The sequence below is a fragment of the Heterodontus francisci genome, chromosome 5 (genome assembly GCF_036365525.1).
Source record: "Heterodontus francisci isolate sHetFra1 chromosome 5, sHetFra1.hap1, whole genome shotgun sequence".
Taxonomy (NCBI): Eukaryota; Metazoa; Chordata; class Chondrichthyes; order Heterodontiformes; family Heterodontidae; genus Heterodontus; species Heterodontus francisci.
The window spans coordinates 183109933-183254111 of NC_090375.1; the positions used below are offsets into that span (position 1 = coordinate 183109933).

General features: G+C 42.7%; 2 protein-coding genes across 5 annotated transcripts in view; both read left to right on the plus strand.

Moving 5' to 3' along the window:
- Positions 1–13275: 13275 nt before the first annotated feature.
- dspa (desmoplakin a) lies at positions 13276–118743 on the plus strand. 4 transcript variants are annotated; one of them, XM_068032445.1, is made up of 24 exons: positions 13276–13725; positions 18593–18689; positions 35249–35400; positions 39689–39863; positions 50561–50689; positions 53833–53901; positions 53989–54150; positions 57468–57572; positions 59080–59175; positions 60388–60513; positions 62145–62309; positions 63468–63622; positions 63728–63854; positions 65024–65225; positions 74494–74663; positions 76629–76801; positions 84334–84472; positions 87158–87351; positions 90325–90487; positions 95857–95940; positions 96031–96138; positions 103302–103400; positions 103709–105526; positions 114964–118743. In XM_068032445.1, the coding sequence occupies exons 1-24, from the start codon at positions 13418–13420 to the stop codon at positions 118120–118122; spliced, it is 8175 nt and encodes a 2724-aa protein (XP_067888546.1). In that variant the 5' UTR covers positions 13276–13417; the 3' UTR covers positions 118123–118743. The 4 variants fall into 4 exon arrangements, with proteins under 4 accessions (XP_067888546.1, XP_067888548.1, XP_067888547.1 ...); XM_068032447.1 differs by having other exon boundaries at positions 74497–74663; XM_068032446.1 differs by having other exon boundaries at positions 18596–18689.
- Positions 118744–137453: 18710 nt separating this feature from the next.
- Positions 137454–144179, plus strand: part of snrnp48 (small nuclear ribonucleoprotein 48 (U11/U12)) — a 19621-nt gene continuing 12895 nt past the window's right edge. The window contains exons 1-3 of the mRNA XM_068032450.1: positions 137454–137518; positions 138119–138447; positions 141638–141754. Coding sequence (XP_067888551.1) covers positions 138247–138447; positions 141638–141754 — 318 coding nt within the window. The 5' untranslated portion in view covers positions 137454–137518; positions 138119–138246. The remainder of the gene's footprint in view (positions 137519–138118; positions 138448–141637; positions 141755–144179) is intronic.

Sequence of the window (144179 nt, forward strand, 5' to 3'; positions counted from 1 at the left end):
ATTGTTTTTGCTTGCACAAGTAGTCAATCGCACACTTGATGAGCGATGCAAAGAATTCGGATTGATGTCTATCTGTCAGGAATTAAACTTGATCTCTTTTTCTCTATCTCTATCTCTCTCTGTCCATTCCTCTCTCCTCTCCCTCTCTCCTCTCTGTGTCCAGCCCTCTCCCCTCTGTCCCCTTTTCTCTTTCCCCTCTTTGCCCCCTTCTCTCTCCCCTCTGTGTCCCCCTCTCTCTCCCTCCTCTCTCCCCTGCACCCTCTCCCCCTCCCTCTCCCACTTCCTGCCACCTCTCCCCCTCCCTCTTCCCCTCCCTCTCTCTCACCTGTCTGTCTCTCTTTCTCTATCCCCCCTTCTTGCTCTCTCACCCATCTTTCTCCCCCTCCATCTCCCTCCCCCCATCTCTCTCCATCCTCTCTCCCTCCACCCACCCCGTCTCTCCACCCCGCCACCTCGCCTCCCCATCTGCCTATAAAAAAACAGCTTGCTCTGGCTCAAAGAAGCCTTGCCTTTAAAGTTCTAGCATTTGTTCCTGTGCGCTATCCTATCTGTTCAGACACGGTCAGCAGCAGCTGATTGACAGTTCCAGTCTTCCCAGCGAGTCCCGCCTGCCCCCCACTCCGATTGGACAGAGGTCTGTGCACAAGCAAACAATTTGCGCTTTTGATTGGCGGGCCGGATACAAAACTTTGGCGGGCTTTAGGAAGTAACCCGATGCCCCGATCCTTTGTAAATACTTTCGTTCCTAATAATGATAAATATCTTGCTTTAAAGACTTGGAGCAAGATATTTAAAATTACCACGGACCACAACATTTTTACCATGAACACTAGTGTCCGTGTACGGACATGTTGCCGACCTCTGCTCCAGACCCACACCAATGTGATTGATTTTTAACTGCCCTCTGAAATGGCCTAGCCAGCCACTCCGTTGTATTTGAGAAAGCAGATTACCATCACCTTCTCAAGGACAATTAGGAATGGACAATAAATGCTGGCTTTGCCAATGCCGCACGTATCGCATGAAATTGCCACATTGGGAGACAGGGAAGTAATGGACATCGGAAAGGATGGGGTGATGAGCGATGAGACTTAATATGGGACAGGACGTAAGTGACAGAGTTTTGAATAAGCTGAATTTGTATAGGGAAACCCTCCGGATGGCAGCAAGGAGACCATTCAAGAAGTTCAGTCCTGAGCAAGCATTACCATGGCGAAGGATTTCAGCTGTGATGGAGATAACATAGAAGTGTAGAACAACAATGCTGCAGAAGTATGCATTGTTACATGTGGTGAGACATGGGTCGCTGCAAGTATATTTGTATTGGAGTTTAGACCCTTGGTGTTTTATTTTTTCAAATAACCTGACAGGGACAGGTTTTCTTGTAGGTTTTAAAACCAGAAAAGTCAATTGTTTATTGATGAATTATGCTTTATCCTAAAATTGACACAATTGTATCCACTTATGCATTTGCTTTCACACATACACACAAGAAGAAACAGATACAGAAAGGAAAAAGGAAAGTGCTTTGTTTAGTGGGGGTTGGGGGGGAGGGGGTAGAAAGGTTATGATAAAACCGTTGAATTCTCTTGAGACTCAAGTTCTAGATGGTTGCAGGCCTGAAATGATTGTAGATTTCTCTCTTGATTGAAAATTCTGTTGAAGATTGTGGTTCACTTCCTGCTCTCTCTGCTGTATAATATGGATTTTTTTTTTCAGCAGGGCATGTGCTTTCTGGCTTGCTGGAATGCCAACTGCTACAAGTAGCTTCACCTTCTGGGCTGCTGTCTCTCTCTCTCTCTCTGGCTGACTTTTTTAAGGTAAACCTGTGCCACTTCTCACCTCCTGTTAGGAGACTTTCTGGTTTCTCCCCATGGTGATTACACAATGGCCCATGACATGGCTACTTAACACCTCCTTTGTTTTAGAAGAAGACATTTCTCATGAAGATCCCCACCTGCCAAGATTGAGACATATTAATTTTGTCATATGAACATCAATTTTAAACTGTTGCTGGAGTGAAGAGATGACTTATTTAAAGAGATCACCGAGAAGATGTGGATCACCATTGCCCAGACCAATCTCTGTTATTGAATCACCCCGCCACTGAGAGCTTTGAAATCCACAAACCGCAGGAGCGGTTGTTCCCAAATAAGGAGTTAGTCACATGACTAACCTACTGGTCGACTTGGAGTTTTGAATTGTGCTCACAGGTCAGTTTGAAGACAGAGACTGCAGATTGCAATTGAACTTGGAACAAGAGCCTCTCTCTAGTCTTGCTCTCCCTCTTTCACTAATCTCCAGTTCCACTGAAGTCAAGCTTTTCCCCTTTATTCTTTCTACTTTTTCTGTCTTTATCTGCGTGTGTGTTTATCGCATATGCATGCTATAGTGGTCACGTTGCATATTCACAGTCGATAACCGAATTAGAGTTAAGATTAATAAACATCCACCTTTCTTGTTTAAATCTAAGAAAACCTGTCTGCTTTGATTTCTTTGCCTTGCAATTGGGGGCTAAAAACACTGTTTTTAAAATTAAATCCAGTTATGGTTAAACCAGGCAAAGGCTAAGAGGGAACCCATTTACCCCTTTCTCACCTGGTCGTAACATATTCATTTCAGGAATGTTTTTAGGATAGGTGTAAGATGGGTTTCATTAACACCTTTTGGCTTTGAAGATTTGTCTTTTCTGTTTGTTATTCTGTTTGGATACACAAAAGGCCAATCTCCTTTTTCTTCGGTGGCCATTTTGGACCATTGTTCACTTTTTAAAATTAAGGTTAATTTGTTAAAGAGAAAGTCCATCTTTTCATAACTCTCAGAGTTAGTCCGTGAATGTTGTAGCATCACACTTCCAATGTGTGTGACACCTCACCCAAAAGGGAAAAAAATATATATTCTTTTAAATCAGAAAAACTTTTATTGAAAGTTTTAATAAATTACACTCAGATTAACACTTTCTAACAAATTGCATGTATGGGTCTGACATCAAGCACACAGTGCATTATTTCCCTATCAAACTCACGTAAAATCAAAATTCAAATATCAAAAGTGCATCAATGTCTTAGCACATGCATACTTATTAACTGTCAAAACTACAATTGGTAAAAATGTAAAATAATTAGCATATGAAGACTTGTAAATCTATCAAAAATTTGTGTTGTGCTGTTCCTGGTCAGAAGTTAATCAGTATATTTCTTTGCATTTCTTTTGGTTACGTGTTGTCAAATTGTGTTGTAGTTTCTCTCACGACAGTTTATATTATTTTAAGAATGTTAATCTCCAGGACCATGTGATTGTTGGTGAAGCTTGTAGTATGCAAATTTCTGTTACTGCTTGTGGCAAGGTTCTCTGTACAAGCTTTAACCCCTTGAATGCTGCTTCCACAATACATGGCATAAACCATTCAGATTCTGGCACTTTGATAGTTATTTCTAGGGTGATAGTGGGTGATACTATGCTTTTTTAGCCCCTGCGAGGCATTTGGGATTTCTTCTGCCCCTAGTTCTGGCTGGGTTCTGACTCTAAATTGTTTGGTTTAATTAGTTTTGGATTTGGAACCTGATTGTGTGATTCTTCAGTGGGTAGATCCATGCTGACCTCACTTTTAGTTCTCCTGTGATTTTCACAAGTGTGGTTCACTTTATGGTATACATACGAACATACAAATTAGGAGCAGGAGTAGGCCACTCAGCCTCTCAAACCTACTCCACCATTCAATAAGTTCATGATTGAACTGATTACTCCACATTCCCACCTACCCTTGATAACCTTTCAGCCCCTTGCTTATCAAGAATCTATCTACGTCTGCCTTAAACATATTCAAAGGCTCTGCTTCCACTGCCTTTTGAGGAAGAGAGTTCCAAAGACTCAAGACCCTCTGAGAGAAAAAAATTTCTCCTCATCTCTCTCTTAAATGGGCGACCCCTTATTTTTAAATAGTGACCCCTAGTTCTAGATTCTCCCACAAGGGGAAACATCCTTTCCACATCCACCCTGTCAAGACCCCTCAGGATCTTATATGTTTCAATCAAGTCACCTCTTACTCTTCTAAACTCCAGCGGAAACAAGCCTAGCCTGCCCAACCTTTACTCATAAGACAACCCGCCGATTCCAGGTATTAGTCTAGTAAACCTTCTCTGAACTGCCTCCAACGCATTTACAACCTTCCTTAAATAAGGAGATCAATACTGTACACAGTACTCCAGATGTGGTCTCACCAATGCCCTGTATAGCTGAGGCATAACCTCCCTACTTTTGTATTCAATTTCCCTTGTGATAAGCAATAACATTCTATTAGCTTTCCTAATTACTTGCTGTACCTGCATACTAACCTTTTGTGATTCATGCACTAGGACACCTGGATCTGTCTGCAGTCCCAGAGCTCTGCAATCTCTCACTATTTAGATAATATGCTTCTTTTTTATTCTTCCTGCCATAATGGACAATTTCACATTTTTCCACATTATACTCCATTTGCCAGGTCTTTGCCCACTCACTTAACCTATCTATATCCCTTTGTAACCTCCTTATGTCCTCTTCACAACTTACTTTCCTACCTGGCTTTGTGTCATCAGCAAATGTAGCAACCATACCGTCAGTCCTTTCATCTAAGTCATTTATATAAATTGTAAAAAGTTGAAGTCACAGCACTGATCCCTGTGGCACACCACTCGTTACATCTTGCCAACCAGAAAATTACCCATTTATGCCTACTGTCTGTTTCCTGTTAGCTAGCCAATCTTCTATCCATGCCAATATGTTACCCCCTACGCCATGAGCTTTTATTTTTATCAATAACCTTTGATGTGGCACCTTATCAAATGCCTTCTGGAAATCTAAGTATAATACATCCACCGGTATGTTACCTTCCCCTTTCCTTTCACTTCAGAGATAGGTGTTTCCCTAATCTGCCCCATGCCCTCTGGGACACTACACCTTCACAGGTGATTGCCCAGCCTCCACTGCACTCCCATATGGCACTTCAACTAGGTGAGACATCTCCCTCACTCTTAGCTTTCTTGTTTGGGAACTTTTCTTGTCCCTATTTAAATCTTTAAAAAGGTTTTCAGCTAACCATATCTTTTCTTTCAGTTTATTAGGCTTTTATCATAGCTTTTTAAAATCTCTTTGGCTGTATCTGGGCCCTTTTAATTTCTTCCAGCTCTATCACCCACTGTGGGATTTTTGGAACTTCCCCAGCCCTCTGCAGTTGTACAGAGTTTTGTTTTCTCCCTTCAGTTTCTCCATTCTCTGTGGACTGCTCTGGACCATCTGGGTGCATACTTTGTTTCCTGCCAAGTCATTGCCCAGCATGAGATCTACCTCCTGCATGGGTAAGCTCAGAATGATTCTGATTGTAATTACCCGGTAACCAACTTACTCTGTAGGTACATTTTAACTAAGGGAACGTTCAAACATTTGCCAGTAAGCCCTTTTACTAATACTATGGCATTTGTTCTGCTTTCCAGTGGCATTTCTGTCAATTTGGCTGCAAGTAGGGCTTGAAAACAACCGGTATCCCTGAGGATGGTTATCTCCTTGTCTGGTGCCTGGGACACAAAAGGAGTCATTTTTCCTTTGTGCAAAAAGTTCTGATATGTGCTCTGCTCTTGTGTTATATTAGAACACATGCTTATAACTTTCAAAACCACAGACACAGCCTTGACTGCAGCACCTCCTGCCCGTTTTTTGGCATACCAACAATTGGCCTGGACATGCCTAGATTTGCCACACTGGAAACATGGCAGGGAGTTTCCTATTAGTTTAGCCCCTGATTCCTCCTTTTAAAATTTGGAGACTGGCTGGATTTTCCTTAGGATCATAGAATCATAGAATGGTTACAGCACAGAAGGAGGCCATTCGGCCTGTCGTGTCTGTGCTGGCTCTCTGCAAGAGCAACTCACCTAGTCCCACTCCGTAGCTTTTCCCCATAGCCCTACAAATTTTTTCTCTTCAGATAATTATCCAATTCTTTATTGACGGCCTCAATTGAATCTGCCACTTAACACTGAGCATTCCCAATCCTAACCACTTGCTGCGCAAAATGATTCTCCTCATGTTACCTCTGGCTCTTTTGCCAATCACCTTAAATCGGTGTCCTCTTCAGCCAATGGGAACAGTTTCTCTTTATCTACTTGTCATGCTCACGAGAAGTGCAGTGAATTTCTGCTTCTTCTGCATCCCTGCTATCTCTCCCTAGCTTGTATGAGTTACTAGACTCAAATTCATTCTGAGTTAGGGATTTATGTATTAATTCTAGTCGTCGGCCATTTTTGTGGCTTCCCTTACTCTTATGACTCTTTGTTCTTCGATGTGTGTTCTTATTCTATTTGCAATGCTATTTTTAAACTCTTCCAGCAACATCACTTCTCTCAAATTTTCATATGAGGGTTCTAGCTCGAGACATCGTATCCAGCGATCAAAACCCATATGTTTGATTCTTTTAAATTCAAGGTAAGTCTGTGTGGGTCTTTTCCAGATGTGTCAGAATTTCTGTTTAAATGCTTCTAGTACCAACTCATATGTGTTTTGAATTTCTGTTTTAGTTTGATCATAATCAGAGGATCTTTCTTCTAATGAGGGAAAAAGCTTCATGAGCCTGACCCATGAACTCGCCTTGTAAGGGTAGAGTCCAAAATTCTTTTGATCATTTTAGTCTGGTAGCTATTTTCTCAAGAGATAAAATATGACTCAACCTCCTCCTCATTACATTTTGGCACTAGTCTTGAGTGTCTCAGCACAGCAAAGTTTTGCTCTGAATTGGGGATAAGGTTTGAGTGGCTGGCAGCATTTTCATTTTGGGTTTTCAGTCTCTGTAACTCAAACCTTCTTGCTGCTTCCTCTCTTTGCATCTCCCATTCCTCTTTTTCCTTTTGAAACTTGAATTTCCTTTCTTTCTTTTCCTTTTGAAACTCTCTTTCCTCTTTTTTCTTTTGAAACTGAAATGCCTTTTCTTTGTTTTTCACCTGTGATTGGATTTTAGCTAGAGTTATTTTTTTCAGATTCTGATTTGAGGTTTTCTTCTTCTAGTTCAGGGGTAAGTTTAAAATGGTTGGCTAGACTTTTCACCAGTTCAGGTTTCTTTCCTTTTTGTCTGAAAGTGATTCCCACCTCTGTAGCTAAGCTTTATAAATCTTCAACACTTAATTTGTTTAACTTATCATGAGGTATCTCTCCCTGCTCTACAAACTTTCTAGCATTAAATGTGGCCATCTCTTTTGTTTCTAGCACCGTAGAGAAAAACAGAAGAATACAAGAAAACTTGTGTGTTTATTTTTCCACAATTTTAGAGGTCAATTTTCCTCCCATTTTCCAAATCTCCGTTTGTCTGGCAGTTCAGATCCCGGCTTCAAACCCAGAATTTGTTACGGCCATGTGGTGCGACGTGACTGGTGCCCACTGTTCAACTCCCCACCTGATCACAGCTAGTGTATTTGTATTAGAGTTTAGCCCCTTGGTGTTTTATTTTTCAAACAACCAGACAGCGACAGGTTTTCATGCAGGTTTTACAAACAGAAAAAACAATTATTATTGCTTAATATGCCTTATCCTGAAATTGTCACAACTGCATCCATTCATGCATTCGCACGCGCGCGCACACACACACACACACACACACACACACACACACACACACACACACACACACACACACACACACACACACACACACACACACACACCAGAGAAGGGAAAGATGAAGGGTTTTTTTTGGTGGTGGGGGGGGGGGGGGGGCGGTTATGATAAACCTGTTTAATTCTCTTGAAACTCATGTTCTAGATGGTTGCAGGCCTGAAATGATTGTAGATTTCTCTCTTGTTTGAACGTTCTGTTGAATTTGGTGGGTCACTTCCAGCTCCCTCTGCTGTATAATCCAGATGTCAGATTTTTTCAGCAGGGCATGTGCCATCTGGCTTGCTGGAATGCCAGCTGTTACAAGTAGCTTCACCTTCTGGGTCAGTTTCTCTCTCTCTCTCTCTCTCTCTGGATCTCTTTTTTTAAGGTAAAACTGTGTCACTTCTCACCTTCTGTTAGGAGACTTTCTCGTTTCCCCCATGGTGATCAGACAATGGCCCAAAATGTAGCCACTTGTTTTAGAAGAGACATTCGATTTTGGAATGTTTTTACGATAGGTGCAAGATGGGTTTCATTAACACCTTTTGGCTTTGAAGATCTGTCCTTTGTCTATTTTTTTGATAGGCACAAAAGCAGATTGTATATTAATAAGAGGTATAAATTGGAATACTTCCTCTCCTGGAGATATCTTCTGATTTGTTTTTGTTTAAATTTTTGTATGGGAAATACTTTACATCGTAAATATTTCTGCCTGAAGTTATACTCTCAAATCAAAAGATACGTTCCCTTTCTCTCTCTGTTTTCTCTCTCTTAATCCAATCCTTCTCTCCCTCTCTTTATTTCTCTTTCTGTATCTGATTTGATATTGAATTCACCCTCCTTCTAAGTCATTCCTATGATTATTTCCCAATCCTTAAACTTCATTGGTTAAAGAAATATCCTGTTGGTTGTCTAGTTTTCTCTGCTCTCAGAGGGCCTGTTTCCTATTATCAGCTCCCACTTTCAGCAACTCTGTGGCAAAAATGTTTTAGGCTGAAGGGTGTAAGGACAGGTCTAATTAATAGCAGACACCATTAGATGCCCTGCAGCAAAATCTGGCCCAAAGCAAATTCAAAAATCAAGCCATCATCAAAATACTCAGTTGCTTAAAAGGAGAATATGCTTCAAATTTATGTTTTATCCTTGGCCCCCTCCTATTTCTTAGCTACAAGCTGCCCCTCGGTGATCTCATTCAAAAACACAATACCAGGTTCCACATGTATGCTGTGAACACCCAGCTCTACCTCAACACCATTTCTCTTGCTCCCTCCACTGTCCCTGATTTGTCACAATGCTTGTCCAACATTCAGTCCTGGATGAGCAGAAATTTCCTCCAACTAAATATTGGGGAGGTCCAAGCCATTGTCACAGAATCACAAAATCACAGAATTGTTACAGTGCAGAGGAGGCCATTCGGCCCATTGTGTCTGCACCGGCAATAGCAATTCACTCAGTTCCATTCCCCCGCCTTCTCCCCGGAACCCTGCACATTCTTCCTTTTCATATTATCTTCAGTCCTCACCACGAACTCCAGCCACTGACTCCATCCTTCACCCTGGTCACTGTCTGAGGATGAACCAGATCCTCCACAATCATGACATCCTACCTGACCATAAGATGAGCTTCCAACCACATATCCACTCCATCATCAAGACCACTACTTCCAGTTCCTTAACATTGCTTGTCTTCATCCCAGCCTCATCTATGCCTTTGTTACCTCTGGATTTGACTATATGAATGCTATCTTGGTCAGCCTACTATCTACCATCCTCCATAAACTTGAACTCTACGAAAATTCTGCTGCCTGTATTCTAACTCACACCAAGTCCCGTTCACCCATTGCTCTTGTGTTCACTAACCTACACTGGCTACTGGACTGGCAATACATCGATTTTAAAATTCTCATCCTTGTTTTCGAATCACTCCATGGCCTCATCCCTCCCGATCGCTGTATCAGTTTATCTACCTCTCCATCTCTATTTCCCAGCTCTACAACCCTCTGAGATCTTTGTTCTTCTCCAATTCTGGCCTCTTGAACATCCCCGATTTTAATTGCTCCACTATTGGCAGAACTGCTTTCAGCTGCCTGGGCCCCAGTGTTGGGAATTCTCTCCCTTATCCTTTCTGCTTTGCTACCATTCTTTCCTCCTTTAAGAGGCTCCTTAAAACCTGCCCCTTTGCACAAGCTTTTGATAAAGCTCCTGTGAAGCACCTTGGGTTGTTTTAGTACATTAAAAGTGCTATGTAAATGGAAGTTGTTGTTAAAATACAAACAGACGCAAAAGGACAGCAAAATAACAACTTTAAGGTTCTCTCGTAAATTGAAAATGAAGATCTCCTTTCATTAATTTTGGGTTATGATGCTTATCAAAAGTTAAGTTCTATTTCAATTGAGATTATGTTAATTAATACTGACTTAAATTTCACACATTTAAACACAAACAAAAAGTTGATGACTTATAATTCATCATGAGTAAAGTGTTGACATAATGCAGATGTATTTTTTGATTTTCCATGAGTCTCCTAGTGTAAGGGAATTTTCACAATCTCACTGGAAATAACTAAATTCTCAGTTACATATTGCTTCAATTACTTAAATGTTTGGAAATTCTGCCTTGTGTTAAAAGTAAAAGATGCAAAAATTAATCTAATAATGCATGTAGATATTTACTTCTGTACAAAGTATCCAAGAAAAATTGTGCTGTAAGCTGGAGATTGGGGTGGGGCTGGGCTATTTGGGATTGAGTTTGGGTTTGTTGCATGTTTGGGCTGGGTCACATTTAGGGCTTGGTCCTTATTTGGGCTGGGCTACAGTTGGGGTTTGGTTTACCTGTCTGCATCTTATCATTTCATCAAAATTAGTAAACAGCATTCAGCTGCTTTGAGTGTGTATGATTAGCTAACTCTTCAATTTACAGAGGTATACGTAAATAGTGCATTAGTGTGCAGTCAGCATTATATTGAGGTTTAGAAAGAAGTTAACCTATTTATCTCCCTGCCTATCTGTTCCTTCATTAACTGGGCTTCTTGAGTAACGTACTAACTTGGTCAAGAGAATAGTTAGCTGATTCATTCCCAAGTTTCTGTCAAAAACATTTGCATTATCCACCATATATCTATTAAACTGACTTGGAGATGATTCTTTCAAGCAAATCTGCATTGCAAGTAACTTTGATGTAGACATAAATGCACAGAATTTCTCAATTGCTCTTAGCAAACAATAGTACATGTAACACCTATTTCTATGGGATTTTTTGGTTCCAAAATTTGACTGGAAAAAAGCCAACTTGCGTTGATACTTGGGGATTTCAGTAAATCAAACCCAATCAAACAGAAATCTGTACATGGGTGGAGTACGGTTTATGTGTTGAAGTGGGAGGGTGTGGATCGGATGATGAAGGGAGTTAGTCAAAATGACCAGTTAATGACTGGAAATTGAATTTCAAGACAAAAAAAGTGCTGCTTCAACATTTCCACCAAAATATGCATAAACTCAGCTAAGTAATGCATAGGCATTGAAAGTATAAATTAAAAATGAAAAACTTTAGTGAAAACCTCATCTCTGCTATTGGCCTAAAACTGTTGATTGCCAAGAAATTAAAGTTTATTTAATAAAACTAGTAATCAATATATTGGCTAAAACAAGTTAAACTGGGGACTGGGACTATCTGGAACTGACCTTTGGAGTAATATTGGGCTAACCACCTGCACAAAAAACATCATTACAAGTGCCGCCTTAAGGAAGAAACACTAATTCATGGAATACACAGATAGTTTGACCAAACTAAAATATGTGCAAGTAAAAAATAAAACTAAATCATAATTCATTTTTCCTTGTTGATTATAAGCCTCTTATGGTGCCCACTGGCCAAGGAAGACCTTAAATGTACTGCGGACACTGTGTGAACCTGCTCCAGGGCCAACTAGCCGGGCAAGGAAAGTAACATCATCGCATGCCGCCAAGGCTAAGGAACAGAAACAGGGCATTTGATCTAACAGATCAAAGCTGGTGTTTATGCTCCACATGAACCTTCTGCCACCCCTCTTCATATAATCAGCATACCCTTCTATACCTTTCTCCTTTGTATGCTTATCTAGTTTCCCTTAATTGCATCTATACTATTCACTTTAACTACTCACTGTGATAGTGAGTTCCACATTCTCACCACTCTTTTAGTAAAGAAGTTTCTGCTGAATTCCCTATTGGATTTATTAGTGATTATCTTATATTGATGGTTCCTGGTTTTGGTCTCCTCCACAAGTAGAAACATTTTCTCCACATCTCCCCTATTGAACCCTTCCATTTTCTTGAATACCTCAATAAGGTCACTCGTCAGTCTCTTTTTTCTAAAGAGCCCCAGTCTGTTCAGACTTCTCTGATAGTTATAAGCTCGCAGTTCTCGTATCATCCTTGTGAATCCTTTTTTGCACCTTCTCTAATGCCTCTATATCCTTTTTATAAGATGCATCCTGGACCTATGGATAACTGGGAACTGGCTAGTGCGATGCAATAAGAAATATCTTGTTTATCTCAATGCTGTTTGCTGCTGATGGCCTGGTCTTCCTCAGTTGACAGCATTTTAAAGATACTGTGATGTTATCCCAAGAGCTGGTGGCAATGCAAACCCAGATTTTGCTTCCTTCCTAGTTCTCCCAGCACTGAGTTATGCCATCTTTTGAAATGCTTTGAAGACAGACCTCATACCTCAATTGTTCCGTGGTATGCATACATGTGACTTTCTTGCACAACGAAGAGCCCACTGTGCTCAGTTACATGATCGCCATTTCTGACACCATGCTTGATAACGTAGGATATGAAAAGATAATTACACAAGGAATCTAACATTAAAATAGCCTGGCTAACCTCACTTTAATCTAGGGCATTAAATGTAACTTTCGCCTGTATGAAGTCAAACACAACTGGCGTTGAGTGTTATTGTGTTACATTCACCTGTCATGATTTAAATTATGCCAGTTAACTATATCTACTAAGTACTTTATGTGCTTCTTAATGCTGAATCTTCTTGTTAACACTGCTCAAAAAAAAAAATCAGTTTTCCGAACCGATGTTTGCAACGCCCGACTACTTCATTTTCACTTGATAAAGATCTGTAGACTTCAGAACAAACACCGGAGATTTAAACAACTGGCTTCAAAACTATGATATGAAATGTTATGCGAAATATAAACCCGAAAGCTTCAATTTCCAGCTTCGATGAGCTGGAGCCCAATGTTTGGTTCGTTAAATAGCTTTTCTCTTGACACGCAGGTTGAAGTAAATACTTTGGCTATTTCCCAAAGCACAGCGCTGGGTCAGCTTTATTATTTACACAGCAATCAATTCACTTTCTGGTCAAAGGGGACATTTCCGTATCAGCGGCCGCGGTGCCAATTACTATCAAAACTTCAACTCCCACAACAATCAGCTTCACTCGTATTTTACTCCCAACAAGTAATGCTTCTTATTAATGCTCCACCTGGTTTTATATGTGAAAAACACACACCCGAGACTTTATTGCTAGAGGGCAACAGGCGTCTCAATATTGGGATCATTGAAGCCAGTCCTGTATGACTCAGGTGTGGGCGGTGGCTGAGGGTGTAACCTTTTTGCGCCCAGAATTGGGGGCGGGGTTTCTGGAGCTAAAGGGGAATTCTTCCAGAAATTTTACAGTATCGCGGGAAGGCGTGGAGACGGCGGATGGTCTCTCTTCCCGTGCGATCGGCTGGATTGTGCTTTTTATTTTGTGGCGGGTCGACCTGAGGAGTATTTGGAGTGCGGAGGGGAAGCGCAGCTGCAGCGATGAGTTTGCGCGGCTCGCAGTCGGCACTGAACCGCCGCTCGGTGTCGGGTCGTTTTTATAGTGTTCGTTCGACTGGCGACTACTCCAGCCGCAGCGATGGAGGGGGAGACGTGTTCATGACCATGCAGCAGCAGTACGCAGGTGGAGGTGGAGGTGACATGCACCTGTCCGGACAGCCCCTGTACAGTATGACAGGGATTGGTGTGGACTCACCCGCAAGCACTCATACCCGAATGGCGTACCACTCGAGGAACCCCCGCATCTCAGAAAGAAGGGACTATGATCTGGTCGAAACCCCGTACTCCGGGTAAAGAAAAACTTAATTCCTTCCTTTCCCTGCAGTATTTATTTTTCGAAACAATTTGACGAACTTTGTGGCAAAATTATTTTCTATTTGCTTTCTGCTTTATTGTCTTTAAAATGTTTTGGTATCTTTTTTGGGCGGGTGGGGGGAGAGAAAGAAGATTTTAAAACTTTTTTTTTGGAGGGGTAAGAAGAGGAAGTGGGTGTGGAGAGTAAACTCTGTTGGGTGTGTTCCGAGGGAGTGGTTTCTGGAATGCTACAAAATGGGCACCTGGTTGAGAGCTTTACCTACATTGGGCGTGTCAAGCTTTTGCTGCAGCTTTTTAGCAAAATAAATTTGTGATGAAAGCCAAGTGTGTTGTGCCAGGTTGTCTATTTGAAGTCAATAACTGACTGGAATCACATCTTTTTTGAGGGATGTCTATATTTTCAGTTTTTAAAATTAAATAATTTATGGTATACCTTGAAAAAGTGACAAACTTTCACAAATAAACACCTTGCAGCATGTGCTTGGAGTAGGGATTTTTGTCCTGGAGAATGTTTGTTCAACTCACATCATTTAAAACAGATTATCTGGTCATAGTCACAGTGCCATTTGTAGGTCCTTGCCATGCACAAATTGGCCGCTGGGCTTCCTACAACAGCGACTGTATTTCAAAAGTAATTCTTTGGCTGCAAAGTGCTTTCGGCCATCTTGAGGTCACAAAAACCTATTTCCACCTCTAACACAGCCCATCTCTGTTCTACCAAGGCTCATCTGCTGAAACCCTAATCCATGCTTGTCTAACTTCTGGACTCAAGGCTATTTCAATGCATTGCTGGCCAGCCTCCCACATTCCGTAAACTTCAGCTCATCCAAAACTCTACTGCTTGTATCTTAACTCGCACTATGTCCTGTTTGCCTATCTTCCCTGTGCTTGTTGACCTATATTGTCCCGTGTTCTGACAAAACCTGAGGTTTAAAATTGCCATCTTTGTTTGCAAGTCCCTTGCCATTCCCTTTCTCTGTAATCTGTTTTAGTGCTACAACCTTCTGAGATCTCTGTGCTCCTCCTTTTCTGCCCTCTTATGCATCCCAGATTTTAATTGTTCCACCATTGGTAGCTGTGCTTTCTGCTACCTAGGTCCTAAGCTCTGGAATTTCCTCCCTAAACCTTTCCAACTCTGTACCCCTCTCTCCCCCTTTTAAGATGCTGCTTAAAATCTACGTCTGACCAAGCTTTTGGTCACCCTTCATAATATCTCCTTGTCTGGGGTGGTGTCAATGTTTGATGATGCTCCTGTGAAGTGTCTTAGATTGCATTTATATAATGCATCCCATCTTCCTCTTTTTCACTTTTTTTGTGAGGGAATGGAGAACTTTGCAAATTACTGACACATCTTAGGGGTGCTATTTAAATGTTCTGAGGGATATTGGCCTTACTAATGATAGAGAGACTGTCAGCTGACAAAATGAAAACAGTGTTATGGAGTCATATAATTGTCGATAATTTTTTTTACAGTGCTACTAAGCTAACAATCAGAGCAAAACGAGGATTAGTCAGAAATCTGATGTGCATGGGTTTTCTCAAGATCCTTTAACCTATCTCCATCCAAAAAACCCCAGTTTGAAATCCAGAGACCTAGAGATTTATTAACCCCTGAACTCAAATACTTTTTCCAAGTGGCTGTTTGCGAAATGTTTAATTTTTTCAGCTAAAATATGGTTAGATGTTTTAAGTAGACACTATGTACAACTACTCCATGCACCTTTTGAACTACAGTATTCAGGATTTATTTTAGCACTTAAAATATTAGAAATATTTATACTAACAATTTAGTGTGGTTACTTGACATATTAGGGTTGAAATGTACCAATGTATAAGAACAACAACTTGTATTTATATAGCACCTTTTTAATGCAATAAAATATCCCAAGGTGCTTTGCAGGAGCATTATAAAACAAAATCTGACACTGAGCCACATAAGGAGATATTGGGGCAGATGATCAAAAGTTTTGATTGGAGAGGTAGGTTTTAAAGAGGAAAGGTTTAGGAAGGAATTCCTAAGCTAAGGACTTGGCAGCTGAAGGCACAGCAACTAAGGGTGGAGTAATTAAAATCGGGAATGCTGAGGAGGCCGCAATTAGACAAGCGCAGATATCAAAGTTGTGGAGATTAGAGAGAGGGAGGGGCAAGGCTTTGGAGGGATTTGAAAACAAGGATGAGATTTTTAAAATAGAGATGTTTCTTCACAGAGCCAATATAGGTCAGCGAGCACAGGGGTGATTGGTGAATGGGACTTGGTACAAGGGTAGCAGTGTTTTGGATGACCTCAAGTTTAGAAATGAGGGAGACAGGCTAGGAGTGCATTGGAATAGTCAAGTCTAGAAGTAACAAAGATGGGGAACAGGATTTCAGTAGCAGGTGAGCTGAAGTAGGGGCAGGGTCGGGCGATGTTAGAGGCAGAAATGGTGGCGCAGATGTGTGGTCAGAAGTTGATTTGGGGTCAAATATGATACCAAGGTTGTGAATAGTCTGGTTCAGCCTCACATTTGCCAGGGAGTGAGATGGAGTTGGTGGCGAGGGAGTGGAGTTTGTGCCAGGGACTGAAGACAATGTCTTCAATCTTACCCAATATTTAGTTAGGGGAAATTTCTGCTCGACCAATGCAACCAGGTGAGAGCAGTCCCACCCAGTTGGATGACAGTGGAGAGCTGTTGGAGGAGGATGGTGTGGTTAACTGTGTTGAAGGCTGCAGACAAGTCAAGATGGATGAGAAGGGATAGTTTACCATGGTCAGAGTAATGTAGGATGTCTTTTGTGACTTTGACAAGAGCTGTTTTGGTACTGTGGCAAGGTGGAAAATTATTTGGAGGGATTCAAACATTAAGTTCTGAGAAAGATGAGCACGGATTCGGGAAGTGACCAGATGTTAAAGGACTTGGGAGAGGAAAGGGAAGTTGGAGATGGGGGTGATGATTTGCAAGGACAGTGGGGTTGAGGGTTGATTCTTTTAGGAGAGGGGTGATGATGGCAGATTTGTCTTGAGTACCTGGTACAGTACTTGAAGAGAGAGAACCTTAACAATATCAGCTAACATGGGAGCCAGAAAGGAACATTGGGTGATCAGTACTTCAGTAGGAAGAAGGTTGAGGGAGCAGCAAGTGAGTCTCATGGACAAATGAGCTCAGAGAGGGCATGAGGGGAAATGGGAGAGAAACTAGAGAAAGATGCGAGTTCAGGGCTAGGATAGGGAAGGGAGGTGGCAAAGGCAGCTGATCGGGTGATCTTAACCTTGGTCATAAAAATGCCTATGAGCTCCTCGTACTTGCTGTTTTGAGGCAAGGGTGGAGGAAACAGGGGAGAGGGGTTTAAGAATATGGTTTGTAGTAGTGAAAAGAAGCTGGGGTTTTCTTTGCATTTCAGGATGATTCTGGAATAGTGAGCAGTTTTAGCAGACGAGTATAGGACCCAATAGTGCATTATGTGGTCCAACCAGATCTGGTGATAAATGGCTAAACCTGTTGTCCGCCATCTCTGTTCAAGTTTGCATTCTTTGGATTTAAGGGAGTAGTGATGAGGGCTGCACAGGGTGAATGATCAGGGTGAGAGAGAAGGAGAGTAATGGTTTTCATGAGCACTGAGGTATCAAAGAGGAAGCGAGTGTGTGATTGATAGCTGCAGAAAAGTTATGGTGCAGAGAGGACCAAAAGCTAGACAGTTGGGATTTTGCAAGTGCAGTTGTAAGTAAATTGGTAGAGTTTTTTTCCCATGGTGGACACAGAAGGAAGTGGGATTGGGAGGGGGAAGGATGGTGGATGTGGGTGGAGAGTGATACTGGGAAGTGATCAGAGATGGTCTTGTCTTTCATTGATATGATGCGAGTTGTGAGGCCATGTGAGACAGCAAGGTCAAGGAGGGAACCATGAATATGGGTTGGGGAGTTTACATGGAGGGAGAGATTAAGGGAGGTTAGGAGGGCATGAACTCAGAGGGGAGAGTGTCATGAATTGAGATGGAGGTTAAAATCACTAAGAATGAGAAGTCGCTCAGGGCCGAGGATGAAGGAAAAAAAACAACGACAATATCTGTTAGAAAACTTGAATGGTACTTGGATGGGTGGTAGAGAATGACAATTTTAAATGAAAGGTGAGGGGGTGGAACAAGGTGAAATGCTCAAAGGAGGAGAAAGTGTGAGGATTAAGGGGAAAGATCAAGGCCATTACACCGGTCTGGGTGGAGCAAGTGGTGAAAGGTATAGCCAGGCGGAGAGGCTTCGTTTAGGGGGATCGTATCATTGCCCCTCAACCAGGTTTCTGCCAAGGCCATGATGTTGATGCAATCATCCACGATAGGTCCTTGGATGGCAAGCGCCTCATTCACAAGTGAATTAACGTTCTGGAGGGAGATGCGGAGAGAGGTGATGATAGCTGATTCACTGGCAGAGCACACAGGGTCAGCACTGGGAGGGGTGCTTTGGATGGGGAGTAGCAGTTATGGTGGGTGGGAAAGTCAACAAGTTGGTGGGATGGGGTAGTTGGGGTTGCTGCTTGTAAGGATGCAGTGATGAGTTTCTTGATGGGCCCTTCAGAGGCTGCCTAGAGAGGCATAGAGGAAAGTTGTAGGCTTACTGAAGAGGGAGTTGAGTCTGGGATGGCAGCAGGAGAATAGGAAGGTTGAGGATTACTGAAGGGTTTGTTAGGGATTTGGGAAGACAAGGGAGAAATGAAAGGAAATATGACGACAGGAGAGAGGGATCTAGGAGCGGTAAAGATAAAAGAATTAAAAATATGTAGAAGCACAACTGTATGGTATGGTACAGAATCAACAGATTTTGATACATGAACACATGTACCTGTACTGCACACACTTTCTCTGTTTCTCTTTAAGTAGTATGGATTCACTAAAAAGACAACATAACACGATCCAAAGGATAACGGATGAATGTACGGAGAATCTTATACAGGCAGAGAGGCTGCTCCAAAAGGTAAATTCTTACTCAAATTAAAAGCAAAGATTATTCAGTTGAAGTAACACCTTTCATTGCATCTTAAAGCAGTCTCAATGTAACAGAGTTCAAAAGTGATTTACAGATGTATTTGATTTTTAAAATAAAAGCACATGATCCTGTGCTTTAGGCTTGGAGTTTTCTGTTTCATTAAAACCTTCCAGAGTCATTTTTATTAGTGTCTTCCAATAACTATATATTGGTTTCATTTTAGCTTTGTCATTTCACGAAGTTTCAAGTTTTCCTTAATTAGACCTATGATAATATGATTCAGGCAGCTATCAACTTTGCAGCTATTACTATGCTATGTAGAGATACTAGGGTGAAAATTTGTCTCAGGTGGCTGTACAAAATGGATGGTATGGTACCTGCCATCTGTTATATGCCCTGCCTAACATTATTTCATTGGTTTTAATAGAGCGGAATATTGCGCATTGCGTATAACAGTGCAAACCAGGCACACTCATTGGCTGCCTATCACATGAGACTAACATGCACCCCCTATAAATCTGGAAAATTGTTGATTTATTGACCATTAGCATAATACATCATTAAAAACATCTTTGAAGTAGTGTAGTTGGAATTGGTCTTCTCATTAACATTTCTGTCCAAACTACCATCCAACATATTCAGTCCATTATTTAAAGCCAACATCAAACTTGGAGTCTCTGCCATCTTGTTCATGGGCCGTATTGAACCTTTTGCTGAGTCTATCAGGAAGGATGCGACCATAAGAGGGATGACAATCCCAGGTAGTGGAAGCACTCAGATCACAGCCTCCCTGTACATGGACGGCGTCACCGTCTTCTGCTTGGATCCGCTGTCAGTTCGCAGACTGGTGAGTATTTGCAACCCTTTTGAACTGGCCTTGGGAGCCAAAGTAAATCATGGCGAGAACAAGGCCATGTTCTTTGGGAACTGGGTCGACCGATCCTTTGTACCCTTTACGGTCAGGTCAGACTTCCTGAAGGTGCTGGGGATATGGTTTGGAGGGGCTGGGGCATGCTTCAAAAACTGGAAGGAGCGAATAGCCATGGTAAAACAGAAATTGGGCATGTGGAGCAGTGCTCCCTCTCCATTGCGGTTAAGAACCTGTTCGTCAGTTGCGAGACGCTCTCAGTGGTGCTGTACGTGGCGCAGGTCTGGCCCATATCCTGCTCCTGCGCTGTGGTAGTCACCCAAGCCATCTTCCGCTTTATCTGGAGATTGAAAATAGACCGTGTCCGCAGGGACATGATGATCAAACCTCTATATAAAGGTGGGGGGGGGAGAAAACGTATCCAATGTCACCCTCATTCTCATGGCCACCTTTGTGTGCAGCTGCATCAGGCTTGGTGTTTGCGTATCGGGGGTCTACACAAAGTGTCACTACATGCTGAGGTTCTATCTGTCCCCGGTATTGCGAAGGATGGGTCTGACCACATTGCTGCGGAACGCTCCATTCAGTTGGATTGTGCCGTACCACCTGTCCCTCATGGGAAGTTTTGTGCAGAAAAACACATTGACCACAAGTCCATCAGGCAGTGTTCCACACGTAGCATCCTCGAGGCCCTGCAGGAAAAGGAGATGGTGGATCCTGTCGGATGGTTCCGCAAGCAGACTGTTAGTCATTTGGCAGAATGCCTCATCGGCAGAACTTCCAAACAAGCACCAAGATGTAGCTTGGCTGGTGGTGAGAAGGGCCCTCCCCGTCAATCCTTCCTGTTCACTTGGCGTTTCACTGCGTCTGCACGCTGCCCTCGATGGCTGTGATGGGCAAGATACTGTTGCCCACCTCCTTCTGGAATGTGCCTTTGCAAAACTGGTCTGGAAAGAGTTGCAATGGTTTTTGTCAAGTTTCATCCTGACCAGCACTGCAATGCAGGACTTGGTGCTCTACGGACTGTTCCTCGGACACACACCAAGAGAAGCATCAACTGCTACTGGAGGACCATCAACTCAGTGAAAGACGCTCTTTGGTCTGCGCAAAACTTGCTGGTCTACCAGTTAAAGAGCTGTCAGCAACCTAGTATTGCACATTCGATGGTCGAGGACTGCATGCTGAGGGACGCACTAAATCTTGGGGCAGCCGTCGTAAAGGCTCAATGGGGAAAGGCCGCTGAGTAAGGCTCTCCCGCCATAGTATAATGAGGGGCTGGAAATCCTGTAAAAATCCCCTCCAGCTGTATGCACTAGGGAATGTTTGACATGAAATGTAAATTTACACTGTAAATATAACCTGTAATGGCAAGTGTAGTGAGGCACCTCATATACTGTATGGAAAGAAACTGATGTATATTGCACTTAGTTCAAATTTGCTATTAGATAATGTAGTTTAAAAAGTTTTATGAATCAAGTATATTTTTGGGAAAAAAACCATTAATTAATATGTCACAAATGGAATCTACTAAGTGTTTTTCAGATCAAGGGGACAGAATTGGCAGGTAACATTTGTGCCACCGAGAAATGGCCATCTTCAACCCTGATCTTCAAAGACACTGCCATTGCCAAACCCTGTATCATTATCATCTTGGGAGTTTCATTTGACCATAAGCTTATCAGGACCAGCTATATGAGCACTGTGTCCAGAAGATCATGGCAGAAGTTGGGTATTTTGCAAGGAGTGGCTCACTTCCAGAGTCCTCCAAAGCCTTTCTGCCAACCAAGGTTTAAATCAGGAATGTGATAGAATATTCATAACCTGGATAGGTGCAGCTGCACCAACAATGAAGAAACTTGACAACATCCAGGACGAAGCAGTTTGCTTGATCAGGTTGCCTGTTGCTGGAGCTTGTGTCCACCTCCTCAAACACTTGCACTGTGGCTATGGTATGTGTTATCTGCAGGCTGCACTGCACCAACTCACCAAGTGTGTTTCAATAGCACCTCCTAGGCCATGACTTTTACCACCAAGAAAGATAATGTCATGGGAAGAATGGCACCTCGAAGTTTTACATATATCGCTGTTCCTTCTTCCTTGCTGAGTCGAAATCCTTCAATTCCTTAGTGTTACGACTAGGTGAGAGAGATTTGGGGGTTCCCTTTCAGCCTACACCTGGTCTTACTGTAACAAGGTTTTATTTTAACACAGTTTTTAGCTCCCCCTTGGTGAATCCTTGTTCACCGCTTTCCAATTATAAGGCAAAGAAACCAGTACAAACAAGTTTTTATAGGGTTGAAATTTATTAAACTTAAACTCTAATTCGGTTAACACCTACGGATACACGATGCGCCCACCCTAGCATGCATAAGCAATACACGCATGCAGATAGAGACAGAAAAGAGCAGAAGAAAAATAAAGTAGAAAAGTTTGAGGCAAATCTCTGAAGAGAGTTTTTTGTTACTGTGCTTTGAGCTCGCTGTAGAGTCCTTGATTGCAGGTAGATCTTTTCGTTGGGGCCCAGTATTATTCTTAAACCTTGTTCACTGTAGGAGACTTTTCTCTTGGGGTTCATGTGTCTTCAGTGGGTTTTGGAGTTCTGTGAGAGAGATGGGAGCAGAAGGAGAGGCAGTGGTGAGCCAGCCAGGAGAGGTCTTTTCAATCCAGGAGCAAACAGCTTTCTCCAGGCTCTCAGTTCAAACTGTACAACCCAGACTGCCAAGCAGGTTAGTCATGTGACTAACTGGTTTGACTACATCTGTGGATTGTATTGGAGCAGGGGACAGCTCCTTCGTTCCAAATTTGGCCCTGAAATTCAGCAGTGTACACTCCATCTTCTGTCATTGCTTTGGTAGGAATTCGGAAACCTCTGGAGAAATGCCAAAAATGGCCATTTATACCATTCCTCTGGGAATCTGCGATTCTCTCACCAGTTACTGCAGAAGGCTAGGCCAACCATAGAAGGAGATCTAGACCTTAGTTTTAACTGGTTGTTAACTATGGGGACACCACAACAAAGCTCAACCCCATTCTATCCCAGCATCCATAAATCTGCGGTCAGAGTAGGGATTACGGTAGCTGTAAGGGATCTTAGCTGATTATTTTCTCCTTTTACGCCAGGGGTTCTGGCTAGTTACAATACTCTTACTGCTGCCCTGCCTCTGATCAGCAAATTCATCACAAACTGGAAATTAAATCTGGGATCACCTTGTCTGCATACCTTGCCTTTGTACTTTGTATTATTGCTTTCAGCTGTTTTGTGTACAGTTTAACATTGAAATGGTAGTTTGAGACACATTGAGGGTTTGCTGCTTGAAATAAAAGAGCAACATGGCTCCAGATTTGATGGTTGAAATTCTACCAAGACAGTTCCTCAACTTTCAATCATTGCATTGGGATTGATTTTAGCTTTCCCGCGCGGATGCTTTTTACTGAGGCTGTGTCTCATGTCACTATAACATATACCAGAAAACAAAGCACAATTTACTTCTTTTCTGCTGTCCCTGGGCAAACAGTATGTTACTATCAATGGGGAAAACCCAGATTTATAGTACAAATAAACAATGTAGCTCTCCATAGAAGCACAGCTGGATTGTCCTCCTGAAGGATTAAAATGAGGTCAGGTCACACAAGCTTGGTTTGTATTCTTTGAGTTTAGAAGGTTTGAGGGGTGATATAATCCAAGGGTTAGATTTAATGCTCTTTCCCCTTGGAGTTAGAAAGTGGGGAGAGCATTTAATTGGGTGGGATGGTGGTGGGTGGGGACCCACCTCCTGCCTCCACCCCAATTAAATCCGTGGTAGGAAGGTCTGTGGACAGCCTTCCCACCCCTCCCACCAACCGAAGCCCTTAAGCTGGGAGCTTGATGAGTAAACTTCTGCGGGTTGCTTGCCAGCTCCTGGGGGTGGGGGGAACTGAGAGCCACCCCACTATCCTTGCTGTTGACCCTCCTACACACTCCTCCCTATGACCCCCATCCTATGAAACCCCTCTTGCCATCACTCACCTGTGGCCTTGGGTCCATCGGCGATCCTAAACCTTGGGTAGGTTCATTACTGGCGGCAACTACCACCTCCTCTGTGGCGCTGCTGAGTAAAAGAGCTGCCGGGCTCTGATTGGCTGGCACCTCTCAGCGGGCAGGGCCTCAGTTGCTAGGGTCCGTAATCCCAGGCAAGGCCGTCTGCTGTTCAGCTAAATGCCTGATTGGCATGTTATGAGGCGGGCCATCCTGAAAAGAGGCGACAGGCGCTCTCGCCAGTTCTTCAGCTGGCAGGCAAGACCTCTGTTGCCTCCATTAAATACTGACTGAAGTCTTTAAAATGAAAAAATGGATTTGATAGCTTTGATGCAGATAAACTATTTCTGATAGAGGTGTAATCCGGAATAAGGAGGCATAATTTAAAATTAGAGATAAAAAATTTGGAAATGAAATCGGGTAGCACTTCTGAACATAAAGGGTAGTGGGAATCTGGAACTTGATGCAGAGTCAATTGAAATGATAAAGACTGATCGATATATTTTTGTTAGGTGAGGATATTAAGGGATACAGAGCAAAAGCAGGTAATTGGAACTGAGGTACAAATCAGCCATGATCTAATTGAATGGCCTATTCTTGTTCTAATGTCTTCTAGTTCTGTACATTGGGGGATATCATTCTGTTGATGAAATTAGTTCCTTTCTGACATTTTTCCTAAATTTTGATGCAAGAAAGTATTTTGTTCAGTAACTTTATGCCAAGTACTGCTTATTGTTTTGGGAATTACAATATATTTTTTGTGATCTCTTAGGTTTAACACAGATGTTCAAAATATAATTTGGGTAACATTCTGCAGTCTTTTCTGTTGTTCCACTACTTTCTTTCTGGTGAAGATCACAAGCATTTTAATTGAGTTCTTTTATAGCTCTATGATTTTTTTATTCGTTCATGGGGTGTGGGCATCACTGGCTATGCCAGCATTTATTGCCCATCCCCAGTTGCCCTTGAGAAGGTGGTAGTGAGCTGCTGCCTTGAACCGCTGCAACCCATGTGAGGTAGGTACACCCACAGTGCTGTTAGAAAGGGAGTTCCAGGATTTTGACCCAGCAACATTGAAGGAAAGGCGATATAGTTCCAAGTCCGGATGGTGTGTGACTTGGAGGGGAACTTGCAGGTGGTGGTGTTCCCATGCATCTGCTGCCCTTGTCTTTCTAGATGGTAGAAGTTGCGGGTTTGGAAGGTGCTGTTGAAGGAGCCTTGGTGGTTTGCTGCAGTGCATCTTGTAGATGGTACACACTGCTGCCAGTGTGCGTCAGTGGTGGATGGGGTGCCAATCAAGCGGGCTGCTTTGTCCTGGATGGTGTCGAGCTTCTTGAGTGTTGTTGGAGCTGCACCCATCCAGGCAAGTGGAGAGTATTCCATCACACTCCTGACTTGTGCCTTGTAGATGGTGAACAGGCTTTGGGGAGTCAGGAGGTGAGTTACTTGCCGCAGGATTCCTAGCCTTTGACCTGCTCTTGTAGCCATGGTATTTATATGGCTACTCCAGTTCAGTTTCTAGTTAATGGTAACCCCCAGGATGTAGATGGTGTTGAATTATTAATTCATACACAGGAGCACTACTCTCTCTCAAACTGGTTGAACTGGGTTCCTGCATTGCTTTCAAAGCTGTCCATATTGAGCACGAGGGAAAAGGGGCTTTTGTTTCTTCTTTACAATCACTGTTTTCTGGTTTAATAATGAAGAAAACAATATTTCAAAGTTGATTCTGTGATATCAGCTACAGGTTGATGAAGCTTTTGATACCATTGCATGGTTATTAATGACATGACATTGTGTGTGAGGAAAGCTACGTGATAGGAATAATGCCCATAGCCTGATGCGCACAAAGCCCTATTGTGCTCTGGAAGGGAAATTTCCACTATTGGTGCAACATAAAACTTAATGTGTAGAAAATTACACCACTGAGAGTAACAGTTTTCTGAGGAAATTTATTGACTATAATTGCCATGTGGCTAAATTGTGCAATATTGCATTGTAAATAAATGGAGTTGTGTAAAAGTGGACTTGCAAATTTTTTGTTAGCGCAAATAAATTCCTCCGTATAAAGTTTTAGACAGGCTTCACTAACATGGGATACAGTAGTGTAGTTGTCATCGTACTGAACTGGCAACAGATTGTTGGTTTAGATCCCACCAAGTTGTGAAATTGCATTCAATTATGCTGGTAATTTGTGGGCTGGCACCAGGAAAAAAATGACCATGAAAGCTACCAGATTAGCATATGATCTCCAGTCCCATGCTTTGTGTGTTATATGATTCTTTAACAGTGAGTCCCTTTAAGAACTCAGTATGCTAATAAACTAAGTACCAGGATGTAGTCATATGACTAGAAGCCATGTTCACTCTACAACTGTAACACCCTAGACAGCAGTTCTATATATAGTTTGCTCTATTGTGTATACTGGTTTAGCTGTTAAATCTTCTCGAGATCTTCAAGGAACTAGAATCCACATACCTCATTGTGTTGCTTAAGATAACACAAAGAAACTGGTGATATGGTGGCAACGGTGATGAAAAGACAAGATATAAGCTTGGAGACTATGGGTAAAACAGCAAACAAAATTTAAAAGCAGAACAGCAAACTGAAGAGAAAATTTGAAGCAACAAGTGAAGAAACTTTAAAACAAGTACCTGAAAAGAGTGAAAGAATGTTACATACCTTTTTTGAAGGCTGAGAAAAGCTCCATACAACGGCAGCATGGCTAAGAGGCAAGTGATCAGGTGTCATTGTGCCAATGTTGAAGAAATCCCAGTTTCCAAAAAAGCCTTTGTACAGTTTTAAAAAAAAAAAAAATCATTTTCTAAAGGCTCCATGTGAGTAAGAGAGGAAAAAAAGGGGAAAACTCTGAAAGGCACATGAATTAAAAAGAAACCAGTCCAATAGTGGGGGGAAAAAGCACGGGATCCCCCAACACAGTGGAGTCTGCATAAAAGCCGTCAAGCTGGAAAAAAATCATTAAATCAGTCAAGTGTGAAGAAGATAAACAAACTCTAGCAAAAAAAGCTAAGGGGAAAACCTTTTGATCTGCCTATTGAACAGCTGTGTAAACATACAAGCTTGAGTGTTGAAGTCAAAATAAACCAACAACACTGTCCAGCACCTGTTGCACTCCATCAAAGCAGCTAGTCTAAAAAAAATATTTCTTTAAAAGGGGAACAGCACAGAATTAATAGAACAAGTTTTAAAACCAGCTTCAAGCAACAAATAGAAGAGTCAGAATAAGTATTGTGCTGAAGGCACGTATAGAGCTGAACAAAGTTTAAATATAGAGCAGAAAGACAGATATCAATTTCCCAGCATTAACAGGATATCAATGGCTTTCCAATCAGAGTTCAAACTTTTTAAACAAAGAGTGCAGCTATGCATCACAGACCAAGCGGTTGCAGAACCAAAGAAGCAGGCTGTGAAAATACTGATAGCAGTTGAAAATGAGGGGTTATACAGAATCAATACCTCTGGCTTGTCTGAAGAGGACCAGAAAGATCCCACAAAGGTATGGTAAGTGCTAGAAGATCAGCTTCGGGTAAGAGTGAATTTTAGAATTCATCACCTGGAATTGATGTCCTACAGGCAACGGCCACAGGAATCAATAGATCAATTCATTAGTAGATGCTGTAGTAAAGGCAACAAATATGATTTTTCAGAAACTGAGCTGTCGGAGCGAATAATGGAGCTGGTGATTGTATCAACATCTATTAAAGTGTTTTTTTAAAACAAGTCCTCGGGTTTTGAGGGGAAGAAGAAATGCCACAGCATTGATGCGCTGCTGGAAGATGGCAGAACATACAAAGCCATTGTAGCCAGACAACAGCATCTGCAAGCACTAGGTGCAGATGACCATATCGGCACAATAACCAGGCCACAAACAACAAGCAAGCTGTGTGGTAAGCATAGTTTGTCTCACTCACTGCGAAGTTGTCCATCATTTCAAGACCTGTGCAAGGTGTGTGGTGCAAAAGGACCACCTGTGCAAGAAATCTGGCTCCAAAGATGCAGCCAGAAGTCACAGTAGGACGCAAACAAACAGAAGACCGGTGCAGCAGCAGGGCAGAAGCAGCAAGGAGAGCGCCACAGACATGCGTAAACACAAGCCGATTACACGAAGTCCACAGCAAAATAGAACAGAGACAAGGCTCAGAATGGAGTGATTCTCAGCCAGAAAACGAGCAGGCATTTCACATTGTGAACCTGACACATTGTGTTGATTTAAGTCGAACAATTGGAAGCTTTTACTACTATTAACATGTGCCCAAAGAAAGTTGGCAAACACACACTCCGGATTAAGATTGACACCAGAGCTAGTGCAAATATCCCATCAGTCCAAATCCTGAAGGATATGTGTCTGGGTCATTGTATGCATTTGTCGGTTGTATCGTTAATTTCCAATTGGTCACCCATCCCTTGCAGTGGCACACTGGATGCAATACAGCTATGGCAAGCTGGTATGGAAACCACAAATATTTTACCTGGTAGATATGAGTGGACCAGCAGTGGCAGGATTACCAGCATGCAAGGACCTCAAAATTGTGACTATCCACGAGATCACCAAGGTATCCATTACAGCAGAACAGATCAAAGGTACTCACATTAAGTCAGTCCACGACCTACAACAAATGTACCCAGACAGATTCAACTCCATAGGAGATTTCAAAGGTGATGCCGTATTGCACCTCAGAGGTTGTGCAGTGTGCACGTACACGAAAAGCTTAAGCGCGATTTGGATGACGTGGAATGCAATGGCATCATCTGGCGTGTGCATCTTCTCACAGACTGGTGCAGCTCAATTACTTGTGTACTGAAGAAGGATGGAGCAATCTGGGTATGTCTAGATCCGAGATGTCTAAACCTCTCCCTAAAGAGATGTCCACACAAAATTCTAACACTGGATGAATTGAATCCCAAATTCACAGGAGCCAAATTCTTCTCCAATTTGGATGTTAAACATGCATGTTGGTCGGTACACCTGGCTAAGGAATCTCAGGAGGTCACCACCTTCAGAACACTATTTGGAAGATATTGCTTCCAGAGACTACCCTTTGGCTTATCTGTCAGTCGAGATCTGCTTCAGCAGCATATGGACAGAATTATAGAAGACGTAAAAGAAAAATACTGCGGATGCTGGAAATCTGAAATAAGAACAAGAAATGCTGGAAATACTCAGCAGGTCTGGCAGCATCTGTGGAGAGAGAGCAGTGACCCTTCTTTGGAACCTACTTCGGAGTTCCGAAGAAGGGTCACTGACCTGAAATGTTTACTCTACTTCTCTCTCCACAGATGCTGCCAGACCTGCTGAGTATTTCCAGCATTTCTTGTTCTTATTATAGAAAATGTGCCTGGATGTACATGCATTGCCAATTTGATATTGCGGTAATGGACAGAATCAAAAAAGAGCATGATCGAAATCTTCATTCACTGATGGCAGGAGCTCTTTGCAAATGGCTCGTTTTTAACAGCGAGAAGTGCCAGGTGAATGTAAATCAGATCAATTTCTTTGGCTCCATGTATTCAGGTGGCAGAATCCGTCCTAACACAAGCAAAGTTGAAGATGTAAGGCATTAGACAACCCCACAAGACACACAAGATCTCCAGTGATGTCTTGGATTTTTCAACTTCTTGGCGCCATATGTTCCAAATTTGTCTGACAATGCATCATCACTGAGAGAGCTCTTAAAGAAAGATGTACCATATGTATGGCAGGAAGGACCATCAGTATCTGTTTGAGTCACTCAAACAAGCATTATCAGCAGAAACCTGTACTCTGCAGTCCTATTATCCAAAGAAGACGACAATCCTGGAAGTTGACTCCTCACAGAGCTTGGATCGTGCACCCTGCAAGATGGCAAGCCAATTACATTTGGATCCAAAAGTTTATCCTCCGCATAATCTAATTACACAAACGTAGAGCATGAAACACTTACTCTGGTGTTTGGGATCACAAGATTCCACACCTACCTGTTCGGTAAGCAGTTCACTGTGGAAACCGACCACAAACCACTGGAGATGATCCAGTGCAAAACATTGACAAGTGCACCACTTGGACTACAGCAGCTCTTGGTGAATGTATAAGGGTATGATTTCATCTGCTACAAATTGGGTACCAAAATAGTCATCTTGGATACACTGAGTAGATTGCCAAACCTGGGAAAACATGAAGTTCCACTGGATCTACAAGTAGACAGCATGGACATCAAGATGGAAGATGTGTTCAAAATCGATTTTTATTGCATTTTGCTCAGCACAAATGTGACCAACTGCAGTCAAACAGCCAATGAACCAAAACTGAAGGCACTGTGAAGACTGGCTGGATACGATAAAAGAGGTGCCAGAAACCCTCCGATGCTTTTGGCCTTCTAGAGATGAACTCGGTATCTCGAGAGATGTCACCTTCAAAGGAAAACAAGTGATTGTGCCCAAAGCTCTCTGACAGGACATCTTGTCACAACTTCACAAAGGCCATATGGGTATAGAACTAAAGAGACAACTGGCATGTGACATTGTTTACTGGCCAGGGATCAATGGTGACATTGAAAGGTTAGTGAGGATGTGCGATGCATGCCAGAGCCACCAGCCACAACAACGTAAAGAACCTCTACACCCTCACAACATTCTGTCAGTCCATCTGTCCAAAATTGTCACTGACCTATTTACCATGAACGGAGACGACTTCATCTTACTCACCGATTATTTCCCCAAGTTTCCAATTGTCTGACAGGTAAAAGATACTTCAAGTGCTGTTGGATATGACACATTGAGTGCCATATTCAGTCTCTCCGGTGCACCTGAAGAAATTATTTCTGACGATGGGCCACAGTATATGGGCAGACCTTTCAGGGCTGTGTGTGCCAAATTGGGTGTAAACCATGTGACGTCCTCACCACGATACCCTAGATCTAATGGTCTTGCTGAGCGAATGGTTTGCACATTTAAATCACTTATCCTGAAGTGTACGACACCGAAACGAGATTTTCATGTTGCCATGTTACACCTCAGAGCTGCATCTATGGATATGGGCTTACCATCACTAGCAGAGATCGTTTCGCAGTGCAAACTATTCTGCCAAACCATCATCTGTCTAAATTCTCCAAGATGTAGGAGACAATGCTGGAGAAACAAGGGAGCGGAGCTATCTCAGCTACATGTTGGACAAAAGGTCAGGGTCATGCATACCCCAATAAGAACATGGTTGACCACAGAGGTATCCAAAGTATGCAAAGTACAAGGATCCAGTGGAGCAGTGTTGAGGAAACGAAACCAATTAAAAGAAGTGTCAATACTCCAATTGTGCACAGTGGACTAGAACGAACACACTGCGATGACGAGGGTTTGATGGAACAACAGGATAACAACCAACACATTGACAACACTTCTGCAAGCCAAGGGTGAAATCCACATCTCCAGAAGGTTATACCACAAAAAGATCTGAGAGTTGTCAAACCACCGAAATGAAAAATGAACTCTTAATCTTCTGCACTCGTGAATTTCACTCCCTATCCTTGTACTTGTAAATTTTATAATCTCTGTCCTGTATTAACTAATTTTGATATCCAATTTTGTGTTTTTACTTGTCGAATATAAGACTTTTCTTTGGAAAGAAAGAGGATGTTGTATGATCGATTTAAGAGTGATGTCCCTTTAAAAACTCTATGCTCATGAGTTAAGTATCAGGATGTAGTCATATGACTAGAAGCCATATACACTCTGCAACTGTAATACCCTAGACAAAGGTTCTGTATATAGCTTGCTCTGTATTGTATATACCTTTTAGCTGTTAATACATCATCTAGAGATCTTTCAAGGAACTGGAATCCACTGACCTCATTGCTTAAGATAACATGAAGAAACTCATGATAACATGGGTTGATACATAATGCCCTCTTGAAATGGTCTAGCGACCCACTCACTTGTAAAGCAATGAACAAAAAGCAAAAGAGAGGGTGCCTCCTTCTCTGAGCAACTAGGGACAGGCAATAAATGTGGATCAGCATTGCCTACATCATGAGAACAAACATAAGAGCTACAGGCCTGAATTTTACAGTGGGCTTCAGGACCCTGACTTCAGGATTAGAAGCGGGTCCTGCACTTGATGGCAGTGGGGTCAGCTCAGCGATTTTACTGCTGGCGGCCTCCTATATGGCTGCTTGTGAGCCTGCTGTCGGCTTCCCAGTTGGCCACCAGGAGACCTCGAGCCTCCAACAGGTAGGTAAAATGAAAAATTTCAAGTGTTGGAATCCGATTCCTCTGGGGAGATCATGGACGGCCTTCCCTGACCACGGCCCCCTGTTTGAGCTATGGAGCATCTGGCTCTGATGCCCCCTCCTGCACCCGGGCTGCTGCAGGGAGGCTGCCTCCATTAAGCTGGTAATCTCCCCATGTGGTGGGGTGTCGCCCCAATTGATGTTTAAAATGGCACTTAATAGGACCTTTAAGTAGTGCAAAGCAGCTGCTTGCCTTTTTAGGAGTGGACAACTGCTCTGAATCTGGTCCCACCACTGGGAAAATGCCCCAACGGCAGGATTGCGTCGGGAAACTGTCTCAACATGGCTGCTGGCTATTTTACCGCACCCCCCTCCCAGCCTGCCATCTGGGGGCTGGTAAGATTCTGCCCATTGTGTTTGCGCAAAGATTAAACAATTGGGGTTCCTACAATGGCTTAATGGTTAACACTGAGTCGCCGAGTCATACCGTGGAAGATTTTTGTGAGGGGAGATGTTGACTAGTCTTTACCAGAGTCTGTACCTTGTAGGTCATTCTTAAATCAAGAGAGAGGGCTGGATTTTAACTTAGGCGGACGGGAATTTGCCACCGATGTACAAGCCCGGGGATCCATCCTGCATTTTATGGGTCCCTGGACTTTAATTGGCACTAAATTTGATGTGCCTTCCGTTGAAGAGGGGGTGCGGGGATCTCTGCGTTGGTTTTTCCCCAACTTTGAGACCCCCGCCGCAAGCATAAAATTCCCCCCACTGTCGTTTACTGTCTTTACAATACAGCATACGAATAAACATTTCACATAACCTGTTTCCAGACACAATTTTCACAACTTAATCCCAGTCATAATGCATTGATACACATACAAGGTATAACTATTCCCTAGCATAACTGCATCATTCCCTAAAAGCATTCGACTTTTAAAAACAGTATAACACCTCATGTAAACTGCAGCAGGCTGTAACCTGCACCGCTTCATTCAAGCAGTTCAATAACAACAGATTAAACATGAGGTGTACAAAATTATGAAGCGCCTAGATAGAGTAGACAGGAAGGACCTGTTTCCCCTAGCAGAGAGGTCACTTACCAGGGGGCACAGATCTAAGGTGATTGGTAGAAGGATTAGAGGGGACATACGGAAAAACGTTTTCACCCAGAGGGTGGTGCGTGTCTGGAATTCACTGCCCAGTTTGGCGGTGGAGGCAGAAGCCCTCCACTCATTTAAAAGGTACCTGGATATGCACCTGAAGTGCTGTAACCTGCAAGGCTATGGACCAGGTACTAGAAGGTGGGATTGGATTGGGCGGCTAGTTTTTTTTTTTCAGTCGGCGCAGATGCGATGGGCTGAATGGCCTCCTTCTGTGCTGTAACTTTTCTATGGTTTTATGACAGTTGTTAATCCCGTAGTTCCTGCAACAGACCAGGATTTCAAAAAATATATATTCATTCTTGGGATATAGGCATCACTGGCAAGGCTGGCATTTATTGTCCATCCATAGTTTTCCTGTGGGCCTTCTTGAACTGCTGCAGTCCATGTGGTGAAGGTGCTATTAGGTAGGGAGTTCCAAGATTTTGATCCAGTGACGATGAAAGAGTTTTTAAAAGTTAAACCATCAGTGAGTCCTTGCTCATAGCTTACTCGACACATTGGTTGGGGGGGCGGGGAGGTGGTGGTGGAGACAAGATGTGGAGCATCACTGTTGCCTAACCCAATCTTGCTAATTGAATCAGGGAGCACTTCCATTGTCTTTCTATTCAACTTTCTCTCAGAATGCAAATGTGAAGCCGTGTTTTCAGCCATTTTGCTCTGTGGTCTTTTTAAGCAAGTTATGTTCAATGTCCAGTAAAAGTTCAAATAGTGTTCCATATGACAAAATTGATATGTTTCCATTTGGCAGGTGTGGTTTTATCACCAGATGCAGGGGAATACCATCAGCTCCAAGTTCTCTTACTGACTTGGACATATATCGCTGCTCTTTCATCTTCACTGGATCCAAATCTTGGAACTCCCAATAAGCCCTGACTGCTCACTTACCTGCATATGCCCACCCCAGACCCTGTCGGCAATGTGGCAGGCCCGGATTCAATTCCCAAAGCTGAATGAGCTCCCACTGGAGGTGCAGTATGTTACCCCAGGATGAACAGTATCCCCTTCAAGTTACATTTTTTTTTTTTTAGCTATTCCCTTGCTGATGATTGAAGCTGAGGCTGCAAACTCTGCGAGATTCTGGGTGAGGGAGACATGGAGGGGGTGGTGGGCATCAGGTCCAGGGTTGTTTTGGGGGCTTGTTGGCCTGAGGGAAGAGCAAAAGGCACAGGGCGGTGGCTGCCCGGCATGTACAGCAGCAGTTGGAAATTGGGGCTGCCATGGCAAATAGGACTCCATTCCGCAGTACCTGGCCACTGCCCGGCTAACTGTACCGCTCACTCACCTGCAGTGTGAAACACTGAGAGTCACTCAACTCTGCAGTCGCTCTGTTTTCCACTGAGCCACCATGCTCCAGTACAAAACGGTGGCATCAGGACAATCTTGTGCATGACTTGCACACCATAGACCAGATGAAATTGTTCTGTGGGCTGTATGCTTGACACCCAATGTTGTCTGTGATTCAATCCCTAATTTGTATTGAATGAGCTGATCTTGAGCTGGAATGGTGACTGAAATTGGGGGCAGGGTTATATTTGGATTGGGGAGGGGGAAATTGACTAGGTTCCTGCATTGTCTGCTGCTGGAACTGTATGCATATGGATGTTAAGTGAGGGCATAGCTGTGGTATCTATGTGGTTGAATATTCTGTTGAGTTTACTGTCACTGACAGGAAAAAATGACTGTTGGGTGAAATACTGAAGACATGCATGATGTCCACAAAATCACATCCCAGCAAGAAGTTGCCAGTTTCAGGAGAGAAGGAATAAAGAAAACTTTAACTCTCACTGGTACTAGATAGTCCAGTCTAATATTTCCTTGTTTTGGGTGTAAGGTATTAATAGACCGTCAACTGTAGTCAGGAGTATGAGGAAGCACTGCTTCCATCTTGTTGCAAGATTCTTGTGATGTGTATGTACCACAGTTGTGTGCAGTTTGAGTAGTAATTGTTACTGTATGACTGGAATGTACAGACATCTGAGTGGTATATAACTGGTAACTGCTACATTCAGGATACCTCAATAATTGGTACTGTAAAGAGAAAAACTTTGCACTAAATACATAATGCATTCAAATGAACTTACTCTGTCTTTTCATTTTAGCTGAAACGTTAACTTGACATGTTAAATATTGCGATAATTTTGTACAGAGACATTAGACGTTTGTAAAATACTACCATATTCTGTTGTTTGAACTGAGGACATGACTATGCTTACGTGGAAATCGAATTTTGCTTGGTTAAGACCTTCAAGTGCCATTTTTTTTCTCGTACTACTTTATTGCAGGATTTGTTTGCATTTGACATTGGTCAGCCTGCGAAACACAGATTAGAAATTGATGATTCGTTGAAGGTGGCTGGTGGGCACCTAGTTGCAATTGAAAACGTCGTTGAAGATTTAAAGCGTAATGGGAAGCCTTTTGAATCAGTCCAAAAAAGGTAAGGAAAATTACTTCTATTCCAGGTTAAACTGAACAATACTAGGGATCTGTTTTGAATCACAGGAATAGGAGTGTGCCATTCAGCCTCGTGAGCCTGTTCCACTGTTGAGTTAGGTCATGGCTGTCTGTAGCTCAATTCCATTTCCTCGTGTTGCTCCATACCTCCTAATATCTTCACCCAACAAAAACCTGGAAATTGCAGTCTGAAATACTGTGCTTTGTAGCAGAAATTTTCTTTCGGATATTGCAAAATGAAGAACTTGTTATTTTTAGATTTTGAAATGCTGATGACTGAAAGTTTGAAGTTAAGAATAAGTGATTTGGCACCCAGAATTCAAATTTTTTTAAGGCGATTTAAAAGAAAACAATCTTAGTTTTTATAGTTAATCAATCAACATTTCAAAATAGGACAGGTCAGAATGTAGTAGTTTGTATTTACACAATCTTTGTTAGCAGCCCTACACTCTGTAATGAAACAATAGGTTGATAGTTAAATGAATGTCAAACAACAGAAAGAGAAAATGTCATTTTGTAATTGTGGACTGTTTCGGAGGTATTACTGTTGACAAAGTTCATGTAATACATGGCAGCCTCCTTGCAGGCTTGAGGGGGCGGGGGGCGCCTCCTGATCAGGCACCCTGTTCCCCACTGAGGGTCCCCCAGCAGCATGGGCCGCCCGCACTGAAACAACTCCCCACACCGCCCTACAGTCTGACCCCCCCCCCCCCCCCCCATCCTTTTCAGGGCCGACTGCCCCCAGTGAGGCCCACCCAACTTGCCTCCACTCTGGGGCCACCATTGGGCCTCCATTGTTGCAGAAAGAGTTACAAGAATAATCTCAGGGATGAACGACTTCAGTTGCAAGGATAGATTGGAGAAGCTGGAGTTGGTCTCCTTAGAGAATGTTGAGAGCAGATTTCCTAGACTTATTCAAAGAGGGGTCTAGATAGAGTCGATAGAGAGAAAATGTTCCCTTTGACAGAGGGTTCATGATTTAAGGTGATTGACAAAAGAACCAAAGGTGACATGAGCAAACTTTTTTTATGCAGCGAGTGGTTAGGATCTGGAATGCACTACCTGAGTGTGGTAAAGGCAAATTTCAATTGTGGCTTTCGAAAGTGAATTGGATAAACACCTGAAGAGAAAAAAGTTGCAGTGCTATGGGGAAAGGGCCAGGGTGTGGACTAGTTGATTTGCACTTGCAGAGAGCCAGCACGGACATGATGGACCGAATGGCCTGCTTCTGTGCCGAACAATTCTATGATTCTAACCACCTCGCTGTTAAATTCCAGCCCTTCCTCCACTCAGTCCCTTCCTCACTTTCTCTGTCCCTCACTTTCTGTATCCCACCTTACCCACCATCTTCTCTCCGTCATTTTCTCCCTCCTCTCATCCTGCATTGTCTCAAGCTATTTTCTGCATACAGTTTTTTTTTTGTTCTTTCATGGGATGTGGGCGTTGCTGGCAAGGCCAGCATTTGTTGCCAATCCCTAATTGCCCTTGGACTGAGTGTCTTGCTAGGACATTTCAGATGGCAGTTAAAAGTCAACCACATTAGTAGTTGATGTAGCCAGATAGAGAAAAAACTATGTTAAGTTGTGGACTAATTATGAACATTTTAGGTTCGTATTTTTTAAGCTAACAAAACAGTGATATAAAGTTAGATTTTCCACTCAACTATAAATCTGAAAAAGGAAGTATGTTATCAAGATACCCCAAAAGACTAAAAAGTACTATTAATGGTTGGTTAGCTACTAGACTAATTTAAGAAGCTGAATGATGAGGCTTGCAAATTCTGAAAGTTAACTTCATAAATTTCTTTATTCGCCTACAAGCAGAACTATAGCAATTGGCAGCAACTTAATTGATTGAGATAGTGAGATTTGTTACACAATATCAGGAAAGTTTTATTGACATAGTCATAGGGCAAATTAAACAACAGACAATTACAGGAAAGATCATGGACAGCAACCTTCTTAACAATTTTATATTGACCTTTTTGTTGAACTCATTCGCCGGGGTCCAGTCTGTGTTTTGGATTGACACTAGCTTAATTCTGTTCCTTGTTATGCTAACTATAAGACAGGGACATAATCATCTGTGAATGCCTTTAAAATGATTTTCTTCCATTCTCTACCACTCAAAAACACTTCTCCTGAAACCTGTAACAACCCATTTTAGATCAGGCACTCATTGTGGGAGGGATCCAATCTGTCACACTGGTGCAGCTTGTGAATAAATTAGTGTTCTGCAACACCAAGTCTTTGCAGGAACCTGCCATACATAGAAACATTACATTGTGCATCAACCTGAAGTAAACTTACTATTATAATAACCATATTCTATACAGGAAGATAAATTGAAGAGCTTTGGAAATAGGAGTTTGAGAATATCATACTGAGGATCTGATTCTGAATGCCAGTCCTTTTAATGCCCCCGTGTAACCTGCAGTGCAGCAGTTTTAGTGAGACAAGTAGTTCAGTGAAGCTTGCTTTTTAACATTGGTAGTTGCAGCAGGCTGAATATAGGCATGAAAATAGTGTGCTAAATTATCAACTCCAGATTGATTTGAGGATATAATCCAGCTGCCTGTGCGCAGACACTAGCTCCATTTTTAAAGGGCAACCAGCCCTGCCAGTAAATTTAAACTTTTAAAGCATTACCCCTTCCCCCACCAACTGTTGTAATAAAAATTCTCTCGTCCCTTTCCTACCCCCAGTATTTGCCCTTCCCACTCCCAAAACACGAAGCTTTTGAAATTTGACCTTCCCTCCCTGCTGTCCCCAGACTGTACAAAGTTTAAAGTTCAGCCCTTCCCATCATCCCCTACACTCATTACAATTATTTGACTCCGTCCCTTCCCCCCCCCCCACACTAAAACTCGTAACTCCGCCCCTGCACGCCCCCACCAGTGTCATGCCTCCCTTCTCCAGATGGGGAAGTGAAGGTGCGGGAGTGCCGGCTACCACTCTGAAGATCGTGTCAAGCTTGTAAGATTGGAGATATGTTTATTTAAATATATTCAGTGTACTGATTTAAATATTTAAATTCACATCTCGTCGCCCCAGCAGCGGGGTCCGCGAAGGAGCCTTGCCATCGCCGGGAGGACTGGTCTTGGCCCTCCCGGCATCGGACTCTGTGGCGGGCCTCTGCTGAAACTATCTTCCGGCCTGCCCTCCCCCACCCCAATTACCACAGAGCCTGACGTTGGGGGCCCTATAAAGTCCAGCCCAGCGTTTCTGTCGTCTGCAGTACTGTGCTTTTGTATCAAAATAAATTTGAAATATGTTTGAAGCAATCTTTTTCTGTAGCCCAAAATTAAATGAGAATATCTTATCTCAAAAGGCTTGTGGGTAGTGATTTATTTTATGTTGTATTTTCATTGCAAGTCCAGCTTTCCCTAACAGAGCTCACGTGAAAATTTAATTGCCAGGGTAATAAAGGATGTTGGACTGTCAGGTTACTGAAATTTTGCAATTACAATATAATTGCAAATAGCATAATTCTGGAAATCTAGCAATATTAAAGGTTAACAGAAAACAAACTGAGCCAGATCTTCACCTGTTTACTTTTACAGTGTTTTGTTGCAGATTGGTTCGATTCATCAGATTCTGCAGTTTCATAATATTGATTATATGTTGATGACCTTATGGGGTCAATATTAACCCTCCTCACCCAGCAGGAATTGTGTGTAGGGGTGGTTAGGATCAGGCCGAGTCCACTTACCGGTCTCGGGTCACCATTCCTGCCTGGTGACTTCTTACCTTATCTTTTGAATGCAGCCAAGGCACCTGCAAGGCAAGGCAAGTGAGGGCCCAGTTTAAATTTAAAAGTCACATCCCAATGATGTCATTGCTGCTGCAACATTTTATTTTAAACTGAAGGCCTACCTGGTATCAAACCTGGCAGCAGAGTAGCCAGAAGATACCAAAATAAGTAAGGTTTTTAAAAAAAAAAAAAAATTTTTGGCTGGAATCCTTAGTTGGAGCTGTAAGTAATCCTTGGGCCTCTCCTCCCCTATTCCTGTCAGGTGGGCTGTGTTATGGACATATAATCTCCTCCTTTGTGCTCTACAACGTTTTATACTTAGACAGTAAAGATGAAAATCGACTCCATGAAGTTGCTGCTAATTCATTGGAATGAGAGTTAAAACCACCTTGTAATACAGATGTGGATAACACACACCAATGTCAAAGCTGATAGTGGAAAACCAATATTATAGGTAGTTTGTGTCCTTTTTCAGTTTGATCTGTTCAGTATTCAATATCTTTGAAACTGTTCTACAGTGTGTTTCACCTTCGTGATCAGATGCGTGCCATTTCGAAAATTCTCTCCGACCATTACACGGACCGAATGGTTGAAGGGAGCGGGGCAACGTGGCAACGGAGACCCAGAGGTTCCTGGGATGAAGGGCTTTCAAAGTCTACCAATGAGCTGTTCAGTTGGGTAAAACAGCAGAAGGTAAGTCACACTTTAAAAAAAAAAATAAAATAAATATTGAAATGTTTACAGAATAATGAAAAGAACTGTTAAATTCAGTTTTTAAAATTATTATCTTAACTTTTTTCAGCGTTCTGTCCTTTCTCAATGTCTCACTTATCCACTAATTTTTGAATTTTTTTGATTTTTAAAGAAAAGTACACCAGGGATCGTATTCAGGAATAAGTCCTAACAGATGTAGGGCTGGATATTAGGTGAAGTTGGTGTTTACATCAATTTAGTTCAATATTCATTTTTCCAAAAGTGAATATAATGGGAATATTTGATAGTATGACCCCTATTATAATGAGATGGTGGGCAATATTCCCATTTCCAGTGCTATGGAAAGTGGCTTGAGGGGAAGACACTAGGCTTGGTTAAATGATAAATGGGACTCTCCTGCCCTTAATCTTCACATAGTGTGTACATTAACCATCTCATTCATTTCTTTATTTATGATATCTCACATATTGTTCCTTCCACTTCCTGAGTCCAAGTGTGGAAATGTTTGAGTGAGTTGGGAAAAACCTTCTGCTGGCTGGAATCATACTTAGCGCAAAGGAAGATGGTTGTGGTTATTGGAGGTCAATCATCTGAGCTCCAGGACATCACTGCAGGAGTTCCTCAGGACGGTGTCCTAGGCCCAACCATCTTCAGCTGCTTCATCAATGACTTTCCTTCAATCATAAGGTCAGAAGTGGGATGTTCACTGATGTTTGTGCAATGTTCAGCGCCATTCGTGACTCCTCAGATACTGAAGCAGTCCGTGTAGAAATGCAGCAAGACCTGGACAATATCCAGGCTTGGGCTGATAAGTGGCAAGTAACATTCACGCCACACAAGTGCCATGCAATGACCATCTCCAACAAGAGAGAATTTAACCATCTCCCCTTGACATTCAACAGCATTGTCATTGCTGAATCCCCCACTATCAACATCCTGGGGGCTACCATTGACCAGAAACTGAACTAGAGTAGCCATATAAATACCCTGGCTACAAGAGCAGGTCAGAGACTAGGAATCCTGAGGCAAGTAACTCACCTCCTGACTCCCCAAAGCCTGTTCACCATCTACAAGGCACAGTGGCGCAGTGGTTAGCACCGCAGCCTCACAGCTCCAGCGACCCAGGCTCAATTCTGGGTACTGCCTGTGTGGAGTTTGCAAGTTCTCCGTGTCTGCGTGGGTTTTCTCCGGGTGCTCCGGTTTCCTCCCACAAGCCAAAAGACTTGCAGGTTGGTAGGTAAATTGGCCATTATAAATTGCCCCTAGTATAGGTAGGTGGTAGGGAAAATATAGGGGACAGGTGGGGATGTGGTAGGAATATGGGATTAGTGTAGGATTAGTATAAATGGGTGGTTGATGGTCGGCACAGACTCAGTGGGCCGAAGGGCCTGTTTCAGTGCTGTATCTCTAAACTAAACTAAATCTAAACTAAGTCAGGAGTGTGATGGAATACTCTTCACTTGCCTGGATGGATGCAGCTCTAACAACACTCAAGAAGTTCGACACCATCCAGGACAAAGCAGCCTGCTTGATTGGCACCCCATCTACAAACATTCACTCCCTCCACCACCGACGCACAGTGGCAGCAGTGTGTACCATCTACAACATGCAATGCACCAAGGCTCCTTAGACAACACCTTCCAAACCCGCGACCTCTACCAACTAGAAGGACAAGGGCAGCAAATGCATGGGAACACCACCACCTGCAAGTTCCCCTCCAAGTCACACACCATCCTGACTTGAAACTATATCGCCGTTCCTTCACTGTTGCTGGGTCAAAATCCTGGAATTCCCTAACAGCACTGTTGGTATACCTACCCCAAATGGACTGCAGCAGTTCAAGAAGGCAGGTCACCACCACCTTCTCGAGGGCATTAGGGATGGGCAATAAATGCTGGTCTGGCCAGCAATGCCCACATCCCATGAATGAATAAACAAAAAGAAAGGTAGAGGAAATCCTCCATCACATAGCATTATCACAATGAAATGTATGCAGGACCTCAATTATTAATCGAGCAGCAGTCAGTACTTCATTGAAGCTGTTTACAGCTTTTGTTCTTGGATGACAGAGAGGTACTGGCTGAAGCAGGTACCCTTGGTCATGTTGCTCTGTCCAGGGAGTTCAGGTATCATGGATTGCCTGAGAACAAAAGAATCGCAGCTGCTTCCAGGGTAGCACACATTGACATGCAGAATGAAGTAGTTGGCATTACTCACAAGCTACACAGTCATTGATTTTCAGATGAGGCCTTTATTCTCACATGGGTGTTATCAGTGGCAGCCTGCCCTTGTAGAATTGCACGCTTGAAAATTATTGCGTTTAGTGAAAAATAATGAATTTGAGGTTTGCCTGAGTAGGGATTTTGTCAACTATTTCCTGAAATATGCACTGCTGAATGTCTAATGTTATCTGAGCCTGCTTCAAAATGTCCAGTTACATAAATTTAGAGTAGTCCTCACCTTTTACAATTGTGCCCCAATGACCAGGAGCTGCAGGTCAGGTGCCAGCAATTGGTAAATCTCACTTTCTGCAGTGGGAGAAACAAAAACCTTATTACACAATGCCAATAGGAAAAATCCAGATAGGACCTCTGTTACGGCCAGGTGAGGAGGGGATTTTACGTACCCCTCTGCCCTTCCTCTTGTTTGGCCACAGCAGGTTTATTCCTTTTCAACAGTGGTTGTGCTTACCACCTCCATGAGTGTGTTACCTTTTACCTTTTACTGTGATTGTGAAAGAACCAATTGGACATGTTTTCTTGAGTTTAAACAAGAACGAGGTAAGTTTATTATACTTAACACTCTAATCCCAATTTTAAAAAAAATACGCTACACATTCACGTGAGAATCACACACACACATTACAGAGGGAAAATTTGATTTGGTGGTTGGATTAAAGTCCAGAATAAATGGAACATAACTACACAGTCTGTGAAGAGGGTGATCTGGTAGTCCTCCGGCTGAAGCTGTATTCTTGAAGTCCTCTCTATTCAAAGTTCAGCCTGCTTTGATCAGGGTTTTCGTGAAGGCAGCAATGTAGTTACAGAAGAACATAAGAAATAGGAACAGGAGTAGGCCATTCAGCCTCTCAAGCCTGCCCTGCCATTCAGTAAGATCATGGCTGATCTGTCCCAGGCCTCCTCTTTTTGGGCCTGCTCCGCATAACCCTCGACTCTCCAAGATTTCAAAAATCTATCTACCTCCTCTTTAAATACATTTAGTGACCTAGCCTCCACAACTGAGGTAGAGAATTCCAGAGATTCACTACCCTCTGAGAGAAGAAGTTCCTTTGCATCTTAGTTTTAAATGTATGACCCCTGATTCTGTAACTATGTCCCCTCGATCAAGATTCTCCCACCAGTGGAAACATATTCTCAACATCTACCCTGTCAAGCCCCCTTAAAGTTTTATATGTTTCAATAAGATCACCCCTCATTCTTCTAAACTCCAATGAATAAAGGCCCAACCTGTTTAACCGTTCTTGATGATAAGACAACTCCTTCATCCCAGGAATCAGCCTAGTGAACCTTTTCTGAACTGCCTCCAATGCCAGTATATCCTTTCTTAAATACGGGGACCAAAACTGTACACAGTATTCCAGGTGTGGCCTCGCCAACACCCTGTACAGTTGTAACAAGACTTCTCTATTTTTAAACTCTAACCCCCTAGCAATAAAGGCCAAAATGCCATTTGCCTTCCCAATTATGGGCGGCTTAGTGGCGCGGTGGTTAGTACCGCAGCCTCACAGCTCCAGCGACCCGGGTTCAATTCTGGGTACTGCCTGTGTGGAGTTTGCAAGTTCTCCCTGTGTCTGCGTGGGTTTTCTCCGGATGCTCCGGTTTCCTCCCACATGCCAAAGACTTGCAGGTTGATGGGCAATTGCTAATGGCCAATTTACCTCTAATATAGGTAGGTGGTAGGGAAATATAGGGGACAGGTGGGGATGTGGTAGGAATATGGAATTCGTGTAGGGTTAGTATAAATGGGTGGTTGATGGTCGGCACAGACTCGGTGGGCCGAAGGGCCTGTTTCAGTGCTGTATCTCTAAACTAAACTAATTACTTGCTGCACCTGCATGCTAACATTTTTGTGTTTCATGTACAAGAACACCCAGATCCCTCTGTACTGCATTTTGTAGTCTTTCTCCATCTAAATAATCTGCCTTTTTATTCTTTCTACCAAAGTGGACGACCTCACGTAACCTTAACTTTCCCACATTGAACACCATCTGCCAAGTTTTTGCCCACTTACTGAACCTATCTATATCCCTTTGCAGATTCACAACATGCCTTTCCACCTATTTTTGTATCGTCAGAAAATTTGGATACACTACGCTCTGTCCCTTCCTCTAAGTCATTAATATAGATTGTAAATAGTTGAGGCCCTAGGACCGATCCTTGTGGCACCCCACTAGTTACGGCTTTCTAACCTGAAAAAGACCCATTGATCCCGACTCTCTGCCTTCTGTGTGTTAGCCAATCCTCAATCCATGCCAACACATTACCCCCCAATACCCTGAGCTCTTATTTTGTGCAATAATCTTTTATGTGGCACCTTATTGAACGCCTTCTGAAAATCCAAATACACTAAATCTACTGGTTTCCCTTTATCTACTCTGCTTGTTATAGCCTCAAAGAACTCAAACAAATTTGTCAAACGTGATTTCTCTTTCATAAAACCATGTTGACTCTGTTTGATTGCATTATGTTTTTCTAAATGTCCTGCTATTTCTTCCTTAATGACAGATGTTAAGCTAACTGGTCTATAGTTTCTTGCTTTCTGTCTCCCTCCTTTCTTGAATGGGGGCGTCACATTAGCGGTTTTCCAATCCACTGGTACCCTACTGGAATCCAGTGAGTTTTGGTATAGTTGGCTCTCTTCCCTTGGTCGCCGGCTCAAACAGTCTGTAGGTTTGGAGGTTCCACAGTCACAGACAGTTTTCAAACTTGATGTTTTCTGGGGGAGAGAGAGAGAAAGGGAAGCCCACAGCTTTCTCTGCTGCTGCATTCTCAGTTTCTGCTTGTCTCTTTGAGTGTAACAAAACTTCTGTTTTTTCAGAGATGGACAGATGGTCATGTGGTTCTCTCAATTCCCTTTGTTTTTAATGAGTTCCAAAGTCTTAAACCGAAAAGCTCTCACAGGTGGGGTTGTCAGTGTTTACCCCTTGGAGGGACATCTCCACTTATGAATGCCTCAGGATGATTTTGAATGGCTCGCTAAGGAGGATGATCTGGGTAATCTACTCAGTTAGCCAAAGCATTATTCCCAGTTCAATCTCCTCCTGGTATTTCAGATGCAAGTTGCAGTGGCCATCTTGGCTGCTAGTTTTTTTTTTAAATGCCAACTGTAAGATTTTTTTTCCATTAAAAGTCTAATGTAAGTTTCCAACTGATGAAATGAATATTTTTCATTTGGCATATAGGGTTTTCTTGACAACCTCGTTGGTTGGTTGATTGGTGTGGGTAACCACAGGTTGGGTGTTGCCTGTGTGTGTGATTTTGTCCTTTGCTGGTGTCCATCCTATCGTCCATGTCGCCTCATCATCCTCTTCCTCCAAGCATGGTACAATGAAGTTCCAACGGGGAAAGCCATTACTTTCCAAAATTTAATTCTATTCTTGAATTGTTTGAATCCAGCAACAACCTTTAATTTCCAAGGTTTGAATAGGTTGCTTTATGGAGTGGAGGCGCTATTGTCAATGGAATAGTAACCTACTGACTCAAGGTATTGCTCTGGGGATATGAGTTCAAATCCCACCATGACAGAAGGTGGAATTTGAATTCAATGAATAAATCAGGAATTAAAAGATAGTCTAATGATGGCCATGAAAAAGCATCTGGATCAAGAATGTCCTTTTAGGGAAGGAAATCTGCTATCCTCGCTTGGTCTGGCCTACCTGTGACACCAGACCCACAGCATGTGGTTGACTTTTAATGCCCTCTGAAATGGCCTCGCAAGTCACTCAGTTGTATCAAACTGCTACAAAGTCAATAAGGAATGAAACTGGACGGACCACCTGGCATCGACCTAGGCACTGGAAACGACAATGGCAAACCCAGCCCTGTCAACCCTGCAAAAGTCCTCCTTACTAACATCTGGGGGTTTGGACCAAATTTGGGAGAGTTGTACCACAGACTAGGCAAGCAGCAGCCTGAGAGAGTCATACTCATGGAATCATATCTTACAGACAATGTCCCAGATACTGCCATCGGCAGGACAGACCCAGAAGAAGTGGCGGCACAGTGTTATACAGTCGGGAGGGGGTTGCCCTCGGAGTCCTCAACATCGACTCCAGACCCCATGACGTCTCATGGCATCAGGCCAAACATAGGCAAGGAAACCTCCTGATTACCAACTACTGACACCCCCCTCAGCTGATCAATCAGTACTCCTCCATGTTGAACACCACTTGGAGGGAGCACTGAAGGTGGCAAGGGTGCAGAATGTACTCTGGGTGGGGGACTTCAAAGTCCATCACCAAGAGTGGCTCAGTAGTACCATTACTGACCGAGCTGGCTGAGTCCTAAGGACATAGCTGCTAAACTGGGTCTGCGGCAGGTGGTGAGGGAACTAACGAGGGGGAAAACATACTTGACCTCGTTCTCACCAATCTACCTGTCACAGATACATCTGTCCATGACAGTATTGGTAGGAGAGTCCAACGCACAGTCCTTGTGGAGACTATGTCCTGTCTTCACATTGATGATACCCTCCATTTTGTGTGGCACTACCACTGTGCTAAATGGGATAGACTTAGAATAGATCTGGCAACTCAGAACTGGGCATCCTTGAGGCACTGTGGGCCATCAGCAGCAGCAGAATTGTACTCAACCGCAATCTGTAACCTAACGGCTCGGCATATCCCACACTCTACCATTGCTACCAAGCTGGGGGATCAACCTTGTTTCAATGAAGAGTGCTGGAGGACATGCTACCAGCAGCACCAGGCCAACTTCAAAATGAGGTGTCAACCTGGTGAAGCTACAACCCAGGACTACTTGCATGCCAAACAGCATAAGCAGCATGTGATAGACAGAGCTAAGCAATTCCATAACCAATGAATCAGATCTAAGCTCTGCGGTCCTGCCACTTCCTTTCATGAATGATGGACAGTTAAACAACTAACAGGAGGAGGTGGCTCCACAAATATTCCCGCCCTCCGTGATGGCGGTGCCCAGCATATCGGTGCAAAAGATAAGGCTGAAGCATTTGCAACAATCTTCAGCCAGAAGTACCGAGTGGAAGATCTATTCCGGCCTCCTTCTGAGGTCCCCAGCATCACAGATGCCAGACTTCAGCCAATTCAGTTCACTCCACATGATATCAAGAAATGACTGAAGGCACTGGATACTGCAAAGACTATGGGCCCTGACAACATTCTGGCAGTAGTACTGAAGACCAGAACTAGCTGCACCCCTATCCAAGCTGTTCCAGTACGGCTACAACACTGGCATCTACCTGGCAATGTGGAAAATTGCACAGGTATATCCTGTACACAAAAAGCAGGACAAGTCCAACTGGCCAATTGCTGCCCCATCAGTCTACTCTCGATCATCAGTAAAGTGATGGAAGGTGTCGTCGACAGTGCTATCAAGCGGCACTTGCTTAGCAATATACTGCTCATTGACGCTCCGTTTGGGTTCCGCCTGGGCCATTCAGCTCCTGACGTTATTAAAGCCTTGGTTCAAACATGAACAAAAGAGCTGAACTCGAGGTGAGGTCAGAGTGACTTCCCTTGACATCAAGGCAGCATTTGACCGAGTATGGCATCAAGGAGCCCGAGCAAAACTGGAGTCAATGGGAATCGGGGGGGAAACACTCCGCTGGTTGGAGTCATAACTAGCACAAAGGAAGATGGTTGTGGTTGTTGGACGTCAATCATCTCAGCTCCAGGACATCACTGCTGGAGTTCCTCAGGGTAGTGTCCTAGGCCCAACCATCTTCAGCTGTTTCATCAATGACCTTCCTTCAGTCATAAGGTCAGAAGTGGGACGTTCGCCGATTGCACAATTTTCAGTTCCATTTGCAACTCCTCAGATACTGAAGCAGTCCACGTTGAAATGCAACAAGACCTGGACAATATCCAGGCTTGGGCTGATAAGTGGCAAGTAACATTCATGCCACACAAGGGCCAGACAATGACTATCTCCAACAAGAGAGAATCTTAACCATCTCCCCATGACATTCAATAGCATTACGATCACTGAATCCCCCACTATCAACATCCTGGGGGTTACCATTGACCAGAAACTGAACTGGAGTAGCCATATAAATACCGTGGCTACAAGAGCAGGTGGTAGGCCAGGAATCCTGCGGCAAGTAACTCACCACCTGACTCCCCAAAGCCTGTCCACCATCTACAAGGCACAAGTCAAGAGTGTGATGGAATACTCTGGACTTAACTGGTTGGGTGCCACTCCAACAACACTCAAGAAGCTCGACACCATCCAGGACATAGCAGCCCGCTTGATTGGTACCCCATCCGCAAACATTCACTCCCTCCACCACCAACTTCCAGTGGCAGCAGTGTGTACCATCTACAAGATGCACTGCTGCAATGCACCAAGGCTCCTTAGACTGCATCTTCCAAATCTGCGACCTGTACCACCTAGAAGGACAACAGCAGCAGTTGCATGGGAATACTACCACCTGCAAGTTCCCCTCCAAGTCACACATCATCCTGACTTGGAACTATATCGCCTTTCTTTCACTTTTCCTGGGTCAAAATCCTGGAACTCCCTTCTGCTCAGCACTGTTGGTGTACCTACTCCACATGGACTGCAGCGGTTCAAGAAGGCAACTCACCACCACCTTCTCCAGGGCAATTAGGGATGGGCGATAAATGCTGTCCTAGCCAGCGATGCCCACATTCCATAAATGAATTAAAAAAAAAAAAAAGTCACTCCAGGTATTTCAATCATATAGGTGCGCCAATCTATGCAAGCAATAACCTCACTGATACTTTCCTGCATTAGGGATACAGTACTGGATTCAACACTATTTATTGTGGTGGGGCAGAGTTCTGGGGCCAGGAACGGAGGTGGGCGGGTGCTAAAAATAACCCAGCCAGCCTGCCAATTTCCCTGCTCCATCCCAGTCTCCAGGCCATTTTCCTGGAGGGGAGATGAGGGTGTGGGGGCAGCAGGGCTACCTGCCTGCAACACTGTACGTTGAAGTCTTCACAGGAAAATAATACTTTTTTTGCAGTTGGGTTTCAGTAGTGGACCTTCCCACCCCATTTCACTTGCTGGACTGCCTCAGCACTACCTGAATTTGGGTGGGTTTTCCAGAAAATTTCAGGCCATAGTGTGGGTGGTAGTGTGCTAAAAATGAAAAATGGTTGCCTTTGGTGTATAGTTTATTTTCTAGTACTCTGTCAGTGTAACTTTGTAATATTATAGTATGTTATATGATGCCACATTCATTCAGATCCCACAGCAATATCAACTTAATCACTATGCTTATATCATGCTATGCCCATCTACATAATAACTTATTCAGCTGTAAATTAATTTTCTTACTTTTTAAACAGCCACGTTCTATTTGTTCTACTGGACACTCGGGCTAATTAGGTTGGCTAAATAATTGTGCTTTTATTTTATAAAGAACTCTTGTTATCCAACCTACAGGACAATAATGTGCACTTTTTAATTGAAGAGAAGGTTGAGAGGAGATTTAATAGAGGTGTTCAAAATCATCAGGGGTCTAGACAGAGTAGATGGGAAGAAACTGTTCTCATTGGCAGAGAGTCAAGAACCAGAGGACATTGATTTAAGGTGATTGGCTAAAGAAGCAACAGCGGCATGAGGAAAAACCTTTTTATGCAGCGAGTGGTTAGAATCTGGAATGCACTGCCAGAGGGTGTGGTGGAGGCAGATTCAATCGTGGCTTTCAAAGGGGAATTGGATAATTACCTGGAGACAACATTTTCAGGGCGACGGGGGAAAAAAGCAGGGGAGTGGGACTAGCTGAGTAGCTCTTACAGAGAGCCAGCATGGACATGATGGGCTGAATGGCCCGCTTCTGTGCTGTGACCATTCTATGATTTTTCCAGTATAATATGGACAGTCTGCAGATGGTCAAAGTAATACAAAACCTGAGAGATGGATTGGGTTGCACAGGCTGATACTGATGTTTGAAGTAGTTGTGGTGTCTGTGGGAGGAGAGTGAAATCTGTTGCGAGCAGTGGTTTAAAGGTTTTCAAAATAGAATTTAGTTCATGGCCTGGATTATCCTCCAGGGCGGTACAGCTGCCAGGTGTGGGTTGGGAAGGGGAAGGGGGGGTGGATGCAGTGTGGGGGAGAGGGATGGGGAAACTGTCCAATGGCTGGTTTAGGGGTAGGTATCTGGCTGTCGGCCTCTCTGCTTAGGTGGTATAGGAAAGCTAAATCCAGCTCTGTATGTTTATGTTAAATGCAGATAAAGTCATCAATATTCATTTTATGCTTGATTTCGTGAACCATGTGGACAAAACTCTGTCCAAGGTTTGATTTTTTTTTTTTTTTTGCCATCATTCTTTATGCTTGGGTCTTCTATCACGTCAAAACGTAGACTAAATTATTTTAGTAAAAATTAAAACCACCTAAATCGCAATCGGCAAATAGCTTTTATATAAGATTAAAGGGACTCAAAAATTAATATTCTGCCTAAATCGATCTCTTTCATTCCCCGTACAGAATGTGTTAGAGGCACAAGAATGGGGAGTAGATGCAGCTTCAGTGGAACAACAAATAAATGATCAAAGAAGACACCATAAGACTCTAGAAGACTTTCGCTGGAAAATAGAGAAAATCAAAATGGAACAGGTAATTATGTAAAGGCGTTGTTGAATATTTTTCCCTCAAGTTGTGCTTCAATGTAAATGGAAACATATATGGAAAGAATGTCACTGCTGCGCTTGGAACAATATTCCTGGAGGAAGGAACATACGTCCACGAAATTCTCCAAACTGGCCTTTGTTACCTGAGTCCATGCTAAAAATGGAATGTTTTTAAGTAAACTGGAAAAATCCACCTCCTGAAATTGTTGCACTGTCTTGAGTTTAAAATCTTCTGGGATGAGAAAAAATATTGTGGCTGAGGTATTCTGCTATGATTTGCAGCAGGTTAAAGTGAATAGGTGGAAGGTTGTCGGCTGGGGACTACAGAAGTGGAAATGCTGTGTTTTTGTTTGTACGTCGAATAAAGGAAGCTTCTTTTAACGTGTGCTGCTGCAGATTTATAATTTTGAACATTTAAAAAGCAGCATGATCTATAACTAGAAATGGACTAACGTGTTAAGCTTATGTGCATATGAAGTGTGTATGAAGAGCAGTAATGTGAATGAGACAGGTACTTTTTAAAATTGAAACTGAGAATTTGTGAAGTTAAGTTAACTGCATCATTGTCTTAGATCAATGTAGCGAATGTTTTGTTGAGAGCTACAAACCCAAGCAGTGTCTTGCTTGAAGTCACATTAGATTGTTCCAGCTTGATGTACTGTGGACTGTGCTATTCCTCACATAGGAGTGGAGCTGCCATGCAGTCATTTCCATATTTCAAAATACAGCTGTAGGGATGTGAGACGGGCACCAACAGCTTTGATTTTCTTTTGATTTGGGTTAGAAGATAGAAAAGAAATGGGTGCTGTCTCTCAGTTCCAGCAACATCCCACGGATAAGTTGGCTGTGAGCAGACGGCAAAGACGTGCAGCAGATCAGTGACACTCAGTTTGGGTTCCGCCAGGGCCACTCAGCTCCTGACCTCATTAAAGCTTTGGTTTAAACATGGAAAAAAAAGAGCTGAACTCAAGAGGTGAGGTGAGAGTTACTGCCCTTGTCACCAAGGCAGCATCTGACTGTCGATGGCATCAAGGAGCCCTAGCAAAACTGAAGTCAGTGGGAATCAGGGGGAAAACTCTCCACTGGTTGGAGTCATACCTAGCACAAAGGAAGATGGTTGTGGTTTATTTTATTTTTATTTTATTTAGAGATACAGCACTGAAACGGGCCCTTTCGGCACACCGAATCTGTGCCGACCAACAACCACCTATTTATACTAACCCTACAGTAATCCCATATTCCCTACCATAGGCCAATTTACCTATCACCTGCAGGTCTTTGGCTGTGGGAGGAAACCGGAGCACCCGGCGAAAACCCACGCGGTCACAGGGAGAACTTGCAAACTCCGCACAGGCAGTACCCAGAATTGAACACGGGTCCCTGGAGCTGTAAGGCTGCGGTGCTAACCACTGGAGGTCAATCATTTCAGCTCCAGGACATCACTGCTGGAGTTCCTCAGGATAGTGTCCTAGGCCCGACAATATTCAGCTGCTTCATCAATGACCTTCCTTCAATCATAAGGTCAGAAGTGGGATGTTCGCTGATGATTGCACAATGTTCAGCACCATTCACGACTCCTCAGATACTAAGGCAGTGCGTGTAGAAATGCAGTAAGACCTGGACAATATCCAGGTTTGGGCTGATAAGAGGCAAGTAACATTTGTGCCACACAAGTGCCAGGCAATGACCATTTTCAACAAGAGAGAATCTAACCATCTCCCCTTGACATTCAACGGCATTACAATCGCTGAATCCCCCACTATCACCATCCTGGGGACTACCATAGAACAGAAACTGGACTGGAGTAGCCATATAAATACCGTGGCTACAAGTGCAGGTCAGAGGCGAGGAATCCTGCGGCGAGTAACTCACCCCCTGACTCCCCAAAGCCTGCCCACCATCAACAGGGCACAAGTCAGGAGTGTGATGGAATACTCTCCACTTGCCTGGATGGGTGCAGCTCCCACAACACTCAAGAAGCTCAACACCATCCAGGACAAAGCAGCCCGCTTGATTGTCACCCCATCCAGAAACATTCACTCCCTCCACCACCGACGCACCATGACAGCAGTGTGTACCATCTACAAGATGCACTGCAGCAATGTACCAAAACTCCTTAGACCGCACCTTCCAAACCCGCGATCACTACCAACTAGAAGGACAAGGGCAACAAATGCATGGGAACACCACCACCTGCAAGTTCCCCTCCAAGCCACACAACATCCTGACTTAGAACTATATCGCCGTTCCTTCTCTGTCACTGGGTTAAACTCCTGGCACTAAATGCTGGCCTAGCCAGCGATGCCCACATTCCATGAATAAATAAAAAAAGAAGTACTCTGTATGCAGAACCTCTTTCCTATCTGTCATTGGTACCCATGTGAACCACAACAACTGGATCGTCTCCCTCCTACTGCAAGTTCCTCTCCAGCCCCGAGCAGATGTCCCAGACCCTGGCACCAGGCATGCAACACAGCCTTTTGGACTCTAGCACTTGGCTGCAAAGAACTGTGGTTTTCCTCCACTGCGCTGGAAGTATGCTATCAGTTACGTACCCGAAAGCGGACCAGAATCAATTTCAAGCCCACTGGATTTGCAAAATGAAATAGTAAATCTCTGTTGGGTAATGGAAGTGCCAAGTGACCAACATCCAGTTTGCACAAAGATTAAATATACAGTTTAAGACATTAACTTCTAATTACTACTTGAGCTGCTCTGCAGATGCCTGACTTATCTTAGCAGTAAAATGAATCTGAGATTGAAAGTTTACTATTAAAGGCTGCATTTATATTATGCTAAGGTTTGTGCTGCTGATGCTCACTTGCAGGTTAGATTTTAACTTTCACCAGCAGGTGAAAAACTGGCGGTAGCAGATCAGCTGTCTGTTATACAGCTCTACCGACTGTTTGTTTGTTTTTCCTTTCCAATGGCAGGTATATAACGTGTGCCTGATCCCCAATGTTGAATTTACTGCCTGGTGTTGAAAGTTAAAATTCCTCCCCCCTACTTCCTGGTGTTAAGTTCTTGTTATGGTGTCTTCCACTTTATAATTACCAATGCCATTTTTCTGATCTCATTGCAAATCATATAATCTAATGATGGTCTGATTGCTTTATCTTCCTCTCCTAGAGTGACAATTATTCTGAGAGCTACAGAGAAAGCATTCAAGCAATACAAAATAATTATGAAAACCTTTTGGTAAGTACAAGTCCTATAAATCTAAAAAGAGAATTTTTGAACAATAATTGAACAAATAATGAATCTTGATTTTTATGTACATTTTAGAAAGCTTCAGCAGATAGACTTGATCAACTGAAAAAGCTCCAGAACATAATTTCAGCCGCATCCAATGAAATTATGTGGATCAATGACCGTGAAGAGGAAGAGCTTGTTCATGATTGGAGTGATAAGAACACAAAAATTGCTGAAAAACAAGAAGCTTTCTCCGTAAGTGCATAAATTTCAGAATACCATAAAATTCACCAAAGTTACAAATTAGAATTGTAAATTATCTCCCGCCCTCCCAAAAAAATTCAAACAGCCAGTTGGATTGGGTGAGGGTGGCAAGATTGATGTCCAAAATGGACAATCAGTAAGTATTTTGTGCTTAGTTTGGAAATATGCATGTGTGTTCTTGAAGCAATACATTTTTCAAAGATGATTGCTACTTACTGACTGGCTGGCTTTACTGAGCTAAACCTGAACAAAGACAAACACTTATGACTATGCAGGTAGAATTACTACTTATGTCCATGTACCATTTTTACTTGGGTTTCTTTTTCATGCTCTTCTCACCACCCTTCCTCAAATTTCTTGGTAGTGAAATTTCAAATTATTGCCAAATGTAATGCTTTCAAAGTTGGAATTTTGATCTAATAAAATAATCTGAGAAAAGCTTAATTTTTAAATCAAAGTCTTTCTGTGTTTTTCAGTTATCGTAATGTATAACTCCCATTATATCTTGGGATAAATTTGCAAGCTAGCACTGCCTGCACGAAGCCTTGCTTGACAAGGAAAGCCTGGACGTGGAGGCCAGTGCACAAGTTGCTGGCCTCACTTTTAATCAACAAATTGAGCCACAAATTGGATTTACCAGAAAGGTTCCAGGGATGGGGGATTTTACTTACAAGGTTAGGTTGGAAAAGCTGGGCTTGTCCCCGGAGCTCAGGAGATTAATGGGAGATTTGATGGAGGAGTACAAGATTATGACAGGCTTAGTTAAGTTAGACAAGGAAAAACTGTTAACTAATGGTACAAGGACTAGGGGACACAGATTGCAGGTTTTAGGCAGGAGATGCAGGGGGAATATGAGGAAGAACTTATTTATGCAGCGGGTGGTAATGACCTGGAACTTGCTACCCATGAGGGTGGTGGAAGCAGAGACAATCAATGACTTCAAAAGGAAATTGAATGGGCACTTGAAGGAAATAAACTTGCAGGCTACGGGGATCGAGCAGGGGAGTGGGACTGACTGGATAGCTCTGGAGAGCCGACATGGACTTGTTGGGGTGAATGGCTTCCTTCTATGCTGACCTCCACAGCTGATTGTACTACATGGAGTATACAGCACAGAAACAGACTGTTCAGCCCAAATAGTGCGTGCCATTGTTTATGTTCCACATGAGGCTCTTTCCACCATACTTCATCTAACCCTATCTGCATATTCTTCCATTCCATTTTCCCTCATGTACTTAGTTAGGTTCCCCTTAAAGGCATGCTTTTCACCTCACCTTGTGGTAGCAAGTTCTACATTCTAACCACTCTTTGAATAAAGATGTTTCTCCTTGATTCTTTATTGGATTTATTGGTGACTATCCTATACTTACAGCCCCTAGTTTTGGAAGCTCCACAAGTGGAAATATCTTCTCCACATCTAGCCTATCAGATCCCTTCATAATTTTACAGACTTCTATGAGGTCACCCCTCAGTCCTTTCTCTTTTCTTGAGAAAAGAGCTCCAGTCTGTTCAGTTTTTCCTGATAGTTATAATCTCTCAGATCTAGTATCAACCTAATTTTTTGCACCTTCTCCAGTGCCTCTGTATCCTTTTTGGGAGATCAGAACTACACACAGTACTCCAAGTGTGGTCTATCAGAATATATCTGAAGCTCCAAGCCTGACTGTATGGCTGGAATTTTACAACCCCCCCCCCCGCCCCCCCAACCCCCCTTCGCACCTTCAACAAATTCTTTCTTGCTGCACTACCTCCTGTATTCTGAAAGAGAGGGAATATTTCAGCTTTTATTGTTTTGTCTGCTGCACCCAAATAGAGTTTCCATGGCATTTACATCCTGTAAAAATTAACCTGTGGTAATGAATGCAAAATGATATGAATGTCAGCATTAAGCTATTACCAAATAGCACAGAGAAATTGGCTAGGAAATTATGAAAAACAAATCCAGTTTTTTTTTATATAAAAAATTGACTTTTGCATTTCACCAAAAATTGGAACACTGAGGGGACAGACCATGTTGGTGAAGCTGAAATGCCTTCTGATAGAATAACACCTGGGATTGTGCTTCAAGTGTTTTGAAAATAGCCCCTTTTAACTCCCTTTGAGATCCATAAGCTAGGCGGTAAGAATGATCCTCATTTTCAGAACATATTGGACAAGCGATCCTGGCAAAATTCTTAAATGTGTTCTTTGTGAACTTTGCTGTGTATTTCTTTGGTGTGGAGCTGGACATCTGACTCGGTGACCATGGTGGTTACCTGGTCATATTTTTAATGTAGTGCATGTAAACTGACATCAACTGGGAACGCAGAAATTTTTATACACAAGATACAGGGCTGGATTTTACCAAGCCCACGACGTCAGGCTCTGTGGTGGGAGGTGGGGTGGCCAGAAGATCGCTCGGCAGAGGCCCGCCACTTAGGCCACGTTGGGAGGGCTCAGCCCAATCCTCTCGGCAGTGGCGAGGCTCCGTGGTGACCCCCCCCCCCCCCCCCTGCCGCTGGCCGACGGGACCTCGGCTTCAATATTATCAATGACATGAATAAATTTAAATTAACTTGCCTGCAATCTTCTGGGTGCTGTAATCCTCAGTGTGGTGGCCAGCACTCCCCCGCCTTCAATTCCCTGTCTGGGGAAAGCCGGTGTGACACGGGGGGAGGGGGGTAAAGATTTCCAGTGTGGGGGTGATGGGTGTGGGGATGATGGACGGTAAATTTAATGAGTGTAGGGGATGGTGGGAAGGGGTGAACTTTAAGCTTTCTGCAGTCTGGGAGTTGGTGGGGTGGTGGGGGTGGGGAAGGTCAGATTTAAAACATAAGTGTTTTGGGGGGAAGGGCAAATAGTTAATGTAATTTCTATTGGGGGTGGGAAAGGAATTTTATTTGATAAATTTTGGGCAGGGCTGTATCTTTAAATATCCCAGTAAGGCGGTCTGCCCTTTAAAAATGGCTTCTGTGCACAAGCAGCTGACGCCATTGCTGGCATCTGACAGCCCAATCCCCTCCACGTGATTGGGTGGGGGGGGCGCCCGGGCTATTTAAATGAGCCGCCACACAGGAGATCGTGGTACTCTAAGGTGTCGGGCCACCATTTGTAGAGCCTGCTTCTTAAAATCCAGCCTACTGTGTGTGCATATGTTAGAAGAGGCATTGCAGTATTTGGAAGTAACATTATATGGTATATTTGGCCTAACTTCAGTGTTTGATACCATCCTGTGGGGCGACTTCTATTGAGTTCAAAATATTTTATTTTACTGCTTTGCTTGTGCGCATCTTAAGGTTAATTATTTAAATTTTATTTGCTTTTGCTAGATGATGATGAGCCAGTTGGAAGAAAAAGAAAAGCAGTTAAACAGACTCAAACAGGACGGTGATCAACTAGTAGCAAATAATCATCCTGCAGCTGACAAGATTGAGGTGGGGGTGCCTGGTTAATAAATCCATTTAGGGGCAAGTAAATCTTGACTAAGTTTTTCAATCAAGCTTAATATCAGGCTTAGAGATAGGGAAGTGACAGCACTTCTGCTGGTATGCATATTCACAGATAATCTTTCTCAAAAATGTGGAGCGTGATCACCATTCATTACCTCAGTATCTGTACAAGATGTCAGCATCTGTTGCTACAAGCCTGAAAATTAGGTTGGGTGCTGCAGTCTTTTCAAATTCTTTTGTGTTTTAATGGAGGTGTTTAAAATAAGTGAGTTAATGCCCAGCAGGCAAGAGTTTGATACAGAAGTGGGGCAGAGATAACTGCTGAATTCTTGCCTCCTGAACTTGGTACAACGCATAATTGCAGCATTTATTGGATGGAAATTATATTACACGCTAGTCATTTTCTATCTGAATAGAATGTTAAAATAAATGTGATTAAAAGCACATTACACATTTGTATTCATGCTGTAATTTCCAGACTAGAATATGTGTATGTTTTGGAAAATCGTAGAAATAAGAATTTAGCATCCATTTCGGCCCTGTATAAAATCATCTTCCAGTACAATGCATTGTCCTCTTAGACTCTAATATTAAACATCATCTTTTTAAGAGTCAGTCAGCATATGTGGACCAAAAAATAGTTTTCATGCTTCATATTTAAAACAGTCATCACAAATGAGAGGCTTTTGCTTACCATAGAGCAGGGTACAATTGCTGCCTGAAGCGACGAGGTAAATTGTCAACCCCATTTACAAGGAATTTCAGTAGAACAAATACTGTCTGCAGTTTTCAGCCTATAATTGGTGATAATTGTGTCCCTTAGATTACAGAAATTACTTCATGTAAAATTTGACCATAGCCTTTGCATTGTCCTGGTGGTAATCTTTGCTCTTTAAGTTACATTTTATCTATCTCAATTTAAAAAGAACTAAACTGGTATAGAATTGTCTGCTCGCATGTTCTCCCGTGCACTGGACATGTGGCAGTGTCGTCTTCATACTTAGGCTACATTTTTTGTGTGTAGGCATTGCCAAATTGTTTGCAGCTTTTGAAGAACACCCAGATTTAGATTTTTCTGAGTTAAACCTCAGATTCAAAACAGCAAATGCTAAATGTTTGAATAAAAAAACAGAAGAGCTGGAAATAGAGGGCAGATCCACCAGCACTGCGGGGAAAATTGTGTAGTTCTGTAAGAACACTGACAGCTATGTAGTTTTAAAAAAAAAAAAGTGCACTATGGTAATACCTCATCATCTGTACATATGTATCCTGTTTACTACTTTCAGAAACATGTGGAATATCAGCCCCGGTCAGTTTTCTATATGACAGGCACTAGGAAACCAGGACCCAAAATGATATCGATAACTTCTAGCATGTATAAAAATAGTGATATTCATCATAGCGAATTTACATATTTGTTTTATTGCACAATTTGGTTTTGTTTAGAATGTACGGAATATATATTAAGAGAAAACTTTTTTTTTAACTGTAGGCCTACATCGACACTCTACAGACACAGTGGAGTTGGATTCTCCAGCTCACCAAGTGCATTGAGGTTCATCTGAAAGAAAATTCCAATTACTTTCAGGTATACTGTCCAGTTCAACAGATCAGTTGATGTAACAAATTTGGAAATAATGGCTGGATTTTAGGGAGCCCTCGTGTCGGGATCTGTGGCGGGGGACGGGGGTGCCTAAAGATGGCCCCAGAGGAGGCCTGCCATGGACTTCGATGCAGACAGGGCCCGGCCCGATATTGTTGGTGGAAGTGAGGCCTTCTCGCGGCGCCCCGCCCACCCCCAGTGCTCGGTGATGGGACTGCTATTTGAATAGCTAAATACATTAAAATACCTGAATTAATTACTCCCCTGTTGCCTCCTGAAGTCCCACCACGGTCTTCAACTTGGCGGCTGGCCCTGCCGCGCCTTTGGATGCCCGTCCGGGGAAGCAAGACACAAAACTGGTGGGAAGTGGGGGGGGAGGAGGTAAGTTTCTCAGTGCAGGAGGGTGGGGTGGTGGGGGATGGGTTCAAATTAACATCATGGGTGTAGGGGATGATGGGAAGGGTTGAAGTTAAAAGTTTGCAGTTGGCGGGGGGGGCGCGGTGGTGGGTGGGAGGGAAGGTCGGTCAGATAGTAAAGTTTAGTGTTTTGTGGGGGGGAAGGGCAAATAATACATTTACTTGTTATTGGGGGGGTTGGTGGGAGAGGGGCAAAAGCGATTGTATTTATTTAATTTCATTTAATCTTTAAATATTTAAATTTAACGGTAGGGCTAACAGCCCTTTAAAAATGCTGTCAGCGCCTGTGCACAGGCAGCTGACGCCATTTCCAGGGACGGACAGCCTGTCCCCTCCACGTGATTGAGGGGGGGGGGGGGGAATGGCGGCCCGCCCTGGCTATTTAAATGAGCTGCCGTGCTTGGAATTGCGGTGACGCTTTGGTGCGCGTGCTGCCCTTTGTTCACCCAGTATGTATCCTGTAAATTGGGATAGTTATAGAACATTGTTTGCTTTACAATGCAGATGTTTTAACTTTGGAGAATGACAGCGGGTCTGGTGGCTGGGTAGGGGGTGGTTGCATGGAAGGAGGCTAAATTAATGCTCTTCCCTTTGCCCTGTGGATTCACACCCTCAATCAGTCCAACTGTAGCACCAAGAAAGGGGAAAGGCAGTTTTTAAGAAAATGTTAGATGGACAAGAGATACAAATTAATTGAGCTAAACTGCACTCTTCACTATACATCTGTGTGATTCTGTCCTTGCTCATAATATATTAACTCAATGCTCTTTTGATTTTATAGTTTTTTGAGGATGCTCAAGCAACTGAAAACTCATTGAAGAAAATGCAGGACTCCCTAAGAAAGAAATATGTCTGTGACAGGTCAACATCACTGCAGCAGTTGGAGCAGATGATTGCAGAATCAGAGGTATTTAATATATCATTTTAAAGCGGAGATTTTTTTGTTGGCTGACAGGTGAATTGTCAGAACTGTTACGTCTCATGTAAAGATCTGACAGTTAAATATTGGGTCTAATTTTCCTGAGCTTTGCCTTGTGGGACACCCATTCTCCAGGTGCAAAGGAGTGGAGATCTATTATACTGTGTGTGGTCCCTCCCACCTTTGCATTGCCCAGCATTTTCCAGGGGAAAGGGGAGCTCCATGTTCAATGATGCTGTGAAAAAGAGGCTGGAGAAGGTGGTCTTGGTGCTGCTACCTCAGTTTCCTCTTCTGTTGATTGGGTGGCTATTTTCAAAGTTTCCAAGGAAGTCTGCATTGGGCTTTAGACTGCGCCTCTTGAATTGGGGGATCTGGTTGCAAGGCCAGTAGGTAGGAAGGGAGTTTTTATTTTAGCAGGCCAAGTTTGGGCTTCTGCTCCAGAGGTCTCTGGCAGGTGTTCTCCAAGAACAACCAGAAAGTTCAAAGGTTGATGGCAAGATTTTGAGACCTGCAGTTGCATTTTATTTTTTCTGGTGCTGGACCCTGCCAAAGTACTGGCCTGCACCAGCAATGCCCCAGGTCGTATTAACACTCTGCAACACCAAGCTCAGCTGTAACACAAATGTCAATACAGCAGGCATCATTTTTAAAGCATAAAAGAGTTACGGATTGACCTACTTCAGCATGCCTTTAAGTCAAGTCTTGACACGACAGTTCCTTGCCTAAATGGTATTACAAAGTTATCCATAAAAATAAGCTATTAAAATACTCTAGACCCTACACATCCATAGCTCAGTCTAGATGGTGCGGGAATGGGGATGTGGTGCGGGGGCGGGGTTGCAGTGTGGGAAATGGGAGCAATTAACTTTGTGGGCTGTTACTTCTGTTTAATTTTTTTCTGGAATGCTACAGCATAAGACATTAGCCTGTAATCCAGCATACAAATTGAATTTTTAAAAAAAAATTCAATTTGTATGCTGGATTACAGGCTAATGTCTTATGCTGTAGCATTCCAGAAAAAAATTAAACAGAAGTAACAGCCTACAAAGTTAATTGCTCCCATTTCCCACACTGCAACCCCGCCCCCGCACCACATCCCCATTCCCGCACCATCTAGACTGAGCTATGGATGTGTAGGGTCTAGAGTATTTTAATAGCTTATTTTTATGGATAACTTTGTAATACCATTTAGGCAAGGAACTGTCGTGTCAAGACTTGACTTAAAGGCATGCTGAAGTAGGTCAATCCGTAACTCTTTTATGCTTTAAAAATGATGCCTGCTGTATTGACATTTGTGTTACAGCTGAGCTTGGTGTTGCAGAGTGTTAATATGACCTGGGGCATTGCTGGTGCAGGCCAGTACTTTGGCAGGGTCCAGCACCAGAAAAAATAAAATGCAACTGCAGGTCTCAAACTTGCCATCAACCTTTGAACTTTCTGGTTGTTCTTGGAGAACACCTGCCAGAGACCTCTGGAGCAGAAGCCCATATACATGTAGTCTTAGACTTCTGAACCTCTCCTGTAATGCAGGAACATCTGATCATCAGTGACCTGTTTCTTAATATTTGGCTTTGAAGTTTTTGTTTATTATATATGCTTTCTTTGTTTTACCTTGGCAGAAAGATAAAGAGAAAATACAAGAATACAAAAGACAGGTGTCAAACTTGGTAAACAAATCAAAGAAGATAGTACAGCTGAAACCACGTAATCCCCCTATTAGTACTGATCAACGGACTCCAAACCAAATAATTCTCAAGGCTCTTTGTGACTACAAACAGGATCAGGTATAATTTTTGTTGAGCATTTTGCTAATTGACCATTGTCAGTTCAGTCACTTTTGTAAATCTGTAAAACAGCCAGTTACAGTGGGTTTTCTGTTTTAAGAGCTGAGAATTGGCTGGTAGATATTTTTACCAAATAATGGAGAAATGCTTGCTTTGTACTGTTATCACAATCCATTAGACTATGAGGGATATGACAATCAAAATGAGAAACTACCCATTATGTTAATTTGTTTAATAGAAAATTAAATATTCAAAATTTTCCTCAATACTATTGAATTAAGCACCACAAAAACTGGTTCCATTAAGCGCTATATCTCTGAATTTACCATGACTTCCTTTTGTATCTTTTTTGCATATTTGTTTAGTTAATTGTACAATATGTTATGAAAATATGGTAACATTGAAACAATCATATTATAATTTATCTTGGATGCTATGACCAGGTAACCAATACTTGGATGTAAATCAATACTTATTCATGACATTAATAAAATGTTAATTGAGTCTGTGGTCACATTTATGCTAAAGTTGATGTCCATGCAGAAGAGTTGTGCTAAAGCTTTAGTATAAATCTGAACTGACTAGAGGCCCATTATGATTTTAGTGAATAGTAATGGTGGGTATGTGTACCTTTTTTGTGCTGTGAAAATCACCTAGCAGCATAATTTATAAAATTTGCCCTGCTAAGCTTGGGTTAAGTCTGTAGTTTCTTTGCTTTATATAATATCAGATTGGTGTACAATCTAATCCTAGTAATTGAATATTTTTTGCACTAATGATTTTGAATTATTCAGTAATTTGAATAACAGTTGTAATAAAATCGCATTGAAGTTTTTTTTTTTTAAGTGCGATTTGAATTATCCAGTAATTTAAATTAAGCGATTATAAGTTAACTGATGTAGACTGCGCTAGCATTTCTATGTTAGTGACTGGGAACAATTTGAGATTATGAATTAAAAGTATCTCCTAGGAAGGTTTTACTAAACACTAAAGTGTGTTTGGTTTACATAAGGTGTTTCCTATAGTTTACTTGAATCAATAGGCTAAATAGTGACAAAATGTACTTCATTGTACATTCCTTGAGGAGACAGAGTAGGTTTTAAAATAATTTTGCTACAATTCTAATATATTAATTCTCTTTTAACTTGCATTTTTCAGAGGATTGTCCATAGGGGTAATGAATGCATTTTATTGGACAACTCACAACGTAGCAAGTGGAGAGTGATAGGACCTGGTGGAATGGAAATGATCGTTCCATCTGTTTGTCTTCTCATCCCACCTCCAAATCCTGGTGCAGTTGAGCTTGCAAACAAGTATGAAACTACAATCCTTGTTCCTTTTATCTTTTATTTAAAGTTATGGATACAGTTTCCGTACTTTGTTAAATGGTGTTTTATTTTGTTATCTGTTGAAATTAGGATTGATCAGTACTATGAGGCTATTCTTGCTGTATGGAATCAACTGTATATTAACATGAAGAGCTTGGTATCTTGGCAATACTGCTTGATGGATGTTGAAAAGATACGTAGTTGGACTATATCAATGGTAAGCACCTGTAAAATAATTTTTTGTGCATTCTTGAAACGTTATCTGTTTGGAGGAGGTTCACAATAGCAAATGAGGCAATACATAATATATAAAGTGTATGCCATTTCAGTATTGGTTAATAAGAGACTAAAGTCCCACATTTGCCATGTACAACACACCTGTTGAGGACAAACACATTTCTTGGAGGAAGCAAGGAAGGACAATGGCTTGGATTTTGCTGTGGTAATGATGGTGAAACTATATCAGTGTTTGCCTTCATTACTCCACTGAAACTGGCAGCAACATAGGGAGTTTGGACAAGTACAGGCTCATGTGGAAAATAAAAAGTTGCTGTTGGTGCATCTGTCTCCACAAGGTGCACTGTAGAGGTGCCCACAGACTGCAATCTCTTGAAATAAAGATTTGGTGAAAACCTCGACTTCTACGCTGTTGGTCTCACTGTTTAAAAACTGTCAAACCTTGGGGAAAATCTCTTGTTGAATGAGGTGAAACTGGGTTTTTAAACAGTGTACTAACATCATAATTGCTGCTAAACTCCTTTACTGGCCCTGAGAAGCTAATTTTATATTTGTGGAATATCACATTTCTCCATAGATTTTTCTTTTTAAAAATCTGTTTATCTTTATTTTATCTTCTATCTTAATACAGTCATACAATTATGTCGCTAGCTGAAAATTTAAATCAGTAGTGAAGGATTTTTAAATGCTTTCCACTTCCTGGTTTGCTGTGTGTGAATACGTAAATTTGATTGGTTGATTGCCTACCTGTGTGCTAACATTACTGCTGCTGCATGCCAACACATCCCTTTGAGTTAACGCCAAACTTTATACTGCCATAGGGAAAGGGGAAAATCCTGCCACAAAGATTGTGGGCAGCTTTCTTTGAGGTCAGCGGTGAGTTCTCTTGCTTCACCGTTGACTGCAAAATCAAGGCCAATTGGAGAAATTTTTGACCTCCTCCCAGTGAGGAGTCTCCCTTGCTAGAAATACACATCAGAACTTGAGATTGTGATACAAATGTTTTTCCCATCATTAATTTAAATGGTGGGAAAATCACATACAGTTCGCCCCAGTTAACAGATGTGCCCTTGCAGGAGGTGAGGTGACCTGCTGAGGGAGTTAAGTTAGAAAATTGTCCCTTGCAAGTAATCTTTGTTTTGTTTTCAGTTACGGACAATGTCTCGTGAGGATTATGAGGTTGTCATAAGAAACCTGGAAAAGAACTTTGAAACTTTCCAGATGTACAGTAAGAATTCGAAATGCTTTACTGACACAGATAAGAGAAAATTGGAATCTGAATTTGGCTCAAGCAAGAAGCACTATAAACAGATGGTGACCATTTTGGAGGACGAAAGAATTCATGGACGTGGTTTGTAACATTTACTATGATACATTGTGTTTACTGAAGGAGTTGTACAAATTATGATTCTTTTCAATGATGAAAACAATAAGCAGTGCAAAAAAACTTGTAAAGTTTATGAAAGCTAACAAAAAGTTCATAAATGTATTAAGAGGGGAATGTGGGCCCATTAGAATTAGAATATTACAGCGCAGTACAGGCCCTTCGGCCCTCGATGTTGCGCCGACCATCTGACCTACACTATTCCATTTTCATCCATATGTCTATCCAATGACCACTTAAATGCCCTTAAAGTTGGCGAGTCTACTACTGTTGCAGGCAGGGCGTTCCACGCCCCTACTACTCTCTGCGTAAAGAAACTACCTCTGACATCTGTCCTATATCTTTCACCCCTCAACTTAAAGCTATGTCCCCTCGTGTTTGCCATCATCCGAGGAAAAAGACTCTCTCACTATCCACCCTATCTAACCCTCTGATTATCTTGTATGTCTCTATTAAGTCACCTCTCCTCCTCCTCTCTAACGAAAACAACCCCAAGTCCCTCAGCCTTTCCTCGTAAGACCTTCCTTCCATACCAGGCAACATCCTAGTAAATCTCCTCTGCACCCTTTCCAAAGCTTCCACATCCTTCCTATAATGCGGTGACCAGAACTGCACGCAATACTCCAGGTGCGACCTCACCAGAGTTTTGTACAGCTGCATCATGACCTCGTGGCTCCGAAACTCGATCCCCCTACTAATAAAAGCTAACACACCATATGCCTTCTTAACAGCCCTATTAACCTGGGTAGCAACTTTCAGGGATTTATGTACCTGGACACCGAGATCTCTCTGCTCATCTACACTACCAAGAATCTCCCCATTAGCCCAGTACTCTGCATTGCTGTTACTCCTTCCAAAGTGAATCACCTCACACTTCTCCGCATTAAACTCCATTTGCCATCTCTCAGCCCAGCTCTGCAGCCTATCTATGTCCCTCTGTACCCTACAACACCCTTCGACACTATCCACAACTCCACCGACCTTCGTGTCATCCGCAAATTTACTAACCCACCCTTCTACACCCTCATCCAGGTCATTTATAAAAATGACAAACAGCAGTGGCCCCAAAACAGATCCTTGCGGTACACCACTAGTAACTAAACTCCAGGATGAACATTTGCCATCAACCACCACCCTCTGTCTTCTTTCAGCTAGCCAATTTCTGATCCAAAGCTCTAAATCACCTTCAACCCCATACTTCCGTATTTTCTGCAATAGCCTACCGTGGGGAACCTTATCAAACGCCTTACTGAAATCCATATACACCACATCCACGGCTTTACCCTCATCCACCTGTTTGGTCACCTTCTCGAAAAACTCAATAAGGTTTGTGAGGCACGACCTACCTTTCACAAAACCGTGCTGACTATCGCAAATGAATTTATTCTTTTCAAGATGATTATAAATCCTATCTCTTATAACCTTTTCCAACATTTTACCCACAACCGAAGTAAGGCTCACAGGTCTATAATTACCAGGGCTGTCTCTACTCCCCTTCTTGAACAAGGGGACAACATTTGCTATCCTCCAGTCTTCCGGCACTATTCCTGTCGACAATGACGACATAAAGATCAAGGACAAAGGCTCTGCAATCTCCTCCCTGGCTTCCCAGAGAATCCTAGGATAAATCCCATCTGGCCCAGGGGACTTATCTATTTTCACTCTTTCCAAAATTGCTAACACCTCCTCCTTGTGAATCTCAATCCCATCTAGCCTAGTAGGCTGTATCTCAGTAATCTCCTCGGCAACATTTTCTTTCTCTACTGTAAATACTGACGAAAAATATTCATTTAACGCTTCCCCTATCTCCTCTGATTCCGCACACAACTTCCCACTACTATCCTTGATTGGCCCTGTTCTAACTCTTATCATTCTTTTATTCCTGATATACCTATAGAAAGCCTTAGGGTTTTCTTTGATCCTATCCGCCAATGACTTCTCGTGTCCTCTCCTTGCTCTTCTTAGCCCTCCCTTTAGATCCTTCCTGGCTAGCTTGTAACTCTCAAGCGCCCTAACTGAGCCTTCACGTCTCATCCTAACATAAGCCGCCCTCTTCCTCTTGACAAGCGCTTCAACTTCTTGACCATTAAGATCAATAAAGGTGAGACTATAATGAACATGAGACTATAATGGACAATAAGGAAATGGCAGACTTGTTAAATGGATAACTTGTATCCATTTTAACATTCGTGGAAGACAAAGTACCAGTGGTGTAAGGAAACCAAAAATAATTTATGGGGAGGAGTTTACTGGTGTTTAAAAAATGGGACTTAAGATAGATAAATTTCCAGGACTTGATATTTTCCATCTTCTGGTATTAGGAGAAATATGTGATGAAATTGCAGATGTATTGTCATAACTTTCCAAAGCTCTCTAGATTCAGGAATTGTTTTGTTGGAAAATTGCAAAAGACACTATTATATAAGAAGGGGAGGAGCCAGAAACCAGGGGCTGAATTTTCAAAATGGGGTTGGGACTCTGATGCAGGATAATTTCTGGGTCCCAACCCTGTGCCTGAACTGCGATACTAGCACAACGCGATCTTCAAATGGTAAGGCCCTAGTTGGGCAGGAGGCGAGCTCAGCACCTAATTAGTGGCACTGAGCATCTGCAGGAGGCGGGAGTTGCCTGAAGAGCATGAGCGTCAAAGGTAGGCGGCAGCCATGATGGGGCCTGTTGCTGTCTTGTCATTGAGAGCAGGCAGCTCCATGGAGGGCCTTCACAATATAGAGGTGAGGCAGTGCATCCAGAATTTTTAAAATGTCCTGCATTTGGCCCGGTACAGGATCCCCATGTCCAAAACATTTCATCGTGCAGAAATGAAGTTTGGCCCCTGCCTGCTGTGAGGCAGACAGCTGTGCACTATCTTGCACCAGACTAATTCGGCTTGCCAGAATCACCATTGAAAATTGTAGTGCAGAACCCCCCTTTCGCCCCCCCCCCCCCCACAAAAATAACACTGGCCCCTTCCTTACAAACTCCATCCTGGGCTTAATGGGCTCAATCGGAGGCGAGTGACTTCCCCATTCCCTCCCCCCTTGCTCACATTGAAAATATCAGACTGTCCTGGAGGAGTCTGGTTCTGAGATGACCTCCGGGACCATAATTTTCAAATCACATTCGCACCGGGTCCCAACCCCACGGTGCTATGAAAATCCAGCCTCAGAAAACTACAAGCCTGCTCGTGCTAGCATCAGTGTGGGGAAGTTACTGGAATTTATCATCAGGGACACAGTGACTGAGCATTTGAACAGCTGTGAGGTAATGCCAGCATGGATCTATGAAGGGAAGGTCATGTCTGACTAATCAAGTTGAACTTTTTGTGGAGATCACTAACAAGGTGGACAGGTGAGTGTCTGTATGGACGTTCAGAAGGCATTTGAGGTTCTGCAAAAGAGATTGTTAGAATAAAAACACAAGCAATTGGGATAATCTTTACGAACAAATGAAGTAGGCCTTTCGGTCCCTCGAACCTGCTCGCCATTCTATAAGATCATGGCTGATCTGTTTGTCTCGAATTCCACACTCCCATCTACCCCCGATAATCATAGATTCTTTTTAAGCAAGGGAATCAATCTACCTACGCCTTAATGACCCTGCCTTCACCACCTGCTGAGACAATATTCAAGACCCAATCCTTCTCATTCTGCAGCCACGTCTCCATAATAGCTATCTGATCATATTTATTTACTTCATTATGCACTATCAGTTCATCTACTTTCTTTTGAATGCTATGTGCATTCAGATACAGAGCCTTTAGTTTTGTCTTTGTTACCTTTGTAACATCTAGTCTCGACTTTTGGTGTGTTCTTAGGTTTTTTCTCTCTGTCCTTTCCTGCAATTTTCTGACCTTCATTTCTGCTCTCCTGCCTTGACTCTAATCCTTGGTTTGCTACATTTACACAGGCCTGATCCCTCACCCCCTTATTTAGTTTAAAGCCCTCTCTATTTCCCTAGTTATACAGTTTGCTAGAACACTGGTCTCATTTTCCCCAGTACTGGTGCCAGTGCCCCACAAACCGAAACCCACTTCTCCCATACCAGTCTTTAGCCATGTATTCATTTCACTAATCTTGTATCCTCTGTCAATTGACATGTGGCTCAGGAAATAATCCAGAGATTATTACCCTTGAAGTTCTGCTCTTCAATTTGGTGCCTAGCTCCTCATGCTGTCTAAGCAGACCCTCTTTCCTAGTCCTACCTATGTCATTGGTACCTACATGGACCAGGACAACTGGATCCTCCCCCTCCCATTCCAAGTTCCTGTCCATCCCTGAGCAGATGTCCCGAACCCTGGCACTGGTAGACAACACAGCCTTCTGGACTCATGCTCTAGGCTTCACAGAATAGTGTCAATCCCCCTCACTATACTTACCACCACTACATCCCTTTTTGCTCCCCTCACTTGAATGGCTTCCTGTACCACAGTGCCATGGCCAGTTTGCTCAACCACCTTGCAGACCTCACTTTTGTCCACACGGGTTGAGAGCACCTCAAACCTGCTTGACAATTGCCAAGTCTGAGGCTCCTGCACTACTGTCTGTGAGGTCCCTTTACCTGCCTCACTCACGGTCACATCCTTCTGTCCCTCACTGCTGACCAAAACAGATGACCCTGTTCTAAGAGGTGTGACCTCTTCCGGAACAAAATGTCCAGGTATTTCTGCCCCTCCTTTTATGTTGCGCAGTGTTTACAGTTTGGCTTCCAGATCAATAATCCTGATCTGGAATTACTGCAGCTGCTTACACTTTCTGCAGACCTGTTTGTCCTGGATCACCTTGGCATCTCGGAGCTCCTGTCCTGCCATTGTTACTTATGCTATTAGTTAATTTACTTTAATTAGTTTCTTAATTCGCAGCGGTTCAAGAAGGCAGCTCACCACCACCTTCTCATGGGCAATTTGGGATGGGCATTAAATGCTGGCCTGGCCAGTGACGCCCACATCCCATGAAACGAATAAACATTTTTAAAAAAAGTCACTTTCTTAATCAACTCCTGCTGTTTCCCAATTTACTAAGCTTAACTAGTATTAGTAAATAAAACCTTTACAATTTGCAAAATTTACCTGAGTTTTGAAAGATAAATGATAAAACACTTACCAACCAATCAGCTACCTTGGAGTCAAAGGAAGAAGACTCACCAGCTGCTGGAGGCTAAAAAAGATAGGAAAAGGAGCCCCTCTTTCCCCCTCTACGCCGAATTCCCACGTGCACCAAATTTCCAGCTTAACTCTGGCAGTTTCTCATTCAGGGAAATGTATCCTCTCACTGCGTTCCCACACAGCATTCAGCTAAGAACTGGTCTGCTTTATATAGAGATTTTGACGTGGGTTGGTAATTGTTTGGAACGTAGAGGCAAAAGGGAGGGATAACAGGATTGCACTCTGGCGGAATGTGACAAGCAGATCTGTGGGATCAGTCCTCTGCTATTCGATCACAGATGGAGGCCATTCAGCCATTGTGCCTGTGCTGGCTCTCTGTTGTTCTTCGCTCCTTTTAAATCTGCTATCATCATCCTCCTCAAAAAAAAAAACAACCCTTGGCCCCACCATTCTTGCAAACGCCATTGCATCTCCAACCTCCCTTTCCTCTCCAAAGTTTTTAAATGTGTTGTCTACCAAATCTGTGCCTCTTTCCAGGTACTCTGTTCGAATCCCTCCAGTCAGGTTTCTGCCCCTGCCACAGTAACGACTCCGCTCTTATCAATGTTACAAATGATATCCTGTGTGATTGTGACAAAAGCTTTCCATCATCCTTCTCGAGGTGTCTGCAACCTTTGACATAGTTGACTACATCATCCTGCTCAAATGCCTTTCCGCTGTCGTCCAGCTTGGTGGTACTGCAGTCACCTGGTTCCATTCGTATCCAAAGTAATACTTGCAGTGGCTTCTCTCTGTTCTAGCACCATTAAATCTAATGACCCTAAGGAGATCTGTCCATGATCGCTTCTATTTCTCATCTACATGCTGCCATTTGGCGACGTCATCCATAAACATAAGGCTGGATTTTAAAAGCCCTAGGAATCTTCTGGCAAGTAACTCACCTCCTGACTCCCCAAAGCCTGTCCACCATTTAAAAGGCACAAGTCAGGAGTGTGATGGAATACTCTCCACTTGCCTGGATGGGTGCAGCTGCAACCACACTCAAGAAGCTCGACACCATCCAGGACAAAGCAGCCCGCTTGATTGGAACCCCATCTACAAACCTTCACTGCCTCAACCACTGACGCACAATGGTAGCAGTGTGTACCATCTACAAGATGCAAAGCAACAAGGCTCCTTAGACAGCACCTTCCAAACCACGACCACTACCGCCTAGAAGGACAAGGGCAGCAAATGCATGGGAACACCACCACCTGTAACTTCCTCTTCAGGCCACACACCATCCTGACTTAGAACTATATCACTGTTCCTTCACTGCCGCTGGGTCAAAATCCTGGAACTCCCTTCCTAACAGCACTGTGGGTGTACCTACCTCACATGAACTGCAGCGGTTCAAGAAGGCAGCTCACCACCACCTTCTCGAGGGCAATTAGGGATGGGCAATAAATGCTGGCCTAGCCAGCAATGCCCACATCCCATGAATGAATACATTTTTAAAAAGCCTGCCGCCAATCTCGTCGGTGAGCTCAAAAATCCAAAGAGCCACCGCAATCTTAAACGCAGCAGCTCATGTAAATAGCATGGGCAACCCATCCCCAATCACGTGGAGGGGGCGGGCTGTCCGTTGCCGGCAATGGCGTCAGCTGCCTGTGCGCTGGTGCCATTTTTCAAGGGCAGCCAGCCCTGCCAGTATACTTACTTTTTTATATAAAGATCGCCCCAAAAGTAAGTAAATTTCCTATGCCCCTTTTTTGCCCCCCAATAACATTTACAATAAGTATTTACCCTTTCGCTCCACAAAACACTTTCCTTTTAAATCTGACCTTCACCCCCCCAAACTGCACAAAGTCTAAAATTCAAACATTTCCCCTCCCCCATCCCCTACACCCATTACGCATATTTGACCCCATTTCCCCCACACCAGCGCACTGATCAACCTATCTCCTCCCCCCTCCCCACCAGCGTTACATCTCATTTCCCAGAATGGGGATCTGAAGGCTCAGGGCTGCCGCGCTGAGATTCGCGGCAGCCCTCAAGATCTCGGGTAAGTGTATTTAAATGTATTCATTTTATCGATTTAAATATGCTAATTGTGGTCCTGTTGTCCAGTGGGGGGAGGGGGGCCGCCACGGAGCCTCGCTGTCGGGAGGATCGGGCCGGGCCCTATTGGCACCGCGGTCTGTGGCAGGCCTCATCTGGAGCCATCATCAGGCACCCCGTACCCCCCCCCCACCCGCCATGGAACACAATGTCAAGGGCTTCTTAAAATCTAGCCCATAGTGTTAGTTTTCACACACACACTGACAACACCCAACTTTACCTCACCACCACCTCTCACGGCTCCTCCGCTGTTGCTGATTGCTGATCTGACATCCGATACTGAATGAGCAGAAATTTCTTCCAATTAAACATTTGGAAGACCTAAGCTTTTGTTTTCGGTCCGTGCTCCAAACTCTGTTCCCTGACTAGTGACTCCATCCTTTTTCCTGGCAACTGTTTGAGGTTGAACCAGACTATTTACAACCTTAGTGTTGCATTTGACTCCATATTTGCGCCATCACTAAGACCACCTATTTCCACCTTGCCCAAGGTAACATCCTGATGTTGCAGTCAGTTTGGAAGGGTAAAGACGGCGAACACAGACTGTTCACCGTCAAAACCCTTGCAAAGTCCGGGTCAATGCTCATTTGTATGCCTGATTTGAACTTATTTCAAAAAGATAGAGACCATAGGAAGAAGTGAACCCTACTTGCTGGGAGAATATATTGGGAAATTGAGTGAGACTCTCTGCTGAGAGCATGGTTTTGTAAAATCAGCCCTCATATGTACACTAAATAAAGTTTTTTTTTTTGAAGAAGAATGAAATCAGATAACTCACTTTTTTTTTACTTTTCTCTCAGACTAACAAAGTATTAAGCAAATATTGAAGTAGCTATAAGTTTGTGTTTTTTTTCTGCCTAATTTTGTGTTTTTCTTAACAATTTTATATTTATGCTGTTCTCTGCTTCCAGCAACTGAGAGTGCAGTAGTGTTCATCAAAAAAACCCATCAAAATTCTGAGGCAGCTTGTATTGGAACAAAAGAGATTACATGATGATTAGAGACGTTTAAAATTATGAAGGGATTGGAGAGAATAAATAGATATGCAATTGAGGGAGATCTAATAAGGTGTCATAGATACAAGATTAAATGTAAGAGAATTGGGACAAAGAGCAACAAAAGCTTTATTACTCAGATTGTTGTAAGGCTGTGGAATGTGTTTTTTCAACTGAGTAGATTAATCCAAATTAATGCTGGAGATACAGCAGCTTTTTTTAAAAATAATATTACAAGCAAGACTATACATCTATATACTTACAAGTAGGGTATCCAACAGGGACTAAGGACTACTAATCCAGGTGAGTTGTCAGTGAAAAATAGCAAAGAATTACTTAAAGTGATCCTGTTTTTTCGATCAGAGAACTAAGCAACATCAAATGATTTGCTTCTATTAGTTCTGAGCTTAGTGCCATGTAAGCTTTGTGGCATGCTACTACACCAGTGGATGGCAGTGTTGCACAACATATATGTCATTCCTACTAGAATGTTGAAGATATTTCATATTAGTAAAAGATGATTTTGAAAGTCAGATGAAAGTGGTTAATGCCCAGGAAAAGTCAGAAAACCTGGGTCAAGAGATCATGATTAACTTAGGTTATTTCTTTGCTGAGAGCCTGTCATGCTCAGAGTGAAAACAATCTCGCTCTAATATCATCTAGAAAAATAATTTCACTGACAACAAAAGCTTGTATACTACCTGGTTAAGAATGGAATTGAAAGAAATTAAGACAAGAATAGATCAGTTAATCAAGCATCATATGAAACAGGGTGTTCCTGTGTTGATGGGACTTGACTAATCACATATGAAATGCAGCTAACCAGATAGGTATTAAGTTTGCAGTAATGTTCTAGAACTTTGCTTGTTTAGTTTTGTGGGGTGTTGAAATTTGTATCATCTTTTTGGAGGTTTTACTTTTGTGTGTGGTTGCCTATTTCACGAGACTGAATGAATCAGATCTGTGATGAGGCAAATTCTGTGTGGTCTCTGAGGTAATGGCCTCTATCGAGTAATGGCTTTTTCTAATCTGGTACCAGCAGGTGCAACACCACCAACACTGCCAAAGGTAGACACAAGTTTCCAACAGGAACTCCAGAAGATACGTCGCCGTTTGGAGCAGAATGAGCATAGAATGATGCAAAAAATACATCTCCTCATTGATTCTAATGCACACGAGGACTTTGCACAAAGGATGTCTGAGTTGGAGGTTAGCATGAACCTTCAGCAACCTGTAAAATTTTAACTTTAAAATAACTGCTACTAACTTAAAACTTGAATGTTTTGTTTATTTTCTCTTATTGACGATGAATGCTATAAATATTTACCATTTGCTTCAATGTAATCTGTTAATACGGTGTACAAAACAAATAGCTCCCAATTGATTACAGTAAGGCTAATAGGTTATTTGGGAGTGGTGACTTGTTTCATTTATGTAGGTCAGGTTTGAACTTGGGTCCCAGAGCTGAAAGAGATGTCTTAACCAATGGCCCATCAATACTAGGATAAGCAACATCTGACAAATGCAAACAAACATCTCCTATTTAATGTTTCTGACTTTAATAGTTTATTACTGAGTAAATTCACCAGGTAGTATATTTTACCATTTGAGTTTTTAAAAACAAGAGGGAAAGAAAAAAGTAACGAAAAAGACCAAGAAAGGAAAGAGAAGCAGACAGAAAGCATTTCTTGTTTGGATTAGAGATATTTAATGGTTGACCCATTTTGCTTTATGCTACAGATGACTGCACTTTATCTGCTAGGGAGTCTTAAGGCTGACAATAATGCATTGAAATTGGATTCTTCCAGTATTAGCATATCTAACGAGTTCATTTTTATCAGGCATTTTATTAACTGTGTTTTAGATGGGTTGAACCTTATAAATACTTAGCAATATTCAGGAAGCTTAAGCGAGATATTCTGCTTTAATTAATTAATTAATTAATAGAAAATCGCAGGCTGGGGGTGTGCAATTTCCTGTGTATGTCTAGAGCGCCAAAGTAGATTTTCCAAATAATTTCAAAGTATAGGTATGTGAAGTAGGAATGTGATCCATTAAACAATGCTAACAACTCTTATAATGATGGGTACAAAATTCACTAAAATAAACTCCTCCTGTGCCCATTCATCACAAAATAAAATTGGGCATTAGTGCATGAAAATTAAGTAATATATTCACATCGGGGGCTGAATCTAACCAGTCCCTCGACGTAGGGGGTCATGGCGGGGGGTCCTGTAAAATACTTGCGGGAGAGGCCCACCACAATCTCTGATGCCGTGAAGGCCCCGCCGCATTTTACTGGCGGTGGCAAGGCCTCGGTGCAGCCACCACGCCCCCCCCCCCCCTCCCCTCCCCCCCACAGCTGCATAGCGGCGGAGCCTTCAGTTCCCTCATAAAATTAATGCTAACACATGTAAATGAGCTTACCTGGACTGGGTGGCCATCAAATGCCAATATTCCAGCCTATGGCCAGAAGTCCCGCACCTTCTGATCCTCGTTTGGGGATTCAAGGCGAGACACTTGTGGGGAGGAGGCAGGAGTTTAATTTTCAAGTCAGGAGGGCGGGGGAGAATGGAGAAAACTTATTTCATTGGCTGCCGGGATGGTGGGAAGGGGTTGAAAGGCAAAGGTGACCAAGTTCGGGTGGGGGGGGTGGGGGGGTTGCGGTGCGAAGGTCAGGTTGGGAATAAAGTTTTTTTTTTTGGTGGGAAAGACCCAGAACTAAAGTGTGTGGTTATTGGGAGGGGGGGTGGGTGGGGGTTGTAGAGGGGCTTTCATCTTTTTTTAAATATTGGAAACTCAATGGCAAATGAAGGTTTCTTTAAAAATGTAAATGCGCCTGAAGGGCTTGAAGCCCTTTAAAAATGGTGCCTTCGCGGTGATGCCGCTGCCGGGGACAGAGTAGCCGCCCCCTCTACGTCATTGGGGGTGGCCGTTCCGCCCCCTCCATTGAAATGAGCCCCCGCATGTAATATCGCGAGGGCTCGGTGGCGCACAAATTGCGCTTGCCCCGCACCACCTTTAAAGCTCGCCAATTCAGCCCCAGGTTTCTAGATTTCATTTGAAAGATCTCCTAAATTCTTGAAGCCTAATTTTGTTTAACTTCAGATTTTATTTTTTTAAATGTTGAACACTGCAGTTAGTTGCCATTCTATTTTCTTTTGATTTTAACAGCTTGTGCAAGAAGAATTGAATACAATTGACGATGACTTTGTCAGCCTACAGAGAAGATGGTATGACTCACCCAATGTGTCAAGTGACTCGAGAGCTTTCTTTGAAACAGAATTTGGTCTGATAGGCCAAAGACTGAAGAATGGCAGTGATTTTTCTTCAACCTATTTAGAGAGGTGAGAGGAAGCAAATGAGAACCATTTTTTAAGAATTTATGTAATTTAAATGAAACTGCAACGATCCTGTACATGTATAAATGTATTTTACAGTAGCATAAATGCCAAGGATGCATACTTTTCTTTTGTATAAATGATGGGCAGGATTTGCGTTTTGGGTTGGGACCCTGATATCGGGGTAAACTGCAGGTCCTGACCGTGCACCGTATTGGGAGCAGTAACCTGACATTGATCTTTTCTGGATGGACCAATTAGTAACCAGAGGGCACGCTTGCAGGGCTGAATTTTCTAAGCGCCCCCCCCCCCTGAATCCGGACGTCGGAGGTCGTGGTGGGGGGGCCCGGAAAATCCTTCCGGAGCGATGGCCATCCCATGCTGATATTCCGGCCGGTTGCTGGAAGTCCCGCGCCTTCGGATTTCCGTTTGGAGATCTGAGGTGTAACATCGATGGTGAGGGGAGAGGAGTGAAATTTCAGGTAGGGGTGGTGATGGAGGGGTGGGGGGAGTGGCAAAAACAAACACTATTTGAGGGGATGGTGGGAAGGGGTTGAATGTCAAAGAACAAAGTTCGGAGGGGAAAGGTTATAATCGGGAAATTAATTTTTTTGGTGGGGGGGGGGGAGAGGAAAAATAATTAACTCTTTATTCATTGGAGGTGGTGGGAGAGGGGATTGCAGGTGTGAACAAATTTTTATTTCAATTTTTAACTAAACCTGGAAACTAAACTGAAGGGCATGAAGCCCTTTAAAAATGGCGCTGGCGCCTGTGCGGTGTTGCCGGTGATGAAGCGCCCACCCCCTCTACGTCATTGGGGGCGGGCGTTCTGTCCCCTCCATGTTAAAGAGCCGCCATGAGAAATATCACGGCGGATCAGCAGCGCACAAGTCGCACGTGCGCTGCATCTTTTTGCATGTCTCGACGGTGATCTTTCAAAATTCAGCCCGCAGTTCAATTAAGGATGGCGGGCAGGAGCTCGAAGCTGGAGGGTCTTCTATTAGTCCTCCAGCACTGAAGAAGCTGCAGTAAGGCATTGGAGGTGAGGTAGAGTGAGGCCATTTCCATCTTGAGGTGTCTCTCAGTACTTTTAGCTGCAAACCACCACTGTGGAGGGAAAACCCCTTCACATGGTGGCCTGTGGCCAGGTAGGTATGGCAGCTGTTGGGGAGGTTGTGGGGTGACAGCTCAAAGTGATCCTGGAGCGCTGGCTCCCGGTCTGCTGCCTGGAGGCTGCCTCCAGGCATCGGCCATGTTTCCAACACCGTGGCGGGCCCTCAGGCTGACTGAAAAATTCTAGTCAGCCTCTGATCAGTGGTCCTTATTGGTCTCTTAACTGATTTAAGCCACTTACCACTTGCTGTTCCGTATCCAATCTGGCCTCGAGGAAAATGGCTGGGAGACTGGACAGGGGTGAGGAGCCAAAAGTGTCAACCAACTCCAATTACCATCTCCTCCTTTTTCCTCAACCGAGGATTTCCCCCCACTGTGGTTGACAGGGCCCTCAACCGTGTCTGGCCCATTCCCCGCACCTCTACCCTCACCCCTTCCCCTCCCTCCCAGAACCGTGATAGGGTTCCCCTTGTCCTCACTTTTCACCCCACCAGCCTCCATATCCAAAGGATCATCCTCCGCCATTTCCGCCACTTCCAGCGTGATGCCACTACCAGTCGCATCTTCCCCTCCCTTCCCCTGTCAGCATTCCGAAGGGATCGTTCCCTCCGCGACACCCTGGTCCACTCCTCCATTACCCCCACCACCTCATCCCCGTCCCAGGGCACCTTCCCCTGCAATCGCAGGAGGTGTAATACCTGCCCATTTACCTCTTGTCTCCTCACTATCCCAGGCCCCAAACACTGCTTTCAGGTGAAGCAGCGATTTACTTGTCCTTCTTTCAATGTAGTATTTGCTGCTCACAGTGTGGTCTCCTCTACGTTGGGGAGACCAAGCGCAGACTGGGTGACCGCTTTGCGGAACATCTCTGCTCAGTCCGCAAGCAGGACCCTGAGCTTCCGGTTGCTTGCCATTTCAACACTCCCCCCTGCTCTCATGCTCACATCTCTGTCCTGGGATTGCTGCAGTGTTCCAGTGAACATCAACGCAAGCTCGAGGAACAGCATCTCATCTACCGATTAGGCACACTACAGCCTGCCGGACTGAACATTGAGTTCAATAATTTCAGAGCATGACAGCCCCCCATTTTACTTTCATTTTTAGTTATTTTTTCTTTTTTTTTTACATTTTTTACAATTTTTTTTTTTTGCATTTATTTCATTTCATAGTTTGTTCAGTTTGCTTACCCACTTTTTTTTCAAGTTTGCACTTGCTGCTGTTCAATATTCAGTGTATTCACACCTAATCTGTACTAATGCTTTGTCTTTCAACACACCATTAACATATTGTTTGCCTTTGCTCCGTGCCTTTTGGTCAGCTATGTGACCAGGTCCAATTTAGACCTCCTTTGTTACCTCTTGCCCCACCCCCACAAATCTCCGCACGAAGTTACCATGATCCCGTGGGGAAAATTTTGGTTGCCTTAAGGAAGGATTCCCTCGTGGCCTCAGCTGCAGTGAGGCCCAGCAGCGCTCTTTGGCATGGACAAAAACAGCAGGCAGTTATGGGTGTGGCTTACAGTCACTGCAACACAAAAACTGTTTAAAGCAGGCTGCTGCAGTAAAAAGACATTGAAAAATCAGATTTAGTAGACTTGATTAATTCTACAAAATTAAAAATATAAACATTTTTCAAAACAAAATTTAAACTCTTTTTAAAAAGTACAATAATTTTGATCAGATAAATCATGCTAAAAAGTGATAGATTTTACTTTTTAACAAGATTTGAGACTTTTAGAAAGGTTTCATGTTAAACTAAAAATCAATCCATTTTAACTTTTAAAAGATCTTTAACAAAAACAGAAAATGCTGGAAATACTCAGCAGGTCAGGCAGCATCTGTGGAGAGAGAAACCAAATTAACAGGCTGGATTTTATAGAGGCCTCGACGTCAGGATCAGTGTTGTGGGGGTGGGGGGCATGAAGATTGCCCCGGATGAGGCCTGCCACGAGGCCCCGACGCCGGCAGGGCCCATCCCGACATTGCCAGCGGAACCCCCCCCTCCTTCTCCACACCGCTCAGCGACAGGACTGCAATTTACATATTCGGATAAATTTACTTACCTGCATTAATGACTTTCCCGTTGTCTCCTGAAGTGCCGCAGCAATCTTCATCCCGGCAACCAGCATTGCGGGAATGTTGGGACGCAGCAAAAACAAACCTGATTGGTTGAGGGGAGGGTGGGAAGGGGGTTTAAGGTTAAAGGAAAGAAAGTTTGGGGGGAGCAAGGCCATGATCGAAAATTTACTTTTTTGGGGGCAGAGGACAAATAATAAACAGATTATTCATTGGGGGGTGTGGGAGAGGAAATTAGAAGTGTGAATAAAAGTTTATTTTATCTTATTGGAAAACCTGTCATTTTAAAACTTTAAATGTAGATGAAGGGCTGGAAGCCCTTTAAAAATGGCGCCAGCACAGTGGCACCGGACACCGTTGGTGGGGACGGCTCGCTGGCCCCCTCCATGTCATCAGTGGGGGGGTACAGGGGGTGTTGCACCCCGGCCATGTAAATGAGTGTATAATATCGCATCGGCTCCGGGGAGTAACCCGCACTTGCAGGTTGCCATTTTTTATGGCGGAGGCAACATAAAATTCAGCCCAACGTCTCAGGTCTGTGACCTTTTCATCAGAAATACCAGGTCTAACATTCCAAAGTGTAATTAATTCATAGTTAGTAGGCAATTAGCCCAAATTCACGTTGGTTCCTACTTGCCATTTGAAGTAACGAATCTTCGGGAATAGCATTAGTTGGCTTACTGCAACTTTCAGTTAGCGCACGTGACCAGAAGTTGCGGAATCTCATGCAACATCCAGTAATGGCAAATGCTGAACATGTCTCCATTACTGGCACCACACAATCTGGCCCAATAAGTTAACTGTAGTTGCCTGTTTAAACCTTTTTCCCAGAAAGAAAATCCAGCCCTTTGTTACAGATGCAAAAAAATCCCTGGAAGAAGTATAAAATAGAGAAAGAAAGCCATTTGTTCTCCACTGTGTAGAGACAATCATCCTTTAATTGATCCAGGGAGATGCTGAAAAGGAATTGACCTATAATTGATCTTTTGGATTTGCAATCGAAGCTTGTGGCCTTAAAAAAAAAAAAATGTTATGTAGCTCTGCACCTTAACAGAATAATGTGCTTTACATGGTATAATGCTGTTGTCCTTATTAAACATGGCGTCCTCTGTCTTAGCATGAGCAACCCGCTAGTTTGCTACATTTGTATTTCAAATTTTTTTTTTCCGGTCCCCTCCCTGTTCAGAGTTTCACTCCAGTTTGTATGCTTTCAGTACTAGGACAGATCCCATCAAACTACACTGTTTCAAATGTCACTCGGTACATTTGCCAAATGGAATGGGAGTGGTATTTAAGTAACATGAAATGCTGCATGATTTCGATGAGCTTTTTCTCCCTTCCTGTTGTGGATATCTCTAATGACACACATTACTGCATCAGATTATCTAAAGACCTAATTGAAGTGACTAAAGTTTCAATGACAGTTAAACCTACTAATTTTTAAATGGGTTCTCAAAGTGATGGTTCACATTGTTAAACTTGGAGCTTCTGTGCCTCCCTTGGAAATTCACAATTAATGTAGCCGATTCCTCTTCATGGAGAGTCTAAACGACTTTCTCTCACATTCTGAAAAAAGCAATAAAGCTACCGTAAATCTGAAAATGTTAGTATTTTAAATAATTGACCAAAATAGGCCCCAAAAGACTTTAAGTTTATATGATCTAAGAAAATGAACTGTTGCTTATTACAAATAAGTCTTTCTCAACATGATTTATTCCTATATCCTCTCTATATAACCAAGAAAGTCTACTTCCACCTCCATAATAATCTGTTTCCACCACTGTCTCAACTTACCTGCTTTTGAAACCCTCATCCCTGCCTGTGTTCCTGTGTTACCTCTAGACTCGATGGGCTTAGTTTTATTTTCCTGCTGCCGGGGGTGGCAGCGGGCAAGAAAAATGGTAGCCCGCATGTGCAGACTGCGCACCGCGATCTAGCGGTGGTGGCTCATTTCCATATGCAGGGCGTTTTTCCCCCCCCCCCCCCCCCAAATTATGTGGCAGGGGTGGGCTCTGCGACGCTGGCAATGACATCAGCTGCTTCTGTGCAGGCACTGGCACCATTTGTAAAGGGCCGCCAGACCTGCACAGAGAAAAATGTTCAACCCCAGAACCCCCCCTCTCCCCCCCACCACTACACTGTGCATAAATGTGTGACCCAATTTCCCATTCCCCCTCTCCCCACATGCACAAAAAATAAATGGTAGCCCCATTCCACCCCTCAAATACTTGAATAGTTGACCTCTTTTCTCCCCCCCCACAGCTGCACAAAGTGCAGAGGTCACCGCCCCCCCCCCCCCCAATAGAAATGCAGAGTTGACCCCGTTTTTCCCCCCCACCCCCCGCACTCTCACTGCACTAAAAATCCTAAGTTCACCCCCTTCCACCTCAGTGGCGCCAGCTTTCCCCAGATGGGAAAGTGAAGGCGCGTGAGAGCCAGCCATCACACGGAAGATTGCGGGGAATGGTATGTTAATGTATTCGTGTTCTTTATTTTAATATTTAAAGTTGGGTCCCATTGCTGAGCGGCAGGGGGACCGCCACAGAGCCTTGCCGCAGCTGGGAAGATCGGGCCTGGCAATCCCGGCGTTGGGCTCCGTGGTGGGACGCTGTGATCTTCTGACCCTTCCTGCCATGGAGCCCGACGTTGCGAGCTCAACAAAATTCTGCCCGACAATTCCAGTTCTTGCCTGGCCAGCTTACCACCTTTCACCCTTCATAAACTTGAACTCATCCAAAACTCGGCTACCCATATCCTAACTTACACCAAGTCCTCTTCACTCGTCACCCCTGTGCTCACTGATCTATATTGGCTCCCAGTCCAGTAATACCTCAATTTTTAAATTCTATCCATGCTTACAAATCCTTTCATGTCCTACCTCTGTCTAACTCTGTAATCTCCTCTAGCCCTATAACCTGCCAAGGCCCAAAGCTCTAGAATTCACTCCCTGAACCCCTCTGCCGCTCTGTCTCTCTCCTCTCCTTTAAGACACTCCTTAAAACCTACCTCTTTGACAAAGCTTTTGGTCACCTGTCTTGATATCTCCTTATGTTACTCATTGTCAAATTTTGTTTGCTAATTACTCTTGTGAAGATAAATATTCCATTCGGACAGGTGACTGGTATTGATGTATCTGGAGAAATTAGTGTCATGTACATGTGCAGACTGCATAATCTAAACTGGCCAAAAAAGTCCAGTCTCATGGCTATGGTTTGAATTTAGCCCAGATTTTTTTCTAGAGGCTGAGACTATCAAGTAAAAACTTTTAATGAAGGCATCTAAAGACCTAAAAAATCAATTCTGTTCATACATTTAGTCACCTTATGAAATATGTTTTAAAAATGTTGTTTAAGCCCTTATTTTGGACATTAGAACATACGGTTTGAGGGGAAGAAAAGCAGCTGCTTTTTTTTTTTAGAAAACAATCTGTGGGAATCTAGTAGCCAGATTATGCAATCATTGTGAAAAGTCTGCATATGCAAAACCCATTATAAATGTGGACATAGAGTTATACAGCACAGAAACAGGCCCTTCGGCCCATCGTGTCCGTGCCGGCCATCAAGCACAATCTATTCTAATCCCATTTTCTAGCACTTCGCCCGTAGCCTTGTATGCTATGGTGTTTCAAGTGCTCATCTAAATACTTAAATGTTGTGAAGGTTCCTGCCTCTACCACCCCTTCAGGCAGTGTGTTCCAGATTCCAACCACCCTCTGGGTGAGAAAATGTTTCTTCAAATCCCCTCTAAACCTCCTGCCCCTTCCCTTAAATCTATGCCCCCTGGTTATTGACACCCCCGCTAAGGGAAAAAGTTTCTTCCTATCTAACCTATCAATGCCCTCATAATTTTGTATACTTCAATTAGGTCCCCCCTCAGCCTTCTCTGCTCTAAGAGAAACAACCCTAGCCAATCCAGTCTCTCTTCATAGCTGAAATGTTCCAGCCCAGGCAACATCCTGGTGAATCTTCTCTGCACCCTCTCCAGTGCAATCACATCCTTCCTATAGTGTGGCGACCAGAACTGTACACTGTACTCCAGCTGTGGCCTAACGAGAGTTTTATACAGCTCCATCATAACCTCCCTGCTCTTATATTCTATGCATAGGAATGTATAATTTGATGAAGTTTAATCATTGCAACTGCATCAAAAGTATATCCTCTTTATTGTAACTTTACCAAAAGAGGATATTTTGGACTTGTATTGATTCTTAAATCAGCAGTGATGTGGCCCTTTACAGAATTCACTCTTTTAAAATTTGAGAGAACCATATTGGAATGTTATTTGTGAGTCTGTGTTAATGGTTTGTTTTTTTTTTGCATGAAATCAGTAAGTGCATTTATTTATTTTTAGAATGAAAGCATTGAGGTTACTCTTTCAAAATATTCTTGAAGTGGAGGACGTGATAAAAGTTTATGAAGCTAGACTAACTGAAGAAGAAACAGTCCCAATGAGTTTGGATAAAATAGAGTTGTACAGAATCAATCTGAAGGTAAATAGAATCCTAATTTTATCAGCACTACTTGTATTACTTTCACTTCCTGAACACCTTTGGGGGTAATTTTCACCTTGATGGAGTGAATTGCTCACGCATTGCAGAATTACCCTATTTTCATCCCATTGATTTCTACAAAGGCCGTGTGATCTACTCTGACAGTTTACCACCCAGGTGGTGAAGGTGCAAATTACCTCCATTGACTCTTACTGGGGTACATCTCAATAACTTACTAAACTTTCATGCTCCCCTGCTGTGCGAAGTGATTGTTCTTTGTGCGCAAACCTGAACAAGTATTAAATATAAGTATATTGCGTATAAACAAAGGTTATCGGTGGTAGATGGGAGTGTGGAATTCGACACAAACAGATCAGCCATGATCTTATTGAATGATGGAGCAGGCTAGAGGAGCCGAATGGCCTACTTCTCCTAATTTGTATGTTCAGTTGTGTAGGGGATCACACCCGAAACTGGACCTGTACTCCCTCAACATATGTACACATTCCATTAGGGCAATATTACAGACAAAGGCTACAGTCATGAACCTGTGCTGCAAGGATGGGTTTAACACACAAACATTTGCAGGTTTATTAAAGGATAAATGAACTAACATACTCACGGCCAACATTGAGATTACATCAGATGCAGTCCGAGAAGATGCACATTTTACAGCCAGTTGAGACCAATCCGCCAGAAGCTAACCTTCATCTCTCAACCTCGCATTACAATGGCCTTGCTTTTAACTCAGTTAAAGGGCCATTCCATCACCTCCATGACATTTACTCCTACTCTTGATTTTACATTGGCTATTATCAGCTCAACATACCAAGAATCAAAAAAGCTGCACAGCATAAGTCTCAGGACATAATCAAAACTACCTTATCTATTCACTTGCACAGAAAAGAATAAGCACATCCGTGAGAGGATTAGAACTATCTATGACTATTTTGTTTGGCAATGGTTACAGCCTTAGAATGTTGGCATTCTACATATATTACTTGCCAGCTACATTTGCAAGATTTTTTAAATTCTAAGATTTTAAATACAGAACTAAAATTGGAAAGAATATAGTAATTATTTCGCATAATGTGGATTTCTTAATTATTTTTTAATCTTAATCTCTAACAAACTGCAAATCACTGATGCTAATTGTATTACTCCAGCTGCTTTGGCTAACAGCAGATTATTCAGCATGGACCACAAATCAATCCTGGTCTATATGGCATAGTATGACATTCCACCATGCCTTTTTCATAATAAACCATTGAGAGGGGAAGGGAAACAATGTAGTAATCTCTAATAAATTTTTGAACAAAAGTAATTATTGGTTTCTGAGGTCATGTAGTTATATTTTCTTGCCCTATATACTATTATGTTTTCCTAGCTTCCTCATTTTACTCCTCTAAAAGTGGCAATTCATGCTGAGTTACAATTCCATGGACGTTGGTAGCTTTGGCAACTTGTCCATGTGGTCATTCATTGTGCTCGTACTTGCAAAATATGTGTTGGTCGACAGTTTGATTGTGGCGGCTGTTGCAACTGAGCCTGATCATTCACCCAGTTGTCCACACACAATTGCTTGCATTAGCTATTGATGCAGGAAACCTCGCAAGCCCTTTTATTTCCCTAGCCTGGGGATCAAAGGGTTTTCCAACATCATTGGTGTCCTGTGAGTTTTTTTCCCAATCACTGAAGAAGATAATAAATTGCCCATTGCTTAATCTCTGAGGAAAACAACTCCCATTAAATGTCTTAATTCTCTTCCATGTAGGAGTCTTTTTTTTAATTGCAAGAAAATGCTTTTACTTTTGGGGAAAAAAAATGTAATTTTTTCTGTGGAAGTAAGTCGCCAAAACATCCTGAAACCTAACAGGTGTATTTGGTGTCTGTTTTAAATGCATATTTTGCATCAGATTTTTAAACAGCCATTAAAGAAAGAACAGAATTAACTTGCATTTTATATAGCACATTTCACATCCTTTCGACTGTTCTGCCCCTGCAGAAAGAAAGCTGTGCATTTCTATAGTGCTTTTCACAACCTCAGGACGTTCCAAAGCTCTTTATAGCCGCTTAAGTACTTTTGAAGTGTAGTCACTGTTGTAATGTAGAATGACATCACTTCCAGGTCCTGTCCACAAACAATGAGTGGCAGAAAGTATTGGGTGGGCATTTCAATGGTATTTAGAAGAGATGATGAAACAGGATGTCATTCCGCTTTCAAACCTGCTCCACTAGCACTTTTACAACAGTATCTAAAAACTCTTGGGGCCTGCAGGTACTCTGCCTATATCCAGACCTCTACCGGCAGCTCTGTAAGGTTCCTTCAGTACTTTGGACAGACCCTTTCAGCTGGTGCAGGCACTTATGAGCTTTCAGCAGCACCTGATGTCCTGCCTCCCTTCCCCTAATCAACGAGTTGCCTCGCTAAGCACATTTTGAGCAAGCAGCTCGCTTAAGTTATCTGAATGAGAGTGAGCCCAAAAAGAAGGGACAAGATTCTTCCCACCTGATTGGGTAGTTGTGTGTCTCATTCTGCCCATCTGCCAGTTTTACACTGGCAGATCTAGATTAGCCAGCATTAATGTTAGTGCCTAAAGCCAAACTGTGCAGTCTAGAAGTCTGATAATTAATCATTATCTTTTTAAAAAGCAGCTTTTCGCATTAATTCTTTTACACTTTTAGAAAATGAAGAGTGAACTGGATCAGAAGAAGAACTTAATGATGTTGATGCAGCAAAACATGCACGAAACCCTACGTATTAATGATGACATAATGCCATCTTTCTACAAGTGTGATATCGATCTTACTAAATATAACGAGAAAGTCACGCAGCTATCGGACCGATGGCAGAGGATTTACAAAGAAATCGATAGCAGGTTGGTGGGCATTGCCTATTTATATATTAAAAAATTAAGTATAGTGGTTTAGCTCAGTTAGTAGTAATCTTGTCCTGAATCAGAAGAATGAAGGTGCAAATTCCATGTCATCAAGGATCCTGAAAGATTGAACTTGTCAAAAGATATAAATAGAACTGCATTTTATTCATAGTGAGGAGATGTTGAAGGTACACAAGATAAAGAAATATAACTAATAAATTCAGTTGAATATTACTGAACAAGTCTAGCTCATTGTACAGATGTACTGTAACTGCACCAGACCCTGCTGAAAAACTGGTTGTCTCCACGAGTTTGACTTCATGGCTGGGTAACTCAGGATTTGAATTTTGAATGGTGGTATTGCTATAGCAAAGTAAGATCTGTGAACAACCAGTAATTGAAGTAGTGTACAGGAGATCAATGAAGGCATAGTGGACTTGGCAGGATTGTTTTTGCATTTCAGTTTACATTCCTTTGAGGGTGGTTCAAAATGAATTGTCTGCAAGAAATCCTGCTTTCAGGAAGGCCTCCTCCACCTTGGAACTAGAGTGTTAAGGCCTTGGACTGTTTTAGTACTGAACATATCAATATGCACAGTCTTCTGGTAGAATGGTCTCCTTTACTGACTAGAGCTGAGGCAACTCCAGGCTGTTTGCTTATAGTGGAGCCAGCAGGGAAAGTGGAGATTGAGACCCAGCAGTGGGGAAACATGGCAGTTGAGGAAGCTACAAGTTTTTTAGCGGAGGAAGGAAAGGTATTAAATCTTCTTTCCTTGATCTCCTGCTTTGCAGGTAGAGATGGCGGAGAGGGACAGTGCTATGGGGTGGACACCCAAGCATTTCTCAAAGGTTGCAATGAGTATATTGATGGTGGACAGGAGAAGGTGTTGAGGGGTGCCTAGGTCGGTAATCAAGTAAAAATCCGAGGTCCCTATGTCCACCCACATTAGAATCCTCATGGTAGAGGTCATGAGGTCATAAGAACTAGGAGCAGGAGTAGGCAATTCAGCCCCTCGAGCCTGCTCCGCCATTCAATACGATCATGGCTGATCTCATCTCGGCCTCAATTGCACTTTCCTGCCCGTTCTCCATTACACTTCAACCCATTACTAATTAAAAATCTGTTTATCTCCTCAAATTTACTCAATGTCCCGACCTCCACCGCACTCTGGGGTAGTGAATTCCACAGACTCATGACCCTTTGAGAGAAGTAATTTCTCCTCATCTCTGTTTTAAATCTGCTACCCCTTATCCTAAAACTATGACCTCTCGTTCTAGATTGCCCCTTAAGAGGAAACATTCTCTCTACGTCTACTTTGTCAATCCCATTAATCATCATATATACCTCAATTAGATCTCCTCTCATTCTTCTAAACTCTAGAGAGTAAAGACCTAAACTACTCAATCTCTCTTCATAAGACAAGCCCCCCATCTCTGGAATCAATCTAGTGAACCTCCTCTGAACTGCCTCCAATGCAACTACATCCCTCCTCAAGTAAGGGGACCAAAACTGTACGCAGTACTCCAGGTGTGGTCTCACTAATGCCTTGTACAGTTGCAGCAACACTTCCCTACTTTTATATTCTATTCCTTTAGCAACAAATGCCAAAATTCCATTTGCCTTCCTTATTACCTGCATACTAGCTTTCTGCGATTCATGCACGAGGACACCCAGATCCCTCTGCACCGAAGCACTCTGAAGTTTCTCTCCATTTAGATAATTTGCCTTTCTATTCTTCCGACAAAAATGGATAACCTCACATTTATCATATTAAACTCCATCTGCCAAATTTTGGCCCATTCACCTAACCTATCCATATCCATTTGTAAATTTCTTATTTCTTTGTTGCAACTTACTAGCCCACCTATTTTAGTGTCCTCTGCAAATTTGGCTATTGTACCTTCTATCCCTGCATCCAAGTCATTAATATAGATTGTAAATAGTTGGGGCCCGAGGACCGAACCCTGTGGCACCCCACTAGTTGCCAACCAGAAAAAGACCCATTTATCCAGACTCTGTTTTCTGTTGGTTAGCCAATCCTCTATCCAAGCTAATAAATTGCCCCTAACCCCATGTGATCTTACCCTATGTATTAACCTTTTGTGCGGCACCTTATCAAATGCCTTCTGGAAGTCCAGATATACTACATCTACAGGATCCCCATTTTCCACTTTACTTGTTACATCTTCAAAGAACTCCAGCAAATTAGTCAAACACGATTTATCCTTCATAAAATCATGCTGACTCTGATGAATTGCGTTTTGATTTTCTAAATGTCCTGTTATTACTTCCTTAATAATGGATTTTAACAATTTCCCAATGACAGATGTTAAGCTGTAGCTTCCTACTTTCTGCCTCCCTCCCTTTTTGAATAAGGGCGTACGTTAGCTTTTTTCCAATCCACTGGAACCTATCCTGCATCCAGGGAATTTTGGAATATTATAACCAATGTATCCACTATCTCTGCTGCCATTTCCTTTAAGACCCTAGGATGTAGGTCATCAGGCCAGAGCAGAATGGCCCCAAAGTAAAGGGTGCTGAAGAGGACCAATATCTTGAACCTAGTTCAATGCGACCCATATTGACAAAATGAGGTAATAGCAGGTTCATTTAATGCTACATGGTGTTTCTTAGGGCTCTTTCTTAGCGCGAGCTGCCCAATAACACCTGATTCTGGTGATAGTCATTTTCATTTGTGGGAGATTGTGATTTCAACGTTAAATCAATATGCTAGAGTTAGCAGTGCATAATATATATTTTATTTTCAGGCTCAATTAACCTCTCTCATACATGTATATCCTGTAGCTGTTCCCAGCTATAGCCCATAACATTTCTGAAGTCGTGATTAGAAACTTTAATGTACCAGTAATTTGGTTGGCTAATAATTTAAAAGAGAAAGTTAAATCATAAAAAATTGTAATAGATTCATTATTATTCTCACGAAATTGGATTGTTTTTTTTTCCATTGTGCAGATATTTGGAACTAAATAAGGAACACAGGCAGCTGAAAGACTATGGAGAGTTGTTCCAGAAACTGAGCAAGTGGATCGATGCAACAAAGCACAAACAGGATGGGTTGCAGGTCATTCGATTTGGGGATACAAATGCCCTTGTGGATCAACTAAACGAGCAGAAGGTTTGTATGAAATTATAATTTTTGTATGATAAAGCCTACTTATAATTAATGGATAGATAATCATTATACATTTATATTGATTTCAAACAGGTTTTAATGAGTTAAATCCAGATAGCCCAATGTAATGAGATTTCCAGACTAAGTTTGTAAATTAGCTTTCACAAAATGTGTGGAGAAAAATTACAATTAAGTGTTGTATATTTTCGCAAAAATAAGATTTACAGAAATGGATTTTGGGATTGGAGACCAGGAATAGTGCTTATCATTCACTACACCGACACAGTTGCCTACAGACATTTTGGGGGCTTTTGAGTGGAACTTACTGTCATCAGGCATCTGATCCAGCACAGCACCTTCTACAGGGTATCTGTGGCATGTGTGAGCAGTACAAGCGGCAGTGTGGTTCTTCAATCAATCACTGAGACATGCAGGGCTGAATTTTCCAAGCCTCATGGTGGCGGGAGTGGAGGCAGGGGGCTGGAAAAACAGGGGGAGCCACGTCGGGATGGCTCCCTGACACGTTCCCGTCACCGGGTAAGTTTCCTAGGCGTGGTCTGGGAGGTGGATCGCCTGCCCGCTGCATGGAGGTGGGCAGCCTAATGTTTCGGCACCACCGGCATTTTACTGGCGGTCGGGAGGTCACCAGCTCCATGGAAGCGGCCTCCTTGCAGCAGTCTGGAGGATGGTCATCGGAGCCAGAGGTTCGATCCCCCACAGAGGGGGCCGCAGGCAGGAAAAGCATCCCCCGTGGCCCCAACAATCCGATTGGAGGGGTTTCCCCTCCGATCCAAGGGTCCTGCCATATTCTCCCCTCTCTAAAATATTTAAATATTTCTACACTTCTGAGGCCGCCTCCATTTTGAGTTACCCTCGCAATCTCAGACCTGCCTGAGCAGTGCCCGCCTCTCCCTGTGGGGCTGCCGAGGCGCTAGAGCTGCTGGCGCTCTAATTGGGCCAGTAGCATCGGGAGCCCAGTTGTTGTCCTCAATAGGACTGCGAGCGTAGAGGTAGTAAATTAGGAGGCCACTTCGGGAAAATAGCTCCCTCAGTCTGGCTCCTAGCAAGTGCGGCTCAGAACCCCCATTTTGTCCCCACATTGGGGTCCCGATGCTCGCGGGAATATCCTGTCTACAAAGTCATAATCGGGAAGTATAAATTATATTTAAATCTTGTATAGGAAGTGAAATAGAGAAAGTCAGATGGGATTAAGAAAGAGAGAGACAAAAGGGTTTTAAACGATTAAAAAGAAAATCCTCCAACCCTCAATTTCTGAAGGAATTTGCCAGAGAGGTTGTTTGGCAGTAATTATGACTTGCATACGAATATACGAACTAGGAGTAGGCTCTTCAGCCCCTCAAGCTTGCTCTGCCATTCTATAGGATTGGTTTGTGGACTCAACTCCACTTTCCTGCTGATCCCTGATACCCTTTGACTCCTTGGTTTGTCAAGAATCTGTCTGCTTCTGCCTTAAAAGCATTCAATGACCACCGCTCTCCGGGGAAGAGAGAGTTCGACAGACTCACGACCCTTTGAGAGAAAAAAAATTCTCCTCATCTCAGTCTCAAATTAGAGACCCCATATTTTTAAACGGTGTCCCCTATTTTTAGTCTCTCTCACAAGGGGAAACATCCTTTCAACATCCATCCTGTCAAGTCACCTCAGGATCTTATATGTTTCAATAACATCGTCTCTCATCCTTCTAAACTCCAATGAATACAGACCCAACCTGTCCAACTTTTCCTCATAAGATAACTCTCTCAACCCTGGAATCAGTGAGTAAACCTTCTCTGAACTGCTTCCAATGCAATTGTATCCTTTCTTAAGTCAGGAGGTGGTGCAGTGGTTAGCACCGCAGCCTCACAGCTCCAGGGACCCGGGTTCAATTCTGGGTACTGCCTGTGCGGAGTTTGCAAATTCTCCCTGTGACCGCGTGGGTTTTCGCCGGGTGCTCTGGCTTCGTCCCACAGCCAAAGACTTTCAGGTGATAGGTAAATTGGCCATTGTAAATTGCCCCTAGTGTAGGTAGGTGGTAGTGAATATGGGATTACTGTAGGGTTAGTATAAATGGGTGGTTGTTGGTCGGCACAGACTTGGGCCTGTTTCAGTGCTGTATCTCTAAATAAAACTGTACACAATACTCTCGATGTGGTTTCACCAATTCCCTGTACAACTGTAGCAAAACATCTCGACTGAAATTTTACAGCTCCCCAACGAGCGGGCGGGGGCTGTAAAATTGAGTGGGGGATGGTGGGGACCGTTCCCAACGCCTTCCTGCCCCCGCTGCAATTTTACGCACAGCGGTGGCCAATCAAGGCCCTTATAAGTTGCCAATTAACTACCACTTAAGGGCTTCCTCCCACTGCCGCTGGTATTTAATCCGCAGCGGTCAAACAGCAACTGGCAGCAACATTTTGTGCTGAGAGGATCCTCCTGATTGGGCACCCTGTGCCCCACGGAAGGCCGCCTACAAAGCCCCAATCGTCCTCACTGCACAACACTCCACCGCTCCCCCTAACGGACCCCCTTTTCCTTGCTGGGGCCCAGTCGATTGTCCCCAGCGAGGTCCCGAAAACTTAATGTAGTTCCGGGGCTGTCTTTCCTCCAATGGCTGGGTGTAGTCCGAGCTGTGGCCACCATTCCCGGTGGCACTGCTGGGACTAAGAGTTGTTGGCATGCTGATTGGCTGGCAGCTCCATTTGGCAGGACTTCCTTCCTCAAGAAGGCCAGTTAGGGTCTGGGGAGTGACAAATCGCACCGTGGCTCCCCAGGCCTGATGGAGGCGGGCTGGCCCCTGACGTTTCAGCCGGTGGGCAGAACCTCCCGCCCAATTAAACATTTCAGCCCTGTACTTTTATATTCCATTCCCCTTGCATTTGCTGCCTTAATCACTTGCTGGACCTACATACTAACTTTTTGTGTACTAGGACACCCAGATCCCTCTGCACCTCAGAGTTCTACCATCTTTCTCCATTTAAATAATGTTTCTTTTCTTTTTTTCTGGCCAAAGTGGACAAGATCACACTTTCCCACATTATACTTCATCTGCCAAATCTTTGCCCACTCATTTAACCTATCTATTTCCCTTTGTAGCCTCCTTGTGTCCTCTTCACAACTTACTCTCCCACCTATCTTTGTGTCATCAGGAAATTTAGCAACAGGATCCTGGGCTTTATAAATATAAGATTATGACGGGCATTGATAGGTTAGATAGGAAGAAACTTTTTCCCTTAGCGGAGGGGTCAATAACCAGGGGGCATAGATTTAAGGTAAGGTGTAGGAGGTTTAGAGGGGTTTTGAGGAAACATTTTTTTCACCCAGAGGGTGGTTGGAATCTGGAATGCACTGCCTGAAGAGGTGGTAGAGGCAGGAACCATCACAACATTTAAGAAGTATTTAGATGGGCACTTGAAATGCCATGGCATACAAGGCTACGGGCCAAGTGCTGGAAAATGGGATTAGAGTCGTTAGGTGCTTGATGGCCAGCGCAGACACGATGGGCCGAAGGGCCTATTTCTGTGCTGGATAACTCTATTACTCTACAAATAGAGACTTAGAGTATAAAAGCAAGGAGGTTTGATGTGCATCTTGGTAAACACTGGTTTGGCCTCAGCTGGAGTATTGTGCCGAATTCTGGGCCCCACATTTTAGGAAGGATGTGATGGCATTAGAGACTGTGCCGAAAAGATTTACAAGAATGGTTCCAGGGATAAGAGACTTCAGTTACAGGGTCTATTGGAGCTGTTCTCCTTAGAGAAGAGGAGGTTGAGAGGAGATTTGATAGAAGTGTTCTAAATCATGAGGTGCCTGGGCAGAGTAGATAAAGAAAATCTGTTCCCATTGACGGAATTCAAGAGAACGCCAATTTAAGATGAATGGCAAAAGAACCGAAGGCAACATGAGGAAAACCTTTTTTTGCAGTGAGTGGTTAGGATCAGGAATGCACTGCCTGAGAGTGTGGTGGAGGCAGATTCAATCGTGGCTTTCAAAAGGGAATTGGCTCTTTCTGTGGTGTAACCATTCTATGATCCTACATCCTTGGGGAGTAAAGAGGATAGTGACCTGGAGTAACTGGGCACAAAAGAAAGAAATGCCCCCATGCTATTCATCTCTATGGTACTTTGTGTTTGAGTTTCACTTTATTGTTTGACCCATAGAAACTCTCTTGTAATTGTCATTAGCACCAACACAGGTAAAATAGTAATAAGATTTTGACCTAGATATAATGAAAAATACAGATTTAATTATTGATTTTTTTTGGGGGGGGCTTATTTAAGAGATAATGGCCCCAAAAAGTGGAAGTTTTGGTGTTACCTGTAGTTCAGTAGTAGCTCTCCTGAGACTTGAACACAAAATCTACATTGACACATCAGTGCAATAATGAGGGAGTGCTGCACTCTCAGGCGTACCGTCCTTCAGGTGAACGTAAAAGATATCTTGCCATTATATTGAAGAAGAGCAGAGGATTTCATATTTATCCCACAACAAGCATCAATAAAATACAGTAATTGGCCATTATCACATTGCTGTTTGTGGGCCTTGCTGTGCACAAATGTTTCCAACATTGCAACAGCGACTATACTTCAGAAATACTTCATTGGCTGTAAAGCACCTTGGGACCTCCTGAGATCATGAAAGGTGCTGTATAAATGAAAGTCTGTCCTTTTCCTTGCTCAGTGACTGTAACAATGGCAGTGCGGGACTTTCCCTGCTCTGGCCACTTGTACCCTAGACCCCATTGGAATGCCCAGGATCAGGTAATTTGTACAAAGTGTGTGGATGCTTTGCAAATATTGGTGTAGCTCGGGGACCTGGTAAGTGTCAGGGTGGGGGAAGGGGATAGTGTGGGTTGCATGGAAAATCAATTTCCCAAAGAAAGCCACTTTCTTAGGGTAGCCAGACAGTTTTCTGTAAGGAAGCCAGACCTTTGCAGTTCTGGTGGACCCTAATTCTACCACCTGGCCATACTTCTGGCCTGCTTTGTGAAGATGTACAGTAAATAGGCGACATCGGGTGCAGAACTGTTAGGAGTTCCTCCAGGTTGCAACAGTCCTGCCGCCTTCTCTCCTCTGTGTCTACTACAATGGAGATGTTTCAGGAACCATCCAATCCCACATCCTCACCTACCCAAGGAACCACTGACACTGGGAAATGGGGGAATGACATGGCATAATTGAGTCTTGCCCCAAATTTTAACCCCAGCAAGACCTTTCCAACCCCAATAATGCCCCCACATTGGTAACTTGGGGCCATTCATACATACTCAAAAATGTATGTTAGTTCAGTTACCTATCATTCAATATTACAACCGAGAGGGACTAATTTTATTGAAAGTATCTTCCTGCTAATATACTTGCTTTATTGTTGAATAGAGGTTGTACTCCGAAATAAAGAGCAAACGAGGTGATGTTGAAGACTACCAAAAACATGCAGACCTATGTGCAACATCGGTAAAGGTAAGAAACTCCAATATGGTTTAGTAGGTGAATAATGTTTTGTATGTGATATTGAGATGAGTCATGTACATAATTTTATTTATTAAACAGGATTACGAGCTACAATTAGCATCATACAGTGCTGGTCTGGATACACTTCTTAATATTCCAATCAAGAGGCAACTGGCACAATCAATTTCCACCACAATTCTTCATGAGGTATGTGAAACATTTTCTTTTTCTGTGCTTTTACCTAAAGCTGCAGTGCTCTGCTATCCAATATTCTTGAGCTAAAGGCCAAAAGTTACTGCTGCTATTTTAGTAACTGAATGCTTAACCCCTTCATATGGTATTCTCTGTTCGCTATTTTAATGGGGACATGAGGATGCAACATACAGTAATTTTCTAGCCATGTTATTAATTTATTAAAGTGTGAAAAGAATGCATCTATTATTTTAAAAACAGCATTAAGATTCACTGTGCACCCCAAGTACCAGTTTTTGTTATTGAGAGGAAACAGTAATGTTAAAATCATTACTAAACGTAAACAAAAAGTAGTTTCAGTTCGATTTTGTTTTTTCCCCTCCAAAAATGAGTGCCGGCACTTCATATTCAATAGTCTATTTTCATATAGTTACATGTAAAAATACAATCAAATAGAGTAATTCACCAGTAATTTCTGCAGGGGTTCTCCTAATTGTCCAGCTTAACTTCAGTGTAAGGTTGACTGAAACTGTGGAGCAATGGTGTAAACAGCTGTCAATACTGTTTCGCCAGGATTTCTAAAGTTACAGTGAAGGATCAGGAAACGGCCATGGAAATTCATCCCCATTGTATTATTAGCCCTATAAAATATATACTGAAGAGACCACTGTTACCAAGCAAGTTATATCAGTTTTGTTTTCCAGTTCTGCTTTGGTGTGCTCGGTGTACTGTGTGTAGTATTTCTGTATCTAAACACGTTTTCTATCAGCTGTATGACAATCATGACTTACCAGTGATAATTGCTTAATATGTTTGTATGACCTTCCTGTGTTTCCATTTAAATGATGCATTAACTCCTTAATTTTAAAAGGGTTAATACCTCTAACATTTATATACCCAAAACTTATATGTAAATTAATGTTCACAAATTCCCCATGTTTTCCGGCCTCTGAACTTTTTGGGGTAGGTTTTCTTTTAATTGTACTTGGGTGTAAAGGCAGAGGGCATAGTTAAAATCCGTGGAGGTTTCCTTGTCCATAATGGAGCATGTATTTAAATGGGTGTAAAATGGGCCATGAGATCTTTCCCACCCAGATTTCCTCTATGTGCTCCACGGAAACGATCCTTTATGTTTTTCTTTAATATTCGTTCCTGGGATGTGGGTGCCACTGCCAAGGCCAGCGTTTATTGCCCATCCCTAATTGTCCTTGAGAAGGTGGTGGTGCAAGTAGAGGAAAAGCTGCCCTTTGTGTACTGCAGTAGTTAACTTTCATTCTGTTTCACTGAAATTGTCACAGGGCAATTTTTACTGTGGACACGGGGAAAATTGGGCCTTGTGCAACAGTAGCCCTTTGCACACTCGCCTAAAATCTTGCAGGGTATATAATGTCTGGCAGGGGGCTGTGCGCAAAATGTAAAAGTTGGGAATATGGTGCAAGTGGGATTTCAGTGCAGAGGGGGAAGGAGGTGCTGCTTTTGCCTCCAATACTTCGTGTTACAAGTAAATATTTGGTTTAATCTACCTATAACTTAAAGTAGATCAAGTAAGTTAGTTAAAAGACTAAAAACTAAGCTAAGTTGATTAAATACATAGACACACACTTGGAGAGGTTTGAGTTAATTAAGGATATCCAGCAAGGATATGTAAAATGCTGATCATGCTTGAGTAATCCAATTGCATTTTTTGATTAAGTAACAGAGAAGGGTAATGAAGGGAATGCAGTGGATGTTGTTTATATGGATTTTAAAAAACTGTTTGATAAGGTACCACATAAAAGGCTGGTTAACAAAAGTGAGGCTCATGGAATAGGAGGGTCAGTGTCCAGTTGGATAAAAAAAATTGGCTTAAAAACAGAAAACAGCGAGTCTTTACAAATGAAAGCAAAATACTGCAGATGCTGGAAATCTGAAATAAAAACAAGAAATGCTGGAAATACTCAGCAGGTCTGGCAGCATCGGTGGAGAGAGAAGCAGAGTTAACGTTTCAGGTTAGTGACCTTTCTTCAGAACTCTTAACAAATGGTTGTTTTTCAGACTGGAGTACGGTAGACAGTGATGTTCCCCAAGGATCATTCCCTGGACCGCTGCTTTTTTTTTGCTATATATGAATGACTTGGATCTTGGAATACAGCGTAGAATCTCAAAATTTGCTGATGACACCAAACTTGAAGGTGTGGCAAACAGTGAGGATGATATGAACCACCTGCAACAGGACATAAATAGGCTAGCAGAATGGTCAGAGAGGTGGCAGATGGAATTTAATACTGGCAAGTGTAAGGTGATGCAATTTGGCAGAAGGAATAGGGAGAGGCAATTTATACTTAATGGCACAGTTCTAAAGAGTGTGCAGGAACAGAGGGACCTGGTGGTGCATGTGCATCGATCTTTGATGGTGGCAGGGCATATTGAGAAAGTAGTTAGTAAAGTATATGGAATCTTGGACTTCATAGAGGCATTGAGTACAAAAGCAGGGAAGTTATGCTGAACCTTTGTAAAGCTCTGGTTAGGCCCCAACTGGAATATTGTGTCCAGTTCTGGTCACCACACTTTAGGAAGGATGTGAGGGTCCTTGAGGGGATGCAGAGAAGATTTACTGGACTGATTCCAGGGATGGGAGATTTTTGTTAGGAGTGTTTCCTGACGACAGAGTGATCGCTGATGTCATCAATGTGTCCGAACATTTGCCTGCTTGCCAGTATGGGTCTGCGCATGCACGCATCAACTTCACTATATAATGACGTCCGAGTGTTGCTTCACCCCTCAATGGCTGTGATCGCCACCTCCATCCCCTCGAACAGTACCCTGCTCCCTCCCGCAATCAGCGCCTCAATCACCGCTTCTCTTCCCTGCTCCTTCCTGCCGTTTTCTCCAACGCCTGCTTTCTCGAGACTGCTCCCCCCTGTTCGCTGTTCCGCACTGTTCGCAACTCCATCCTGCCCCTCACTCCCCGCATTTCTGCTAGCACCCCGGGCGGGGAGCAAGTGGTGGCATGGAGCAGCGAGCAGACGGGCACGGGAGGCAGCAGGGAAGAGATGCGGCGATCGCGGGAGGGAGCGGATTACTATTTGGTGGGGGGAGGTTGTGGAGTTAGCGATCGCAGCCATTGAGCAGTGAGGGGGTTTGGGTTCAATTCATTTTTGTGTCAAATTGAGCAGTGCCATTTTTATTACTGGCAGCTGCTGGTGACGTCGCAGACAGTGATGTTTTTGTTGATGAGGCTGCGTTTGCCCATGGGCCAGTACTGCAGCACCTACTGGTTGCATTGTCTGCAAACGCAGCCATTTTAGTTACAAGATTAGGTTGGAAACTGGGATTGTTTCCCTTATGACAAAGGAGATTGAGAGGACTTTAAATAGAAGTGTACAAGACAATGACAGGCTTAGATAAATTAGACAAGGAAAAACTGTTCCCATTAACTAAAGGTGCAAGGATAGGGGATACAGTTTGAAGGTTTTGGGCAAGAGATGCAGGGGCAATATGAGAAAGAACTTTTTTTTTATGCAGCGGTTGGTAATGACCTGGAATTCACTGCCCACAAGGGTGGTGGAAAAGGAGACAATCAATGACTTCAAAAGGAAATTGGATGGCCACTTGACGAAAATAGACATCCAGGGCTACGGGGATGGAGTTGCACTGACTGAATCACTCCGTGGAGATCTGGCATGGACTTGATGGGCCGTGGCCGCCTTCTGTGCCGTATATGACTATGACAAATTAACTTAATAAATAATCTGAGTTCATCTAGGGATGGCAGTGCAAGTGGTGTGCTCCAACTGCAGCATGTGGGAGTTTAGAGAGCATTGTGATCCCGGCCAACCACATCTGCAGTAAATGTTTGTATCTCGCGGAACTTCAGCTCAGAGTTGTTAAGATGTAGAATGAGGCGCAGACATTGTGGGGCATCAGGGAATGGGAGAGTTATCTGGACACTCTGGGGAAATATCCAGGAGGCAGGTTTGGGGGTGCAGGGAAAATGGCGAAGAAATGCGTCGGGTCGGCTTCCCGATGTGTTCCTGCCTCCCTGACGTGATCCCACCTCCTTGCACCTTTACCAGATGTGGCTTCAAGGTGGTGGCAGCAACTCATCCATTAGCACTGGGAAGCCAATTAAGATGATTATGGTGGCAATTAGTGGGCATATTTGGAAGGCTTCGGAATTTTGATGGTGGCGCATGGGACCCCAGCTGTGTCTGCAGCTCATCTACTTGCATGAAGTGAGAGCAGCGCGGGAGGTTGGAACGTCATGAGATTCATATGCAGTGGTCACTTTAAAGGACAAAATTGGCAATCCTGCAGACATCTGCAGGCAAATGCTTGAAATGTTTGCTCGTCACCTGCAGCCAGATTCACCAGATAGTGCTGGGTGTGAGGACTTGGCTGCTGGTCCCATCAGCAGTATAGCGCCTCCATCTTGTGCCCTCCTGTCCTTCTCCATTTACCTCAGCAGCATACAACATTTACAGTGGGTCTGCTTGCCACCCTTCACTTCTGATTGACCCTCCTAAATCCTCAGGCTGCTCACCGTCCCTAATTGGACCGCGCTCCTGGAGGTAGCTTCTTAATTGGCCTCATCTGGGAAAATCGTGCACGTCCATGGTCATGACTCGAAAATTATCTTGACTTTGGGCTCACGACTCGAATAGGAAAGTTCAGTCCTTTCTGTTTGTCATTTTCTTATGTTCATGGAATGCCTGTACTAAGCAGGGTAATTAGAGCAGAGTTTGATGGCTACTAGCATCAGCAAAGCTGTAGCTATGGAACTGTGCAAAAGGAGTCCTGTATTGCAAAAATTAAGCCACAAACACACAAAAAAAAGCTGAAACTGCACCTAAAACTAAATTTTCCAAAAAGAAAGTTCCATTTTGTGGGTTCATTTTGAGCACAGGCAAAAAACTGGGGGTTATAAGAACATAAGAAATAGGTGTAGGCTGTATGCCCTCTTGAGCCTTTTCCACCATTTAATGAGATCATGGCTGATCCCCGACCTCAACTCTACTTTCCTGCTAGTCCCCAGGCTCTTTGATTCCATTAGAGTCTAAAAATCTGTTGATCTCAGCCTTGAATATACTCGATGCCTGAGCATCCACAGCCCTCTGAGGTAGAGCATTTCAAAAATGCACAACATTCTGAGTGAAGAAAATTTTCCTTATCTCAGTCTTAAATGTCCAACCTTATATTCTGAGACTATGCCCCCTTATTCTAGGTTCTCCAGCCAGAGGAAACAGCCTTAGCTCTCAAATAATGGCACTAAAGAGTGACATATCCCCAGGACCAGATGGTTTCCATCCCAAGGATTAAAGGAAGTAGATGAGAACATGCCCTAACCATAGTCTTCCAGAGTTCTCTTGATTTGAGAACCATTCTTTTAGATTGTAAAATTGTGTGTGTTGCTCTGCTATTCTGAAAGGTGAGAGTGAAAAACCAGGGAATTATAGACCAGTTAGCCTAACATCTGTTGTCAAGTGTCTATAATTAAGGATAGGGTGACTAGACACCTTGAACATTTTCAGCTGATCAAAAAGCCAGCATGGATTGATAGAGTAGCTCAGCCCTGATTGAATTTTTTTGAAGAGGTGACTAAAGTAGTGGACAGGGGAATGACTATGGATGTTATTTATATGGTGTTCCAGAAGACATTTGATAAAGTCCCTCATAAGAGACTGTTAGCGAAAGTTGAAGCCCATGGAGTTGTAGGCAAATTATTAACTTGGTTAGGAAATTGGTTGAGTGGCTGGAGCAAGAGAGTAGGAATAATGACAAGTAATGGTACTCTAATTGGCAGGATGTGACCAGTAGTGTGTCTCAAGGATCTGCGTTGGGGCCTCAACTATTCATTGTATTTATTAACGACTTGGATGATAGGATAGAAAGCCACATATCCAAATTTGCTGATGACACAAAAATAGGCAGCATTGTAAGTGGTGTAGATGGAAGTATAACATTACAGAGAGATATTGATAGATTAATTGAATGGGCTATAATGTGGCGAATGGATTTCAATGTAGATAAAAGTGAGGTCATCCACTTTGTAAATGGTTGAGGTCCAAAGAGACTTGGGATCCAGATACATAGATCATTAAAATGTCATGAGCAGGTACAGAAAATAATCAAAGGCTAATGGAATGCTGGTCTATATATCCATAGAACTAGAATACAAGGAGTGAAAAGTCATGCTTAAGCTATACAAAGCCTTGGTTAGACCACACCTGAAGTACTGCGAGCAGTTCTGGGCACCACATCTTAGAAAGGATATATTGGCCTTGGGAGTGCAGGGGTTAAATTAAGAGGCTAGATTATACAAACTAGGGTTGTATTTCCTGGAATTTAGAAGGTTAGGGGTGACTTGATTGAAGTTTTCAAGATATTGAGTGGAATAGATAGGGTAGATAGAGGGAAACTATTACTGTTAGTTTTCAGGAGTGAAGTTAGGAAACACTTCTACACAGGGTGATATATGTTTGAAATTGTCTTTTGCAAAAGGTAATTGATGTTGGATTAATTGTAAATGTTAAATCTGAGATTGATAGATTTTTATTATCCAAAGATAAGTCACAGTTCACCCATGATCTCATTGAATGGGATAACAACAGGCTTGATGGGCTAAATGATCTATGTTCCTATATGTTCTGTCAGTGACAAACATTTTAAGGAAAACAAATCTATTTGCCTTCCTACCTCATTTTAATGTTTTTCTCTATGCTGTCCCTTGGTTCCTTTCAGTCCCAACCTCCTCCTGTTCCTTTGTATATCCTAGTGGCAAGAGATTCTGAGATGGCTAGCTGATGCTTTCTAGCAGGAGCCTTGGGAGAAAGAGGTATCAGTTCATTATCTTTGGCTGTGGGTCATTTTCTGCTTTCACAAGAAAACATTGTGAAGTTATTTGCTTTCCATCAATTGGAATGCAATCTAGGTGCCAGAAAGCATTCCTTAATGAGGGTGGTATTTGGTGCATGAATGATCAAACATTCCTTATTTTTGATATTTGACTTCTGGCACTGAACTTCGCAGCAGTTGCTGGAGATCACTGAATATAGTTATGGTTATGATAGTAAACTAGCAATTTAGAAGACATGATCCCATTTTGGCAAGTTCTGAATTCAATAAATATGGTCATTTGAGTTCCAGAAATAATCATGAAAGCTCCCAGATTGTTGTTAAAAATCCTTTTTTTCATTTAGTCTGCAGATCTGCAATCTCGTTATATAGAACTTCTTACAAGATCTGGTGACTATTACAAGTATCTAAGTGAGATGTTGAAGAACATGGAAGAAGTAAAGGTGAACTTACTTTTCTTTTTCTGTTCCAGGAAAGTTAATCATATTGTAGCTCTTCCTGAAAATATTGCAGTGGTAGCTTGCTGTTTTCAAGTAAGAAGTAAAAACATTCTTTCTCTTTTGTAATATAGTCTGGTGTATTTTTAAAACTGTATATTTACCAATTGGACAGTCTTTATTTGCTCTTTTAAAAAAAAAAGCCATGGTTACAAATGTAAACAACTTTTTGGATTGTAGAGTTTTTGTATTAAAATATGTAGGATACAAAGCAAAATATCACAGGCCGCTTCCATCTAATTTTAATTATACAGATAAAAAACACAAAAATAGAACTTTTGGAAGAGGCACTTAAACATGCCCAAGATGAGAATGCTGATAGTATGCACCAGAAGAAGTTTCTTGATCAACATTTAAGCCAGGTTCAAACTGAGTATACAGACTTCAGGAAAAGGATTGTGCTCCTAGAAGAACAGAAGAGAAATGCTGAATTGGACCGTGATGCCACAAAGCAGAGGGAGGATGGATATCTTCTCCAAATAAAAGAAATTAATGAGAAGATTACAAGACTGACATTTGAAACTGATGAGGAAAGAAGAAAGAGAAAAGCAGCTGAAAGCCGGTATGATCAACAAAAGGATGAACATGATAGTGTTTTCCGAATGAAACAAAAGGAACTGGATGATGCAATGTGGCTAAAATTGGAGATTGAGAAATCAATCAAAGACAAAGAGAAAGAGATAGAAAGGCTTAAGAACGGATTGCAGGAAGAGTCTTTAAAAAGGAGACAGTTTGAAAGTGAACTAGATAAGCTTAGGGACAAATTTGAGCAGGAAAACAGGATATTGAAGTCACAGATTGAAAGAGAGGTTCATGTAAGAGAAACCACAGTTGAAAAGCTAACTATAAAAAAGGAAGATGATATTGCAGCTTTGAAAATTCAGTTGGAAAAAGCTTTGAATGCGAAACAGAATCTCATGGAAGAAATAGAACGATTAAGAAGCTCCGTCAGAGAAACTGAATTCAGTAGAAAAAGGGCAGAAAAGGATTCTTTGCAGCAGAAATCAGTTCATGCTGAGGAATCTAGAAAGAGACAGGAACTTGAAATAGAAATTCAAACACTCACCAGACTTAAAACAGAGGAAATATTGAGACATAAATCACTTCAGGAGGATACCTCTAAGGCTATCCAAGACAAAGGAAAGGAGATTGAAAAGTTAAGAATTTTATTCGAGGAAGAAGTCAATAAACGGAAACAATTGGAAAATGAAAATGTCAAATTAAAACAACTGCAAATTGATTTGCAGAAGAAAGACACAGAAAAACTTACCAAAATTAAAACTACAGAGCAAGAGTTTACAGTCATAAAGATAGAACATGAGAAAGTATCTAGAGAAAAAGGTAGGCTAGAACAAGAAATTGTACGACTCCAGAATAATATAAGGGAAGCGAACAATGTCAAATATAAGATCGATGAGGAGCTAAAACAACTAAGGAGGAATGTACTTGAAGAATCTTCAAAGAGAAAAAGGGCTGAAGAAGAGGTTGCACGCATTGAACAAAATTGCAAGGAGCATACACTCTCAATTACTCAGCTCACACAACAGATTGAGCATATCTCAATCATGAAGAAAAAAGTTGAAGATGATCTCTACCGACAGCAGAAGGCTTTTGACCAACAGCTGAAAGAGAAGAATATCAGCACTGGGGAATTGAACAGATTGTATGCAGATGTAGAAACATTGCGTCGCCAGTTGATTCAAGAACAGGAGAATACAAGACAAGCTTGCCAGAGAAATGAACAACTCCAGAAAACTATTGAAGAAAAAACCAAGGCTTTGAATGAAAGATTAAGCGAAATAGACAGACTGCGTTCAGTTGTGGAAAATCTCACAAAAGAACGACTGAAGCTGGAAGAAGAATTAAGAAATTTGAGGACAAATGTTGATGATCTTCAGAGAATCCAAAAGGAAGCTGGGGATGATCAATCAAAAACAATCTCTGAACTGAGGCTCCAACTTGAACTAACTAACAAAAGAACGGCAGACCTTCAAGGGCTATTTAATGAGTTAAAGAATGAGAGGGAAAAATTGAGACTGGAAGTTGAAACATTCCAAAAGCAAGCTCTAGAGGTACATGCAAGTTTTACTGTTTTATCATGTGAAGTATTTTGTATTAGCCTTATTAACAATCTTTACTGTGGGGAAAAAAAAAAGTGACTTAATCTAATTTATTATTTTGAGAACCTTTAATTTACAGGAACTGTGGAAGTAAAATGAGGTAGAATTTCTGTGAAAGTTTTAGACCATTCCATTGGATTTCAATTGGTCAGTTTACTGTGAGATTGGAAACTCCCATCAAAATTCTCATAACCACTTCATGAGTTTATATTTATGAAAATAAAATCATTCTTTTCCATTTCTTAAGTGACATCTTGGAGGATGTTTTGAGCATAAGTGACATTTTGATCGTCAGTCCTGTGATTCTTTCAATCACAAATGTTCCCAAACCTGTGACCTCCACCACCTAGAAGGACAAGGGCAGCAGGCACATGCAAATTCCCCTCTACGTCACACACCATCTTGACTTGGAAATATATCGCTGTTTCTTCATCGTTGCTGAGCCAAAATCCTAGAATTCTCTACCCAACAGCACTGTGGGTGTACTTTCACCACACAGACTGTCGCAGTTCAACAAGGCAGCTTACCACCTTTATTGAGGGCACTTTACGATGTGCAATAAATGCTGGCGTTCCCAGTAATGGATACATGAATAAAAGAAAATCTTTCTAGCACTGTGCAAAATTACACTTATTTTGTTGTCATCATGGGATAGAATTACCCATGGGAGTTTCTTGACCTCAGACAGTAACATTGGAGAAGGTCCCAGAAAAACTGAGTAAATGGATGTTTATGCTTTTATCAGTGGTTTATGCTGATATTACAGTGGGTGATGGAGGGAAACCCTGCAAAAATTACTCAAGCAGTTTTTTTTCCCCCATTGCACTGCTTAGGTACATTATTGCTTTAGTAAAGAATCCATTTAGTTAAGTTTTCTCAAATAAGGTTATTAAAGAAAAGAAAGGAATCTCCAATAAGCAAGTGGTGTTTTAGGTGTCTATAATTCCTTCTGGATCCTCAACAACCACCTGAGATGTCTGTTCTGTTTCAGTTAGATATGGAATGACAATCATCTAATCTTTAATAAATGAGACAGCAAAGACAACAAAACCCAAGAGCATTGAAGGAGATGGAATAGAGATTGATGAGCTGTATTTTTGCTGTTTGGTGTTGGTTCATTGTAAGGAATTTGTTCTTGCTGGTGGCTGCTGGAGTCGAGACTTGGCCTATACAAAAACCTGCATTTTTATAAAAATTTTCCAGCGTGCTACTAACTACTCAGTTTAGTAGTCAGGATTCATTCAGCTTGATGTTATTCCGATATTAGGCCAAAGTAGCAAGTGTTCCCAGTATCCTGTTTATCCAATACAGGATGTTGATTTCTCCTGTGGGCAGACAGGAAGATGGATTTATAGCAGATAACCTCACAATTTGGGATCTAGGGACTGTAACACCCACCTTATCCAAGAAAAGGACCTATTATCAACTCTGAGGGCATATGGCAGGAATCTGACTATTCTTTAAGTAGCAGAGCCTGCTCCCACATATTTTGAGATGGGCTTTGGACTTGGATTTTGCTTTTCATCATGCACCTGCCTCTGAGTTGAGGAGATGAGTAATTTTGATGTGAGGAATTCGGTCAGTTCCTGACCGAAAACTATTATTCACATTCTTTCACAAAGAAGGAAATTCACATTCGATTCTTGTCTATCTAAAACAGTCAAAACGGAGCACTCAAACTTTAGCTGGCAAATGTTTCTCAGCTTAACACATTTTAGCACTGATTCCATCACTTCCCACACTTGCTTATGGTGGGAGACTGGCAGAAACCAAAGGAACTTTGGACCTCACTTCATCTTACCCTACCAGCATATCATTCTATTCCTTTCTCTCATGTACTTATCTAGTTTCGCCTTAAATATATCTATGCTAATCATCTCAACAATTCCATGTGTTAGCAAATTCCACATTCTAACCACAATACAACAGCAACTGTCACAGTACAAGCAGTCCAGAAAGTTTCAGACAACACTTACTTAGTTGTGAGCAAATTTAAAGGAATAGTACACAAAATTGACAAGTTAACTATGTAAAATAGAACATGATTTTATAATTCCTGAAACAACTCTCACTTTTTTCCTTGTTCCATGTGTATTGGTGGCATAATGCATCTCGTGGATTTATGAAAACTATCAATCAATTTAATGTAAAATGAACTTGCATGATGCAATTAAAGTCACAGGTATAATTTGTCCAATCAAATGCATGGGAATGTTGCCAAGAACATTTCAGCTTAAATAGATCTAGGCTACTTGCCTTCAACTTTGAATACAGGCCCCATTTTTAAACAGTTATTTAGTACACAAAGGTTTCTTGAAATTATCACAATTACAAGTTTCACTGAGAAGTACAATACATCACATTTTACTGCTGTCCGTGCTCTCAAGCGACCGCATCACCGGTACAATGTATAACTAAACAAGTTCCAAAATTGAACAACGTGTATCCTTAGGAAATGAAAATCTGATGAAAAGAAACATACAAGTTAAATCTCAAATGCTTTATTAAAAAAACTTTTAAAATAATCTTGTAACCTCTGTTCTCTACTAAACGCAGTTCTTACTTCTTGGGCTTCAATTATTTGTTGTCGTATTCCTCTTTTAAAAATAAATAAATAAATAAATAAAAAATAATTATCCAGTAAGAGTGACCTTTGTGTTGGATACCAAATATTGCCAATTAGATCATTTCCTTGGTGCAGAGGGAACCCATGTTGGCCAGACATGAGTACAGTAATGCACAAAACACAGTTCAAATGATATTCAATCTTTGATTTTCAATATTTAATCAGTTACATGATTCATTGTCAGTTAATCTTGCAAAGTATTTTCTTCAGTGTGGCCACAATTAAAACTCAGGTTTTGCACGAAAGCTGTATACAATTAATGACTTCTAACAAGTTACAGTCACTAGTAAACACAAAGTCTCCCTTATTTAGTTGGAGGTCTTCCCCAATCAACAGCTATAAAACTCTCATCTGGCTAACTTTCTTAAATGCCATACATGGAATAAGTTTTCTTAACAACATCTCCTATACTCCAGGTGGTCTATTGGTTCCCTGCCTCTTGTCCCATCTTGATTTATTGTTCCTGTAAAAACTACACCTTTTAGGTTTGTTAATTTTTCCTTCAAATTTTCATTTTAGAATTGCACGTTTTTTGAAGCCTATTGCTTTAATGTATATTAGCCGTGCCTCATCTATAACTTATAACCTTTGGAGTCAAAATGTTGAGTTTAAGCTGCACTCCAGAGTCTAGGCTGACAGCACTGAGGGAGTGCTGCACAGTCAGAGGCGCTGTCTTTCGCATGCGATATTAAACTGTGGCCCCATTTGCTCCCTCGGGTAGATGTTAAAGATCTCCTGAAATTATTTGAAGAAGAGCACGGGAGTTCTCCCCAGTGCCGTGGCCAATAGATACCCTTCAATTGACATTAAAAAAATTAATAAACTGATTATCTGGTCATTTATCTCAGAACTGTTGTGGGACCCTTGTGCAAATTGACTGCAGCTTTTCCTACTACTACTTCAAAAAGTACATCATTGACTGTAAAGTGATTCGGAACACTCTGAGGTCATGAAAGGCACTACAATAAATGATGGTCCTTTTCCTTTTCACGGTTTATGGTTGACACTCACATTCTTCAAATTGTTCCTTTTCTGCTACTAAAACCTTCTGTTTTGTCTCTTGTAATTGATGAGATGGGGACTTCTACTGTTTTCTTCTCATCCTGTACCTTTATTTTACCTTCTGCTGCGAGCTATTGTTGGATCTTCAAATTATTACATTTCTAATAGGTTCATTACAGCCTTGACCTTTTTTCTTCTCCTTGTGGCTTAATTTTTATTTTGATTCCTCATCAAAGAAGACCATGACCTGTTCAAAGTTGTCCTTGTGTCAGTCAGTGTCCAGTGCAAAGTCCATGATGCTCAAGGGCAAATTGTTCAGTACATTTATCAAAGTTAGATTTGGCTGCTTTGGCTAATTCTTGTAATCTGGAAGTATTATTGTACTCCGTGGAAGTCTCAATGTACTATTTTCAAGTTGCTACCCTTGCAGTCCACCCTTAATGATTCACAAGTTTGACTTCCCAACTGAGATGCCACCTTTAACCAGCAAGTCTCTAATTATTGTGAGGTTGAATTAAGGACACCAAAGTCCAGGATGCTGAAGAGGTTAGAATTAGAGGAATGCTGATAGCTTGGAGGGTTGTGGGGTTGGAGGAGATTAGAGATAGGGAGGGGTGAGGCCATGGAGCGATTTGAAAACAAGGATGAGAATTTTAAAATTGAGGCATTGCTTGACTGGGAGTTATTGTAAATCAGTGAGCACTGGGGTGGTAAGTAAATGGGACTTGGAGTGAGTTAGGACACTGGTATTGGAGTTTTGGATGATTAAGTTTACGGAGGGTAAAACATGGGAGGCAGCCAGCAGTGTGTTAGAATAGTCAAGACTAGAGGTAATAAAGACATGAAGGAGCGTTTCAGCAGCAGATGAGCTGTGGTGGAGCAGTGTTGGGCGATGTTAGAGGTGTAAGTAGGTGGCTGTAGTGATGGCATGGATATATAGATTCTAAGAATTCCAGCTGATAGATAGATTGATCTGTCTATCTAATAGATGGTAAGGATTCTACCTGACATAAGCAGCATCATAGCTCACAAGACTTTCCATCAGAATTCTTCAACTGAATCTCCTTTTGAGAGTTGTTCGTTTATCTCACTCAACCCTAGCAGCTATTGCTACTGCTACTGTTTCCTGCAGTCCAACATTCTTCAGGGATGCAAACCAAAATTCTTTATCTGTCAGTGATGTGATGGCTCATTTTGTAACTGACTTTAGGGCCTGAATGAACACATGCTGGAAATATCAGCTTTCAACATTTTTTTTTGTCAGAACAGTCTCTATAGATACTTGTCTTCATGCTGATTGAGAAATAATCAGAAAGACCAATCCACCATCACTATCCCTGAGTATGTCCTGTCCCAAAGGCAGAACAGACCCACCAGAGGTGGCAGCACAGTAGTATACGTGAAGGAGGGAGTTCCCCTGGGAGTCCTCAACATTGACTCCAGACTCCATGAAGTCTCATGACATTAGGTCAAACGTGGGCAAGGAAACCTCCTGTTGACTATCACCTACTGCAGCACCCCCCAGCCTCCCACCTCTTGGCTGAATCAGTGTGTCTCCATGTTGAACACCAATTGGAAGGAGCACTGAGGATGGCAAGGGCACTGAATGTACTCTGGGTGGGGGACTTCAATGTCCATCGCCAAGAGTAGCTTGGGTAACACCACTGACCGAGCTGGCTGAGTCCTAAAGGACATAGCTACTAGACTGGCTCTGCGACAGGTGGAGGGAACCAACAAGAGGGAAAAACCTACTTGACCTCGTCCTCACCAATCTACAGATGGATGCATCTGTCAATGACAGCATTGGTAGGAGTGATCACCGTACAGTCCTTGTGGAGATGAAGTCCCATCTTTACATTGAGGACACCCTCCATCATGTTGTGTGGCTCTACCATCCTGCTTAATGGGATAGATTTCGAACAGATCTTGCAACTCAAAACTGGGCATCCTTGAGGCGCTGTGGGCCATCAGCAGCAGCAGAATTGTATTCCACCACAATTTATAATCGCAAGGCCTGGCACATCCCTCATTCTACCATTGCCAGGGGACCAACCCTTTTTCAATATAGAGTGCAGGAGGACATGCGAGGAGCAGCACCAAGCATACCTAAAAATGAGGTGTCAGCCTGGTAAAACTACAACACAGGATTACTTGCATGCCAAACAGTGGAAGCAGCATGTGATAGACAGGGATAAGCAATCCCACAACCAACGGATCAGATCTAAGCTCTGCAGACCTGCCACATCCAGTTGCGAATGGTGATGGACAATTAAACAACTAACAGGAGGAGGAGGAGGCTCCACAAATATCCCCATCCTCAACGATGGGGAGCTCAGAACATTGGTGCAAAAGCCAAAGCAGAAGTATTTGCAACAATCTTCAGCCAGAAGTGCCCAGTGGATGATCCATCTCAGCCTCCTCCCGAAGTTCCCATCATCATAGATGCTAGTCTACAGCCAATCCAATTCATTCCACGTGATATCAAGAAACGGCAAAGGCAGTGAGTCCTGACAACATTCTGGCAATGGTACTGAAGACTTGTGTTCCAGAACTAGCCGTGCCCCTAGCCAAGCTGTTCCAGTACAGCTACAATATTGCCATCTATCTGGTAATGTGTAAAATTGCCCAGGTATGTCCTGTCCACGAACAGCAGGACAAATCCAACCTAGCCAGTAAACGCCCCATCAGTCTACTCTCGATCAGCAGCAAAGTGATAAAGGAGTCATTGACAGTGCTATTAAGGGGCACTTGACCTGCTCACTGACACTCAGTTTGGGTTCCGCCAGGGCCACTCAGCTCCTGACCTCATTACAGCCTTGATCCAAACTTGGACAAAAGAGCTGAACTCCAAAAGTGAGGTGAGAGTGACTGCCCTTGACATCAAGGCAGCATTTGACCAAGTATGAACAATTAAACAACAGGAGGAGGAGGTTCCACAAATATCCCCATCCTCAACGGTGGGGGAGCCCAGCACATCAATGCAAAAGACTAGGCTGAAAAGTTTGCATCCATCTTCAGACAGAAGTGCCTAGTGGATGATCCATCTCTGCTTCCTCCTGAGGTCCCTAGCATCACAGATGCCAGTCTTCAGCCAATCCGATTCACTCCATGTGATATCAAGAAATGGCTGAAGGCACTGGTACTGCAAAGGCAATGAGCCTTGACAACATTCCTAGCAACACTGGAATCAGTGGGAATCGGGGCGGGAAACTACTGGTTAGTCGTACCTTGCACAAAGGAAGATGGTTGTGGTTGTTGGAGGTCAATCATCTCCGTCCCAGGACATCCCAGCAGGAGTTCCTCAGGGTAGTGTCTTTGGCCCAACCATCTTCAGCTGCTTCATCAATGACCTTCCCTCTATCATAAGGTCAGAAGTGGAGATGTTCACTGATGATTGCACAATGTTCACCATTCGTGACTCCTCAGATTCTGAAGCAGCCAGTGTCCAGATGCAGAAAGACCTGGACAATATCCGGGCTTGGGCTGATAAGAGCAAGTAACATTCGTGCCACAAAAGTGCCAGGCAATGACCATCTCAAACAAGAGAGAATCTAACCATCTCCCCTCGATGTTACATGTCATTACCATTGCTGAATCCCCCACTATCAACATGCTGGGAGTCGCCATTGACCAGAAACTGAACTGGATCAGCTGCATAAACGCTGTGGCTACAAGAGCAGGCCAGAGGATTGGAATTCTGCAGCGAGTAACTAACCTCCTGTCTCCCCAAAGCATGTCCATCCTTTGCAAGGCACAAGTCGGGAGTGTATTGGAATACTCTCCACTTGCCTGAATGAGTGCAGTTCCAACAATACTCAATAAGCTCGAAAGCATCCAGGACAAAGCAGCCTGCTTGAGTGGCAACCCAACGACCACCTTCAACATTCACTCCCTTCACTACCAATGCATAGTGGCAGCAGCGTGTACGATCTACAAGATTCACTACAATTCACCCAGGCTCTTTTTACAGCACCTTCCAAACCTGCGACCTGTGCAAACTAGAAGGACAAGGGCAGCAGATGCATGGGGATACCACCACCTGCAAGTTCCCCTCCAAGTTACACACCATCCTGACTTGGAACAATATCGCCATTCCTTCACTGTCATTGGGCCAAAATTCTGGAACTCCCTAACAGCACTGTTGGTGTGGCTACATCCAAAGACTGGTTCAAGAAGACAGTTCACCACCACCTTCTCAAGGGCAATTCGAGATGGGCAATAATTACTGGCCTAGCCAGTGACGCCCACATCCCACGAATGAATTAAAAAGAAACCAACCTTTACCAAACACTTGTACTCGGACCTATCTTTTAAAGCATACTTTCTGTTTGGTAGATCAGTTCTAAATGCAGGTATTGTGCTTCACTGCAAAAGGTCCACACACTTTGATTTATGAAAAATCTCAAGTAGTATTTGGAGGGTGGAAGAGTTTTCTTTATTATTTCAATGGAACATGTCCTTCATTTACTACACTACTTGTGTTATCCAACCAGCCCTTGCTATCTACAAGGATGAAAGGATACACATATATTACTGCGATTCGTGTCATTTATCAGTATCCTATTATTGTGTGGTGGTATTTGTTTCTCTTATTGTAGGAGGTAAAAAAAATGAAAATGTTAAGCATACTTTTATAAGGTTTAGGAGGTAGCTTTACAGAACCAATGTCATTGATGCTCAAAACAACTTAAAGGGATATCCCTTGTGTTCATCTCATCAGTATCCTGGGCTTATACATATCCTGGGTATGTTTAAGTTGCTTTTCTATCCAAATAGCTCCAGGTGGGTAATTGTATCTCTCCATGTTTTTCATAAAATATATGCTTGTCTCCTTGAATTCTTTTTGAGTATTACCTAGTTAACATTTTTTTGAAAAGGCCTATGCTGCTTTAGTTGAGTATTATCAAATCTTAGTTAGGCATACAAACAATAAATAGACTAAGTTTTCCAAATTCATGCCCACTGCCAGCATACATCAGGAAATCACTGGTGTGTCACACAATTTTCCAATAAATGGGCAAGTTTCCTTGGCAACAGCATAAACCTGGAGAATTACCGCAAACTTGATTGTCTTAGCTTGGAAGGAAGAAGAATTTGAGCACTGGGATCTCTGCTGCCTTACACTTGACTACCCAATTGCATTCAAGTGACAGTAGTGAGAGGGGGCAATTTCATTGCCTTCCAAATGAAGTAGCAGCAAGCCTGCTAATGGCCCTCTTTGAAGGAGATTGCCTAAAATGGGCCCATTCTCTCTTCAGCCCATAATTGTTACCAAGGAAGCTACGACTGATTACATTTTAAATTTTGAAAAAATCTTTGAGGCACTTCTGCCCCATTTAATACAGGCTCCAGTTCTTTCCAGTTTTTGAATTTGCCTAGCAATCCTTCTGATGAAAATGTCATAATATTACTACATATTAAAACCTTAGAATAAATCTACTTCATAATTACCTGTTTTGTCATATTGTGATGCTATATAAACCGATAACTAATTGACAGGAGAAATAATTTTTAGATTCACAACATGGAATAACTTAGCTCCTCATTTGAAAGATTCGCCACTTTTGCACAAACTTGAAATTAAGGAAGTGTGTAACTTAGTGAATAGTGAAAGTAAGCTAATAGCAGCATGAAATTAAGGAATCCGTTGGAAGAATAAATTTTGAAAGGTTATGATATTAAGCAAATTCAAAAGCTTCATTTTGTTGACCACTTTTGAAATGAGAAAAAAATAATATTTATCTTCTACCTTGACACTTAGGCAACTAATATGATTCAGCAGACACATTCTGCTCATAAAGACATTTTGCAAGAAAAGGAATCTCTCTTACTGAAGATCAAACTCTTGGAGCAGGATAAATCAAGGCTTCAACGTTATGAAGATGAACTAAGTCGAATAAAGGCACTGCTGGAAGCTGAATCCCGTTTGAAGCAGCGACTTCTGGATGAAAATGATGCAGTCAAATCTGATCTAAGTTATTGGAAGAGTCAAGCAGAAATGAGACAGCTAGAAAAAGGAAAGACAAATAGTGAGTTTGAGCGTTTGAAAGCTGAAATTGAGAGATTACAGATGGAAATGAGAACGATTGAAGAAAGGTATAAACGGAAACTTGAGGAAAGTGAAAGAGCAAAGAGATCTGAACTGGAAGCACTGCGTATTAAAACACAATTAGAAATTGAAAAACTCAGTCAGGAACCACCAACACTGAACAAGCAGACTCAGACACATGATATAGTTATGGTAGATTCTTCAAAACTTTTATTTGATGGAGTTCGTAAAAAGGTCACAGCAAACCAGTTGTATGATTGTCAGCTTATTGATAAATCAACTTTAGATCAGCTACTAAGAGGACAAAAAACAGTGATGGATGTTTCGGATGACATTAAATTGAGTCTTCATGGATTGGAGAACATAGCTGGAGTCTACTCACAGCAAAATGGAGAAAAACTCTCAATGTCAGAAGCAACAAAAAGGAATATTCTTACTCCTGATGTGGCCTTGTCGCTTTTAGAAGCACAGGCAGCTACTGGATTCATCACTGATCCAAACAAAAACAAAAAGATGACAGTGGATGAAGCTGTTGAAGTGGGCCTTGTTGACTATAAAGACAGAGAGAAACTCCTGGTAGCAGAGAAGGCTGCAACAGGGTTTAAAGACCCATTTACAGGAAAAGTTATCTCCCTGTATGAAGCAATGCAAAAGGATATAGTTGACAGAGACAGAGGTCTCCGCTTGTTTGCGGCGCAGATTGCAGCAGGTGGAATAATAGATTCAGTGAACAGTGTATATCTACCAAAAGAGCTTGCGTATAAACGTGGGCTGATTGATGCAGAAATGTATCAAACACTTAGCTCTCCTTTTGATAACTCAAAAATTTTTGTTGATCCAAATACAAATACAAAAGTTTCCTATCAGCAGCTAAAGTTAGCCTGTAGAACAGATCCTGGAACAGACTTGCTTCTTTTGCCTGTGCAAAAGAGTGAAATAATGTTACCGGGGATTAGAGCAGATGTGTCAATAAACAGTCTTCTGGAGGCTGAAGTTATAGATCAAAAAACTGCTTCAGATCTTGAAAGTGGAAGCTTAACAGTAGAGGAAGTCGCTGATCAGTATGGGCGCTATCTGCAAGGCAACAGTAGCATTTCAGGGGTGTATGTTGAAGCCACAAAGGAGAAGCTTCCAATCTACCGTGCCATGAAGAAAGGCTTGCTTAGACAGGGCACAGCTCTTGAGCTTTTGGAAGCTCAAGCAGCCACAGGTTATATAATTGATCCCATCAATAACCAAAAGCTGACAGTTGAGGCTGCAACTGCAAAAGGAGTTATAGGTCGAGAATTCACAAATAAACTTCTTTCAGCAGAAAGGGCCGTTACTGGTTACAGAGATCCTGAAACTGGGAAAATCATCTCATTGTTTCAGGCAATGAGAAAAGGCCTGATCGAACACAATCATGGCATTCGTTTGCTGGAAGCCCAAATTGCAACTGGTGGAATTATTGATCCAAAGAAGCGCCATCGTTTGCCAGTTGATATTGCTTACAAACGTAGTTACTTTGATGAAGAACTGAATGAAATTCTGATGGATCCAGGTGATGACACCAAAGGCTTCTTTGATCCCAACACAGAAGAAAATCTGACCTATCTTCAGTTAATGGAACGGTGTATTATTGATAAAGCCACAGGCCTTTGTTTGTTGCCACTGAAAGAAAAGAAAAAGGAATCCACAACCACCAGGTCATCTGCAGTGAGAAAGCGTAGAGTTGTTATTGTAGATCCTGATACAAACCAAGAAATGACAGTACGTGAGGCATACCACAAAGACCTGATAGATTATGAGACTTTCCTAGAACTTTCTGAACAGGAAGCAGAGTGGGAAGAAATAACAATTACAGGATCAGATGGGACCACAAAAACTGTTGTTGTTGACCGAAAAACTGGTAATCAGTATGACATTGAAGACTCGTTAAAGAAAGGTTTAATTGATAAAAAGAGTTTTGATGACTACCGCTCTGGAAGTTTGACACTTACGCAGTTTGCAGACTTGTTCACTGATAAGATCAATATCAGTACATATAATGGGAGTGTACCGAATATTTTAATAAACACGAGTCCAAGTCCATCGCCAAGTTTTAAAAAAACTTCTTTTGATTCTTCAGATGACTCTACTCCTATTGCAGCAATATTTGATACTGAAACATTGGAGAAAATAACAATTTCTGAAGCCATACGTCGTAGTATTGTTGATGCTATTACAGGGCAGAGGTTGTTGGAAGCCCAGGCCTGTACAGGAGGTATAATAAATCCTGGAACTGGTCAAAAACTATCCATTCAAGATGCTATATTTCAGTCTATTATTGAGGAAGACATGGGAAAGAGATTAAAGCCAGCACAAAAAGCATTTGTTGGTTTTGATGATGTGAAGAGCAAAAAAAGGCTCTCTGCAGCAGAAGCAATGCAAGAAAATTGGCTGCCGTATGAAGCTGGACAACGCTTCCTCGAGTACCAAATTGCTACAGGTGGACTGATTTTGCCAAATGTTTCAGGACGAATCACCATTGACGAAGCAGTAAGAAAAGGCTTGGTTAATGCCAAAGCAGCTGAGAAACTGCAAGACACCAAGAGCCATTCAAAAAGCCTAACCTGTCCCAAAACAAAATTGAAGATTTCTTATAAAGATGCGGTAGATCGTTCAATGGTTGAAGATAAAACTGGCCTGCGGTTGTTAGAAGCAGCATCATTTTCTACTAAAGGAATTAATAGTCCTTATAATACAGGTGGCTTCTCTGGACCAAATTCTCGTTCGGGTTCCCGTTCCGGTTCACGAAGTGGGTCAAGGCGCGGAAGTTTTGATGCCACCTCATCCAACATGTTTGTCAGTACTCATACAACTTATACGAGCAGTTCTTCTTCTATACGCTAATCATTTACTACAAATATCTAAGTAATGTTGATTTTCAAAATGTGTTGAAAATCCAAATTTTTATTTTTCTTTTCAAACTCTTTTTCATACGTGTTTTTATTATACACTGGTGCCCTGTTAAGATCAGAGTGTTGCGCAGAGGAATAATAAGGTTTCTAATAATAAACAATTCAGTGTGAAACCTTTATTTTACCACAAGAGATTGCTATTTTACATAGTTAATGCTATGTATTTTATAGTAGTTTCAAAGTGCCAATGAAAGGAAACAGTTTAAAAATGTCAAATCTTTGGTGGGGTTTTAATGTACTGCATTGATGTTTTATTCTGCAGCGAAAGGTTTTTGTACATAGAAACATAAATTGATCTTGAGTGGGTTTCACTGTATTGAATGTAGTCTTATACTGATGTGTAATGGGATGTTTTTATTTGGGGGGGGGGGGGGGAAGAGAGAAGAGATTGTACTCAAAATTTTAATTTTTTTGATGGATGATGAATATTCAGTGCATGACCAGAAAATCCATGCGCTAATGAAAAGGAGTAATCTATCAGTTTGTACGCATGCTGAATTTTAAGATTGTGTATTCTTGCTTTTCTTTATTAATAAAGTTTCATTATTGGAAATGATTTGATTAAATGCTTTCATTAGCAATACTGCCATGTTCACTTGTTGAAATGCAATGTACATGAAATTTCACTCACATGGAGATTGGTTTGCACAAATGATGAACATGACATTCTTGAACATGTTCCAGCTAAGCTGAAGTAGACTCTGTTGGTTGACAATGGTCTAAGTAAATAGGCAACCTGAAATTACTTCTTAGTGGACTAGAATGTATAACAAAACCAACTTCATATTTGTCAGAGTAAGCACTGATTTGACAATTTTGTTAAGAGATGCCACAGTGGTCAATTAAAAAAAATTGAAAATGTACACACCTGTAATTTCAACAGGGATCCTCTAGGCAGCGGTCAACGGATCCCCTGGAGAAATGGTGTGAATGAACACTTACAGCAGTTCGTAAGGATTCTGCCGATATGCCATTCAAGTTATAGCAGAATATGGGTAGAACCCTGCAGAAATTTAGGACCACAATTTCTACCAATACTCTAATACTACCGTCTTGAGCAGTACAACTACATATTAATGTTGTGAATAGAATAGCAGAACTGAAAGCCTTGAAATTCCATATGACAAGTTTGCTGGATTTGCACCAATGCATTTCGAGATGCACCTGCTAACTTTCTACAGAGTGAATTGACTGGGTATTCTACGGTAAGAGGCTCACCTCCTGACTTATCAACCCTCTCCACGCATGCAGGGCACTGGTCAGGAGTGTGATAGAATACTCTCCACTTGAGAGCAGCTGGAACAACAATCAGAAGTTCAACACCATCCAGAACAAAGCAGTCTGCTTGATCTACATCCCATCCATTAGTTTAAACATCCATTCTCATCTTTTGCCCCACTACTGACGTACCATAGCTGCAGTGTGTGCTATCTACAGGATGCATTGCAGCAAATCACCAAAACGTCTTTGGCAGCTCCTCAGAAGGCAACAGGTACATGGGAACACCATCTCCAAGTTACCCCTCCAAGTCACACAGCATCCTTACTTGACCATATATCACTGTTCCTTCATTACCATTGGGTCTAAATCCTGGCACTCCCTACCTAAGCATTATGGGAGCACCTTCATCACTTTGACTGCAGTGGTTCAAGAAGGCCCACCACCTTCATCTTGAGGGTAACCGAGGCCAAGCAATAAAATGTTGGCCTTGGCAGCGACACACATCCCAAGAATGATTTTTTTAAATTGTGTGTCAGCTCATTTGTACTTCTATTAGATGATCAGCACAAATTCCATGTGAAATAGGAGTAATGTGCTAGATGCTTGGAAATTAAAATACAGCCTTTAAAAAGCTAAGTCTGCCTTAAATTCACAGCAGCAGGCAGAGGGGTTAGTGAGTAACTAGGGAAGTGTTCTTGCCCCACTTTTCAAGAATGTCTTCCACGGAAGGATCTGCTATAGATAGCCAAAGAAGAAATATGGGCATTCCAAGGAGAAACAAAAGATCACAACTTAAGTGTCTCATCTGCAAACTATCCTCGGAGATTGAACAAAGAGTCAGTGAGTGTATGAGGTCTGCATGGGAGGAAGCCACAAAAATGGGAGTCTTATGCTACTTGGAGGAAGGTGGCACTGATGCTTAGTGCTAATTTTTACCCCCAGAATTGCAGACCAGTATCGCAAGAGGTTCAATGACTTTACCATGACAGGCAAGTAAATTTCTCTTGATCATCAGCACACTCTTCACCCTAAAATTAACACCTGTACAACTACTCTTCGCACAGTTAAAAGGGGCAAAAACTTGGGATCTTACATTATGTGTAGACAGGAAAAAAGACAGAAGCGCAAGGGGAGAGTCAACTGTGTAACAGCCCCGACAAACAATTTCTTCTGCAGCACCTGTGGAAGAGTCTGTCACTCTAATATTGGCCTTTTTAGCCACTCCAGGCGCTGCTCCACAAACCACTGACCACCTCCAGGCGCTTACCCATTGTCTCTCGAGACAAGGAGGCCAAAGAAGAAGACATTATCCTTAAGAGATGAATCTGCACTGCATCCCCTTCCAGGCCAATATATCCTTCCTGAAGCACGGTGCCCAGAATTGAACGCAATACTCTTAAATGGGATTTAACCAGAGCTTTATGTAACTCTAACATGACTTCCACACCTTTATATTCCAGCACCCTCGCCCCAACTTGAGGTAAAGGCCATTGTATTAATCTTTCAAATTATTTTTTGAATCAGTCCATTAGCTCTGTACTTGTCCCTCTAAATCTCTGCTTTTCCACAGTTCCTAGATTCTATGTATTTAGAAAATACCCTGATTTATCTTTCTTGGGTCCAAGGTGGATGAATTTACACTACGCTGAGCTTCATCTGTTGTGCCTACTCACTAACTCATATATATCCCTTTGCAACTTTCTGCTGCATCTACAGTATGTATTCTGCCACCTAACTTGCATCATCAGCAAACTAGGATATATGGCTTTCTATTCCTTCATCAAAGTCATATATAAATGTAGTGGAAAAACTAAGGCAGCAATATAGATCCCTGGGGGAACACTTGTCTTAACCAATTCCCTACCCGTCAATAGGTTGCCTCCAATTAAAGGCCTGCTCGGGTCTGCAAAAAAAAAAAACCTGACCCGAGCCCAACAGAACCACATCCGACCGAGCCCGAGTCCTTCCATTTTTACCCGCGCCCGACCCGACCATCAGTTAACTTACCTTCCGTTTTTCACTTTCTTGTTGATCTGCACAAGCTTAAAATAACTAACAATAACTAGTGCAAAAATTAAATTAACAGTGGAGCCACTTACATGTGATGGAGTGTGTCCGACCCAACCCTACCCAAGCCCAAATGCCGGACCCAGAAGTGCGACCCGACCCGACACGTTGTCAGGTCCCGTCGGGTTCGGGGTGGGGAGCAGGTCTTTACCTCCAATTCCACCAATCTCATTTTTGTTAAGTTTCTTATATGGAATCTTATTGAAGGATTTCTGGAAGTCCATAAAAATAACAACCATGGACATTCCCTTATCCACCATGTTAGTTACCTCCTCAAAAAATTCAACTTGTTTCAACCTACCCTCTACAAATCCATGCTGCAGCTCTCTGATCAGTTCATATTTGTCCAAGTGTTCAACCATTCTATCTCTAATAACAAATTCTAGTAAATAGCCAACAGACATTAATTCCTAAGTTTATCCTTAAATAATGGAGTGATATTGACAATTTTCTATCCAAGGGGGCAATTCCTGAATCAAATGAGTTTTAGAAAATCATGACTACAGCAGCTATAATTTCCTCACGTACTTCTTTTAATACCCAGGGGTGGAGATTTGTCTATCTTTAGTCTCATCATTTTCTCCATTACTTTTTTTCTTGCATTAAATCCAGCAAATTCTTCTCCATTTATTTTAGTTTTCCTCCTATCTCTTGTACTTTATCCCCATCCTCTACTGTGAAGACCATTACAAGGTAAGTGTTCAGCATTTCAACAACTTGCTTGTACAAAGCGTCTTTAATGTAGCAAAACATCTCAAGGCAATTCACAAGAACACTAAATATCAAAGTTTGGCACAGAAGCAGATAGCGAGACAGGTGGCCAAAGCTTGGTTAAAGATGTAAGTTTTAAGGGGTGATGGGTGAGAAGGACGGTGCGAGTTAAGATACAGGCAGCAGAGTTATGGATGACCTCAAGTTTACAGTGGGTTGAACATGGGAGGCTGGCCAGGAGTACATTAAAATAGTCAAGTCAGGAGGTAACAAAGCCATAGATGAGGGTTTAGCTGCATAAGAGGCTGAGGCGAAAGTAGGCAGTCTTGGTGATGACGCAGATATGTGGTCAGAAGGTCATCTTGGGGTCAAATACAACCAAGATTGTGATGGTCTAGGTCAGCCTCAGACAGTTGCAGAGAGAGGGATGGAATTGGTGGCCACGGAACGGAGTTTGTGGCAGGGAACAAAGACAATGGCTTTAGTCTTGCTATTATTGGATGAAATTTCTGCTCATCCAATACTGAATATGGACGAGCATTGTGACATTAAAGACAGAGGGGTCAAGAAAGGTGGTAGTGAAGTAGAGCTGAGTGTCATCAGCATACATGTGGAAGCTGACTTTTTGTTTACAGATGATGTTACTGAGGGGCAGCATATAGATGAGAAATAGGAGGGATCAAGGATAGATCATGGGGGATTCCAGAGGTCACAATGCAGGAGTGAAAAGAGAAGCTATTGCAGATGATTCTCTAGCTACTATATTTTATAGATAAGAATGTAACCAGGCGAAGGCAGTCCCACCCAGCTGACAACAGAGCTGACAACAGAAGAAGGATGGTGTGATCAACCCTGTTGAAGGCTGCAGACAGGTCAAGAAGGGTGAGGAGGGATAGTTTACCACAGCCACAGTAACACAGAAAGTCACTTGTGACACTGATAAGAGCAGTTTCAATACTTTGGACAGAGGAAAGGGAGGTGGAGATGGGGCCGTAGTTTGCAAGAACAGATGGTAAGGGTGCTTTTTTTGAGGAAAGGAGTGATGACAGCTGATTTGAGGTGGGGAGGACAGTACCTGAGGAGTGAGAACTGTTAGCATTAGCTAACATGGGAGCCAGGAAGGGAAGTTGGGTGATCACCAGCTTGATGGGAATAGGGTTGAGGGAGCAGGAAATGGATTTCATGGGCAAGATGAGGTTGGAGAGAGTTTGATGGAAGATAGGAGAGAATCAAGAGAAAGATGTGAGATGAGGGCAATGAGGTTTTCAATTACAAAATCACCTGTGCCTCTCTTTAGAGTCCACATTACTCCTAAAGGAAGAATTATTCACATTACTCTTAGCTGCTCACTTTCTTTTAATATAGTTAAAAATCTTTAATGTTGTCCTTGATATCCTCACATGTATTTTCTTGTATTCCCTCTTCAGTAGGCATTGTTGACCATGCGACAATGTGACAAGGTGCTTCATCAATTCTCTTCCACTGTTTGAGGCGACCAATGCATCAGTAGCAGAATCAGGCCCGGTGCCAATCCAAATTATTTCAATGACCCTGACTTCGAGTCACTGAGGTCTGAGATACAAGCAGGGAGTAGGTGTAAGTATCAACTCATCAAAGACCCACTACTACTGTAGCAAAGAGGATAATCCTCGTCTATGTACAGAGCCTTGGTGAGACTGCACCTGGAGTATTGTGCACAGTTTTGGTCTCCTCATCTAAGGAAGGATATACTTACCATAGAGGGAGGCAACAGAGGTTCACCAGACTAATCCCTGTGATGGCAGGATTGTCTTATGAGGAGTGATTGAGGAAACTGGGCCTGTATTCACTAGAGTTTTCGAAGAATGAGAGGTGATCTCATTGAAACTTACAAAATTCTTACAGGGCGAGACAAGGTGGATGTAGATAGGATGTTTCCCCTGACTGGTGAGTCTAGAACCAGGGGAAATAGTCTCAGAATAAGGGGCAGGCCATTTAAGACCGAGATGAGGAGGGATTTCTTCACTCAGTGGGTAGCGAATCTTTGGAATTCTCTAACCCAGAAAGCTGTGGAAGATCAATCATTGAGCATGTTCAAGACAGAAATCGATAGATATCTGGCTACTAATAACATCAAGGGATATGGGGTTAGCACGGGAAAGTGGTGTTGAAGTAGATGATCTAATTGAATGGCAGAGCAGACTCGGCGGGCTGAATGGCCTACTCCTGCTGCTATGTTCCTATAAGCTTGGCCTTAAAGAATCTAAAATGTCTGAAGATATAGATTTCAAGAATTCCTTTTGAAGTATCAAATTCGTGGAAACCTGTTACTGGTTGCTCTCCCCCCCTCCTGTCTTTCATGAATAAATTGCACAAAAAGAAAATACGTTGGCAGTGCACCAGAGCCAAAGGAAAGCTTAGGCTTCCCATACCATGAATTCCTACCCATCCCCTGGAATTGAGCCCCAGAACCCAATTCCGCTACAAACCTTGTGTTGGTGAGTAGCCTTTGAGCTGTGTGATTTTAAGCTGCTTCCTGTCAACTTCCTGCTTGGAATGGATGGGAAGTAGACTGGCGACATGTTAACAAGGCCCTTGAGTTAAAATGGTAGCAGCAGGTGAGTTTCCCACTCACCTTGCCACCCATCCACCCAAAACATGTTCGAAATTAAAAGTGGGGCCAGTACCTCGATTGTAACCCTCATTCCCGATGAGAATGAGGTGTGTTTGTGGCGGGGGTGGGGGGAAACGGGGTGTTAAAGTATTGGCAGTGTGACATTCGCTGATTGGGGTCTAAACGACATCAGCACACTCTGATATTTGAATCTCAATGTGTTGAGGGCCTCAATGAGATTGAAATGTTGAGGTTTGATGATGCCATTCAGACTCCAACCACACCTGCAGCAACAATGTTGACGTTAAATTTTGGTGTACCAGATAGAATAGCCATAGCAAGCTTCTCAATATATAATGTATACAGACACATGTTAAAGAGGGTGATTCTGCATTAGCTGCAAATGTACATAGAAATCACAGAATTGTAACAGTGCAGAAGGGGGCCATTCGGTCCATCGTGTCCGCACTGGCTGTCTGAAAGAGCAACTCCCTCAGTTTCATTCCCCTGCATTCTCCCCGTAACCCTGCACATTCTTCCTTTTCATTTAACGTCTAATTCCCTTTTGAATGCTTCAATTGAACTTGCCTCCACCACATTCTCAGGTAGCGCATTCCAGACCTTAACCACTTGCTATTTGAAAAGGTTTTTCCTCATGACACTTTTGCTTCCCTTACCAAATACTTTAAATCTGTGCCCTCTCATTCTCGAACCTTTCATGAGTGGGAACAGTTTCTCTCCATCTACTTTGTCCAGACCCCTCATGATTTTGAATACCTCTATCAAATCACCTCTCAGCCTTCTCTTCTCCAAGGAAAACAGTCCTAACTTCTCCAATCTATCTTCATAATTGAAATTCCTCATCCCTGGAATCATTCTCGTGCATCTTTTCTGCACTCTCTCCAATGCCCACATGTCCTTTCTAAAGTGTAGCACCCAGAACTGGATGCAGTACTCCAGCTGAGGACAAACTAGTGTCTTATACAAGTTCAACATAACCTCCTTGCTCATGTACTCTATGCCCCTATTAATAAAGCCCAGGATACTGTATGCTTTATTAACCTCTCTCTCAACCAGTCATGCCACCTTCAATGACTTATGCACATATACACCTAGGTCCCTCTGCTCCTGCACCTTCTTTAGAATTGCACCCTTTATTTTATAATGTCTCTCCATGTTCTTCCTACCAAAATTAATGACTTCACATTTCTCTGCATTGAACTTCATCTGCCACCTGTCTGCCCATTCCACCAACTTGTCTGTGTCCTTTTGAAGTTCTACACTATCCTCCTCACAGTTCACAATGCTTCCAAGTTTCGTATCATCTGCAAACTTTGAAATTGTGCCCTGTACACCAAGGTCTAGGTCATTAATATATAACAGGAAAAGCAAGGGTCCCAACACTGATCCCTGGGGAACTATACTACAAACCTTCCTCCAGCCTGAAAAACATCCATTAACCACTACTCTCTGTTTCCTGTCACTCAGCCAATTTCATATCCATGTTGCTACTGTCCCTTTTAGTCCAGGAGCTACAAGTTTGCTCACAAGTCTGTTGTGTGGCACTGTATCAAACGCCTTTTGAAAGTCCATGTACACCACATCAACAGCATTGCCCTCATCAACCCTTTCTGTTACCTCCTCAAAAAACTCCAAATTAATTAAACATAATTTTCCCTTAAGAAATCCATGTTGGCTTTCCTTAATTAACTTGCATTTGTCCATGTGACTATTGATTTTGTCCTGAATTATTTTTTCTAGCAGTTTTCTCACCACCGAAGTAAACTGACAGGCCTGTAGTTGCTGGGCTTACTGTTACACACTTTTTTGAACAAGGGTGTAACATTTGCAATTCTCTAGTCCTCTGGCACCACCCCCGAGTCTAAGGAAGAGTGAAAAATTATGGTCAGTGCCTCTGCGATTTCCACCCTCACTTCCCTCAGTATCCTTGGATGCATCTCATCTGGTCCTGGTGTTTTATCCACTTTAAGTACATGGAAGAGCCTGGAGTATAGGAGACATTACTTTGTTAACTGTCCATGAGAAGAGGTAAATCAGAGATGGATATGAATAAGGTTATGTTATAGATATAATGGGAAGAGATAAGATTTTGAAGACTATTGAAAATGATTGAGCACTCGTGGGATATCTGGAGTGTAATAAACAACCTAAGACATTAACGGACATGTGCAACATATGATAGCAATTAACCTTACCACTAGGCAAGCTTACATACCACCTACATACATTTTATCAGCCCCCTAGGGACGGGAAAGGAGGCAGGGGGCCCATAAAAGTGCGTTCAATTACAACAATTACAACAACTTGCATTTATAAAGTGCCTTTAACGTAGTAAAAAGTCCCAAGGCGCATCACAGGAGCATTGTAAAACAAAATTTGACACTGATCCATATAAGGGGATATTAGGGCAGGTGTCTAAAAGGATGTTCAAAGAGGTAGGTTTTAAGGAGCGTCTTGAAGGAGAAAAGAGCGGTACAGAGGCGGAGAGGTTTAAGGGGAAAATTAGGGCCTCAGCAGCTGAAGTATATATGGCTGCCAGTGGTGGAGCAATTAAAATTGGGGATGTGCAAGAGGCTAGAGTTAGAGGAGCGCAGATAACTGGGAGGACTATAGGGCTGGAAGAGGTTATAGAGATAGGGAGAAGCAAGGCCATGGAAGTATTTGAAAACAAGGATGAGAGGTTTCAAATTGAAGCATTGCTTAGTCGGGAGCCGATGTAGGTCAGTGTGCAAAGGGGTGAGGGTGAAGCGGACTTTGTGTGAGTTAGGATATGGGTAGCAGAGTTTTGGATGAGCTTAAGTTTATGGAGGAAGATGGGAAGCCGACCAAGAGTGCGTACAATAGTCAAGTCTAGAGGTAACAAAGGCATCGATGTGGGTTTCAGCAGCAGATGAGCTGAGGCAGGGCTGGAGTCTGACAATTAAAGCATAAACTGATAAGGATTAGTAGATAAGATAGTTCTGGTAATCACTCAAGAACAAAACATCTGTCTTGATGCTCGGTAAAAGTGAACTGGTTTGAAACTCCCTTTCGAAAGGGAATTGAATATATACTTGTAAAGGCAAAGTCTCCAGGGGATTGGGGCTAATTGGATAGTTTTCCCAAAGAGCCAGCATAGACACAATGGGCCGAATGACCTTTTGTGTGGTATGGTTCTATGGTGCCTGGACACAACACAGGCTTTATCTGGCAGTAGGGTTTCAACGAGTCATGTTATTTCACCCTCCTTTATGATATTATAGTACCTTTAAGTCTTAAAGGGATGGGATCAACACTTAATTTGATTTTTTTTTTAAACAAGAGATGCAAGCTGGTTTGCTTTCCAGAGGTGTATGGACCTTTTGAAAATGGACCAATATGATTTTGGTCTCCGCTGACCAATAGCATCACTGCTTCTCCAACCCCAAAAAGAGGAGGGTACTACCAACAAAATGTTCTCATAAATGATCTGTTTCAACTCAAAGCTCAAATAGTGAACCAAGTTACCATTTTGTTCTCATCCATAATATAATTTATACCCGATGGTGCCCACTACTGGTGGAAGGCCCAAATATGTGTGGAAATAGTTTTGTAAGTTAGGAGTCTTAGTGTGGTCTGTTCCTAGATTTGGCTAAGGTGGCCATTTATAGATTCAGGTTGGACTCAGCCCGTGGCTCACACTGGCTGCCTGCTCCTCTTCCTCTTGTCTGCAACCCGCAGGACTTGGCCCTGCAGAAGGTATGCTTAAGGCCTTCAGGCAACTGGTAGGCACCGCTGGGACTGGAGCACATGGCAGACACCCACAAAAACATCATTGCTTTTACCAGTTTTCTGATTTTCTTTTAAATGGTCTAGTGCAGCATCAGTATCAGTTGTGGTTCAGTTGGTGGCACTCTCGCTCCTCAGTCAGAAGGTTGTGGGTCCAGGTCCCACTCAAATTTGAGGCCAGGAGTCATAATAAGCAAGAAGAAACTTTTTTTAAAAAAAGTAGCCAAAAACGCAATACCATTGGAGCTGTAATGCTGTTACTCAAATGCCAATAATAATTAAAAAAACAAGATACATTTCAAGAACTTTTTTAAGGTTTTAACCAAAAGATTGTTGGTTGATATTTTCTCACAAGGGCAATGTTAATAAAAGTTTAAAAAAACAAAATAAGCGAATTAATTACCATCAAAATAGATTTGATCCATGAAGGTCAGGAGCTGCACGAGTCCTTCATGAGCAGTATGCAGCTCCAGAGCTGCAGGTTACAAACCCCAGATCTAGGCAGATACTCTAGTGCAGTGGTGCTGCACTGTCGGAGGTGCCGTCTTTTGGATGAGACTTTAAACTGAGGCTCTGTCTGCCTTCTGGGGTGGAAGTAAAAGATCACATAGCACTATTTAGAAGAAAAGCAGGGAAATTACCACGGTTGCCCTGGCCAATACTTATCCCTCAATCAACATCACAAAGACAGATTATCTGGTAATGATCACATTGCTGTTTGTGAGATCTTGCTATGTGCAAATTGGCTGCCGCGGTTTCCTGCGTTACAACAGTGCAGACTACACCTCCAAAAAATACTTCTTTGCTGGAAACGTCTTCTTTTTAATTCATTCATGGGATGCGGGCATCGCTGACTAGGCCAGCATTTATTGTCCAACAATAATTGCCCTTGAAAAGGTGATGGTGAGCTGCCTTCTTGAACCGCCGCAGTCGATGTGGGATAGGTACACCAACAGTGTTGTTAGGAAGGGAGTTCTAGGATTTTGACCCAGCGACAGTGAAAGAACGGCAATATAGTTCCAAATCAGGATGGTGTGTGGCTTGGAGGGGAACTTGCAGGTAGTGGTGTTCCCATGCATTTGCTGCCCTTGTCCTTCTAGGTGGTAGAGGTCACAGGTTTGGAAGGTGCTGTCTAAGGAGCCTTGGTGCGTTGCTGCAGTGCATCTAGTAAATGGTACACATTGCTGCCAGTGTGCGTCGGTGGTGGAGGGAGTGAACGGCACCCCGTCCAGAAACAAGCGGGCTGCTTTGTCCTGGATGATGTTGAGCTTCTTGAGTGTAGTTGGAGCTGCACCCATCCAGGAAAGTGGAGAGTATTCCAACACACTCCTGACTTGTGCCTTGTAGATGGTGGAGAGGCTTTGGGGAGTCAGGAGGTGAGTTACTTGCTGCAGGATTACTAGCCTCTGACCTGCTCTTGGAGCCACAGTATTTATATGGCTACTCCAATTCAGTTTCTGGTCTATGGTAACCCCCAGGATGGTGATAGTGGGGGAATCAGCTATGGTAATGCCATTGAATGTAAAAGGGAGATGGTTAGATTCTCTCTTGTTGGAGATGGTCATTGCCTGGCACTGTGTGGCACAAATATTACTTGCCACTTATCAGCCCAAGCCTGGGTATTGTCCGGGTCTTGCTGCATTTCGGCACGGACTGCTTCAGTATTTGAGGAGTGGCGAATGGTGCTGAACATTGTGTAATCATCAGCGAACATCCCCATTTCAGACCTTATGATTGAAGGAAGGTCATTGATGAAGCAGCTGTAGATGGTTGTGCCGAGGACACTACCCAGAGGAACTCCAGCAGTGATGTCCTGGAGTTGATATGATTGACCTCTAACAACCACAACAATCTTCTTTGCGATAGGTATGACTCCAACCAGTGGAGAGTTTTCCCGATTCCCATTGACTCCAGTTTTGCTAGGGCTCCTTGATGGCATACTCGGTCAAATGCTGCCTTGATGTTAAGGGCAGTCACTCTCACCTCACCTCTGGAGTTCAGCTGTTTTGTCCATGTTTGAACCAAAGCTGTAAGGAAGTCAGGAGCTAAGTTACCCTGGCGGAACCCAAACTGAGCGTCACGGAACAGGATATTGCTAAGCAAGTGCCGCTTGATAGCACTGTCGACGACACCTTCCATCACTTAACTGATGACTGAGAGTAGACGGAAGGGGCGGTAATTGGCTGGGTTGGACTTGTCCTTTTTTTCCAATTTTCCACATTGCCGGGTAGATGCAAGTATTGTAGCTGTACTGGAACAGCTTGGTTAGGGGTGCAGCAAGTTCTGGAGCACAGGTCTTCAGTACTATTGCTGGAATATTGTCACAGCCCATAGACTTTGCAGTATCTAGTGCCTTCAGTCGTTTCTTGATATGCAGAGTGAATCAAATTGGCTGAAGACTGGAATCTGTGATGATGGGGACTTCAGAAGGAGGCCCAGATGCATCATCAACTTAGCACTTCTGGCTGAAGATTGTTGCAAATGCTTCAGCTTTATCTTTTGCACTGATGTGCTGGGCTCCCCCATCATTGAGGATGGGGATATTTGTGGAGCCACCTCCTCCAGTTAGTTGTTTAATTGTCCACCACCATTCACGACTGGATGTGGCAGGACTGCGGAGCTTAGATCTGTTGGTTATGGGATCGCTCAGTTCTATCGCATGCTGTTTATGCAGTTTGGCACGCAAGTAGTCCTGGGTTGTAACTTCACCAGGTTGACGCCTCATTTTGAGGTATGCCTGGTGCTGCTCCTGGCATGCCCTCGTGCACTCTTCATTGAACCAGGCTTGGTCTCCCGACTTGATGGTAATGATTAGAGTGTGAGAGATATGCCGGACCATGAGGTTATAGATTGTGGTTGAGTACAATTCTGCTACTGCTGATGGCCCACAGCATTTCATGGATGCCCAGTTTTGAGTTGCTAGGTCTGTTCGAAATCTATCCCAGTTAGCACGGTGGTAGTGCCACACAATATGATGCAGGATATCCTCAATGTGGAGGCAGGACTTGGTCTCCACAAGGACTGTGCGGTGGTCACTCCTACCAATACTGTCATGAACAGATGCATCTGCGGCAGGCAGATTGGTGAGGACAAGGTCAAGTATGTTTTTCCCTCTTGTTGGTTTCCTCACCACCTGACAAATACCCAGTCTAGCAGCTCTGTCCTTTAGGACTCGGCCAGCTTGGTCAGTAGTGGTGCTACCGAGCCACTCTTGGTGATGGACATTGAAGTCCCCCACTGTGAGAATAAGAAATACTGAAATGTTGTTTCTACAGCTTGTGGAAAATTACCGAGAAGTCATTTCTACACAACATAATGAAATCACTGAAAAAGAGTACTGATAAAGGTATGTAAGTAAAGACCTTGAGACAGTACAGCAGTTAAAAATTGTGCTTAGGCAGAGAAAAGAAAAACAGCAAGAGTTAGAACAAAGGATGTAGTGAATGAGAAACTGCCCCACTAAGATAAAGGCTGACAGCTGCAAGTTAACACACACAATGGAGAGCCAAATAAGGTAAAACAAAAACAAGAGTTAGGGGCTAGAAAGTTAGAGTAGGGGGAGAAGTAAACAGAGGAGGAGACTGTAGCAACGATAGGATAGGTTAGTGTCATAATACGTTATAACCAATAATGTAAAATAAAGGCGTGGACAAATGGATTTGTATTGTATAAACATGAACTGAATATGTTGATGGGTGTGCCTGCTTGTAGGACACCCGATCTTGCAAGAACGTTAAATAAACTTACTTCTTCAGAGTTTGACTTGGTGTAAATTATTATTAAGTGGGCTACGTTTCCCACAATTGGGGGCTCGTCCGGGATCTCTTCATCATTGCCGGGACCGCGGCCAACGACAGACGAGAAGACGCGTCCCGTTAATTTAAAAACGGTCTCGTTTCTCTCGTCGGTAGCGGACCCGAGTAATCGACTGAAAACGATCCTAGGGAAGTCACTCTGAACGAGTATTTAGTGCGGCAGGTACACACGTGAGGTCAGGCAACTCCGTGCACGGACCAAGGTAAGAAAAACGACTTTTAAGTATTATCTTGGTGACTTATGGTTAACTGTAGGATAAGACCTTCTAAGTACTAAAAGTCCTTGAGGAGTGAATTTTACAGTCCTGCAGTAGAAGACCCTTCAGCTAGGAGGTGAGTACTGTATGGTATAAGACCCTTCAGTTAGGAGGTGAGTACTGTATGGTATAAGACCCTTCATTTAGGAGGTGAGTACTGTATGGTATAAGACCCTTCAGTTAGGAGGTGAGTACCGTAAGATATAAGACCCTTCAGCTAGGAGGTGAATACCGTAAGGTACAAGACCCTTCAGTTAGGAGGTGAATACTGTGGGGTATAAGACCCTTCAGCTAGGAGGTGAGTACTGTATGGTATAAGACCCTTCAGTTGGGAGGTGAATACCGTAAGGTATAAGACCCTTCAGCTAGGAGGTGAATACCGTAGGGTACAAGACCCTTCAGTTAGGAGGTGAATACTGTAGACCATGGGAAATAAATCGTCTAAAAAGGAAGACGATGGGAGACAAGGAAAGTCTGCCGGCAACATCCCTCCAGAAAGTCCATTGGGACGGATGTTGGAGTATTGGGATTTAGAGTCAAAATCCAAGGAGAAAAAGACCCAAATATGATCTAAGGACAGCAAGAAGGACCACCCCTAAACCCGACGATAATGACGACGATAGAGACAGAGAGTCTCCTAAGACAATGATGCCCTTGAGAGAGGTACCAATAGGAAATAATGAAATTGGATTTGTTAGTGCACCATTAATGTCAGGAGAGGTAAGAGTGTTTAAAAAGGAAATGAAAGTCCTCGTAGAAGACCCCTTCGGATTGGCAGACCAAGTCGATCAATTTCTCGGTCCAAGTATATATACTTGGACGGAATTATTGTCCATTATGAACATATTATTTACGAGTGAAGAAAGGGGAATGATTAGACGGTCTGCAATGAAAATTTGGGAAAGAGAAAACCCTCCCGGGGTAGGGGGAAACGAACCAGCCGAACAAAAATACCCTAATCAAGACCCGCAGTGGCAGAATAACGTCGGCCATAGGGGCTAGATGAAAGACCTTAGAAATCTGATAGTAAAAGGCATTAGGGAATCTGTCCCGAAATCACAAAATTTGAATAAGGCCTTCGAAGTAAGACAGGAAAAGGATGAGACTCCCTCAAATTTCTTACAGAGATTACGGGACACAATGAGGAAATATTCAGGTTTAGATCCAGAAGACCTGGTTGCCCAAGGACTCCTTCGAGTCCATTTTGTAACAAAATCATGGCCAGATATCCAAAAGAAAATTCAAAAGATAGATGGATGGAGTGAAAAACAATTGGACGAACTGCTCAGAGAAGCGCAGAAAGTTTTCGTTAATAGAGATGAAGCCAGAGAAAAACAGTGAAGCTTAAATGAGATGGTAATTGTACAAGTGTTCCACCCTTTTATGTTGTAAACAAGTAGTTGAAGCCCCTGCAAAACTTATGCCTTTACAGAGTTACCGCAGGCCCCTCTTATGGCACAAGCAGGCGACGTATTGAGTGCGACCCCTCTGGGTGTTGAAGGCTGTTTCTAGACAAATAGAGACCATTAAAGGCACCTAGGTGCGATCAAAGGATTGATTTTTAAAAATGTTTTGAAGAATCAAAGGGGGGACTGTGAGAACAGAATTTAGATTTTAGAATTTTTAAGAACAGAATTACATGGGAACATTTAAGATGAAACAATTAATCAGTCATGTATTGCTAACAAGCTAGCTTCAGTGCTGCAGGGAGGGACAGCTTATCAGAAATGACTTCATAACTTCAGTGCTGCAGAGGCAACTTGGCCTTGCAGCTGGTACAGCGAGAGAGAGAGAGAGAGAGAGACATTGTACTTCAACAGCACTCTTCTTATCACCCAGACATGACAATCCTAGGGAAAAGTTAGAATGAAAAACATACCGACCAGGCTAATACACGCCCCCTTGTTAGAGGGTGGCTCAGCCTACCCTTCTGATTCAGCAGTTGCTGAGTTTTTTATATTTGCTTTTATATTATACTGTTTAAATGTTATTTGAGTAAATAGATCCACATAATCCTAGTGAATATATATAATCATATATAAGTTGATCAGTAGAGAGGTTATCATAGAATGATAAAAGGGGGGAATGTGGAAGTGAGCAGAAAGGCATGGCACTATGCTTAATGGGAAATATAGCCAAGTTAGGAATAGTAGCTTTGCTGAGCTTTGATTTTAAGTGGCAGTAACCACAATGAAATAGCTAAAAGGGATGGCCAGAGTGTGTGCAAGCTGTGGCAGCCACAGCACTTCAGACCAAGGAAGTCATTTTACCTCGAAGCTATTACAAGAAATAGTTAGGGGATTGGGAATCCAATGGGACTTCCATACCCCTTGGCACCCTCCCTCTTCAGGGCGGGTGGAAAGAATGAATCAGACCTTAAAGAAACACCTGTCCAAACTGATACTTGAAACAAGGTTACCCTGGACAAAATGTTTACCTATAGCGATACTCAGAATTCGGACAGCCCCTAGAAAAGATGTGGGGCTGTCCCCCTATGAAATGCTATTCGGATTACCCTATATGGGAACCAGGGGCGAGATGCCAACCTTAGAAACTAAAGATTCGTTTCTAAAGAACTATATACTGGCGTTGTCTTCCTCATTGTCATTCCTCAGGAAGCAAGGCCTGTTAGCACAGACCCCACCTCTCGAATTTGCAGTACACAAGATCCAACCAGGAGATTGGGTTCTGGTGAAATCGTGGAAAGAGACTAAACTACAACCGAACTGGGAAGGACCATACCAGACTCTCCTGACCACTGAAACAGCCATAAGAACGGCAGAAAGAGGTTGGACCCACTACACAAGAATCAAGGGGCCGGTACAACCCCCCAGCCGAGGAAGGAACTTGGACAACCGAATTAACAGAAGAACCATTGAAAATAAAGCTAAAAAGACTTTGAGTAACAAACTTTTTTTTATATAGCGGCGCGAGCGCGGAAATACTGTCTGTAATATTGTGTGCCTTTTCTCTCTCTCTTTCTTTTCAAAAGTAGGACAGAAGAACGACAAATCAAAACTACCCACTTCCAATTAGACAACAAGGTGTTTGGAGTAACAGTTAGAGAAGGGAAAAAGAAAGGTGAATTAAAATGTTGTTTTCAGGTAACAATAGATAAGACTGGTAAACCATCTAGCAAACTAAAAGGGACCTCTCATAACGATCCTAACATAGTAAAAATAATAGAGGTAAAAGACTTGAGAAAGACAATTGAGATAGAAACTGGTTACGGGGACACAAATGCCTGGGTAGAATGGATAAAATATACTGTAAAAAGTTTGAACAAAAACAATTGCTATGCTTGTGCATCTGGTAGACCGATAGCTCAAGTAGTACCTTTCCCGCTGGGGTGGGAGCGTGACCGAAAGGGCATGGAATGCATGTTAGCCCTATATCAGGATAAGACGGCTTGGGGTATTCAAACTTGCATATCCTTGTCATTAATGTTCCCTCCCCTAGAGAAAAAAGATTCAAGGACTCCCCCTTCATTTTTAGCCACCAGTGTGAATCACACATCATGCGTAAGTCGACACGGTGCGGAGCTAACCAGAAATATGGGAGAGTTGAAGTCATGCATAGAGACTGAGGACGTAACTGGAAGAGTCACGGGAGGGAACTACTCATCATTGAATGTCCCCAGAGCGGATTTATGGTGATATTGCGGAGGAAAAATCCTGAGACAGACCCTACCCTCCCAGTGGAAGGGGACGTGCGCAATTGTTCAATTGGCAATACCATTCACCTTGGCATTTGAGAAACAAAAGATAATAACGAGGGAAAGGGGTAAAAGGGAAGCGATAGCGAACTCTTTTGATGACCAGGTGTACTTGGATTCCATAGGGGTCCCAAGAAGGGTACCTGATGAATTCAAGGCCCGAAACCAAATAACAGAATGGATAGTATCAACGGGAGTACAGACATTGAGAAGGCGGCTGAAATAATGCTCAGAGGATTTGAGAGGACATATGAGACCCCTCCTCAGTATGTAGAAAACAACAAGGATTAAGTAAAAGAAAAGGGGGAATTGTGAGAATAAGAAATACTAAAATGTTGTTTCTACAGCTTGTGGAAAATTACCGAGAAGTCATTTCTACACAACATAATGAAATCACTGAAAAAGAGTACTGATAAGGGTATGTAAGTAAAGACCTTGAGACAGTACAGCAGTTAAAAATTGTGCTTAGGCAGAGAAAAGAAAAACAGCAAGAGTTAGAACAAAGGATGTAGTGAATGAGAAACTGCCCCACTAAGATAAAGGCTGACAGCTGCAAGTTAACACACACAATGGAGAGCCAAATAAGGTAAAACAAAAACAAGAGTTGGGGCTAGAAAGTTAGAGTAGGGGGAGAAGTAAACAGAGGAGGAGACTGTAGCAACGATAGGATAGGTTAGTGTCATAATACGTTATAACCAATAATGTAAAATAAAGGCGTGGACAAATGGATTTGTATTGTATAAACATGAACTGAATATGTTGATGGGTGTGCCTGCTTGTAGGACACCCGATCTTGCAAGAACGTTAAATAAACTTACTTCTTCAGAGTTTGACTTGGTGTAAATTATTATTAAGTGGGCTACGTTTCTCACACCCACCCAGAGTACATTCTGTGCCCTTGCCACCCTCAGTGCTTCCTCCAAGTGGTGTTCTATATGGAGGAGTACTGACTCATCAGCTGAGGGAGGGTGGTAGGTGGTAATCAGCAGGAGATTTCCTTGCCCATGTTTGACCTGATGCTATGAGACTTCATGGGGTCCGGAGTCGATGTCTCCCAGGGCAACTGTGTTCCAACTGTATACCACTGTGCTGCCACCTCTGGTCCACTGCTGCCAGTGGGACTGGACATCCCGGGGTTGGTGATCGCGTTATGTGAGACATTGTCTGTCAGATACGATTTGGTGAGTATGACTATGTCAGGCTGTTGCTTGACTAGTCTGTGGGACACTTCTTACACAACTTTGGCACATGACCCCAGATGTTAATCAGGAGGACTTTGCAGGGTCGACGGGGCTGGGTTTGCCATTGTCATTTGTGGTGCTTTGGTCGATGCTGGGTGGTCGGTCCGGTTTCATTCCTTATTGACTTCGTAGTGGTTAGATACGACTGAGTGTTTTTTTAAAATTTAAATATTGAACTGACATCAGTAATTCCACAGAGATAGCTGGTATAGGAAATGGAAATATCACTTTGCTGCATTACAGTGCCTTTTCAGATGCTGGATATATTGATGGGGACAGTGTGGAGGGAGCTTTACTCTGTATTTAACCAAATTCCAGATTTATTAATTGTGAACTCAAATTCAAACCTCTGTCATGCTGGTGGAGAGATTTGAACCCATCGTATTCTCAGAACCATACCCTAAGTCTCTGGGTTATGAGTCCAGTGACATTGTGACAATGCCACTACACCACCCTCTGCCACACCTGGTTTTCGTGAAAGTTTTTTTTTAGCTGTATCCATTTTGAAAATTTGATTAAGCTTTATGTTTGTTTGATAAGACTGCGGCCAACCTAATATCACCTTGTTCGGGATTTTATTCCGGAATAATAAGCGTGTGACTGAACCGGAAAAGACGGCTGGTAGAGGAAGGGTAGAGGTTCCTCTGGTCGTGAGGAGCGTGGACAAAATGGCGGCGGAGGTGGTGGAGGCGAACATCGAGTATTCGAAGCGGTTGCAGAGCCGTTTGGAGCGCGTGAGCGAGCTGGCGGAGTTCGCGCAGAGCTGCACGCGCTCCATCGGCGGCATCCTGAGCGCGCTGGGCTGGAGCGGCGGCAGCGAGGGCTTCCCGCTACCGGGGCATAGCAGCGACACCGGCACCGAGCCGCAGGTAGGTGAGGCCTAGTCTGCAGTCCGGCCCGTTATTGAGTACGTATCGATCGAGATAGTAGAGGCCGAGTCTCCCCTCTGTTATTATCGAGTACATATATATCTATATAAAGAACAAAGAGCAGTGCACCACAGGAACAGGCCATTCGGCCCCCCAAGCCTGCGCCGATCTTGATGCCTGCCTAAACTAAAACCTTCTGCTCTTCCGGGGACCGTATCCCTCTATTCCCATCCTATTCATATATTTGTCAAGATGCCTCTTAAACGTCGCTATCGTACCTGCTTCCACCACCTCCCCAGCAGCAAGTTCCAGGCACTCACCACCCTCTGTGTAAAGAACTTGCCTCGCACATCCCCTCTAAACTTTGCCCCTCTCACCTTAAACCTATGTCCCCTAGTAACTGACTCTTCCACCCTGGGAAAATACTTCTGACTATCCACTCTGTCCATGCCGCTCATAACTTTGTAAACCTCTATCATGTCGCCCCTCCACCTCCGTCGTTCCAGTGAAAACAATCTGAGTTTACCCAACCTCTCCTCATAGCTAATGCCCTCCAGACCAGGCAACATCCTGGCAAACCTCTTCTGTACCCTCTCCAAAGCCTCCACGTCCTTCTGGTAGTGTGGCGACCAGAATTGCACACAATATTCTAAGTGTGGCCTAACTAAAGTTCTGTACAGCTGCAGCATGACTTGCCAATTTTTATACTCTCTGTCCCGACTGATAAAGGCAAGCATGCCGTATGCCTTCTTGACTACCTTATCCACCTGCGTTGCCACTTTCAGTGATCTATGGACCTGTACGCCCAGATCTCTCTGCCTGTCAATACTCCCAAGGGTTCTGCCATTTACTGTATACTTCCCACCTGTATTAGACCTTCCAAAATGCATTACCTCACATTTGTCCGGATTAAACTCCATCTGCCATTTCTCCGCCCAAGTCTCCAACCGATCTATATCCTGCTGTATCCTCTGACAATCCTCATCCCTATCCGCAACTCCACCAACCTTTGTGTCGTCTGCAAACTTACTAATCAGACCAGCTACATTTTCCTCCAAATCATTTATATATACTACAAAGAGCAAAGGTCCCAGCACTGATCCCTGCGGAACACCACTAGTCACAGCCCTCCATTCAGAAAAACACCCTTCCACTGCTACCCTCTGTCTTCTATGACTGAGCCAATTCTGTATCTATCTTGCCAGCTCACCTCTGATCCCGTGTGACTTCACCTTTTGTACCAATAGAGGTTTAGTCTGTAGTCTCCCCATTATTATCAAGTACATATATATCTATATAGTAGAGGCCTAGTCTGCAGTCCTCCCATTATTATCGTGTACATATATATCTATATAGTAGAGGCCTAGTCTGCAGTCCCCTCTGTTATTATTGAGTATGTATATATCTATATAGTAGAGTGTAGTCTGCAGTCCTCCCCCTGTTAAGTACATATGTATCTATACAGCAGGAGAGGCCTGGTCTGTGGTCCCCTTGTTGTTACAGAGTACTTGTATATCTGTATCATAGGAACGGCATGGTCTGCAGTCAGCCTATTATTGAGCAACATCTATATAGACTAGGCCTCCTACTATTTTTCTTTAGTCGGAGGGGCCAGGTTTGCAGTGCCCCTGTTCTTATAGAGTACATATATATCTATATAGTTGGAGAGGCATGGTCTGCAGTCTCCCAGTTATTATTAAGTGCACGTATATGTAAAGTAATTTTTAAAAAGGATTGTAGAGAGTTGAGAAGTAATTTTTTTCGCCCAATGGGTTGGGGAGGGGCGGGGGGGGGCATGCTCTGGAACTCACAGCCTGAAAGGTGGTAGAAGCAGAAACCCTCATTGCATTTTTAAAAACATTTGTATATATACTTGAGGTGCTATAACCTACAGGGCTATCGACCGAAAGCTGAAAGGTGGGATTAGACTGGATAGCTCTATTTCGGACGCAATGGGTCGAATGGCTTCCTTCTGTGTTGTAAACCTTTATGTTTAAAATATATGTATATGTGTGTATGAGATAGGAATGGCCTCATCTAGTGTTTGTCTACAATCAGCCTTTTATTATAGAGTATGTACGTAGATTCATTTACGGCACAGGAGGCCATTCAGCCCATCGAATCCATGCCGGCTCGCCACGGAGCTATGCTGTCCCACTCCCCAGTTTGATCCCTGTATATGTGTGGTAGGAGAGACCTACACTAAGTTTTGCATAGAATCAGTCTTTTAAAGTGAATATATGTGTATGTATAATATTTTTATTTTAAATTAATATATATTGTACATACATATATTTTTAAAAGTCAGCCGTGATTCAGTGGGTTGCACTCTCGCCTCTTGAGTCACGAAGATTGTGGATTTAGCGTTTTACAGCAGAGCACAACAAAATTTAGGCTGATGTTCCCAGTGCACGACTGAGTAAGTGCGCATTGTCATCTTTCAGATGAGATGTTAAACTCAAGCCCCGGTCTGCCCTCTCGATTGGGTGTAAATTATCTCATAGTGCTATTTGGAAGAAGAGCACGGGAGTTATCCCAATATTTCTCTGTCAACGTCTCAAAAAAAAAAAAAGATTTTGGTTTTATCACATTGCTGTTTGTGGAAGCTTGCTGTGCACAAACTGGTTGCCACATTCTTCCATTATAACAGTTAGTAGACTTCAAAAGTACTTTGGTTGTAAACTGCTTTGGGACTCCCTTAGCTTATGAAAGCTGCTATATGCAAGTTTTTAATCTCACTCCAAAGACTTGAGTGACTGATGCTGTGCAGTGAAGGAGTTCTGAATTTAGGTCTTGAAATCAGATGAAATTAACATAAACTTAATGTGCTTTTTAGGTCAAAAATGAAACCCTATTTATTATCAGAATATTAGATTTAATTAGAAAATAATTTTTTTTAAAACACAGGGCATCAAAACATCAGCCATGAATTGAATAAATAAGAAGGAATCTTTATTGCAGTGTGGAGGGGCATACCGTGATGTAAATCCTCCTACAGAGTTTAAAGGTGATTTTTTTTTGTGAGTTTAACCTGAAGCCATCTTTTGGGAAAGGGAAGAATTATTGAGTTTCATCAAGTTAAATGCTAAAATTAGGCCTGTATGTAGAATATTCATTGTATGGTAAAGGCTATTTTCACTTATTGCTATCTTTTATCCTGGAATAACTTTTCTTCCTCCAACTTTTCCAGCCTGATCCAGTGGTTACTTGTCCGTTTGATGCGGGTCACAGACTTCCGAAATCATCGCTAGAAAAGCATGTTGCATCTTGCAGACTGAGGAAGCTGGAATATTCAAGAGAAGAAGAGGTCTGTATGCAAGTGTGGGAAATGCATTTGAACTGGACTAATTGTCCAGTATGTAATTCAAGTGTTTGACTGCAAATCAGTTTTTGTTTAGATAAACTCAGTTGCCAAGTTTCTAGAAAGTATTCATTTTTGTTTCAGAAGTACAGATTAGCAAAACTTGGAAACTGCATGTTGTACTTCAAAATTAATTGACTCACTTATTCTGTTATGGCCAAATCATGATATCTGTCCATAGCGTGATTTTTTTTAAAAATGGTGTATATGTCAGTTCTATGACTATAATAACTAATTTATACATTTCCTGTTAAGTTGATTTAGCATTGCTGGTACCATGTAGCAAACCAGTATGGGGAGTCAGTAGGATATCTAGCATAGAAGTGGGAGGATGAAGCACAAGTATTTGCCTATAGCTTATGCATGAATATTCATAAAAAGGGTAGGTTTTAGAAAAGTACAATTTACAGGACTTGTCATATTGTTGACGAAATGCACTGAGACATCAGTCATAGAGATCTGCTTGGATCATTTTCACTATATAACACAATTTTTCCCTTCTGTTGCTTCCCTCATCTTTGCAGAACATATCTCCAAAATGATATATTTTAGTATATTAATGAAGAGGTAGTGTCCTAGGCCCAACCATGTTCAGCTGCTTCATCAATGGCCTTCTCTCCATCTTAAGGTCAGAAGTGGGGATGTTCGCTGATGATTGCACGTTCGCAACTCCTCAGATACTGAAGCAGTCTGTGTCCACATGCAGCAAGACACAGACAACAATCAGGCTTGGGCTGATAAGTGGCAAGTTACATTTGTGCCACACAAGTGCTAGGCAATGACCACCTTCAACAAGAGAGAATCTAACCATCATCTATTGGCATTCAACGATATTACCATTGCTGAATCTCCAACATTACCAATGGGTTACCATTGACCAGAAACTGAACTGGACCAGCCACATAAATAGTGTGGCTACAAGAGTAGGTCAGAAGCTGGGAATTATGTGACGAGTAACTCATCTGACTCCCCAAAGCCTGTCCACCATCTACAATTCATAAGACAGGGGTTTGATAGAATACTCTTCACTTGCCTAGATGAGTACGGCTCCACCAAAACTCGAAGCTCAACACCATCCGGGACAAAACAGCCCGCTTGATCGGTACAGCATACACCACCTTAAATATTCACTCCCATCACAACCGTCGCATAGTGGCAACAATGTGTACAATATACAAAATGCATGGCAGCAACTTGCCACATCTCCTTCAATGGCACTTTCCAACCTGTGACTTCACCTACCTCGAAGGGCAAGGGCAGCAGATGCATGGGAACACCCCATCTGCAAGTTCACCTCCAAGCCACACACCATCCTGACTTGGAAACCTACCATAGTTCCTTCACTGCCACTGGGTCAGAAACCTGGAACTTCCTTTCTAACAGCACTGTGGGTGTACCTACCTCAGATGGACTGCAGCGGTTCAAGATGGCGGCTCACTATCATCTTCTCAAGGGCAATTAGGGATCTGCAACAAATACTGGCCTTGCCAGATATGCTTACATCCCATGAAAGAATTTTAAAAAAAGACCCAATTGCGCTAACTGCCGCACCGCACTCATGTCAGTGCTGGCAATCTGTTACGGTCAGGTGAGAAGGGCTCCCCTCGTGCCCTTCCTCTTATTTGACTACAACAGGATTTAATCTTTTTTAAACCGTGGTTGTGCTTACCACCTCCGTGAGTGTATTACCTTTTACCTTTACTGAGATAGTGAAAGAACCAATTGGACAGGTTTTCTTGAGTTTAAACCAGAAAGAGGTAAGTTTATTATATTTAACACTCTAACCTGATTTAAAAATACTAAAAAATTCACTAGACATTCACACGAGAATCTCTCACACGCAAATAGATGACAGAGGGGAAAATAAATTTGATGGTTGGATTAAAGTCCAGAATAAATAAAAGTTAAATACACAGTTTGAGGTTGGATGATTCGGTCATTGCCCGGCTGGAGTTGTACTCTTGAAGTTCTTGGTTGGTCAAAGTTCCCTTTGGCCTGCTTTACTCCGGTTTTCCTGAGGCAGAATTGTAGTTGGCTCTCTTACCCTGGTCGCTGGCTATAGCAGTCTGTAGGCTTGGAGAGTCCCCCAATCGCAGACAGTTTTCAAACTTGATGCTCTCTGGAGAGAGAAAGGGAAGCTTTCTGCTATTGCATTCTCGGGTTCTGCTTGTGTCTTGTTTTTTCTGAGATGGACAGGGAGTCGCACAGTTCTCTCAATCCCCTTTGTTTTTAGGCTGTGTTTGCTGACAATGCAACCACTAGGTGGCGCTGTACTGGCACATGCACAAATGCAGCCTCATCGACTGAAACGTCATTGCGACGTTCAGGCAACTGCCAGGATTAAAGATGGCGCCGCTCAATTTATCACCGA

Excerpts from the sequence above, each read along its gene's own strand:
- dspa (XM_068032445.1), top strand. The coding sequence starts at position 13,418 with ATGAGTTTGCGCGGCTCGCAGTCGGCACTGAACCGCCGCTCGGTGTCG. Across the intron at positions 39,864-50,560 it reads GTTGGGTAAAACAGCAGAAG|AATGTGTTAGAGGCACAAGA; the intron begins GTAAGTCACACT and ends TTCCCCGTACAG. Across the intron at positions 53,902-53,988 it reads ATAATTATGAAAACCTTTTG|AAAGCTTCAGCAGATAGACT; the intron begins GTAAGTACAAGT and ends TGTACATTTTAG.